At 46.7% G+C, this 144,179-nt stretch overlaps 1 protein-coding gene across 2 annotated transcripts; it reads left to right on the top strand.

Moving 5' to 3' along the window:
• Positions 1–24,408: 24,408 nt before the first annotated feature.
• TTC14 (tetratricopeptide repeat domain 14) lies at positions 24,409–133,466 on the top strand. 2 transcript variants are annotated; one of them, XM_029616299.1, is made up of 13 exons: positions 24,409–24,675; positions 29,370–29,494; positions 30,073–30,272; positions 32,487–32,571; positions 32,754–32,883; positions 45,054–45,107; positions 45,984–46,139; positions 55,568–55,639; positions 81,885–82,004; positions 92,405–92,527; positions 93,861–93,978; positions 105,893–106,014; positions 132,082–133,466. In XM_029616299.1, exons 1-13 carry the CDS (start codon positions 24,542–24,544, stop codon positions 133,079–133,081), a joined length of 2,439 nt encoding a protein of 812 aa, XP_029472159.1. In that variant the 5' UTR covers positions 24,409–24,541; the 3' UTR covers positions 133,082–133,466. The 2 variants fall into 2 exon arrangements, with proteins under 2 accessions (XP_029472159.1, XP_029472160.1); XM_029616300.1 differs by lacking the exon at positions 45,054–45,107.
• The last annotated feature ends 10,713 nt before the right edge of the window (positions 133,467–144,179 follow it).

Below are 144,179 nucleotides of genomic sequence, written 5' to 3'. Positions count from 1 at the left end.
CCTCCTATTAGGAAAACGGAGCAAGCCAAGCCGCTATAGATTCCCACTCAGAAATAATTGTAAAACTATACTAATAAATGTTACAAAACAGCTAATGAACAGAATAACATCCAACAATTATAAACTCATAAAAATAATTAAAAACTGTCCAAATATTAATAAAATATTTCAAAACAGCAGACATATCACATAATAATAATTAAAATGGCAGTCAATCAAGAAAAATAAACTTAAAAAGCCACCTTTATTTACCCTCTCCTACTCCTTTTTCTTGCAGGCCAATAGCACACACCAGAAGCAGCAGTGGCTGCTGAAGCTCTGTCCTCACGGTCCTCTTCCTTAGGGCCCACAACCAGTCACACACAGACTCTGTCTCACACAGACCAGTAACCTCCCTAACCAGTCTCTCTTCCTCACACACACTGATATGTGTGCCTGAAGTTTGAAATCAGCATAGAGACTATGGCTCAGACTCTGGCTTACCCAGAATCCTTTGCTGCCTCTGGCCTGTCTGCAAATTCTGGCCATGAGAACCTCAAATTGACCCTAGATTGGAGACTCTGGGAAACATCTGGACTGCATTTGGAGTTGTTCAAAACTTATGATGGAGGGTCATGAGGTCATAAAGGGCAAATGGACAAGGTTACGTTCTCACAGGATACCGTCTCAACTTTAGGGGCCCTAGTGGAACTGGAGTTAGCAATTCTCCCTGAGGATGAAAAGATTGACAGGACAAAGGCCTATCAGAGGATTGCTGCTAACATCTGGCTTAAGCAAGGGGGGTTCTTAACTTGGGTGAAAAGGGATCAGGTTAGCATAGGCTTAGTCCATCTTATTTTAATATGACAAAACTCCGTAAGTGATACTCGATCATAGGCTCATAAGACATCACTGTATGTTTAAACCTATAAAATGTCTAATTCGTCACGGCTCAATACCACTGATATACAAAGCGATTTTTGCCAAAATTTCGGTAAAATTCATATTTCGTGTCAATGCGCACTAACGGAGTTACTGTGTACTGCATATCTCTTAGTGCGCAGTAATACCAATTAGTGTGCACTGCTTTTCTAGCTAACGAACTCCTCTGAATTGATACTTTTTAATTTGTAAGTTGCATTTTTTAGTGCGCACTAACATTAGTTACAGCGCACTATTACATACTTAATGTGCTGTAAGTTATATTAGGGCGCACTAACTAAAGGGCCTTAATGTGCATTAACATCTAGCTAGTGTGCACTATCTCGTTTGGTGTACTGCACACTAATGCTGAGATAGTGCGCACTAATTGGTTGTTAGTGCGCAGTAAGGCCCATTAGTGCGCATTAACACACTTCGTCAAAAATTGCCGAAAAAAAAAATGGAGAAATTACTTACCTGATAATTTCATTTTCCTTAGTTTAGACAGATGGACTCAGGAGCGATGGGTGTAGTGCACTCCTGATAGCAGTTGGGAGACGGGGTCAGATTTCAAGCTGACGTCAGCCTACATATACCTGTGCAAGAAGCTTAGCTCTTCAGTATTCTCCTCGAAAAGCAATTGTGGATATATGTGTGTTTTGATAACTTGAATAACTTGGCTAACTTGATTAACTAGGACTGGTTCAACTGATTTCCAAATTGGAGACCGTCAGTGCACTCAACCGAAAAATGCCGACACCCGGCAACTATGGGTGTCTTGAACTAGGGGGTAATACCTGGCTTACCAGTTCTTGGCTCTCGGGGATTGTCACCCGAGGTTTCCTGATTTTGGGGCAGCTGTGGGCGGGATGCTGAGTCCATCTGTCTACACTAAGAAAAACGAAATTATCAGGTAAGTAATTTCTCCATTTCCTAGCATGTAGCAGATGGACTCAGGACCAATGGGATGTACAAAAGCTACTCCCGAACCGGGTGGAAGGCTGCCCGTGGCCTACTTAGTACCTCCCTTGCAAATGATGTGTCCTCCCGGGCCTGGACATCCAGGCGGTAGAACCTGGAGAAGGTATGTATGGAGGACCACGTCACCGCCCGACAGATCTCAGCGGGTGACAGCATCTTGGTTTCTGCCCAGGACACTGCCTGGGCCCTTGTAGAATGGGCCTTGACTTGTAGAGGTGAGGCTTCCCTGCCTCTACGTAGGCCACCTTGATTACTTCTTTGATCCAGCAGGCTATGGTTGTCCGCGAGGCCGCTTCCCCTTGCCAGGTTCTTATGGCTTGGATTGGCCACTGTTGGAAACAGGATGCTGGGCTTGATGGACCCTTGGTCTGACCCAGTATGGCATTTTCTTATGTTCTTACTGTTGTGAAGGACGAATAGGTGGTCCATCTTTCGTACGGATTCTGATCTTTCCAGGTATCGGCCTAGAGTCTGCCGACGTTTAGGTGGTGAAGACAGTGTGAGTCTTCCGAGTCCTTATGTTCGTCTGGAGATGGTAGAGATATGGTTTGGTTTAGATTAAATTGAGAAACTACCTTCGGAAGAAAGAAGGGGACCATGCGTAATTGTATGGATCCCGGTGTGAACCTGAGGAATGGTTCTTGGCAGGATAGGGCTTGAAGTTCAGAGATGCGACTGGCTGAACATATTGCCACAAGGAATGCAGTCTTCAAGGTCAGTAGCCATAGTGACAGACCGTGAGTAGGTCTGAAGGAAGCTCCCGCTAGGAAGTCTAGTACTAGATTGAGATTCCATAGGGGCACCGGCCACTTTAATGGTGGTCGGATTTGTCTGACCCCTCTCAGGAAGCAGGAAACATCTGGATGGGTTGATAGACTGATGCCGTCCACTTTGGCTCTGAAACAGGCCAGCGCGGCCACCTGAACATTGAGGGAGTTGAGAGACAACCCCTTCTTCAAGCCATCCTGCAGAAATTCCAGGATCATGGGGATTTTGACCCTCCGCGGAAGTATCTCGCTGTCCTCAAACCAGGCTTCGAATAGTCTCCATATTCGTATGTAAGCTAGAGACATGGAACACATGCGTGCTCGGAGCAAGGTGTCAGTCACTGCCTTAGAATATCCGTTCTTCTTCAGGCGTGTCCTCTCAATAGCCAGACAGTAAGAGAGAATTGAGTTGGTCTTCGTGGAGGATCGGTACTTGCTGGAGCAGGTCCCTGTGTGGAGGTAGGCACAGAGGGTTCCCCGCAAGAAGTCTTCGCATGTCTGCGTACCATGGCCTTCTTGGCCAGTCCGGAGCCACTAGTCGTACTAGCCCCCTGTGGTGTTCTATCTTGTGGATGATCCCACTCAGTAGTGGCCATGGAGGAAAGACGTACAGCAAGACTTCCTGTGGCCAGGTCTGGACAAGGGCGTCGATTCCCCGGTATTGCGGTTCTCGTTTGCGGCTGAAGAAATTGGGGACTTGGGTGTTGGACCAGGTTGCCAGAAGATCCATGGCTGGGGTTCCCCAGCGGTTTACTATCAACTGGAAGGCTGTGGTCGACAGCGTCCATTCCCCTGGGTCTAGGCTTTCTCTGCTGAGGTAGTCCGCAGTGACGTTGTCTTTTCCTGCGATGTGGGCAGCTGAGATCCCTTGCAGGTTTGCTTCCGCCCACGCCATTAGGGGATCTATTTCCAGGGACACCTGTTGGCTTCTGGTTCCTCCCTGGCGGTTGATGTAGGTGTTATTATTTAGGAGAGTTGTGGGTGGATCCTTGGGCTGGTGGCAGATGACCACGCCCCTGGGGGAAGATCCCGAGAGGGACCACCGGTCAGGCTCAGAGTTAGGAGACAGACACACACTAGTTCTTTTATTAGACAGTATACTGAACCACCAGAGGTGGCAGTAGTGAGCTGGAATGCCCGGCTGGGCTGTAGTCCCTCAGATACTGGAACAGTGATCCCTGGAGGCTGAGCTGTAGAGAAACTGAAATATAGTGAGTAGGCAGGGTATGCAGAGTTCATGGACAGAACCTGATGGTAACACTCACACAATGTCTCATAGAAGCCCAGGAGCTGGAATGAAGTAGGCCCTCGAGGAGCGATTACCTGGTTCCAGGGAAAGCTCTGAGAGAGCGATGGTAACTCACAGATGTAGTAGGCAGCGATGACTTCCAGGCAGAAGTGAATTCCAAAGAAGTCCGGGAACAAGGGCCCTCGAGGAGCGAGTACCGGTTCCAGACTGCAACCTACAAAGTAAGAGAGGATGAGGCCCCCGAGGAGCGGGTACCCCTGATAGTCTGAGGAGGCAGAGTAGCGTAGATAGAACGAATCCTTATCTTTGCTAACTCGAGTTGTTAGCAATTCAGAGATCTTTAAATATCTGAAGCGGATGACGTCATCTCAGGGGGATGGATGCCCCTGAGGTTCGCGCCACTTCTGGTACTTGAGGCGGGGCCGTGCCGTGCGCGCGCCCCTAGGCATCAGGTCAACATAACGGATTGCAGCGTCAGGCAGATCTGGGGACGCCGGACGAGGACGGCCGAAGGACGCTGTGGCAGCCAGCCTTCCATCAACCCCGGAGGGAGTCGCCAATGCGGTAAGGTAGGTGGAGTGGAGATGTCGGGCAGCAACGGTCGCAACAGTAGGCAACTGTTGTGGCGCTGTCCAACATGACTCTGAGAGATTTGCCCCGGAGTCTGTGACTGAATTGCAGACAGGCAAGTCTGACAGCTCGAGCTTCCAGTCCGTTTATGTTCCATCCCGACTCTTCCTTGTCCCATTACCCCTGGGTCGTCAGTTCCTGGCAGTGGGCTCCCCACCCTCGCAGGCTCACATCCGTGGTGAGCAAGATCCAGGTCGGTGGGGATAGTCTTACTCCCTTGCTCAGATGGTCTTCCTGTAGCCATCATTGGAGCTGGGTCCGAACCTCTGCCAGTAGCTGGAGGCGAATGGAGTAGTTCTGGGACATCAGGTTCCATTGTGACAGAAGGGAACTTTGTAGTGGGCGCATGTGGGCCCTTGCCCACGGGACGACTTCTAGGGTTGATGTCATGAGACCGAGAACTTGGAGGTAGTCCCATACCTTGGGGCGAGCATAGTTCAACAGTTTTCGCAATCGGTCCATCAGTTTCCTTCTCCTTGTAGGGGGAAGAACAACCCTGTCTTGTTTGGTGTCGAACCGGACTCCCAGCAATTGGGAGCGCTGCAGGCAGCTCTTGGCTGGGTTGACGACCCACCCGAGATTCTGCAATAGATTCTTGACTCTGGTGGTCGCCTGGTAACTTTCCTCTGGAGATTTTGCCCTGATCAGTCAATCATCCAGATACGGATGTACGAGGATTCCTTCTTTCCTCAGTGTCGCCACCACTACCACCATAATTTTGGTGAACGTCCGAGGAGCAGTAGCTAGTCCGAAGGGAAGCGCCCGAAACTGGTAATGATGGTCCAGTATTGCGAAGCGTAAGAAGCGCTGATGGTCGTGGTGGACCGGGATGTGGAGATAGGCTTCGGATAGATCCAGTGAAGTCAGGAATTCTCCCGGTTGTACTGCCCTTATGACTGAGCGTAGGGTTTCCATGCGGAAGTGCGGCACCCTCAGGTAGCGAGTGATGGTCTTGAGGTCCAGGATGGGCCGGAACGTTCCCTCCTTCTTGGGGACGATAAAATAGATGGAATAGTGACCAGTATTTTATTGGTGCATGGGCACTGAGGTTATCACCTTTAAGCTGAGTAGTTTTGTCAGTGTGGTTTCCACTGCCATCCTCTTGGAGAGGGAGTGGCACGGTGATCTCACAAATTATTCTGGAGGGATGCTGTGGAAGTCCAGATAGTATCCCTCTCGAATGATGGTTAGGACCCACTTGTCTGACATTATCTCGACCCATTTTTGGTAGAAGAGGGAAAGTCTGCCCCCTATGGCTTCTTCCTGTTTATGGGTCTGTTGATTCTCATTCTGGGGTGCGGCTGGGGCCTGTACCTGAGCCGGCTCCCCTCTTGTTGTGTCTGTTCCGAAAGGACTGGGCCCTGCCTGTGGGGCGAAGTGCTTGGGATGTATTTTTGTATGGTCTAAAACGCTGAGCTCTTCTGCCCTTGGTTGTTCGGGGAGAGGAGCGCTGGGTTCTTTTGTTCCTGTCCTCCGGTAACCGGGGTACTGGGGATTCACCCCATTTGTTGGCCAACTTCTCCAGTTCGCTTCCGAATGGGAGGGATCCTTTAAAAGGCATTCTCATGAGTTTCGTCTTGGAGGTTGCGTCGGCTGACCAATTTCGGAGCCATAGTTGCCTTCTGGCTGCCACTATGAATGAGACATCCCTGGCTGAGGTGCGCACCAGGTCAGAGGTCGCATCCATGAGGAAAAATATTGCCGGTTCTAATGTTTCGGCGGAAGTGGTTGCGTCCCTGGAGAGGAGCAAGCAGACACTTGTCACAACGGTGCAGCAGGAGGCGATCTGCAGGGTCATTGCTGCAACATCAAATGACTAAGGATGGATTCCTGACGTCTGTCCTGGGCATCCTTGAGTGCAGCTCCTCCTTTGACTGGGATGGTAATGCGCTTTGAGATAGCGCAGACCATGGCGTCCACTTTTGGGAACCCTAGGAGTTCTTTGGCTGTGGGTTCCAGGGGTATAGGGCTTCTAGGGCCCATCCTCCTTTGAAGCTGGCCTCCGGGGCATTCCATTCCAGGTCAATCAGCTGTTGTACGGCCTGCAGCATTTGGAAATAGCATGAGGCCTGACAGAGACTGACCAAAACTGGGTTCGTCTTTGGCTCCGCTGTGGTACTTGTGCCAGGAATGGCCAGTGTCTTCAGGCTCAGAGACACGAGATCTGGTAACTCGTCTTTGGAGAAGAACCGCATCATGGTTCGGTATGGTTCCATCCCTGGAGGGATTTCCCCTTCCTCCAGGGAGTCAGGCTCTTCCCCTGAGGTGTCTGTGTCCCCTACGGGGAGGCTTTTGCCCAGCTGGGGCACATCTCGAGGGATCCAAGAGGGGCTTGGAAGGTCTTGCGCTTCTGGTGGAGACTGTGGCTGTGTCGCAGGTGGTACCGATTGCGCCTGGACAAAGGTTTGCAGTCCTTTGAAGAATTCCACCCAGGAAAAGGTCCCTGGGTCCATATTGAATCCAGTGGAGTTCCCCGAGGTACTCATCTGAGGAGAGGTCAAGCCGGAGATACAGAGGTCCGGGGTACTATCATTGGTGGAGCCGGATTCCTCTACTGGCTGAGGGGGGCCTTGAATCGGTTCCCCCTGTGGCTCTTCGCACTGCAGGCATAGGGCAGAGGCCACTTCGGGTTGCGCAGCTCTCAGGTGGCAGGCTGGGCAGAAGGCTTGTCCCTTGGTCGGTGGTGCCATGATTTGTGCATGTGGAGTGGCTCAAAACTCCTCTGTGCACGTAGGTGTGCACGCTGGGAGACTTAGTTGTGAGCTCCTGGTGCGCCGACGATGTGCGTGCAGAATGAGGAAGATGTGCGTGCAGGCTGCTATTTGTGCGCTTAGTGGGGTTGCGCCTGCCGCTGTGCGCACAGGCCTATCTGTGCACCCGGCACCGTTGTGCGTGCCGCTGTGTGCCCGGTACTGTTGTGCAAGTCACTGTGCGCACGGCACAGATGCTCGTGCTGCTGTGCGCACAAGTCGTTTGTGCACCCGGCTCGCCGCTGTGCGCACGGCTCAGTTGTGTGAATAATACAGCGATCAAGGGGGGGGAAAATGGTGCCAACGACCACGCGAGCAAGATGGCGAACCCCCTGGAGGGTCTCCACATGTGTGTACCCTTGCACCAAATCGGGGTCTAGCCCAGACGAGGCTGCTCAACCCGATTTGACAGACGCAGGAAGGACGATCTGAGTGGCTAACTGAGCCTCGAAGACTAGAGACTTTAAGAAAGTTTTCTACCTTACCTTGTCTCGGCACTTCCCGGTCTCGTGCCGGGTAGTCTCTGGCTGCAGGGAGAGAGGGAAAATACCTTCACCGTCGCGCTTGGTATCGCACCCGCTGCCTCTCAGCCACTATGGGGGCTACGTCCACGCCAGGAACCGGCTACCGGACCGAGACTTACCTCTGAGGGATCTCGGAAATCACCTCAGGAATTCTCGACTGGGGGAGGGGCCCTTAGGTATCACCGCAGGAGAGCGGGGCTCGTCTTGTAGAGGTAAGATTTCTTTCTTCTTTGTTTTGGATTTTCTAACACTGTGCAAGTATGTGTAGTGTCCCTAACTGCTTAGGAGATGGAGAAATACTGAAGAGCTAAGCTTCCTGCATGGGTATATGTAGGCTGATGTCAGCTTGAAATCTGACTCCGTCTCCAACTGCTATCAAGAGCACACTATACCCATTGGTCCTGAATCCATCTGCTACACGCTAGGAAAACAAACCGTGGGAAAACTAAATTTTCTGTGAAGCACCCAATCCGAAGCCCGAACTGATATCTTTAAACGAAGCACATCTCTAGTCTCTCACACACACCAGTCACCTCCCTGTCCAGTCACTGTCTCTCTCACACACACCAGTCACCTCCCTGACCAGTCTGTCTCTCACACACACACACACACACACACACACACCAGTCACCTCCCTGTCCAGTCTCTCTCTCACACACACCAGTCATCTCCCTGTCCAGTCTCTGTCTCTCCCACACACACACCAGTCACCTCCCTGACCAGTCTGTCTCTTCCACACACACACACACACACACACACACCAGTCATCTCCCTGTCCAGTCTCTCTCTCACACACACCAGTCATCTCCCTGTCCAGTCTCTCTCTCACACACACCAGTCACCTCCCTGACCAGTCTCTGTCTCTCCCACACACACACCAGTCACCTCCCTGACCAGTCTGTCTCTTCCACACACACACACACACACACCAGTCACCTCCCTGACCAGTCTGTCTCTCCCACACACACACACACCAGTTACTTCCCTGACCAGTCTGTCTCTCCCACACACACACACCAGTTACTTCCCTGACCAGTCTCTGTCTTCTCACACAGACATCAGTCACCTTGCTGACCAGTCTCTGTCTCTCTCTCACACACACACACCAGTCATCTTCCTGACCAGTCTGTCTCTCAAAGAAACACATCACCTCTGACTAGTCTCTCTCCCAATCACACACATGCTCTCTCACTTACATACAAGCTCTCAATCACACACAAATGCTCTTGCTCCCATTCTACCACACACACACAAAGCTGCCACTCATGCACCCATTGTATCACATACACACAAGCTCTCACACATGCACCCATTCTACCACAGGCACACAAAGCTGCCACTCATATACACACACAAGCTCACATGGAGCCTCTTCTCACTGGCCCAATAACCCTGACCTCCGCTTATCAGCTGCCGCCAACCTGGCCTCTGGCGGCGCACAGGGTCTCTCCGCTCTTCGGTCCCGCTGGCCTGGCCTCTGATGCGCCGCTCAGGGTCTCTCCAACTCTTCAGCTGCTGCCGGCCTGGCCTCTGGTGGCGGCACGCAGCATCTCTCCACTCTTCGGCCCTGCCCCTGGGGAGGCAATGGGACACCAGGAGCTGCGACACATCTGATGGTGCTTGGCGACACACTGGTGTGTTGCGACACACCGGTTGAGAATCGCTCCTGTAGGGGGTTGAGGAGGAAGAGGAACCTTTTTCAGGTCTGCATCACCAAAGTCTAACTTGTCATCTTCTCCACAGAATGTAACTCTTCTCATACCTTTCAAAAGGTGGAAAGTATATAGTATGGGCCAACACACTGATTCAAGTCCTGCAAAAATGGAGCCAAAGGCAGGGCTGGAACTACCATTAGGTGAACTAAGCAGTTGCCTAGATTAGTGGGGAGGGGGGGCAGCAAAATTTGCTGCAAAAGGGTTGCTGGTGTAACAGCTGGCTGAGCTGCATAGCTGGCAGGGATCCTCAGGCCCTGCCAGCTGAAGAGATGGAGAAGCCGCTGAGCCAAGCAGTGAAGCAAGCAGGGATTCCCTGGCCCTGCCAGTTGAAAAGGCAGAAGATCCACCAGCAGTGACTGCTGCTTCCTGCCACTCTGTAACAGTGTCACAAAAATGTTCAAAACTTACTGGCTGGCACTTCTCGCTGCTGAAATCAGGATTAGCAGAGGAAAATGCTGCCTGTGATTGAACATTCTTCAAGTGCCGATACATAGGAGTGGGGAGAAGTGGCAGAGGATCCCGCCACTAAGTTGACCTGAGGGAGGAGAGGCACAGGTGGAGAGAGAGGGAGAGAATAGATACTGGGAAAGTAGGTGGAGGAAGGAGGATGAATGCTGGGGGCAGGAAGGAGGTAAGAGGAAAGAAAGAGGAGTAGACAGGAGTACAAATGCTGGGAAAAGAGGATGGGAAGAATGAGAGGGGCTGCTGTGTAGGAGTCACCTCCACCAAAACAGCGTGCTGTACTAGAACTGCAGCCAGCAGTAGGAGGGATTGTTGTGCTGGAGCAGTTGTCAGTAGATAAGTTAGGGGGAGGGGGAGCGGGCAGGCACATGGTTAAAGATTTATCTAGGGCACCTGATACCCTTACTCCAGCCCTGACCAGATGGCAACCCTATTGCTCTCATTTTTGTCTACTTGCCTTAATCTTTTCATTGTTTACCTCTGCTTTTATTTTAGCACATATTCACAAAGCCCTGACCTGAAGAAGGTAGCATAGCTCTCAAAAATGACTTCACTGAAAAGTTTTCACATTCAACTTGTTTGTTGACCTCTATTTCCACATATCTAGATGAATTAATATTGAAATCATGCTACCTTAAAGTGCAAATAATTTTTGTTTTGAATTATTTAATTGCAAGGTCACTAAATTTCAAGAATGTAGATTTCTAAAAATTCCTTTCAAGTATTCATGTCTTTAATTTTTGTAACGTAAGAATTGATCTCAGGATCCCACTGCAGCCTCACACTACCTCCCGACCGAAGAGACTAGCTCAGCGAGGCACTCTACAGGCCCATCCTGTCAAAACATCACTAAGTAAAAGAGCTCTTTCCACCGCTGGCCCTAAACATTGGAACTCACTCCCACCAGACCTCAGGCTTGAACAATCGACACCCACCTTTAAAAAAAAGACTTAAGACCTGGTTGTTCAACCAAGCATTCTCCTAACCCAATTATCCTAGTACAGATCCCACGGGTAGACCCTGCCCGTGACATATCTACAAGTTTCATCCAGCACTAATTAACCATCCGTAGTAGCTTACTCTCCCAGTGAATGTCATGACAGTTGGCTTTAGGCCCCGCCAAGTTCATTCCCAGCGATTATACACATTGTTCCTCCAAGTTCTTTGTATATAAATTGTATTCTCCCCGTTCATTGTAAGACATTATACTTTATACTGTCATTGTAATTGTTGAAATGTAAACCGAAGTGATTAGTAACTCTGTTACCTGAACCTCTGTATATAAAACTGTTAAATAAATAATAAATAAATAATTAAGATCATCACATGATTATAACTATACATTGCTTTACTGTGTGAGATGACGGACAGCATGATCACAGAGTGCCATCTTGTGGACTATCAATACAGTGTCATTAGTAATACAATTCAAAGATTATTAATAAAAATAATAAAGATATTTTGGATTTGTGTATTACCTTTCATCCAGCCAGGACAGAAATTTTTTTAAATCTTTTTTAGCACTTCAAACTCATAAATTCAGCCTCAAGTAGAGTACTTTGAACTGGCAGCACATTTTTGGCACCAGATTTACATGTTTGCTTCCAAAGAGGATAGGGGAGAAAGAATAATGCAATAAATTGGATAAACTGAGATATGAAGAGTTAGTAGCAGAGGAGTGTTTTTAACTCATGGCCCAGAATTTCTTCCACCAGCCACCCATAACAGTGAACAGATTACCTCTGCCCCCAAGTCCTCTTTATAAGGAGATTTAAAAAAATGCACCTGATGGCTGTAACTGAGTCCAGTGCAGAAGCACTGGTAGGCACTGGCGCTTGGGGTCTGGCCTGTGCTCCAAATGTGTGTGCCAGTTTTCCAAATATTGCTCCTCCTTTGTTGCTGCCCTCAGAAGAACTGGTGCCTTGCAGCACTGTGTGGATCTCTGAGAGTTGGAGCTGCATGAAGCCTGAACTCCCATGCTGGTCTTACAAGATTGTGAGAACAGTGCAGGAGTTTGGGCACCACACAGCTCAATCTCACTCAGGCTGATACAGTACCGACGCGTAAAATAAAGTGCGACAGTGTCCAGCACCCGCTCATTTGATGTGCGCACATTTTGGTTCACAATCTGCTCGATTCAGTATTCAAATTAGATGCAAATCCAAGCGGCGCCTAAGGCGGCAGACGTTCGCTATTGATTTTACTGTATAGGACACAAGCAGACTGTGATACATTGCAGAAGGACCTTGCAAGACTTGAAGATTGGGCATCCAAATGGCAGATGAAATTTAATGTGGACAAGTGCAAGGTGTTGCATATAGGGAAAAATAACCCTTGCTGTAGTTACACAATGTTAGGTTCCATATTAGGAGCTACCACCCAGGAAAAAGATCTAGGCATCATAGTGGATAATACTTTAAAATTGTCAGCTCGGTGTGCTGCAGCAGTCAAAAAAGCAAATAGAATGTTAGGAATTATTAGGAAGGGAATGGTTAATAAAAAAGAAAATGTCATAATGCCTCTATAATCGCTCCATGGTGAGACCACACCTTGAATACTGTGTACAATTCTGGTCACCGCATCTCAAAAAAGATATAGTTGCGATGGAGAAGGTACAGAGAAGGGCAACCAAAATGATAAAGGGGATGGAACAGCTTCCCTATGAGGAAAGGCTGAAGAGGTTAGGGCTGTTCAGCTTGGAGAAGAGACGGCTGAGGGGGGATATGAAAGAGGTCTTTGAGATCATGAGAGGTCTTGAACGAGTAGATGTGACTCGGTTATTTTCACTTTCGAATAATAGAAGGACTAGGGAGCATTCCATGAAGTTAGCAAGTAGCACATTTAAGACTAATCGGAGAAAATTCTTTTTCACTCAACGCACAATAAAGCTCTGGAATTTGTTGCCAGAGGATGTGGTTAGTGCAGTTATTGTAGCTGGGTTCAAAAAAGGTTTGGATAAGTTCTTGGAGGAGAAGTCTATTAATCAATTTTACTTAGGGAACAGCCACTGCTATTAACTGCATCAGTAGCATGGGATCTTCTTAGTGTTTGGGTAATTGCCAGGTTCTTGTGGCCTGGTTTTGGCCTCTGTTGGAAACAGGATGCTGGGCTTGATGGACCCTTGGTCTGACCCAGCATGGCAATTTCTTATGTTCTTAGGACGTTATAGAACTCCTATACAGTATCCAGGGTGCGCTGCTTCCATACATGTCATTTCAATGGAACGGGAAATGTCATTTTGAAAATATAACGAAAATGTAAAGAATTCCAAACTTCATCGATCTGGAAAATTATCCCGTTGTTCCTCCTTTGTGACATCATCGCTGCGTCTTAATCCTACCTTGGACATATATATAAGTCGCATCGCTGTTATAGTTAGTGAGGTTTGGGTGGACCCTTGGACACTGTGGCAGCTGACCACGCCCACGGGGGGGAAGTCCCGTGAGGGGCCACAGGTCAGGCTTAGCTCTGGACACACAAACACACAGGCTGATACAGTAAAGCGCGGCCGCGATTACCCTGTTTCTAACCCGCTTTGTACCTGCAATTTGGCCACGTAAGTCCAACCCACGATTCACTATCCCTTTTAACCCATCCTTACGCTTCTTTAAATCAACGGGTAACCCTTTCCGCCCGCGGCATGTATATGATATGTAAACGCTCCGATTAGCTATTCCCTCCCATACAGTAACGTGCGCCCCGACTATCGCCTTTTTAACCTGCAGTTTAGCCGTGTCTTTAACCTGCTAAATTACCGCCTACCCTTACCCCTGCATTAGAGGGTAGGCGGTAAAGTTTGCCCGTGAAATTTCACGGGCAAACTTTCCCCCAGCCCCCGCTCACCTGCCCTGGCCGCGTCCATGGGTGCCGGTCTCCCATACAGGCCCGCGCTGACAGGGACAGGGACATTGACTCACAAATGTCCCTTCACTTTCTCTTTCAGCATTCCTTCTCCCGCTTCAGCAGCCCGGGGCGGATTGGGCGTTCTCCACGAGGCGGCTTCCTGCAGCCCCCGCCGGCGAAGATGCATGAACGCACGCCTGTACTTCCAATTTGGGCGCTCAAGGCACCAAATGGGACGTACAGGCGGTGCGAGCTCATCATGCCAAAAAAATTGCACCGGCAGGCAACTGGAAGATTGCCAGAGCGGCGGCTCCCCTACCTTTCCTGCATGCGGGGCAGCTCCGGCTCGCCTGCCTGCCTGCCTCCCTCCATTCCGCCGCTCACTGCCTCCCCAATGGCATCTTGCAGCTTGTGACGTCACCCCTGAGCCTTGAGCGCCCAAATTGAACGTACAGGCGTGACCACAGCGTGTGTTCATGCACTGCCTGTACGTTCAATTTGGGCGCTCAAGGGTCAGGGGTGACGTCACAAGCTGCAAGATGGCGCTGGGGAGGCAGTGAGCGGCGGAACGGAGGGAGGCAGGCAGGCAGGCGAGCCGGAGCTGCCCCGCATGCAGGAAAGGTAGGGGAGCCACCACCCCCCCCCGGCCTGGGCTCCGCCACTCTGGCAATCTTTCAGTTGCCTGCTGGTGCAATTTTTTTGGCATGATGAGCTCGCACCGCCTGTACGTCCCATTTGGTGCCTTGAGCGCCCAAATTGGAAGTACAGGCGTGCGTTTATGCATCTTCGCCGGCGGGGGCTGCTGGAAGCCGCCTCGCGGAGAGCGCCCGATCCGCCCCGGGCTGCTGAAGCAGGAGAAGGAATGCTGAAAGAGAAAGTGAAGGGACAACATGAGCCAAAGCGGAAGAAGGAATGCTGGGGCTTGCCTGACGCTTGTCAAGCTGGCAATCCCCAATGCTCGAGCATAGGAGAACCATCCCTTCCTGGTACCTGTCATTTCAAATGTCATTTGAAATGACAGGTACCAACGCACCCAGGATACTGTATAGGCGCTGTATAGCGCCTATACAGTAAAATGGATTGCGCTTCATGGACGCTTCTTGGACGCGGCTTGCATTTGCATGCCATTTAAATACTGTATCGAGCGGTATGTGATCCGAACTGTGCGAGCGGCAAACGCGGGTGCGCCCCGCACTGCCGCACTCTTTCTACCGCATCCTTACTGTATCGGCCTGACAGATAGTTCTTTATTTAGAAAGCTTGAGAAGCCACCAGAGGTGGCAGTAGTGAGTAGAAGATGTAGCCCGGCTGGGCTAGTATTCACCAGGGTGCTGGAACAGCGGTTCCTCCGGTAGCAGTGCTGTAGTGCAGAGAACTGAGAAAGTGAGTACAATAGAACATTCAGAGTCCCAAATATGGAGAAGCCCCGAGATAAGGAGAGCTGGCCATCGAGGAGCGAGTACCAGATCCCTGGAAGCAGAGAGACTTGTTGGCAAAGTACTCACACAGCGATTCCATGTAGGACATGGCACTAGCGCTGGAATGGAGGCAGGGCCTCGAGGAGTGTGTACCAGATCCCTGGAAGCAGAGAGACTTGTTGGCAAAGTACTCACACAGCGATTCCATGTAGGAGATGGCACTGGCGCTGGAATGGAGGCAGGCCCTCGAGGAGCGAGTACCTGGTTCCAGGGAGACAGCTCTGAGGAGTGGATGATAGTAGTACTCACTGATGGTGTCTGTAGCGATGCAGGCAGCGGGTCAGGGAACATGGGCCCTCGAGAAGCGAATACCGGTTACCTGATAGCGACCTGAAAGAAGCAAAAGAGGCCCCTGAGGAGCGGGTACCCCGTTAGCAGAAAGAGTCCAATGGAAGTTGGAAGGCAGAGTAGCTGGGTATGGGGAGAATCACCCTTGCTAACTCAACAGCTAGCAATAAACTGTAGGCTTAAATATCCGGGCAGTGTGACGTCATCACAGGGGGACACCCCTGAGGAACGCACCAATGAGGAAATAAGAATAAGAACATGGCGGGAGGCAGTGCCCAAGCCGGACCGGGGACGCCGGAGAGGATGGCAGGCAGACGCCGCAGCAGGCAGGTGTCCATAAAGAGCAGGAGGAGTCGCAAAAAAGCAAAGGTAGGCGGAGTGAAACCGTCGGGCAGTGACGGTCGCAACAATCGCCAAGTAAGAAAGTCCTTTTGTATTTGGTTCGGGCCAGGACAGAGCGGTTACAGTGGTACCTTTGGATATCTTTCGGAAGATCGGCAACGCTTTCAGCAGGTAAGAGGCATACTAATGGACGCTTCTGTCCAACAGACCCCGCATGGACACCGGGATCATATACGCTCAGAGGCCGCTGCCTTGAGCACCCGGATGTCCATAGTCGGAGGCCCCAGTACCTTCCACGTCTGGGCGCTCAAGGCAATGGACGTTGGAAGGTAGCGGGGACCTTCAACCATGGACGTTCCCGCCTCTTTCCGACCAACGTCCATGGCGTGGTTGGAGGCAGGCCTTGCTACCTGGACGTCCATGATCGGAGGCCCCGCTACCTTCCAGCATCCATGGCCGCTGCCCTGAGCACCCAGATGTCCATGATCGGAGGCCCCGCTACCGATCCTTTCCAGACACTCAAGGCAGCAGCCATGGACGTTGGAAGGTAGCGAGGCCTGCCTCAGACCACGCCACAACCTGAGGTATCGGTACCCCTGGAACCATTTGTAACACAAACTGAGGCATCTGTAGCCATGGAACCATTTCTAGCGTCAGAACCATCTCCGCTACAGGCTGCTGCTCCACCGGCATAGGAAATGGCATCAGTATCAGAGGATCTGGAACAGGCATTATTCAGAATTGACGGCCTAAGCGAGCAGTGTATGAATGGAATCACCTCTCGACAGGATCAACACAATGACTTGATGCTCCAGGAAATAAGGTTGATCCGAGCCGACATCAATGGTTCGCTGGCTTCTCATACAATTTTGATGAAGGAAATGATGACAGAATTGATCGGTGCCGTTAGAGATGTCGCCTCAGCTTTTTGTTCCATTAACCACCCATAATAATTTTTAAATAAAAATTTTTTGTCCATAAACTGATGTTTCTTTTTTATGTGGCATGTCCCTCCTCACAACACACAATAGTTTCATTCAATAACTATTCAAAATAAATTGATAAAATGAAACTCGTACAATTTTCAAATTCAAAAATATATATACCGTATTTTTCGCTCCATAAGACGCACCTGACCATAAGACGCACCTAGGATTCAGAGGGGGAAAATTAAAAAAAAAAAAAATTGTGCTAAACCGGCTCTGCGTCTGGGCGTCTTATGGAGCAAATTAGGGGAGTGCATAGCTTTTTTTTTCCTCCCCATTTTGTTTTCGAGCCTGGGGAGGGCCATTTTGGTCCACTCCCCAGATCAGAAAACTTTTTTCTCTGGGAACCCCTCCCCCCCCAAAAAAAACCCCCCATCCCAACCCTTTAAATTAACAACCCCCACCCTCCTGACTCCCCCAAGACCTGCCGACTTAATTTACCGCAACCCCCCACCCTCCTGACCCCCCCCAAGACCTGCCGACTTAGTTTACCGCAACCCCCCACCCTCCTGACCCCCCCAAGACCTGCCGACTTAGTTTACCGCAACCCCCCACCCTCCTGACCCCCCCAAGACCTGCCGACTTAGTTTACCGCAACCCCCCACCCTCCTGACCCCCCCCAAGACCTGCCGACTTAATTTACCGCAACCCCCCCACCCTCCTGACCCCCCAAGACCTGCCGACTTAATTTACCGCAACCCCCCACCCTCCTGACCCCCCCAAGACCTGCCGACTTAATTTACCGCAACCCCCCACCCTCCTGACCCCCCCAAGACCTGCCAAACGTCCCTGGTGGTCCAGCGGGGGTCCAGGAGCGGTCCGGGAACGATCTCCAGGGCGTGGGCCGTCGGCTGCCAGTAATCAAAATGGCGCCGACGGCCCTTTGCCCTTACTATGTCACTGGGACCGACCGCTGCTATTGGTCGGTCTCAGTGACATAGTAAGGGCAAAGGGCCGTCGGCGCCATTTTGATTACTGGCAGCCGACGGCCCACGCTCAGGAGATCGTTCCCGGACCGCTCCTGGACCCCCGCTGGACCACCAGGGACGTTTGGCAGGTCTTGGGGGGGTCAGGAGGGTGGGGGGTTGCGGTAAATTAAGGCGTTCTGCGGTAAATTAAGGCGTTCCGCGGAGCCGCAGGAACGCCTAATTGTAGACACCGGAGGAAGGCCTGGCGTGGCGTCCTTCTCCCGGCATCTGTAGAGGCGCCCATGTCTCTGCTGGTTCACGGAGCATCATGGATGCCGATATAACATTTAGTAAGAACCTATAATAAAAGGAAAGGAAGCAATTTATTGAGGATTAAATGGGAACACACTTTATTGATTTTATACTTCAAGAACTATAAATGATGCAATGGAAAACACAGAGAAGACAAGGGAACATTCCGAAAAAATTGTATTAGTTTCACTATTATTTGTTATTTTAAATCTACTTTTCTGCTTTCTGGGAAATGGTTTGATGATGGATCAGCTTGCTGGGAAATGGTTTGATGGATGGATCACAGCTCCTGAAAGAAATACAACACAAGATTAAATATACTGTACAGTCATTAAAAGGATTATATCTCAAATTTTGCAGAGCTATGTACTACAATAAAAGCACCACATCAGTACGGAGAAATGAATGTATAACAGTTAAATAGAAACATAGAAGTGACGGCAGAAGAAGACCAAACGGCCCATCCAGTCTGCCCAGCAAGCTTTCACACCTATTTGTTTTCATACTTATCTGTTACTCTGACCGCTGAGGTCAGGGCCCTTATTGGTAACTGTTTGGTTCCAATTCCCTTCCACCCTCACCATCAATGCAGACAGCAGTGCTGGAGCTGCATCTAAGTGAAGTATCTAGCTAATTGGTTTGGGGTAATAACCGCCGTAATAAGCAAGCTACTCCCGTTTGTTTACCCTACCTGTGCAATTCAGTCTTTGTTGGCTGTCTGAATATAAATCCTCTTTACTTCATTCCCCCCCAGTTGTTGAAGCAGTGAGCTGCGCTGGATATGCATTCCAAGTGAAGTATCATGCTTAATTGATTCGGGGTAGTAGCCGCCGTAACAAGCAAGCTACACCCATGCTTATTTGTTTACCCAGACTATGTAATTCATTCCTTGTTGGTTGATGCTGAATATAAATAATCTTTTCTTCATTCTCTCTGCCATTGAAGCAGAGAGCTATGCTGGATGTGCATTGAAAGTGAAGTATCAGGCTTATTTGGTTTGGGGTAGTAACCGCCGTAACAAGCATTCCAAGTGAAGTATCAGGCTTAATTGATTCAGGGTAGTAACCGCCGTAACAAGCAAGCTACACCCATGCTTATTTGTTTACCCAAACTATGTAATTCATTCCTTGTTGGTTGATGCTGAATATAAATCATCTTTTCTTCATTTTCCCCATGTAAGTTAAGAACTTACACGAGAAATAAGATTCGATGATCCTTTGTCGGACATCATTCCCCCTTGCAGTGTTGTCCGCCTCAGCTGCCGGTTCTACAGGTGGATCTGGCGGCAAGTTTTCTGCTACCTCTGCATGCACACCAAATCGCTGACAAATGTTGTATAGCATGCAGCAGGCAACAATTATGTTCGCCACCTTTTCTGCACTGTACTGCAGAGCTCCCCTAGAGTGATCAGACATCGGAATCGTCCTTTCAGAACTCCAAAAGTCCGCTCGATCACGTTTCTGGTACTGCCATGAGCCTCAATGTAGTGTTTTTCTGCTGCAGTGTGTGGAGACTGGAGTATAGTTAGCAACCAGGGCTTACAGCCATAGCCATCACCTATAGGGGGAATAATCAGGAATGCATCAAAAACAACTTCACAGCACTTAACATCTTAAACACATCAGATATATAAATGCACACATATTGTATACCGAACATCTCAGACCGGTAGACATTACATAGAATCCCAGGCCATAGCTGATGTCACTTACCAAGTAGCCAGCCTTCACCGTACTTCCCCTCTGGGAAATGGGTCCCCATAGATGAATGTGCCAGAATGTAGGCGTCATGGCAGCTCCCAGGATACTTCGCTACAACATTTAGAATCTGAAGGTGTGCATCGCAAACTACTTGAACATTCACTGAATGGAAGTGCTTGCGATTCCGGAACGAACTCTCTTCCTCTGACTGGGGGTAAACGCATTATCGGTGCAGTCTATAGCACCCAACATGTTCGGCATCCCTGCAATACCCATGAACCCACTGCGGATCTGTTGCAGCTCCACTGGATCCGTAGGATACACGATGTACTTCCTCATCCGTTTCATCATGGCCTTCAAGACCTGTGCCAGATGCCGTGAGAAGGAGGCCTGTGTCATACCTGCAATGACACTCACGGGGGTTTGAAAACTTCCAGTACCAAAAAAATTTAAGACACCAAGAAGTTTCGTTAACCCTGGCACAGCATGGTAGTGATTGGCCAGGGGCTCAAGATTGCAGCGCAGATCTTCATAGAGGAACAGGATTGCCCGTGAGCTCAGCCGGTAGGTTCGGACTAGACTCGCTCGGACATGCCAAATAGAGTTGTCCATGGGTGAATGATACATCCAGGTGTGCCGATGGCCTATCCTGTGCACAGACGACTCTGTCCCGCTGTGCCTGCATGAAAAACAACACATGAAAATCAGTATAACCTAATACATCTTGATTATTAATTTAACAAATATAGAAGCGGAGCCTCAGGGACACCTAATTCTAGACGCCTGAGGAAGGTCGGGTGCAGCGTCCTTCTCCCGGCGTCCGTAGAGGCGTCCGTGTCTCCACTGGACCCGCGGAGCCTCAGAGACGCCCAGACAGAAAAATGCGACCATTGGATATTCACGGTCTTTGTGCCGGGTTCTCCTGTTGGCTGTTGTCTCCAATAGGCCATCTAGAACTCACTCGCAGAGCATTTCTTAATCTGGCTCTCACCCATAGAAAAAAGATCGCCAAAGCCAATATATACATGCAGACCATGTCGCTGTCCGATGCTGTCAGTTGGATATTCACTGACTGTCAAGAGCACAGCACCACATTATCGCCAGGGTCAGATAGGCGGTAAAAATAGAGGTTAAAGACGTGATATTTTGGGCGCGCGTTACTGTATCGAGAGGAATAGCTAATCTGGTCATTAAATACCATTAACATACAATTAGCGCCCGCCGCATGTAAATGGTAACACGTCGTTTTCAGCACGCGCTAAGGACGCGTTAGAGCATATACTAAATCGTGTGTCCGTCTTACGTGCCTAAAACGTGCGTCTAATTTGCGTTCAAAAGCACGCAAGCCCGGCCGTGCTTTACTGTATCGGCCCGATTGAGAGCCACATGGTGCCAGAAGACACTAGGTGTTCTGGGGGCAAAGGTGGCAGCTAGCAATCAGGTCGATCCAGTAAAGTGTGCTCCGTCGGAGCGCACTGTCACCCTGCTCTGGACGCGTGTTTTCCCTTACCCCTTATTCAGTAAGGGGAGGAAAACACGCGGCCCACCCGCGGCACCTAATAGCGCCCTCAACATGCAAATGCATGTTGATGGCCCTATTAGGTATTCCCGAGCGATCCAGTAAGTAAAATGTGCAGCCAAGCCGCACATTTTACTCTAAGAAATTAGCGCCGCCCAAAGGTCGGCGCTAATTTCTTCCGGCGCCAGGGAAGTGCACAGAAAAGCAGTAAAAACTGCTTTTCTGTGCACCCTCCGACTTAATATCATAGCGATAAGTCGGAGGTCCCCAAAAGTAAAAAAAAGTAAAAAAAAAAAAAAAAAAATTTTTTAATTCGGCCCGCGGCTGTCGGGCCGAAAACCGGACGCTCAATTTTGCCGGCGTCCGGTTTCCGAGCCCGTGGCTGTCAGCGGGCTCGAGAACCGACGCCGGCAAAATTGAGCGTCGGCTGTCAAACCCGCTGACAGCCGCCGCTCCAGGCCAAAAGGAGGCGCTAGGGACGCGCTAGTGTCCCTAGCGCCTCCCTTTCCTCGTTTGCACCGCGTCGCCTAATTTAAATACTGGATCGCGCGCGCCGGGAGAGCGGGCGTTAGTCCGCTCTCCCACGGACTTTACTGGATCGGGCTGAATGTGAGAGAAAAGGGTTGGGCTGGATGAAGACTGGCTAAGAGCTGGCTGACTGGCAGGCAGTATATCTGTGTATGTGTGTGTGTGTGTGTGTGGGGGGGGGGGGGGGGCTGCTGTCTGGTTGGCTGGCTGGTGTGGAGAGATGATTAGCTGACTGGGTAGAAGAGTGGTGTGGGGATGGCTGACTGGTGGGATGGGACATGAACATTAAGTTAAATTATTTTGGTGTAGGTGCCTCTATGCACAAGGCTGGCTTTACATGAAAGTAACTTAAGGGGCTCCTTCTCCTTCCAGGCAGCCCTCTGTCTAACAGGGTGCTACCAACTATTCGGCTATGTGTTGCATCAGAATAATGGCTGGCTGGATACAGCAAATACTTTTTGACCAGGACAATGGCAGTCAAAAGAACCCACATTTTAGACACCAGTCACTTGGCCTAGAGCCGGGCCAGGGCCATTGCTGAGAAAAGGGCACCCTGAGCAAGTTTTGCACCATACATAAACTAATACATGATGAAAAAGTGGACTGGCTAAAGTCCACTACGGGTACATGTCCCACACAGGAACCTTCATTCAGCAAACCAAGCTCTCTTAACCATTCCCTCAGTCAAGACAGCGAGACTAACCCAGGTAAGAGAAAAGGCATTGTCTTTAGCAGGATCCACACTCTGGAACACAATGCCTTTGGAGATCAGATTACAGAGAGACCCCAAAACATTCAAGAGAAGTCTAAAGACATGGCTTTTTAAACAAGCCTTTTATAAAGAGACCAGAGAATAGAAAATACACTGGAATAAACAGAAGAGCACCGGCACACAGCATTATTCTCATAAATGTGCATTACAATATTTTAACAAATTGAGTACACAATGAATATAATAATATAACACAGTAAATCTGATTTTTTTGACCTGTAAAAGTACCATCTAGATACACCTGGCCAGAACCTACATCACTAAACATTTGTACGTATTTTTATGATTTAATGTAACCAAAACTTAATGGCACCTGTTAGAATGTACTATGGTACGCTTACTCCAAACTTACTTATCTGCCTACATGTAAACCATTGTGATGGTATATAACTTAGCGACGGTATAGAAAAGGCTTTAAATAAATAAAAATAAATAAATAATCAGTTCCCACCGATAATGATGGCCCTGCCTATGGGACCCAAACTACAAATCTTTTGAATACCTAGCAATGTCTTTGTTACGGCCCATGCAAAATAAGCTCTAAATCACTATTTTATAAAAGCTAGAACTCTCAGCCAGGATTCACCTGCCTCCCTCTGCCTTATTAGGTGACTTTCTGCAGACAGAGCTAGCAAGCAGAAACTAAGGCAAGGACTCAGCCAGTGCTGGATGCCCAGAAGCAGGGGTGGCCAACTCATGTCCTCAAGAGTCACAAACAGGCCAGGTTTTCAGGATATCCACAATGAAAATGTAAGGAATAGATTTGCATACAGAGGTGACAGGGCATGAAAATCTCTCTCATGCATGTTCATTGCGGATATCCTGAAAACTTGGCCTGTTTATGGCTCTTGAGAACCAGAGTTGGTCACTCCTGCCCTATAGCTCTGCCGCACTAGCATCCTTCAGCTTTGCCAAGGGGAGCCCCTTGTCATATAGGGACTCTTGCCCTTCTGCTCCTGCCCCTGCAGCAGGAGGAAATTATGTCTCATATACAGCATATTTCATAAAGAAAACATTTTTTTATCCTCTCCCTCTTGCTTTACAAACGACTTTCAACCAAAACTTAAACATCTCTTGCCACTGACCCTCTTCCAGTGTCACATGTCACAAGATGGCGGCTGTGCCTTTCCGCCAAGCACAAGATGGCCGCGGTGTTTCTCTTTCTGTTCTGCTTCTGGCCCCGTCAGTCCAAGCTCTTCACTTCCAGGGGAGAGGTGAGAGATCACTCCCAACGTGGCCAGTATTGCCAAATCTGATTATAATAAAGTCAATTGGACTTGTTTCTTTTCACCTCTCTTTTTTTTGTCAATCTTGATGCAAGTTTTTCTGCGCTTCTGGACTAGTACAATTCCAATAGGTGGAGGAACTCTCTCACAGGACCTGACAGCCACACAAAAAAATTCCCTTTTAATCCCTTCACATCTGTCAGGTGTACAACTATATAACCAAAACAAGTACTCATTTATATCTAAGTTTCTTTTATTTTGTGCTGTATGTTTTTTTTCTGTCTGTGTGTGCGGTTTATATAGTTTGACTGGCTTTGTCTTTATACATCGGAAAGGACTCAGAGCTGGGCCCTTCGAGGCTGTGCAGATTCCTGGGGTTTAGGGAATGAGGTAAAATTCTTCCTGCTAGAAAGGAAGCGCGGAAGGGTTATAGCAGCTCTTTCCATGGGCTGCCTCGCCTCCCCTTCGGCAAACCGGTGTCCCTAACTTCAGCCCTCGAATTTGTACACATCCCCTCGCTCGCCTGAGGAGGGGGGGCCGGGCTGGTCCTGCTCTCTGCTTTTTTCCATTATTATTATTACTATTATTTAGTTTGCCGGTGAGAGTGGACGGTGCTGGTTCGGCCTGGCCTGAAAGGGGACCGGTGAACGCCGCCGCCGCCATGGATCGGGACTTGCTGCGGCAGTGCCTGGCAGCGCACGGACCCTCTCTGCTCTCCCTGCTCCGGTGCGAGCAGTACGAGAACCCGCACTTCGGCAGCCTGCTGGGGGACATCGGCCGGGGCCAGCAGTACAGGTAAATGGGGGCCCCGGACCTTTGCGCCTTGTTTTTGGAGCAGGGCTCCGGCTCTTAGATGAGAGGTGACATCTCACCCGGATCAAAACAAGTCCATTTTTGTTTGTTTGTTTGTTTGTTTATTTTGCTAGATTGCATGCGTGGAGATGTGACCCTATTTTTCTTTTTTTTTTTTTTTCCCCTTGGACTATCGGAACTCCAGGTATATGCATGCAGCGGGGCTGGAGCGGTGAGTTCGGGTGGATCTGCCTGCCAGTTACAGAATTATAATATTGGGGTACCAGAGTAGCTCTCTCTCTCTAACTTATTTTAAAAGTTTGGTTTTGCAGTTCTAAAACAGGAAGTTCTTGACAGAATCAGTGAAGCCCACTTTCGGGGAAGCACGTCCGTGATTTGCACATACCCTACCCTTCATAAGACTACTTTTCCTTCAGAAAGTAGGCTAAACGTTTACTTTGATTTTTTTTTATTAAAAACTTATCTGTACAATCCTGTGAGACAAGGGCAATTTTCAGAGGGATTTACCTGACCAGATGAAGTAGGGCCATTGCTGGTCTTTGAGAGCCACAAACAGGCCAGGTTTTCAGGATATGATGGAAATCCTTCTTATCTCCCCTGAACACTCCACCAATACCGACACTACAGCTCTGGACCCACAGATCTCTCAAACTAGAGATTTAGGAATTATACTAGACAATCATCTAAATCTAAAGAAATCAATTAATAATATCACCAAGGACTGTTTCTATAAGCTTCAAGTTTTAAAAAGAATCAAACCCCTTTTCCACTTTCAGGACTTTAGAACCATCCTTCAATCCACGTTATTTTCGAAAACAGACTACTGCAATGCCTTACTACTGGGGCTCCCCATTTCAGCCACAAAACCTATACAAATGCTCCAGAACGCAGCAGCTAGAATCCTATCCAATACCAACCGCCGTGCTCACATTACCCCCATCCTTCGAAACCTGCAATGGCTGCCAATAAAATATAGAATTCTATATAAAGCTCTCATGATAATCCACAAATCTATTCACCAACAGCTCACACTAGACCTTCAGAACCCTCTCAAACACCACTCGTCCGAAAGACCCATCAGAGAAGCTTATAAAGGGACCCTTCAAGTCCCACCTTCAAAATACACCCGTCTAAAAACCACCAAAGAACGTTCCTTCTCCACAGCAGGCCTGGTACTCTGGAACAGACTTCCGACTGACCTAAGACTGGAACCTTGCCTTCATACCTTTCGAAGACAACTGAAGACGTGGCTTTTCCTCCAAGCCTTCCCCTAGTCAAAATGTCACTTCGAACTCAGCCTAAGGAATGAGATAATTACCAATCTCATAACCAGTTATATATTATTTATTTGTTGCTTTTCCGCTCTACCTTTCTTCCTGGCTACTCTAGCCCCCAAGTTCAATGCCCTTGTTTTATGTAACTTTGCTTGATTCAGCCTTCTCGTTTTTGGTTACACTTGTTCATCCCCTAAGTTCCATGTAAACCGGCCTGATGTGAATTCTATTCGTGAAGTCCGGTATAGAAATATATAATAAATAAATAAATATCTACAACGAATATGAATGAAAGAGAGTTGTATGCATTGCATCTATTGTATGCAAATCTATCTCATGCATATTCATTGTAGATAGCTTGAAAACCTGGCTTGCTGGTGTCTCTCGAGGACCAGAGTTAGTCACCCCTGAGCTAAGGAGTTCCCTGGATAGATGTTGCAACCCCCTCTCTCCCCACCCCCAACACTATTGCCACTGTCACAAGCCTGCTTAGTTGTGCCAGTCCCCAAGGAGATGCACCTCACCAGCACTGGATCGGTGCTGATCTTACAGAACTCTACCATCTGATGTTAAGCTACCCCCGTATCTCCTTGTGAGCTCTATTTTTTAGTCCCTGACCAGTGAATACCCCCACCCATCTTTCAATCATGAACATCATTACTGGAACTTCTGCCTACTTTGACATACAGGAAAATCACCCCAAGCAGACCAAATGTGGCTACATCCTCCATGTATTTTACTATTTGCACTTGAGTCCGGTCTTATTTATTTATTTTATTTTATTTAAGTTTTTTTTTTATATACCAACATTCAAGACAATAGTCCCATCATGCTGGTTCACATGGAACAGGAGTGCAAAATAAACTTAAACTTGAACAATGGTGCGGAAAAAGCAGTTACAAATAACAAGGAAAAATAGAACTTGGAGTAAGAAGGAAAAAAGGAAAAGGAAAACCAGATAATTACATATTATTACAATGTAAGAGGTAGCTAATAGTGATATTTATGGTGATGTGTGTTGATTGTTAAGAGTTAAATAATATTGGAGTTAGGAAAAGCCTGCATGAACAGCCAGGTCTTGAGTCTTTTCTTGAAGGTTGAAAGGCTGGGTTCCATTCTAAGATCTGGGGGGATGGAGTTCCATAAGGTAGGTCCGGCTGTGGAGAAGGCCCGATCTCTTAGAGTAATGTGTCTGGTGGTTTTGGCTGAGGGTACTTGAAGTGATCCTTTGTAGGCATCTCTTGTCGGTCTTGTTGAAGTGTGTAATCGGAGGGGGAAATGAAGGTCAATTGGGGCTAGTTGATGGATGTTTTTGTATATGGTGAGAATGGCCTTGTAGATTATTCTGAAGTGGATGGGTAGCCAGTGGAGGCCCATTAGTATGGGGGTTATGTGGTCTCTTCTCCTGGTGTTAGTGAGTATACAGGCAGAGGCATTTTGAACCATTTGCAGTGGTTTGGTGTGTGATGAGGGGAGACCAAGCAAGATGGTGTTACAATAGTCTAGCTTTGCGAAGATGATTGATTGTAGAATCGTTCTAAAGTCATGAGTGTGGAACAGAGGTCTTATTCTTTTCAGCACTTGGAGTTTATAAAAGCAGTCTCTGGTAGTTTTGTTGATGGTAGCTTTCATGTTCAGGCGATTGTCAATTAGAACTCCTAGGTCTTATGTTTCTTTCTTTAGTCCTCTACTGGAATTGTTTAATTTCTGGACTCAAAGCCAGGGCAACAAGAAAACTTTTTACTCAGCAAGAGATTTTCAAATTCAATTTATTTGGCTTCTTAAAAGACAAGTGTTCCTGTGAGATGCGATATGCCCTCTATCTGTAATAACTAGCATCTCAGTGAATATTTGACATGCCCTGACTTATATAATCAAAATACAACACTCCTGAAGCTTCCAGAATGAATGACGTGACTGCCCAAAGACTTCTTTACAAAGAAACATTATGCTGTTGTCATGACAATCTATCATGTATAGGAAATGCTTGTGAGGACATCCTCCATTCAGTTGTAAAAATCATTCATTTACTAGTCTTTCCTGAAACCACCCTTCCATGATAAAAGTTCCTGTATCACCCTGGCTTTGATGCACTGTATTCTTCTAGTATCCTATTGTTCTTCTTTGTTGTGTACACAAATCGCAAGTCTGTGGCTTCAATAGAAGTTAGGCCTGAATTCCGTTTCTTGGCACCAGGATTTACTTAAAACTGTCACCTCACAGGATCTTCTTTTCAACTGGTTCTTGTCCGTTGAGATTATGCATTTGTAAGACAAAAGCTTGCATCCTGGTTTCCTTGTATTGTGGTGCAAACAGTCATTGATGCCTTTCTGGCCTTTACTTATATGCTGTGCAGAGCTTACAAGTTTCCTAAATCTTCTACATCCTTCGAATCTGTGATAATCAGAAAGTCTCTCAGAGTTCATTCACCTCTGACAGGCCACAGTACAGCAGAGGCATCTGGGTATTTTTGGTTGTCTGCTTGGCCTATTCTTCAGAATCTCCATATTGCATTATTTATTTTATTATAAAAAAAAATCCTACTTGATCCAGTGCATTCAGTGGGTAACTGATACATACATAATAAAACAAGTTTATTTAAATGTTTATTGTACTGCATGTCGCAGTCTTATATGTCACTGACATCAAGGTTTTATTTACTCTACTTTCTATGTATTATCTATATCTGTTGTAAACAGTATGCCTTGAACTGCACGTATGTACTGTACTTGACCATTCTTATTCTGTACTTTGTATCCATTGTAAACCTAAACCTACTTTGAGCTCGCTTGTTGGAAAAGAGTGATTATAAATAAATGATGTTGATAGATCCCTCCAAGGTGAAAATTGATGGAGATGGGTTGTGAGAGCGAAACGCGGATGGATTTGATGTCTAAATCCACACGGGCATCTTCGGATGCATGGCTGCTCCACAAGTATTGCAGGTTCCTTGTAGGTAATTTTCAGAGAGAAATTACTTATCTAGTTTCCTATTGAAAATTAACTATGAGGTACAAAAGTGTCAGCAGACCTTGCCCTTGTGTGGATGACTCAGAATTGCTCCCATAATGTGCAGCGTTCTAGCTTTTAGATCTACACCAGAACTGGTTTTCTCCTGGCTCTCTAGCTTTTGACTGTACACATTTCTGATTCAGGTTTGGATTCATTTTCTGCAACTCAGGCTGATTTATGGTTAAAAAAAAATCACTGGGAATTAATTGGGCATATTTATTTGCAAACACAGAAGATGACGTGGAAGTAACTTGATACAGCTTAGAGAGAATATTCTTGTCCGAAACAGACCAAGTTTTGCTGGTCTGTTGATTGTTTTCCAGCTAATAAAGGCATTGCATTCAGATAGATGGGCTATGAGGATTACTGTTCTTTTTTTTTTCTTATTAGGAAAGAAAAGAGAGTTGATAATATTGAGATACAGCAGTTCATTGCAAGAAAAGCCGATCTCCTTTTTGCTCTTTCATGGAAGCCTAATACTGCATCAGTGTCTGAAGCAAGTGAGGAGACTGAAGGTAACTAAAAATAATTTTAGTTATAGTTTGACAGTAAACTTGCTACTTCCAGATGGTTACAGGACTTGACCAAGTTAATGTAAATCGGTTATTTACTCGCTGACAATAGAAGGACCAGGGGACACTCAATGAAGTTAGCAAGTAGCTCATTTAAAACAAATCAAAGAAAATTCTTTTTCGCTCTGCAAGTCTTTGCCAGGGGATATGGTTTCAGCAGCTAGTGTTACTGAGTTTAAAAAAGGTTTGGATAAGTTCTTAGATGATAAATCCATAAACTGCTATTACGGTAATTAATTAATAAGCAATCTGTCTAATGTTTGGGAACTTGCCAGTACATGTGACTTGGATTGGCCACTGTTGGAAACAGGATACTGGACTTGATGGTCTGACCCAGTATGGCATTTCTTATGTTCTTATGTTTTCCCTTCACAGTATTTTACATAAATCACACTGACTGCTTAGAATAAAAGAGAATGGGAAATCTTGGAATGACACAGATTTGTAAATGATCCACCTGTGAAATGTTGAGTGCTGTCAGTGTTCTGATGGAGGCTTTTCACCTGTGACTCTCCTTGCAGATTTCTATGCTGCCATGCCACCACTGGAACAGTTCATGGAGGTTCCCGTTAGGGACAAACGAGAGCTGTTTTTCCGAGACCTGGAACGTGGCGATGTTGTCATCGGACGAATCAGTTCCATTCGGGAATTTGGATTTTTCATTGTGCTGGTCTGTCTAGGCAGCAGCATCATCAGAGATGTATCACCACTAGAAATAACTGTAAGAAACCTTTGCCAGGATGAGAATGCTATGGGTCTGGCTAAGTCATATTATATTTATGTAATTTTATTTGTCAAACTTAATATTCCATTCTTACCATTGTACACACAGAGGGGTAGATTTTAAAAACATACGCGCGCGCGTACGTTTGTTCGCGCACCAGGCGCAAACAAAAGTACGCTGGATTTTATAAGATACGCGCGTATCTTATAAAATCCGGGGTCGGCGCGCGCAAGGGGGTGCACATTTGTGCAACTTGTGCGCGCCGAGCCCTGTGTGCGCTGCCCGGTCCCTCCAAGGCCGCTTCGAAATCGGAGCGGCCTCGGAGGTAACTTTCTTTCTACTACCTCCCCCCCCCCCCCCCCCCCACCTTTATCGGAGAAGTTAGGCGCGGCAGGCCCCGACACAGGCCGCCCCTTTTTGCAAGCTCCGGGACTTACGTGCGCCGCCGAGCCTATGCGTATCTTACGCCCGTACCCCTTTGAAAATCTACCCCAGAGTGAATTATCTCAGTGTAAAACAATTCTAATATCTGATAAACATTGGAGATACTAGTAGAACCTGGGAAAAGTTTCATCTCATTGGCTGCTCTCCCTAACCAGTCCCAGCTGCAGCAGTTGTTGCTTTCCTGTTATACTTTGTGGCCATTGTTGGTATTGCAACCTCTCTTGCTAATCAGAGACAGACTTATAGAATGCCGCATCAATTTATTATCCAAATAATGTGTGCATGCATGAATATATTAAAAAAAAAAAAAAAAAAAAAAAAAAAGTGGTAACTAGAAATATATTTGAAAAATATTCCTGTCCCAGAAGACCTGGCTAATGAGCAGGTTATAAACAGTTTGCTTAAGTCATACATTGTGGATTTGGAATGGCTAATGGCAGGCTACAGCTGCTTCAGTACTTTATGCAGCACTAAACATAGCCAGCCAGTGGGTTGTTGTTGTTTTTTGGTTTTTTTTTTTGTGGGGATACCCTCCTGTTGTGCACGTGGCACTTGTAAGAGGGTAGATTTAAAAAGACAGACTCTCACTGGGCCAGCAATTGGTGAAGGAACTGCTGGCTAAGATTTCTGGTATATGCTGTTCCAAGATTTTCTAGGTTATCACTGTCTTACAGCTTTCTAAGTTGATTACAAAATATTGCTTACAAAACATCTTACGCTTAACTATTTCAGCTTGGCTAGCCTTTTCTTTGCATTAACCTTTTTCTTTGTCTTCAAAATCACTTGTCCCTTTGTGGGTGTCCTGTGGAATATATAACAACTGTGCGGGAGGGGGTAGGAACTTTATGCTTAAACATGAATGACAAAAGAAATAGGATTCATTTAGCAAAAGTGGACATTCCTTTTGAAAAATTCTTAAATATAGCATATAAACTATTTTTGGGAGGTAGAGTGTATGTACTGCTGTTTAATCTTCTTTCATGCTATGAAGGTAATACAATAGCTACTGAAGAATTGCAACATAACTTTCCAAAAGAGTACATTAAGAAAAAGCGACACAAAAAACGCAACTGGCATTTTCAGTTTCAGAAGGTGAAGAAGGGCCCTGCTCTGGATGTTTCCTGTATTCAGACGGTATTTTCTTGACTTCCTAATCTAAAGCCAAGAGGCCTAAGTTTTTGGTTTGAAAAGATGGGCAGGTTACATGCACAAACCAAACTGCCTTCGTATAAAAAAGCTGAAAAATAGCCTAATATTTTTATGCATTTGCCTTATAATCTAGATCTGCGGAGACAGGATGGCTTCCAACAATCTGACTCTTTTCTGGGGGGGGGGGTGTCAACCATATTCAAGAGTACCAGTGTATATGATCTTGGAACATCATCTACTCTCCCAGTGTTTTATTGTAGGAGTTTAATATTTGGTAGCTGCTGGTTTTCAGTTTCTCCGCAGCATTTGCTTAACCTCATTTCCACTTGAGGTTTGTATTAAGTTTTATTTTGTGCTATAATTCCACATAGGTGTATGTCACTGGGTTTAGAGACTTTGAATATCTTTAGAGGACTTGCAAGCTGTTTGTGATCAAAACAAATCACTCTCAATCCTTTCTTTTCTGCTAATTCTTGAGCAGTTTTCAGTCTGTTTACTCTTTCTTTTCCTGTCTTACTGCAAAAATGGCCATTGCCATATTACCAAACATAAGTAGTAAAAATGTCTTTGGCCTTGGGGTTTTGACACATTGCCATATTTTTTTGTTTTCTGTCGTAGGCTCTTTGTCCGCTAAGAGATGTGCCTTCTCACGGCAGCCATGGTGATCCATTGTCATATTATCAAACTGGTGATCTTATACAAGGTAACTGCTTTTCATCAAATTTGCATGTTCTGCTGGATGATCTTTCCTGTGCTGCCAGGAAGAAGCTGAACTGGCTAGTCAGTCTCTCTTTTTTTTTTTTTTTTTTTTTTAATTCTCCATGGCCTCTCCATGGCCTCTCCGGGCTGCCAACTTAACATCGCTTATCTGTTTGTATCTTGTAGCAGCAATAAAGGATATCGACCGGTATCATGAAAAGATTACTGTGTCCTTGCACAGTGCTGCCCTTCCATCTCATCTCTCTTCTCTTAAATTGGGAGTAATTAATTCTGAAGATCTACCTGTACATTACAAGTAAGAACAAGCCCCTTGACTTATTATATTGTGTTATGTTTCTTCATTTTAATCAATTTTTATTGGTATAATCCTCAATATAATTTTCCACTTGAAATATATGAGAAAATAGTACCTGTAGTTGCTGTTCTGCTGACATGCTATATTAAAATAATTTAAACAGTGGTAATATGTCACCAGTTTACATTTGCTGTTAAGTAACCAGTGTAACATCCAGAACCTGTTACAATACATTCTCCTTCATACTTCATGTTCATCCCCAGTTATCTCTCTTTATGGCATACTATGATCCATTCTTTTTTTTTTTTCTGCAATTGGCTTGTATAAACAGTATGTTTTAAAACTTGTTTTGACTCCTTAAGGAGGCAAATTGATAGTTAACTTCATGCTGATATTAATTCATCTGGCTTAGGATCTGCATTTGTCCAAAGGTCAATTTGGTCCATTGCCAGCAGATTTATCTTAAGGGTGAGTTCCCTGTACGTACCCGGATCGATCCAGACTCCTGGATTTTGCTCCCCTCCAGCACATGGAGACAGAAGTTTTAACGGACTCTGCCTTATACCCTGAGGTGCCACCTAGAGTCTGTCAGTATTTCTCTGTCTCCAGCAGATGGTGGAGGTGCAAATCCCTTCAGTCTGGATTAGCTAGAAATTAGTTTAAAAAAAAAAAGACTAATTTAAGGAACAACAGGAGGATTGAGGTACCTTAAGCCTCCCAGGGGGTTGGCAGGTCCTGGTGGGACCATCACCCCTGGTCTTTGAGGCTGAGGAGCAGAGGGTTGAGAACCCTGTCACAGGTACTCCTTCGCAGTCTGAGGGTGATACCGGGGAGCCTGGTTCACTCACCCTCTGAGGGGGACAGGCCCAGTGTGTTTCTTTTTTTGTTTTTTTTAATGTAAAACTCAATCTGTGTTTTAACAAGAAGCTGTAAGGTAAAAAGAATTTTGCTTGCCTTCCTCTCCGACGACCTCTCCGGTGTCGTGTCCCCCCCCCCCGCCGATCACTGCCGTACCTCCCGTCGGGCTCTTTTTCTATTTTTAGTGCTCCTAATCATGCCGCGTGGTGCGGCCTGCAGTGCCGGTGGGAAGGCGCGTGCGCGGCTCTCCAGAGCCGGCATCTGCTCAGACTGCCGCCCCGGGGTGGGGGGGGGGAGGGTGGGTATCTCGGCGATGACTCGGTTGTTAATTTCCTGTGGTGGCGATCACTGCGGAGGCCGAGAGCCTGGGAGGCTCGTTCGGCACCACCAAGCTCCCGACCCATTCCTGCTGAGCGCGGGACGGAGGCCATCTTGGAGGTTTTCAGAGCACAAGAACGGGCAGCTTTGGGGGAAGGGAATTCCCCACCACCGCTATCGCCGCAATCTGGGGGCGATGCAGACGTTGATCGAGAGAACTCATCAGGGGAGGACCCCGAGGAGGCCTCAGATTCTTCTTCATCATTCTCCTTCAAATTTGTCCTACTCCTCTATAAAGCCTTTAAGGCTCGGAAGGCAGCCAGGAAGCAAGGTGTCAAGGCTCCTCATTCAGCCCTGGCGCTCTTGCCGGGGGGAGGGGGGGCAAAGTGGACACTTGACCCACAAGCGGCCCAAGCCCCCGGGGCGGGAGGGGGGGGTTTCATCAAAACCTAAGCAGCCTCTCAGATCTATATCCTGCCCTACAGACAGTTCATCTTCGGAGGCTTCGGATGTAGATGGATCCCATCCGCTGGATCCTACAGGTCCAGATGCAGATCCAGACAGCCAGCTTCTGCCTGCCAAGCAATCGGGCTCACAGATGGTCAAAGGTGATGACCCAAAAGTTGTGAGTTTGTTCTGAAAGGATGCGTTGGGTCTGCTTATTCCTGCTATTCTGGAGGAATTGGGGATAGAGGTTCCTCAGGAGGATTCACGGCTGGGTGCCATGGATCCGGTGATGGTCAGTCTCAGGGGCCCGGCTCGCTCCTTCCCTTTCCATATGTCAGTGACTGACCTATTGTTTCGAGAGTGGGACACTCCAGACTTGGCTTTGAAGGTAAGCCGGGCTATGGATAAACTGTACGCACTGCCGGAAGACGCCCTGGATCTCCTCACAGTGCCCAAGGTGGATGCAGCGGTCTCCACCATCCCTGTGATGGGAGCCACAGCGCTTAAAGATTTGCAGGATCGCAAATTAAGAGTTGCAACTTAAATAGATTTTTTAAGTTTCAGCTCTCGGAGTACGTGCCGCAATGTGCAGCAGTTTTGCGCTGAGGGCCAGCCTCCACTGGGTGCAGCACTTGTAATCGGTTGCATCCTTGTCAGAAGCAGAAGCTATTCAGGCTGGTCGTCTGGAGGCCATGGTTGCTTACAGTGCCGATGCGCTTTATGATCTCCTTCGTACTTCGGGCAGGACTATGGTTTCGGCTGTCTCGGCCTGTAGATTCCTCTGCCTCAGGAACTGGTCTGCAGATGTCTCTTCGAAGACCCAATTGGGATCCTTGCCCTTTTAAGGGGAAGCTTCTCTTCGGCCAAGAATTGGAGGACATGATTAAGTCTCTGGGAGAGAACAAAGTCCATAAGTTACCGGAGGATAAGACCCAAGGTGAAGGGATCCTTTTCACAGCGGTCGAGATTCCGTGGGAATCGACATTTTCGCTCTTCCCGATCCTCTGGGGCATCGTCTCGACGGAGTCCTCCCCGCCAACATTCCTGGAATCAGTCCTTTCGTGGCCAACGGGCCTGGTAGGGACGGAGCCCCACAGACGCATGGAGGTCTCACGTCTACACAATGAAATGATGCCAGTTTACTCCTCCAAACCGAAGATAGGTATCTCTCTTTTCCTGGAGGAGTGGACCACCTTGACCTCGGATCAGTGGGTCCTAAATATCTACTGTTTGTTAAAGTTACTGTTCCCTGTACGTACCAGGATCAGTCCAGACTGCTGGGTTGTGTCTCCCTTCCAGCAGAGGGAGTCAGAGAAAAAAAACTGAAAAGGCACCCCTCTTAACCTGGTGTGCCACCTGCAATCCCTCAGTATTTTCTCTGACTCTCAGCAGAAGGGTTGACAGAACCTGTGGTCCAGATTTTTCAATTTCTTTAAATTTAGTTACTTTTTTTTTTTTTTTTTTACAGAGTTCTAAGGCTCTGGATGCTTTAGTTAACACCTTTGGCTACAACAAAGTTGGTTGTATTATGAAAAAAAAAAAAAATAAAATCTCAGTGCGGTTTTATTTTCCCAGGTTTTTCACTCAGCAGGTAGATGTAAGGCAGGGGCTGGCAGCTCTAAAAGCCTTGTTCCCGGAGGGCTGTCTCTCTCTCTGGAGGGGGATTAACCGGTGAGCCGGTCCCTCCCCTCGGTGCCCCGAGACGAGTTTCCTCGGGTGCTGCAGTGAGTCGGCAGGGTATTTAAGTTCTTCTTTTTTCTTTCCTACCGCACTGTTTGGGATGCCACGAGAGCTATCGTGCTCAGCATGTGGGAAGGCGGGGTTGCGCCTCTCACGGGACGGAGTTTGCGCCCTCTGCCTCCCTGGGGGGGGAGGGCTCATCCGGGGGAGATTTTTGGGCCCATTTTGCCATGAGGTGTGGAACGGCGATCGCGCACGGGAACGGCGGCCATTTTGTCGGAGCCCGCCCTGCCTGCCGACTGGGGGAGAGGATTCTCCGATTTCTCCTCCCAGTCTGAGTCCTGTTCGACTGCGCGATTCGGGGCCCGCCCCCTCGGGGAGCCTGGTCCTCCCCCCCCCCCCCCCTCACCTATCGGATCCCTTAAAGGGCCAGTCAGTTTTTTTTTCTTCAAAATTTATTTTACTTATGCATAGGGCTTTTTTGGCGGCGGAAGCTCGTCAGCAGGATGAGCAGCCCCCTCCCGCGAAGATTGCGTGGCAGGACACGTCTCTGGATGCCCTTTCGGCCCCTGGGGGGGCTCCGGATCCTGCTCCCTTGGGATCTTTTCTGGATCCTCTCCTCCAAAACCTAGATGGGGGTGTTGATGAGTCCGCTCCAGTAGAGGGGGACGACCCCCGGGTTTCTCGGCTGTTTGCCGGGAGGAGTTGGATCCCTTGATCCCCCTATGTCCTGGAGGAACTGGAAGTGGAGACACCAGTCCCCAGTTCGGAGTCAGTTAAAGGGAAACCAGTACTCTCGGGGCTGCATGCCCTGCCCCAAACTTTTCCTTTCCACCCAATGCTTAAGCAGTTGGTCACTCGGGAGTGGGAATCTCCGGACGCGGAAAAGGCCTTTGACAGGGTAGAGTGGCAATACCTATTTGCTATTCTACAGCATATGCAACTCAAAGGCCTTTTCATGGATGAGGTTCGCCTTCTGTATGCCTCTCCTTTTAGCTGCAATTCTGGTGAATGGGGCCACGTCTCCAGAGTTTAAAACATTTAGGGGTACGCGGCAGGTATGTCCCCTATCACCCTTATTATTTGTGCTGGCATTGGAGCCTTTGTTAGTGGCGATACAATCCTCTGAGCAGATAAGGGGGGGAACGAATGGAACATTTTCATTTTAAATATGCCGCATTTGCAGACGACCTGCTGGTTTTCTTGCGTGACCCGGAACTATCATTGCCATCCCTGCTACAAATGATAACAGACTATGGGAGCATTTCCGGTTTTAAATTGAATAGTGACAAGTCGGAGGCCCTGGCGTTCCCTGACTCCCTGAAGAGAGCCTGGCGGGATACTTTCCCACTCAGGTGGGCGGAGGGCTCTTTCCGTTATCTCAGGGTGGTAATCTCTATAAATTTAACTAAGCTATATGAACTGAATGTCCCACTATTACTGCACCTCTCCCGGGTCAAACTGTTGTTATGGAGATCCCTTCCTTTATCTCTGGAAGGCCGGATTAATGTATTTAAGATGATTCTCTTCCCTAAATGGCTATATCTATTGCAGACATTCCCATTGCAGCTTAAATACAAGGATCTTCGGGCCCTAGAGGGATATCTTCTGCCATTTTTGTGGGGGTGGTAAAATACCTCTTTGTAGACTACAACAACCATGTGGTAGTGGAGGTCTGGGATTCCCCGACCTAAAGCTGTACAATTTGGCATGCCTCTTTGTATCATACGGGATTGGCTTTTTGATGGCTCCATCTAAACTGCTATTGAGTGCGACCGCGCACTCTTTCATAATCTAGATCTGCGTTATCTTATGCAAGCTGTACCCTCAGAACTGCCCAAGGGGATGAGCACCCATGTGCTGCTCGCGCCTCTCCACAATGCCTGCAGGGTTTTATTAACTGATCTGCAGCTTCCTGTTCATTGTCCCCCCCCCCCTTTCTTACCTATACAGGAGAACTTAGCATTCACCCCAGGGATCACCTCGAAGTTTTTATGGGAGTGGCAGCGTAAGGGATTGACACAATTGCACATGCTGCTGATGGCCGAGGGCACCATTCTCCCATTTGATGAGCTATAAAGGCATTTTGGGCTAGGTACTAGAGATATATTCCCCTACCTGCAATTGAGACATTATCGCCTCCTTACCACAGACAGCACTTTCTTTACTGGAGATACAAAAACAAAGAAACACAGAAATGATGGCAGAAGAAGACCAAACGGCCCATCCAGTCTGCCCAGCAAGCTTTCACACTTAAGTATGACAAAAATATCTGTTACTCTGACCGCTGAGTTCAGGGCCCTTATTGGTAACTTTATGGTTCTAATTTCCTTCCACCTCCGCCATTGATGTAGAGAGCAGTGCTGGATCTGCATCAAAGTGAAGTATCAAGTTTAATTGGTTAGGGGTAGTAACCGCTGCAATAAGCAAGCTACTCCCATGCTTATTTGTTTACCCAGCCTGTGCAATTCAGTCCTTGTTGGTTGTTGTCTGAATATAAATCCTCTTTTCTTCATTCCCCCTGCCATTAAAGCAGTGAGCTGTGCTGGATATGTATTCAAAGTGAAGTATCAGGCTTAATTGATTTGGGGTAGTAACAGTCACAACAAAAGGGCGAAGAGAACTGGGAGCAGAGGGCGTGGATGATCTTGTCCTTCCTTGGCGAAAGGACATTCTGTTGTACGTGTTTCTACCTTGACCGTTGGTCGACTATGTTCTGCGTCACATTGAAGCTCATCAGGGCAAAGTAGTACTGGTGGTGCCGGAATGGCCACATCGCCCTTTGTTTGCGGACCTTGTGAACCTCGCAGTGAATGGACCTCTGAGGTTTCATCTATCTCCAACCCTTCTGCACCAAGGCCCCGTTTTATTTTTGAGAGGCAGATCGCTTCTGTCTAGCGGCATGGCTTTTGAAAGGAGGAAATTGAGGAGTAAGGGGTATTCGGAGGCAGTGATTGCCACACTCCTGCAGTCTCACTAGCCTTCTACCACCATGGCTTACATCCGAGTTTGGGGTGTTTTTGAGACCTGGTTTCTGGACCACGAGGTGGAGCCATCCAGAGCTTCGATTGCGGATGTTTTGGCCTTTTTACAGGCAGGACTGTCAAAAGGGTTAGCCTTTAATTCCCTAAGAGTCCAGGTGGCGACCCTTGGTTACTTTTGAGGTAGGGTACAGGGCATTGCCCTGGCATCCCATCCAGATGTGGTTCGTTTTTTGCGTGGCGTCAAGCATTTGCGTCCTCCGATTCGGAACCTTTGTCCCTCTTGGAAGTTAAATCTGGTTCTCCGTGCCCTTTTGTAAAGTGCCTTTTGAGCCATTGAAGTGAGCGACTCTTAAAGATTTGATGTTGAAAGTGGTCTTCCTCGTGGCTATCTCCTCAGCGAGGTGTGTTTGAGCTACAGGCCCTATCTTGCAGGGAGCCCGTCTTACGATTTACAGAGGCAGGAGTCTCCTTGTGGACGGTGCCATCCTTTCTTCCGAAGGTGGAGTCCTCTTTCCATTTGAATCAGTCAGTAGAGCTCCCGTCCTTTGCAGACTTGAATTCTTCTGCTCCAAAGGCTAGGGATCTAAGGAAATTCGATGTGATATGAGTACTGTTTTGTTACTTAGAGGTTACGAACAGTTTCCGCTTCTCAGATTATCTGTTCATCCTGTGGAGTGGCCCCAGGAAGGGTCAGAAGCTTCAAAGGCCACTGTTGCGCGCTGACTAAAGGAAGCTATTATCTCTGCATACATAGTTCAGGGTCGTCTGGTCCTGGTTGGTCTTCGGGCTCATTCTACTCTATCGCAAGCTGCCTCATGGGCAGAATGGCAGCAGGTGTCACCATAGGAAATTTGCAAGGCAGCTACTTGGAAATCTGCACACACTTTTGTCAGGCAATATGGCCTTGATGTCCGGGCCCCAGAGCCTGGTTCTTTTGGGGCTAGTGTGCTCCGTGCGGGACTCTTTGTCTCATCTGGTTAGGGAAGCTTTGGTACATCCCAGGAGTCTGGACTGATCCGGGTACATACAGGGAAAGGAAAATTGGTTCTTACCTGCTAATTTTCGTTCCTATAGTACCATGGATCAATCCAGAGTCCCGCCTTTTCAGTGTTGGGAGTAACGGAGAATCCGATCGGTCGTTGGTTATTTAGATTCTGCAGATTTATCAGATGTTCCTATGCTATATGTCCTCCTTACAGGCTGTGAGTAGGGGCAGATCTAGTTTGTTACATTACAGGTTTACATTCCCTCTGCTCTTTGGGGGGAAGTTGTCTTAGAATGATTTAAATTTTATGCTTGATTACAGCGTAATACTGACAGACTCTCTAGGTGGCACCTCAGGGTATAGGGCAGAGTCCGTTAAAACTTCTCTGTCTCCATCTGCTAGAGGGGAGGCAAAACCCAGGAGTCTGGACTGATCTGTGGTACTACCGTACAGGAACGGAAATTAGCAGGTAAGAACCAATTTTCCTATATCTGCCACCTGATTTAATAATCAATTCCTTATTGTCACCAAAACCAGCCCAGGTAGATGGATTTTTCTCCCATACCAGCAGATGGAGACAGAGACTCAAAGGATTAGTGTTTCTGCTACCTGCAGTCTCCAGTAGATGGTAGGGGTGTCAATTCTGCAGTCGGTCTGCTTGTGAGGAAAATTGTTCCCAGGATGTTGGGTCCTATTTAAGGGCTATCCTCTTGATGGAGTAGGGTTAAGCAGGGGTTCGGTAACCCTTTTTTTTGTTTTGTATTCTTTGGCTGGAGTAGGTTTGATAGCCAGTGGAGCTGGTTCCCTCACTCTGTATCCTCCCTTCATTTCTGGGGATGCGGTGGGGGCAGCTTCTGGCTTTTTAGCTGTTCAAGGCACTTGTGACTTTAACCTCTGCCGGCCCTACGCTTCTTTTCAGGAAGCCGATTTTAGGAGGAATAGCAGACTAGCTCATGGTGCAGGCAGCTTGGGTCTCTTTCCTGGCTGTGGAGAGGGAGAAGCAAATAAGGCCTTTCAGTTAGGAAGCAGTATCTGATGTGCAGGGACTGTCAGGCACAGGTTCTCCCTTCCAGCATCTACAAATTGTGTGCAGGTGGTATGGAAGGTTGCTTCTCGGCTTCTTCAGCTGCCAGGGAGACGTCAAGGTCAAAAGCAAGAGAACAGCACTGGTCAGACTCTAAATCGGGCTCTGCTGCAGAATGCAGAAGGACAGTAACTCTTCCCCCCCCTCCCCCCCTTCTGCAGAGGGAGACTAATGCTGACCCTGTTTTCTTGCCCCTTTGACTAAGGAAGCAGGGAGTCAGCAGGTTGGTGCAGAGGGAGCCTCTGCCTTATGGATTTCAGAGGAGGAGGATTTGGCTGATTCTTTTTCTCCTGAATTTGTATTACTGATGTGTGTATCAAGAAGGTCGGTATATAAAAATTTGAAATAAATAAATAAAGCATGCCTGGTAAGAGAGGAGGGCTTCTTCACCAAGTTCTGTTTCTCCCTCCCATCCAAAAAAAAAAAAAAAATGAGATTGGATGCTGACTTTTTCGGAAGGGGATTTACAGGATGATCTCCCTATATATTTCCTTGAAGGTGAGGAGAATGGAATTCCTTTTGGAGGAAGGAGAGATTCCTATTTTAGTTGGAGATAATCCGAAAGTCATGTGATATGAATTGCCTTCCATGTTGACTCAGGCCCTTGTGGAGCTAGATATTAAGGAAACGAGAGTTGAGTCAGACTAAGAAGGTGAGAAACCCATTATAAAAGGATTTTGAGCGCCTGCCCCTTTTGACATCATTGTGGCACCAAGATTTGAGGCCCAGGATGCTGCTGAAGGTACCATTCACCTGCTTCTCTTTGGACTCGAGCTTCCTTGACCATCTGGAGCCTATGGATTGCAACTTGCTGCCTTTTGCTATTCTCTGCATCCCTCACTTCTGGTGGGGATAGCAAGCCCCACCCCTTGTGATGACATCAGGGCGCCCACCCTGGACTTTGTTCTTTTGTGTGGCGGCTCTTGTGAGACACTTGCAGAGGACTCTTCTCTTGAATTGGAATCCTCCCGTTGCAGCTAATATTTTCTTATTTATAGAAATAAAGTGAATGCCACCAAAAAAGCTTTCTTCTGAAATAAAATTGTCTTCCCCTAATAATTTTTTTTACATCTTTTCAGTATAGTCAAATCTTTAACAAAATACATTTCTCAAATGACTTACCCTCATCTACAGACTTTTGTAACCAAATACATGACTCTTTTTCATAGAAAAAGCAAAAATAAAATTGACAATTTCTCTCATAGGCCTATACCAAATGAATTGCAAAACTCACTTCCATATATTAAATGGGATTCATTTTCTCCAGTTCTTTCTGATACAATACAGTTAATTGAATCCAAAATGAAAAACTCAGTTTGTCTGCTAAACTCATGTCCTACTAAAAAGTGCAAGCAAAAACAACCCAAATTTGGCATCAGTAGCGAGTGTATCACTTTTATCTAGGTACCTGCCGGGAATACTAAAACAAGCTTTGGTGACTGAAATATAACACCCCCCCCCCCCCCCCCCCCCCAAAAAAAAAAAGCCTCTGATCCATTTGACTTTACCAATTACCATCCAGTCTCATCACTCCCATTTTTATCTAAACTCATTTAATCTGTTTTATGACAATTGAGTGATTTTCTGGAAGAACATGAAATCCTAGATGCTCGTCAACAAAACTTTGGAAAAAGCTACAGTACTGAAACACTTATTCTGTCGGTGTTTGACACAATACTCCATTGATTTGATGCAAATACAGATTATATCATAGTATTACTTGACATATCTGCTGCATTCAGTATGGTTATGCATTAATTTGTGTTTCAATTGGTATATCCAGAACAGTTTTAGAATGGTTTAAATCTTACTTAACAGATCACTTGCAGTGAATTAGGATAGGTTCATCGCATTCAAATTTGTATAAAATAACGTCTGGTCTTCCACAGGGTTCTTCTCTTTCATCCACACTGTTTAATATATATTTAGCCCTACTGTGTAAGCCTTTCTCTTGCATTGGTATCTATTATAAAATATATGCTGATGACATACAGTTCTTCATGCCATATTCCTCCTCTTGGTCTATTACTTTGGACATGGTATGACTTTGCATAAACTCGAGCAAGTCTTGGCTAACACAGATTTCAACTTAATCTTTCAAAAACAGAAATAATTCTGTGATTTAAAACACCCCCCCCCCCCAAAAAAAAAACAAACAACTCAGACACACCCATACCCAACTGTTCTTTCTCTACTAGGCCAACAGCCTTGGCCTTGGAAGGTTGTTCTGTAGCTCTTTCTGCCATGGTCCTTGATGGGAAAAGTTCTAAGGCACATAGAGGTCAGGTGGTTCCAAAAGCTCCAAAATAGCCCAAACACTCGTGGTTTTGTGAATCTGTTATGTCTCAAGGGGGAAGGGCCCTTGCGATTCAGTCAGGTTCCTGGTCTTCTTCATTAGAGTTCGATCTTCGATCAGGTGGATTGCTTTTGTCTTGGGGCTTGGCTCTTAAAAGGTGAAGGTTGAGAGGCTATTCAGAAGAGGTCTGACAAACTTGTTGCAGGCTAGCAAATCATCCACTTCTTTGACATACATGAGTCTGGGTGATGATCACGGACTGATCTTGGGGGTTTCTCTGCTTCAGACCTAGATCCTGATGATCCTCTTTTTTTTGCAGAAAGAGTTGTAAAAGGGATTAGATTTGCGCTCTCCTAAGATGCAAGTGGATGTGTTGTCCTGTTACAGGGGCAGAGTGCACAAATCCTTCATCGCTTTACATTCGGATGTGGTAAGATTTTTACGTGGGCTACAGCCCTTGTGGCTGCCGGTTCGGCGTTTTTGGTTCCACTGTGAAATTTCAAGTTGGCGTTGAAAGCCTTCTGCATTTCTTAAAGGAACTTTCTTTGAAAGCCTTGTTTTTGGTTGCTGTCTGTTCAGCAAGATGTATATCTGAGTTGCAGGCTTTGTCATGTATAGATCCTTTTTAGGTTTACGGAGAATGGGTTTCAATCTGTACGGTCCCATTCTTTCTGCTAACAGTAGTTTCTGCATTTCATTTAAGTCGGTCTATTAAGTTGGCTGCATTTAAGAAGATCTGGTTCAGCTGGAAAGTTTCAGGAGCTTTGAGATATTTGAAGGTTACAAATGAGTTTCAGAGATCAGATCATCTTTCTGTTCAGTGGTTGCTGCAAGGGGCAGTAGGCACCTAAGGCATTTATCCCTAGATGAATTAAGGAGGTAATTGCATCAGGATACATTTGCAAGGATTTGGAAGTTTCTGTGGGACTTAGAGCTTATATTACTAGAGCTCAGATGGCTTCTTGGGTGAAGTATCAGTTTATTTCACACCAGGATATTTGGGCTTCCCTGCATAATTTTTCTAAGCATTATAGGTTGGCTTTTTGAGTATATGGTGAGCGGGCCTTTCAGGTTCTCACCCACTTTAGGGGGCTTGGGTACATACTTTCCATTTTGGACTGGACTGGGGATAAGGAAGGAAAAATTTGGTTCTTACCTGCTAATCTTTTTTCCTTGAGTTGTCCCAGACTAGTCCAGAATCCCGCCCTTTGACTCTGATGACCACTAGACTGTGTGTATATAGATATAGAGTCTGAGTATGCTTGATGGAGTTCTTTCTGTGGAGGGGTTTCAATTTAAATTTGGAATTACTCTGTTTTAATTCCCCTTCTTAAATGGGGGAAGGGGTATATTTGCTTTGTTACAAACTTACTGGGAGACTGCAGGTGGCAGAGTATCTTATATTAGAGATGTGAATCGGAACCAGAATCTGTTCGGATTTCAGTTCCGATTCACATCTCTATCTTATATACCAGAGGTACCCTGAAGCTTTGATTTTCTGTCTCCATCTGCTGGTAGGGAAGAAAACCCAACCGTTGAGACTGTTCTGGGAAAGGGAGAGAAAATTAACAGGTAAGAACCAATTTTTCCTTTCAAGGCAGTGATCAAAGCAGAGTGCTAAAATAGTTTTGTTTTCAGAATGTATCCTCTAACTACATTAGATTTCTATTGAGTGGAATGTGAGATTTGAAAATGTTTACTTGTCATGGAAAGAACGTCTCTCAAACTGTTTAATTTTGCTGCATTCCAGAAGGTTACGAACTACTGATCCAGGTGCTTCCCCGCATTTAAAACAATTGTGCGCATGTAACCATCCAATTCTGTGCTGCATTTCTAAATTAGTATTCAAAATTAGGTTAACTAGTTGGGCCCTATGGTCCTTATCTGCTGTCATATTTTATGTTTCTGTGTTTCCTTGTAAGTTGCTGTTTTCCTTAGGCTGCTCTTTATCATGTTACCGTGTATGCAGGGAAAGCAGATGGAAGGAGGGAGAGATATTAATTGACATGAAAAACCAACTATCTGCAAGCCTTCCACCGTGTTCTGTTGCACCAAGTCCTTATGATCAAGAGGCAAGGGCAGAATGAGGGTCATGCAAAAGACAGAAAACAAACAATAGAAAATCTTTTATACCACAAGTAATCATCAGGGGTACCCTAAGTGATGTTTACTATTCCTGCCTTATAACTTAAATCCTGTTATTAAATGAAAACCATTTTTGAAGGCTGTAGAAACCTAATTTGCATGCTGGTATGAATGAACTCCTTAGATCTGAAGGTTTATATTTTGTTACACTTGAATTCATAAGACAGCATTGTATAATATAGAATTGTGTGTGTGTGTGTGTGTGTGTAAGGATGTGTATAGCATGTATATATAATTTCTTGTAAGATATTCCAGTGCTGTATTATTTAAGTTTTAATTTTTGTTTTACTTTTTGTTTTGAAGGAAAAGTGTTGCTCTGGCCAGCAACAATTCACAAATTTATGAAAAGACCTTAGAACAATCCTTAGGATTTGCTAATCCATCCACAGTTGAATTCCTGCTGGGAAAGCTAGGAATAAGTGAATCTGACCCACCATCGTTGATGAGAGGCCTGCAAAGGTACAGTATTGCTTTAGGACCCTTCATTTTCCATAGCGTTCTGCTGTAAGAAACACAGGTTGATGTTTACTACTGAGGTGTATTACTCTACAGCGCCTCTAGGGGTGCTGAGCAGTCTGGTGTGGTGTTTTTTGTTTTTTTTTGACACTACTAACCCAGCAGCTTTCCCTTGCTCCTTTGCACTTCCAGCTCGGTCAGAAATCCTGGCTGGGGTCTGCTGCCATGAACCCGACTACCCAAGGAATTTTCCCCTATTTTATATTTCTTCCCCCCCCCCCCCCCCCCACAATCAATGTATCTAGCCTGGCTAGTGCAGGGTTAGTCTTTGGCTGGGGACAATGCATCATACACCATTCACTATTCATCAAGGCTCCTTCCAGAACCTTGCAATCGTGAGCCCTTACTATTCATCCAGTCAGACCAGTCCAGCAAAGTGGGTTATACACACTGACCAGCAGGTGGAGACAAAGATCAATAGGTTTGCTGATGTCACTCCTTATATGCATCTGTGCTGACACCAGCCTGCCAGTATTCTTTATCTCTAGAGATGGTTGGACAAGCATCCTGTGCTATTGATGATGGCCTGGTAGGCTTAATAGAAAAAGGTTGAAAGAGCTCCTGAGGGGAAAGACTAGCTCTCCTTCCCTCAGTTCAGTGGGATCCTTTGGGGTTTCACAAAAAAAAATTGCCTGCTTCTGAGGAGAGAGTCTTGGGCTCTCTCCCTCAGTTAAGTGTCTTGGACCCAGGGGGCTTTGAGGGTGGCTGGTTGGATTCCTTACTTTCTTGTCCCTTTCTCCCTCTCCCCCTGTTTCATGGTGTCTCTTTGCATTTCTCTTATCCAGCTGTCTCTGTTTTAAGAGCTTGAGTTGTTTATGTGATAGCAATAAAGGAAAAAAAAAGGGATAGTCAAGGAGGGCTTGCCTTGCTTGGCAGTCTGTGTTTACTGCGGCAGCAGGAGCTTGTGCTGGGAGACTCTGAGGCTTGTTTGGAGCTCCTTGTATATGAAAGAACCCGTAAAGTGAATAATTAAACAACAGTATACCCAGTCTCAAATGTACCTAAATGTCAGACACAACAATAATACAGAATGTATATATGGCCATCATATAAAAGACGTTGTAATCAACTTATTTTTGGAATCAGTGTTCACATCTATCTTAGACCATGTCTTAATTTATAATCATTGGTCATATGTATATTACTATTTTTGCAGAAGTGTTTGGTTTTTTTTTTTTAATTGCAAATAAAACTTAATTTGAAATGACAGTCACGATAGTCCAAACTTTCTCTCTCAAAGTGCTGCCCTGCACTGTTTCGGTGTTTAAAATAGCTGCAGGTATTCTGTTTAAATGTTAGCGGTCAGGGCTCTTTGGACTCCCAAGGCAAAAAGAGAGCCAGGGTGTAGGAAGGGAGAAATTTTGAGAGAGACTGTTGTTTTGGGTTTTTTTTTCCTCTTTGGCATTCTGCCTGGATGTTTTTAGTGAGCTGGCATAGAGTGATAGCGAAGGGGATTTGAAGGCAGTGGAACATCCCCCAGAAGGGAGGGGGGGCAGATTCTTCTATGTTTAGCCTCTTTCATAGGGACGAGTCAGCATCCCTGTATTCTAAGTCCCTATATGTATTGAGGACAAGAAGGAGGAAACTTCTAAGGCAGAACCAATAACGGTCAGCATTAGAAAATCATCTGTTTTTCCTGCGGCACCAGGCTGATAGATTTGAGCAAATGTCGCCCAAGGCTAATTTTAAGGGTGAGCATTCACTCTCCAAGCTGTATCCTTTTGGACCGTCAGGTTCAGAAAAAATTTCATTTCCCCAGAATAGTTGCCTTGGTCTGTTTGGTGACCAAGAGAACCACTATTCCTGTGGAGAGTGATGTGGCTCTTAAAGATGCTCAGGACAGGAAAATTGAATCCATTCTCAAGCAGGCGTTTGATCTCTATGTGCTGTTGCAATGTTTGGCTGGTGTCTGGCACAGAATATATAACGGGAGTCTGTAGAAAATTATTTGCAGTTGGAATCAGGGGCTACATATTTGACAGATGTTCGTTTTTTTTAAATTTATTGTTTTCAAAGGATAACTGTTACACAACAACTCTGCCGCAAGGCCTTTAGTCATACATTAAGATCATAAGAACAGTAATCTAACATACAATCCCGTAAAACCGCCGCTCTTAAACCACTCTTTTATCCCACATTTTGTAAATATCGTCAGTCCCCCTCTCTCCACTCCTCCCCCCCTTCCTTATATGGTATTATTGTAGCATTTGAACAACATGTGCATAATATAAAACAGCACTAGACAGAGCAAGATGAATTAACAGGTCCTTAACATGCAAAGTCCGACGTCATGGGGACATAACAGAGATCTTATATCTTATAATGCGGGCTTACTAGTAGGATCTGCCATGTCACGTTCCAGCCATGATATATAGCTTTGCCGTTGTTTCATAAATTGATCTAATGGTTTGTTTGTGTTGGGCTGTCAGATGTTCTAGGTAATAAATATTTGCTAGTTTCTAGGTTACTTTCTGCCTAGTTGGTACCTCTACCTGTTTCCAACCTCTTGCAATCTCCGCTTTTGCTGCTAACAAGATTTGCAGAAGCAAGTGATAATGGGAATCTGCCCTCTCCTTGAAATGAATATTCAATAAAACAACATAGGATCCAGCGATATCCGTGTGTCTGTTATTTCTAGGATAAGATTCACAACCATATTCCAAAAAAGAACTATCTTTGGGCAGGTCCACCACATATGGAAATAAGTGCTATCTCACCGCATCTTCGCCAGCAGAGATTGTCAGCCATTGGGGAAAACTTATGTAGTTTATATGGGGTGATGTGCCATCTACAAAGCACTTTATAACCATGCTCTACAAGTGAAGCAGAAATAGAGCTCTGTTTGATCATTAGAAAGCTAGTCTGCCAGCGTTTCATATTCAGGGCCCCTTGAATGTCTTTCTCCCAGTTTTTTATATGAGAGGATGATGCCGGCAAATCCCTATTCAAGAGTGTATATATTCTGAATATTACCTTTGTGATATTATCAGCTTTGTGTCAAAAGCCCTCAAACAGTGATTTACCCTTCAGCAACTCTTGCTTAACTTTAGTCTGGGACATAAAATGCCGAATTTGTAAATAGAAATAATAGTCAGAAGTTGGTATACCAAAATGACTTGTAAGATCAGAAAAGTCTCGTACTCTGCCTCCCTGCAAAAGATGCTCCAAACGAGAACAACCATTGGTTTCCCATCTGTGGGCTACAATTTTTTATCTTCTGGGTCTGAAAGCTTGATTGAAAAATAAAGTTCCCTGTTCGTACCCAGATCAGTCCAGACAGTGGGTTGAGCCTCCTGTCCAGCAGAGGGAGACAGAGAAAAACTGAAAAGGTATCCTATATCAGGACAGTGCTCAGCCTGCGTCCCTTCAGTATTTCTCTGTCTCCCAGCAGAGGCAGGCAGTTGAACCTGTGGTTCCCTAGCTTTCTCTGTTTTTCCACACTGGTGATTTCTTTATCCCAGGACAAGCAGGATGCTAGTCCTCACATATGGGTGACGTCACTGACGGAGCCCTATCACGGAAAATTTTCTGTCAAAGTTTCTAGAAACTTTTGACTGGCACACTGAGCATGCCATGATATTCTCATCCACAGGTGTCTCCCTTCAGTCTTCGTTTTTCCGCGCTGCTTTTGGCATTGTGGAGCAGGAGCCCTGTGTAAACTTCTTCACACAATCTCTGACTAAAAATCAGATTAAAAATTCATTTTTTTCTCTCCCACATCGGGGTCTCTATTACCACCGGCCGGGGAGTACAATACTTCTTTTCCGACTCATTTGAGTTTTATAAATTTTTCGTCAGAAATCCATTGACGGCTGTCGAGGATTATCATGGCCATGGGATTTAAAAAATGTCTCAATTGTAATCAGACCATGTCCATTACGGATCCACACCTCGAGTGTGTACTTTGTTTGGGCCAGTCTCATGATGTTTCATCCTGCCCAAAATGTGCAGAAATGACCGCTAAAGGTCGCAAAGCATGACAAGAAAAGATGGAACATTTGTTCCACCTTCAGCTATTACCTTCCACATCGACATCCACTCAGTCGTCTCCGGCCGGAGCTTCAAAACGGATAATCCTTAAAAAAAACAAAAAAAAACCAACATTGTCTGGAGGGTTCAGGGTATCGTTCATCACTGACCCCATCCGCTGCATCAATCAAGTCGACATCGGGCCTAGAAAAAACCTCGGAGCACCAATCTAAACATTGGCATCAACATCCTTCGATTCCGGAGTCTCTATTATTCCCGGAGAAGTTGACAGCTAAGCAGCCTCGCTTACAAGAAATACCGAGGCCTTCGACACCGAGGCATTCACCTTCTCTCGAAGTGCCAGACATCGAACCTCCACAGGGCCCTGTGGTAGGACCGATGTCGCTCCCACTGCCACCATGTATAGCTGCTCTGCCTGCATCAGCTACAACGGAGGAACTGAGCGGATTCATCCACCAGGCGGTGCGAGAAGCACTACAGGAGCATCGATGCCAGGGCCATCTCCGAAAACAGGGCCAACACCGATGCCAGTACCCATACCTGGGGCTCCAGAGCATCCGGAATTCTCCATATTTAAAATGTTGATGGATAGACTAGGCGCCCTCATGGGTGCCATCCCACCGCAACCTATCCCTACTAATCCTAGGGGAATAGAGGATGTTCCTGGACAAAACCCCTTTGATAATCCTCAACCGGGACCTGCAGGACTCTTCAGACCACTGGCTCCATCACGTCCACCGAGGTCTTCCCCAACTTCTTCTTCAAAATAAGTGCCAATGACTCATGGGAGGAGAAAAATACTGATTCCTCATCAGAAAGCTTCATGTCTGAGCCATCTCCTCCTGAAGGAAGGAAACATTCTCCACCAGAAGACTTGTCCTTCACTAATTTCATAAAAGATATTGCAGACACAATACCTTTTTAAATTAGTGTCTGAGCAGGATATACAACAGCAGATTCTAGAAGTCTTACAATTCGTAGATCCACCCAAAGTGGTCTTGGCCATTCCTATCCACGAAGTACTTTTGGAATTAGAACACAGGCTCTGGGAACACCCATGTTCCGTTCCACCAATTAATAAAAGAGTGGACACTACGTATCTTGTCCAACATGTTCCTGGTTACCAAAAGTCACAGTTACCGCATCAATATGTAGTAGTAGTCGGCTCAAAAGAAATCCAAAAGAGTACAACCTCATTCCTCTACTCCACCAGGAAAGGAACATCGATTCCTGGATTCTCTAGGTAGAAAGGTATTCCAAGGAGCCATGTTTAACTCCAGGATAGCGTCTTACCAACTATATATGACACAATATCAAAGGAATCTATGGAAGCAGATGCAGGAACTCACTGACTCCCTACCTCAACAGTACCAGGATGCGGCTCGGGCTATCGTACATAAAGGACTTTAAGCTGCAAAGCATGAAGTCCGGGCCGCCTACGACAACTTCGAAACAGCTTCGAGAGTAGCAGTCTCAGGAATCAGTGCACGCCGTTGGGCCTGACTAAAAGCCTCTGACCTCAGGCCTGAGGTACAGGATAAGCTGGTGGATTTACCCTGCATAGGTGACAACCTGTTTGGGTCAAAGGTCCAGGATGCAGTGGCCCAATTAAAAGAACACATGGCGACACTCCGCCAACTATCGTCAGTCCCACAAGACTCTTCTCATCAATGTCTCACCGTCCACCAAGGAAAGAAACCAGGAAACCTTTCTAGAAGCAGAGACGGTATTATCCACCAGCATCCAGGGGTAGATCTTCTCGCTTACAGCAAAGATCTCAGCCCAGATAGCCTAGAACTGCTAGGCTGCCACCGCAGACGGGACCGGCTACAGGTTTTTGAAACCACCACCAGAGAGCAAAAGCCATCTCCTCAATCCCAAACCGAACTTGCCAGTAGGAGGTCGAGTTTTCTTCTTCTACAACCATTGGTTACAGATAACAACAGACCAATGGGTACTCTCACTAATATCACGAGGTTACCAACTCAATTTCCTCTCAATTCCAAGAGACTCTCCTCTAACACCTCTTTTGCAAAGCAAAAATCGCAGAATTATCCACCCTTCTGAGAGCCAGACCAATAGAACCGGTGCCCCGGACTCAGCAAGGCAGAGGATTCTACTCCCCCTATTTCCTCATTCCAAAGAAAACAGAAGGCCTACGTCTCATCCTAGACCTCAGAAATATCAACAAATTTCTAAGGAAAAAAAAGTTCAGGATGGTTTCTTTAGGCACCATGCTTCCCCCTTCTTCAAATAGGGATTGGCTTTGTTTTTTTTATAGCTTTAAGGAGCAATTGGTTCATGAACGGATGAGAGAGGGAACAATTTTAGATCTAATTCTCAGTGGAGACTAGGATTTGGTGAGAGAGGTAACGGTAGTGGGGCAGCTTGGCAATAGTGATCATAATATGATCAAATTTGATTTAATGACTGGAAGGGGGACAGTAAGCAAATCCACGGCTCTCGTGCTAAACTTTCAAAAGGGAAATTTTGATAAAATGAGAAAAATAGTTAGAAAAAAACTGAAAGGAGCAGCTACAAAAGTAAAAAGTGTGCAAGAGGCGTGGTCATTGTTAAAAAAAAAAACCAAAACAAAAAAAAAACCAACCAATCCTAGAAGCATAATCCAGATGTATTCCACACATTAAGAAAGGTGGAAAGAAGGCAAAATGATTACCGACATGGTTAAAAGGGGAGGTGAAAGAAGCTATTTTAGCCAAAAGATCTTCATTCAAAAATTGGAAGAAGGATCCAACAGAAGAAAATAGGATAATGCATAAACGTTGGCAAGTTAAATGTAAGACATTGATAAGACAGGCTAAGAGAGAATTTGAAAAGAAGTTGGCCATAGAGGCAAAAACTCACAGTAAAAACTTTTTAAAATATATGCGAAGCAGAAAACCTGTGAGGGAGTCAGTTGGACTGTTAGATGATCGTGGGGTTAAAGGGCCACTTAGAGAAGATAAGGCCATCGTGGAAAGATTAAATGATTTCTTTTCTTCGGTGTTTACTGAAGAGGATGTTGGGGAGGTACCCGTACTGGAGAAGGTTTTCATGGGTAATGATTCAGATGGACTGAACCAAATCATGGTGAACCTAGAAGATGTGGTAGACCTGATTGACAAACTGTAGTAAATCACCTGGACCGGATGGTATACACCCCAGAGTTCTGAAGGAACTAAAAAATGAAATTTCAGACCTATTAGTAAAAATTTGTAACCTGTCATTACAGTCATCCATTGTACCTCAAGACTGGAGGATAGCTAATGTAACCCCCATATTTTAAAAAGGGCTCCAGGGGCGATCTGGGAAACTACAGACTGGTTAGCCTGACTTCAGTGCCAGGAAAAATAGTGGAAAGTATTCTAAACATCAAAATCACAGAACATATAGAAAGACATGGTTTAATGGAACAAAGTCAGCATAGCTTTACCCAGGGCAAGTCTTGCCTCACAAATCTGCTTCACTTTTTTGAAGGAGTTAATAAACATGTGGATAAAGGTGAACCGGTAGATGTAGTATACTTGGATTTTCAGAAGGCGTTTGACAAAGTTCCTCATGAGAGGCTTCTAGGAAAAGTAAAAAGTCATGGGATAGGTGGCGATGTCCTTTCGTGGATTGCAAACTGGCTAAAAGACAGGAAACAGAGAGTGGGATTAAATGGGCAATTTTCTCAGTGGAAGGGAGTGGACAGTGGAGTGCCTCAGGGATCTGTATTGGGACCCTTACTTTTCAATATATTTATAAATGATCTGGAAAGAAATACGATGAGTGAGATAATCAAATTTGCAGATTTCTTTGCCTTCATTCAGCAAGCAAGTGGTTGGTAAGGAGTATATGGTTTTTCAGGTCTTAGATGACAGGAGAGTCCTGTTGAGGTATCTTAAGGTCACTCCAACATTCAGAATGTTTGATCATCTTTTTGTCTTGTTTAGCGGAGAACAAAAAGGTGAGGCAGCCACAAAAGCTATGGTGATGAGTTGGATTAAAGAGGTGATTACGGCAGCTTATATGGATGTTGGTATTGCCTTGCCTAAGCCGATAGGAGCTCATTCCACGAGAACCCAAGCTACGTCTTGGGCAGAGTTACGGAGATCCGAGTGGCAGCAATCTAGTCTTCATTGCTTACCTTTTCAAAGTATTTCTGCTTGCATGTTCAGATCAGAATAACATAGTAATGATGGCAGAAAAGGACCAGATGGTCCATCCAATCTGCCTAGCAAGCTTCTTATGGTAGTATCTGCTGCTCCGTGCAGGATAGAAAGAGGTATCTTTTTTTTCTTTTTTTTTGTTTTGGTTATATTGCAAGGGGCGTGGGCAGTGTCCTGCCCTCTTCGGGAGTAGCTTGGGTACATCCCACTTATTTGGACTCGACTGATTGAATGAATAGGAAAGTGAAAGTACAGATTACCTGATGATGATTTCCTTTCCTTAAATCCAGCCAGACCAGTCCAGGACCCTCCTGTGCTGCCTTATGTCGGAGTTCTTGTTCAATCTCGGTTAAAAAAAAAAAAAAAAGAGAAAATTGGAAGGAAAACAAACAGGAAACATAGCTAAACTGCTGAAGGAAAATATTGCCTATGGGCACAAAGGCTTTCTTGTCTGCTCCTTAGGCAAGTGGTTTTATGTACATGATCATTCTTTGTTACTTCTGTTGCCTGGTTCTTCTGGAAGTCCACTGGTTGACTTTTTGGCATTTTAGTATTAATGGACTTGGATGTTTCAAGTTGTCCACAGTTAGCTTGTTACATAAATTCTGGCAAGCTGCTGTTAGCACAAATGCATATAAGGGGTGACATCAGCGAACCAGATGATTTCTGTCTCCATCTTCTGGTTGTTATGCGTGACCCACTTGACTGGACTTTAAAGAAAGGAAATTATTAGTAAGATGTAATTTCACCTTATGCAATGACCATGATTCCTCTCTTCTGGGGAATGGGAATACTGCCTCCACAGCATCCTCTGCTTTCGCCAACCCATGAAGCAGAACACTCAACTTGGGGATCGGGCCAGCTCAATACTCGCTTCTTGTCATTTGAACTTAGAGATTAGTAGGTTTAACTGAATATTCAGGCAATGGTTGACAGAAAAATATTAATATTGTGTAATTATCAAGGTAGTCATCAGTGTTTTTCATAGTTCCCATGATGGCTATACAATATTAATAATTTTGTATCAGCTGTTGTCAGAATATTTGGTTAAACTTACATTTTTGACATTTTCCATTATTTTCCATTATGTAAACATTTTTCCCTTTCTTTCTATTACTCTATTTCCCTTGTGTGTATTTGCTTTTTCTGTGTTCGTTTGAGTATTTTTGTATTGCATGGCTGAGAATTATAACTGAAAGGTGACGGCTTTATCTCTTTATTTCTACACAGGGCACATTTTTGTGACGAGGATTATGCCTCTGCCTTACGGAAAAAACAATCTTCTTCTTGGGCATTGAAATGGTAAGTATGGTAAAAGGCTACTAGCTTGTTCTTTTGATTTACAGGTATGAATTCAGTTTTCATGTGGTGGTGGGTTGGTTTGGTTGTTTTTTTTTTTTTTATTCTTTCAAGGGAAATTGTTTTATACTTTGCAATGGAAAGGGTTTATATCAGTTTTGAAAGAAATATTTTCCAAAATGTTCCAATGATTTCTTACCTTTTCTAGAGGTGAAAGACAACATAGGTCCTCTAGTCCTAACACAGAGCATCTACTCCTACATGGCCCACCATGTTTGTAATTAGAAATATTTTGGCAAGATACGTCGTCAGACTATTATAGCTGAAATCAAGTCAAAGTGCTGTTTTGGGAAGCAGGAAAATGGATACATTTGTCTGGTTTTTAAAGCCACAGATTCCACCACAAGAGTTTTTCAGTTAGAATAAATAGAGAAATTACTACTTACCTGATAATTTCCTTTTCTTTAAGGACAGGTGCATCCAAAACCAATGGGTTATGCACCTCTATCAGCAGATGGAGAAAGAGCAAAGCTGACATCATGGTATATATACCTCTGCACTGCCAGTATTCTCTGCAAAAGCCAACTGTAGACAAACTAACAAAATTAGATTATTAACAGATAATCATTCCAGCACTCAGCCAACAGGAAAACATTGAGCTCAGACCAAAGAGTTTAATAACACTAGTTTAGGGACTGGAGTAACACTTATCAGTAACCCCTGGAACACGTAGCCAAGCAGGAGGACAATAGCACAACCATCTGGCAGCCAAGGGCGGGAAGGTGGATCCACCTGTCCTTATTAAAGAAAAGGAAATTATCAGGGCAGTAATAATTTCTCCTTTCTTAGCATACGGACAGGTGGATCCAAAACCAGTGGGATGTACCAAAGCTACTAGCGAGCAGGGCGGGAGGCTGCCTGCAATCCAATCAATACTGCATGTGCAAAAGTTGTGTTGCCTGCACATCCAGGCGGTAATGCTTCGAAAATGTGTGTAAAGCGGACCACATTGCATCTCAGCAAATTTCGACGGGAGACAATAATCTAACTTTTGCCCATGACACTGCCTGAGTCCTAGTGGAATGAGGCCTAACCTGACTAGGTAACGGCTGCTCAGCATCTACATACATGGCTGTGACAGCCTGCTGGATTAAAAAGATAATCGTAGCCTGTGATGCCGGCTTCCCCTATTTACGTCCACTGTGGACAACAAACAGGTGATCCTTCTTCCTGAGAGGTTTAGAAACTTCCAAATACCTCAAGATATGCCTCTTGACATCCAAGGGCCATAACAGGTGATATTCCTCCGATTGTCTTTCCCTGTCCAGAGCCTGCAGGGAACTTGACTGATTCAAATGAAAATCCAAGACCACTTTTGGCAAAAAGGATGGAACATTACGCAGCTGTGTTGCCCTCCCCCGGAGTCACCCATAGAAATGGCTCCCGGCAAGACACGGCCTGCATTTCGGATACTCAATGTGCAGAACAAATTTGCCACAGGAAACACTTTTCAAAGTCAGTAACCTCAAGGAAAGTCTGTGCATTGGTCGAAAAGTGGGGCCTGCCAAAAAATCCAAAATTAGATTAAGACTCCACAAAGGCACCGGTAACTGCAAGGGAGGACGAAGATGCATCACTCATTTTAAGAAATGGGCCACATCTGGATGAGTTAAGGGTCCACCATTCACTTGGCAAAAGCCACTACCTGTACTTTTAATGAATTAAGGAGCAACCCTTTACTCAATCCATCATGCAAAAATTCCAAAATGAGCACAATCTTAACCGAATGAGTTTGTAATATGCTCTCATATATATTTATATATAGAAGTTTCCTATTCTACCTTCCGGTCAGAGACGATTAGGGGGGTTTCGGTAAGACTTCCTCAGATCTCTCTGCTTGGCTCGTCGTACCAATGTCGTTTCTGATCCCGTTGGGGTAAAGGGGAGCTGGTTGAGTGCCCCCACCCCCACCCGGGGGGACTAGGCTTTGTCAGCACACCATGTGGTAGGACACGGCAGTGCCATTTTGTGTGTGCTGTATTGCCCTCCATAGGACATTGGTGCATGCAGAGTGTTGTGCCCACACGCGCATAATGTTGGGTGCGTACCTATGCACACAACCTGGTAAGTGCAGGAGATGAGAAGAAACAGGCGCATGGGCTGTGCATGTACCTTGCCTCGCCTCGCCCTGCTCCGCCTAGGAGCTCGAAATCTGAGCACACAAAATCTTAAACGCAAGCCAATAGAACACACAATTACTGCTGCCAGTGGCAGCCAAGAAAGATAAGTACCTTTCTTTCTGCGCTGCTTATCATATTAGAGCGTCACAGTCTGACCTAGATTCCAACTTTATGTCAGCACTGAGGAAGCCCAAGGAGAGTTGGGTTGCCCAGACTTTGCTAAGCCCGGCTTCTCCCATTCAGAGGATGGGTTAGCCACAGCCTTAACTGGAAATACCGGATCTGAGTACTCCCTTGACTGGGTCATCCATGGGAGAGGGGAATTCAGCGGCACCTACCCTAGTACTTCCTGGGCTAGGCATGGACCTGGCTGCCTTCTCTTGGTTGGAATTTTTTCAGGGTCTACAAGCCTTCATACAAGCACAGTCTACTACCTCACTTGCCCCTGTCTGGATGGACCCTCAGCCGGTAATCCTCCCTCTCCCAGGCTCAGACAAAGAGGACGATCCGGACCCCTAGGAAGAAGGGGAAATTCCCCCTGGGTTAGAACCGTATCAAACCATGTTGCGGTTCTTTCATAGAGACAAATTGCTGGCCTTGGTTTCCCAGACCCTGAAGACACTGGGAGTCCCTGGGACAGATTCTATGATGGAACCAAAGAAGAATCCAATTTTGATCTTCCTAGGGAAAGCCTCTTGCTACTTTCCAGTACTGGAAACCATCCAGGAGTTGATTGACCTGGAATAGGATGCCCCGGAAGCAAGTTTTAAAGGGGATGAGCGTTAGAAGCTCTATACCCACTGGATCCAGCAATGAGAGAGAGTTTGTGTTTCCCTAAAGTGGATGCGCTGGTCTGTACTGTCTGTAAGCGAACAACTATCCCAGAGGAGGGAGGAGCAGCCTTAAAGAATGCACATGATAGACTTGTGGAGTCCAACCTGAAACAAGCCTTTGACACAGCAGCAATGACCTTGCAGATTGCTTCTTGTTGTTCCCTAGAGGCTTGTTCGTGCCTACTCCTCTCTCAGGTGGTGGATGACTCGGGAGTGAATTCCAGAGCGGTTATGGAACCTGTTGCCACCTTTTAGCAGATGTGGGCTCGGATCTAGTCCATACTTTGGCCAGAGGAGTGGCCTCAGTGGGGGTGGCTAGAAGACAGCTATGGCTGCGGAATTGGTCAGCAGATGCAATCTCCAAGGCCAATCTTATGAAGATGTCCTTTAAAGGATCTCTCCTTTTCAGAAGGGAATTGGAAAAGCTCGCCAGTAAATGGGGTGAATCTTCTGTCCCCTGACTATCAGAAGATAAAAGGAAGCAGTTACAGTGCCCCTCGCCTATGAGGGGCCAATCCAGGGGCTCCCAATGTTTTTGCCCCTACAGAAATGCTACATTTCAGAGGTCTCTGCACTTCGGGAAGTCTCAGTCCTTTTGTAGTCGACAGACCAAGAGAGAGGCAGGTTCAGGTTTGTCCTCAACTCCCCCGATGAAAATTTGCCGACCCGCCCTCGAAATGAGCAGAGAGGGGGTCCGACTGTCCCTCTTCAAAATCGCTTTGGACAAATGGGTACTGGAGGTCATATGAGAAGGATATGCGCTGGAATTTCACAGCACTCCTCTGGACATACTCATAATGTCTCCTTGCCACTCCCAGCTCAAGAAGCAGGCAGTGAGGATTACATTTTTTTAAGGCTTCTCAGGATGAGGGCTATAATCCCAGTACTTGTACCCCAGGAAAATATGGGGCATCTATTTCATCATACCCAAGAAGGAAGGTTCCTTTTGCCCCATCCTGGAATTCAAGAGTGTCAACAGACATCTACGAGTGAATCATTTCCGCATGGAAACCTTATGCTCAGTGATAATGGCCATACAATTGGGAGAGTTTTTAAACTCTTGAGGCCTACCTATATATTCCAATCCATCAAGAATACCATTTCCTATGATTTGCGGTACCGGGTTGCTATTATCAGTTCCGGGTACTGCCCTTTGGCCTAGCCACTACCCCCAGAACATTTTCCAAGATTATGATGGTCGTTGCAGCAGCATTGAGAAAAGAGGGAATCTTGGTTCACCTGTACTTGGATGATTGGTTGATCCGGGCCATGTCTGTGGAAGAGAGTCTCCAGTTGACCAACAGGTGACGTTCTTGCTTCAGGAACTCGGTTAGGTAGTAACCTGGACAAGAGCAGTCTCAAGCCTTCCTAGTCTTTCAACTATCTGGGAGTCCAGTTCGACACCAAGTCTTCCTTCCGGCCAGGCAGATAAGGAATTTGATGTCCCAAGTGCGTCAGTTGATGAGCACGATATGCCCGACGGTGTGGAGCTATCTCCAAGTTTTCAGTTTGATGGCGGCATCCCTGGAAGTAGTGCCATGGGCGAGGGCACACATGTGACCACTTCAACGTTCATTGCTGTCATGTTGGAACCCGCAGTCTCAAGATTATTCGATTCACCTCCACTTACTGATGGGAATATGCACTCAGCTCCAGTGGTGGATGTAGGAAGATCATCTGAGCAGGGGTGTGCCCCTGTCCTCCCCGAACTCGCTGGTCCTCACAAAAGATGCAAGTCTTTGGGACTGGGGAGCGCACTGTCAGGAACTGTCTGTCCAGGGACACTGGACTGAAGAAGGGGCTTCTGGAACATCAACTGCCTGGAAGCCTGGGCAGTCAGATTGGTGTGTCTACAATTCAGCCACAGACTCCAGGGTCAAATGGTCCGCATGATGTCTGACAACACGACAGTAGCCTTCATCAACTGCCGGGTGGAACCAAGAGCCAGCAAGTGTCGGGTGGAAATACATTTTCAAATGATCTTGGCCTCCCACATCTCAGGAAAAGACAACATCAGAGCAAACTTTCTAAGCAGGGAGAATCTGGATCCAGAAGAGAAGGTGATGTCAGCCAAAGCCTTTCAGCTGATAGTAGATCACTGGGGCCTCCCGTCTATCGACCTGCTGGCTGCATCTCCCAATGAAAAAGCTCCCCGATTCTTCAGTTGCAGAAGAAATCCGTGATCCCTGGGGATCGATGCTCTCATCTAGACCTGGCTGGAAGAAGAGTTGCTATATGCCTTCCCTCCGAGGCCCCTGCAGAGTAATTCGCAGAATCGAGCACCACAGGGGATTAGTCCTACTAGTAGCTCCAGATTGGCCCAGGTGTCTGAGGTATGCAGGAACCTGGGCCAGAAATGTAGGCAACAGACGTTTGTGTGTTTGTGTTTCCCAACCCTCCCACCCCTCTCCCATCCACCCCTAGCTCATCCTTTTAATTTATATGCAGGTGTCATCTCACACTTAATTTTTTTTTTTTTTTTGTTAAAAGGCAGATTTTTTTTAATTTATTTTTATTATTATTATTATTATTTATTTATTTTTTTTTTAACTCAGAAATTCCCCATATCTTATCAAGAGTTTGATCATTCCCTTGTAGGTCACTACCAAGTATATAGTGAATACACTAATGTATTTAAAGGACCCTAATCATACATAATCCTACATCCATAGCAACCTAAAACTTAACTAGGAACTGAACACATTTAAGATGAAGGCAGCAGTCCAGCAGCAAGAGGGGGGCCTCCCAGTCTTTTGCATAGAGTATCACAAGTATGATTTTTTACCCGCCGGTGAGAAATTGTATGTGTGTATCTGATGCAAAAAGCTCCTGTCTCTCAGAGAACAAGCCCAGTCTCTGGAGGCTACAGTGGCAGATCTGGAGGAGCTGAGGCAGACAGAGGTATATAGATGAGACCTTCATGGACATAGTAGCCAAGTCCCAACTCCAGTCTGGCATCCCGGGTGCTGCATTGGAGGAGGAAGGTCTCATGATCGGAGAGCATCAACCTGGTGCAGCAGGAAAGGATCCTGTAGCAAGGACCTGCTTTCCAGGTGGTGAATCGTCTTATTGCACCGAAGATGTCTCCCAGAGCTTCTGCCAAGGAGGGAAGGGTTAGGTCTGCAGTCATACTTGGTGATTCGATTATTAGGAATGTAGACAGCTGGGTGACTGGGCGTGAGGACCGCTTGGTAACATGCCTACGTGGTGTGAAGGTGGTGGACCTCATGCGTCACCTAGATAGGATTTTAGACAGTGCTGGGGAGAAGCCGGCTGTCGTGGTACATATGGGCACCAACGACATAGGAAAATGTGAGAGGGAGGTTCTGGAAGCCAAATTTAGGCTCTTAGGTAGAAAGCTGAAATCCAGAACCTCCAGGGTAGCATTCTCTGAAATGCTCCCTGTTCCACGCGCAGGTCCCTAGAGGCAGGCAGAGCTCCGGAGTCCCAGTGCATGGATGAGACAATGGTGCAGGGAAGAGGGATTCAGTTTTGTAAGAAACTGGGGATCCTTTTGGGGAAGGAAGAGCCTTTTCCGAAGGGATGGGCTCCACCTTAACCAGGGTGGAACCAGGCTGCTGGTGCTAACCTTTAAAAGCTGCTCTCTCTCCTTTTTAAACTAGAACAAAGGGGAAAGCTGACAGTCGTTCAGCGGCGCATGGTTTGGAGGGAGATATCTTCAAAGAATACTAATGAAGCATTAGAGTTAGGGCATTCCAAAAGAGAGGTTCCGATAATAAGAAAAGTGGTCCAAGTGCCTATAACTAAAATCTTACCTGAGGTAAAAGATTCCAATTTATCCCTGTCAACTGAAAAGTATAATGTAAATACAAACAAAAAAACTCACTTTGAAATGTTTGTTTGTTAATGCCAGAAGTCTAAGAAGTAAGATGGGAGAATTAGAATGTATAGCAGTGAATGATGACATAGACTTAATTGGCATCTCAGAGACATGGTGGAAAGAGAATAGCCAATGGGTTAGTGCTATACCAGGGTATAAATTATATCGCAATGACAGAGAGGAACATCTTGGTGGCGCTTTGTCTGGGATGGCATAGAGTTCAACAGGTTAAAGATACTGCATGAGACTAAATGTATAATCAAATCTTTATGGGTATTAATCCCTTCTGTGATGGAGAAGAGAATAGTGATAGGAGTATACTACTGTCCATCTGGCCAAAATGGTGAGACGGACAATGAAATCCTAAGAGAAATTAGGGAAGCTAATCAAACTAGTGCTGTAATAATGGGAGATGTCAGTTACCTCAGTATTGATTGGGTAAGTGAAATATCAGGGCATGCTAGAGAGAGAGAGTTTCTGGATGGAATAAAAGACAGTTTAATGGAGCAATTGGTTCAGGAGCTGACGAGAGAGGGAGCAAATTTAGATCTAATCCTCATTGGAGCACAGGATTTGGTGAGAGGTAACAGTGGTAGGGCCACTTGGCAATAGTGGTCATAATGTGATCAAATTTGAATTAATGACTGGAAGGGGGACATTATGTAAATCTATGGCTCTAGCACTAAACTTTCAAAAGGGAAACTGACAAAATGAGAAAAATAGAAAAAAACTGAAAGGTGCAGCTACAAAGGTAAAAAAAAATGTGCATCAGGCATGGACCTTGATAAAAAAAAACAAAAAACCCAAAAACAAAACCCCTCCTAGAAGCACAGATCAGATGTATTCCATGCATTAAGAAAGGTGGAAGGAAGGCAAAACGATTACCGGCATGGTTATAAGGTGAGGTGAAAGAGGCTATTTTAGCCAAAAGATCTTCATTCAAAAATTGGAAGAAGGATCCATCAGGAGAAAATAGGATAAAGCAAAAACATTGGCAAGTTAAATGTAAAACATTATTAAGACAGCCTTAGAGAAAATTTGAAAAGATGTTGGCCATAGAGGCAAAAACCCAAAACGGTCCCACACAGGAGGCTTGTGAATAAAATGAGAAGCTTAGGAGTGAGTGCCAAGGTGGTGGCCTGGATTGCAAACTGGTTGACGGACAGAAGACAATGTGTGATGGTAAATGGAACTTACTCTGAAGAGAGAGTGATGTTAAGCAGAGTGTCGCAAGAATTGGTGTTGGAACTGGTCCTGTTCAATATCTTTTGAGCGACATTGCGGATGGGATAGAAGGTAAGGTTTGTCTTTTTTTTTTTGAGGATGTTACTAAGATCTGCAACAGAATGGACACGCCTGAAGGAGTGGAGAGAATGAGATGGGATTTAAGGAAGCTGGAAGAATGGTCAAAGATAGATATGGCAGCTGAGATTCAATGCCAAGAAGTGCAAAGTCTTGCATATGGGATGTGGAAATCCGAAAGAACTGTATTTGATGAGGGGTGAAGGGCTGATGTGCACGGAGCAGGAGAGAGACCTTGGGGTGATAGTGTCTATCGATCTGAAGTCAGCGAAACAATGTGACAAGGCGATAGCTAAAGCCAGAAGAATGCTGGGCTGCATAGAGAGAGGAATATCTAGTAAGAGAAAGGAAGTGATGATCCCCTTGTGAGGCCTCACCTGGAGTACCGTGTTCAGTTCTAGAGACCATGTCTCCAAAGGGACAGAGACAGAATGGAGAAGGTCCAGAGAAGGGCTACCAAAAAGGTGGATGGTCTTCATAAATTGACTTATGAGGAGAGATTGAAGAACCTAAATATGTATACCCTAGAGGACAGGAGGAGCAGGGGTGATATGATACAGACTTTCAGATACTTGAAAGGTTTTAATGATCCATGGTCAACAACAAACCTTTTCCTTTGGAAAAAAATCAGTAGAATTAGGGGTCACAATTTGAAACTCCAGGGAGGAAGACTCAGAACCAATGTCAGGAAGTATTTCTTCATGGAGAGGGTGGTGGATGCCTGGAAGTCCCTTCCGGAGGAAGTGGTGAAGACTAAAACAAAGTGAAGGATTTCAAAGGGGCATGGGATAAACACTGTGGATCCATAAAGGCTAGAGCAGCGCTACTCAACCAGTGTGTCGCGTCTTCCGGTGTTCCACTGCCCGTTGCACTTCCCTTCTCCCTTTTTCCAGCCTCCACGGGCCAATTGGAAGCCTTCTTTCTTCCTACCCCATTGCCCAATGGGAAGCCTCCTTCATTCTGCCTGCCCCCACGCAGACCAATCGGAAACCTCCTCCCTTCTATCTACCAGTGGAAGTAGGAAGAAGGAAGGAAGCCTTTGATTGGCCAGTGAGGCAGGCATTGCCTAGCCCGGGGGTGGGATGGGAGAAATAGCAGTTTCGAACTCCAATGAAGCAAGGCCGCCATAGCCCGTGGCGGCGAAGAGGAAACCCAACTCCGACCGAGGCCACTACGGGAGCCCATTCCCATGGTGGCGCAAAAAGAAGGCCCGCCGGAGTAAAGCCGTGGCGGAACTGGAGCCCATCCCTGCAGTGAAGAAAGAATACGTTTTTTGGTGAGAGCTGGTGTGTCTGTGTGATTGAATGGGTGCCTGGGTGAGAGCTTGTGTCTGTGGGTGTGAATGGATACATGGGTGAGAGCTGGTGTGAATGGGTGCTTGGGTTAGAGCTTGTGTGGGTGTGAATGGATACATGGGTGAGAGCTGGTGTGAATGGATGCTTGGGTGAGAGCTTGTGTGGGTGTGAATGGAAGCTTGGGTGAGAGCTGGTGTGAATGGGTGCTTGGGTGAGAGCTGGTGTGAATGGGTGCTTGGGTGAGAGCTGGTGTGAATGGATGCTTGTGTGGGTGTGAATGGAAGCTTGGGTGAGAGCTGGTGTGTGTGAGGGTGCCTAGGTGAGAGCTTGTGGGTGTAAATGGGTGCCAGGGTGAGAGCTAGTGTGTATGGGGTGAGTTCTTATATCTGTGGGTGTGAATGGAAGCCTGGGTGAGAGCTTGTGTCTGTGGATGTGAATGGAAGCCTGGGTGAGAGCTGGTGTGAGTGGGTGCTTGGGTGAGAGCTTGTGGTGAATGGGTGCTAGAGCATTTGTGTGTGATTGAGAGCTTGTATATAAGAGACCATGTGTGTGATTGAGAGAGAGAGACTGGTCCTGGGGTCTAATTGGAGGTGTGTGTGTGAGTGAATGGTTGTGGGCGCTAAGGAAGAGGACTAAGGACAAAGCTTCAGCCCTTGCTGCTTCTGGTGAGTGCTATTGGCCTGAAAGGGAAAGGAGTAGGAGAGTTCCTGGAGAGGGTAAGTAAAGGTGACTTTTTAAATTTATTTTTCTTGATTGACTGCCATTTTAATTATTGGGTATTATGCAATGTCTGCTGTTTTGAAATATTTTATTGATATTTGGACATGTTTTAATAATTTTTATGAGTTTTTAATTGTTGGATATTATTCTGTTCAGCAGCTGTTTTGTAACATTTTTAGTATAGCTTTACAATTATTTCTTTGTGGGACTCTATAGCAGCTTGGCTTATTCTGTTTTCCCAATAGGAAATGTATTAGTGTTTAGGGCCTGGTTTAATAGTTGTATTTCTTATATAGGATTGTTACTTTTATGTATGTATGTATGTATGTATGTATGTATGTATACACTTTGTGCAGGTTAGTTTGTGTGCATTATTGCAAATCCTGAGAGTCTGTTAGTTGCTATATTTCTCTTTCCATTTCTCCAGCTTCGCACTGCATGCAGAGTGGCTTTTTTGGTTTTCCATTCCAGTTTCTGTCTCCATATTTATAATTAGTGGTTTTTCTGTACTTGGTGAAGGGTGTGTGACCGAGGTGAGGTATTTAACTAGCATGTAGGCATTTGTATCAATCTTATTTGTTGTGTTTTCTCAATAGGATATGCATTAGTGGTAAATTACTGTCTTTTCATAAGGAAGACTATTTTGCTTGGTAGTAAAAGGAGTTTGTTTTGCTTTTACTGGGATGTCTTCAGAACATATTTTTGTATGGCAAGTTGTACAGGGTAATGCCCTAAATCTGCTCTGCACTCATTGCTGGGGGTTGAGGGGATTCCTGTGGATGCAGAGTGCATGTTTACATTTAACCCCGTGATGGTCACATGTTCAGCGTGTCACGCATGTGAGAACCATCTGTCAGGTGTGTCCCGGCCAAAAAAAGGTTGAGAACCACTGGGCTAGAGGATGGGAATGAAGAAGAAGAGCCATGGGGGTGGCTTGCTGGAATGGTGGCTACTACCTGGTGATTACTACTCTTACTCAATATGCCTTCACACAGTTAATGCAACTCCAACATTGCTCTCTGCTTCAACAGCAAGGGGAAATTTGGAAAAGAGGATTTGCATTCAGACAACATTCAACAAGGCATTGATCTGTGCAGTCTTGGTAAACAAGCATCTGGGTAACTTGCTTGATGTGGCGGTTACTACCCTTAACCATTAAGCCTTATGATTCACCTTTGATACAACTCCAACATTACTCTGCATCAACGGCAGGGGGTGGCAGGAAATTCAAATCAAACAGTTACCAACAAGGGCCCTGAACATGGTGGTCGGTGAAACAGATAAGTATGGGAAAATAAGTGTGGGAGCTTGCTGGGCAGACTAGATGGGCCGTTTGGTCTTTTTCTGCCGTTGTTTCTATGTAATAAAACTTTTAAAAATATGTCTGGAGCAGAAAGCCTGGAGACAGTTGGACCGTTGGATGATCAAGGGATTAAAGGGGCACTTAGAGAAGATAAGGCCATCGTGGAAAGATTAAACAATTTCTTTGCTTCAGTGTTTACTGAAGAGGATATTGTAGAGAAACTCCTTCCGGAGAAGGTTTTCATGGATGATGATTCAGATCAACTGAACCAAATCACTGTGAACCTGGAAGATGTGGTAGGCCTGATTGACAAACTGAAGAGTAGTAAATCACCTGGACCGGATGCTATACACACCAGGGTTCTGAAAGAACTAAAAAATGAAATTTCAGACATCTTAGTAAAAATTTGTAACCTATCATTAAAATCATCTAATGTACCTGAAGATTGGAAGATGGCCAACGTAACCCTTATATTTAAAAAGAGATCCAGGGGTGATTCCGGTGAGCCTGACTTCAGTGTCGGGGAAAAATCGTGGAAATTGTTTTAAAGAATAAAATTACAAAACATTTAGATACACATGGTTTGATGGGACACAGCCAGCATGGATTTACCCAGGGAAGTCTTGCCTCACAAATCTACATTTTTTTGAAGGGGTGAATAAACATGGACAAAGGTGAACTGGTAGATGTGGTGCATTTGGATTTTCAGAAGGCGTTCTACAAAATTCTGGATGAGAGGCTTCTAAGAAAACTAAAAAGTCATGGGATAGGAGGTGATGTCCTTTTGTGGATTGCAAGTTGGTTAAAAGAAGGAAACAGAGTAGGATTAAATGGTCAACTTTCACAGTAGAATGCCTCAGGAATCTGTACTTGGACCGGTGCTTCTTAATATATTTATAAATGATCTGGAAAGGCGGAGCCAAGATGGCGGCGGGACCCTAGCACTGCGCTGCTCAGCGTCTTGTTTCTTCGAAAAATTTATCCTGCAAACTTTCGGCATGCTGGCGAAAAGGAAGGGGAAAACAAAGATCTATCCCTCGGAACCCCCTACCTTTACCGGGCAGCAGACTATTCAGCAGTGCTTGGAGGTAGCTATAATGAAGGGGCCAGGAGGTCCGGCTGTCGAAGGCAGCGGAGGAGAGTTACCCATCTTGAAGACCCTGCTGAAGCTTCAACAGGACAGAGGGATTATGATCCTCATGGTGCCCTTTTGGCCCTGACAGGTCTGGTTCCCTCTCCTGCGGGACCTGTCAGTCAGGGCCCCCATCCGGCTGGGGACCACGCCCAATCTGATCACTCTGAATCGGAGCACCCTGCGCCAACCCAACCTCCGGGCTTTGGCCCTAATGGCATGGATGTTGAGCACCTAGTCCTTCAGCCATTGGCCCTCACAGTGTCTCCCAGGTGCTGGTGTCTTCTAGAAAATCTTCCACCAGGTCTTACAGTTTGGAGTGGAGAAGATTCTGTCTGGTGTGTGAGGCATGACTTAGATCCATTTACATGTTCCCTTCCCCAGCTGTTGGACTACTTATGGCACCTTTCCAAGTCTGAGCTTCAAACCAGCTCAGTCAGGGTTCATCTTAGTGCTGTTAGTGCGTACCATCGAGGTGTGGCTGTCATGCCCATATTGGTGCAGCCCTTAATAGGTCACTTTATGAGGGGCCTGCTCCAGCTCAAGCCCCGTCTTCGGCTGCCTGCTGCATCCTGGGACCCCAACATTGTCCTGGCAGGGCTCATGCCTCCTCCCTTCGAGCTGTTGCGTTCCTGCGACCCGAAGTTCCTCACCTGGAAAGTTATATTCCTGTTGGCGATTGCTTCGGCTCGTAGAGTCAGCGAGCTTCAGGCCTTGGTCACATACCTGCCATACACTAGGTTCTTTCATGATCGTGTGGTCTTGCATACGTATCCTAAGTTCCTGCCTAAGGTTGTGACTGATTTCCCACGCTAATCAATCCATTGTTTTACCCACCTTCTTTCCCAGGCTTCATTCCCATCCAGGGGAATGGGCTCTTCACACTTTGGACTGCAAGAGGGCCTTGGCTTTCTGTTTAGATCACACAGCCGATCACAAACAGTCCACTCAGCTCTTTGTATCTTTCATTACCAATAGATTGGGAGTGGTGATGGGTAAACAGACTATCCCAACTGGCTGGTGGATTGCATCACCTTCTGCTATACGCAAGCAGGCCTTCTGCTGACCGGCCAATTCAAAGCTCACTCTGTGCTGGCCCTGGCAATGATGATGGCTGATCTGCGAGCAGTCCCTGTCGTCAAAATTTTCTGTGCCGCAACATGGAGGTCTCTTCACATATTTGCGGCTCACTACTGCTTAGACAAAGATGGGCGACAGGACGGTGCCTTTTGGTCAGTCCATCCTGCACAATCTTTTCCAGACCTGAACCCAACTCTTCCTGCCTAATATCCCTGGTTGGAGCCAGGCAGTCCCCTGCCGACCAAGAGCCGCAGTTATTGTCGTGCCCATTGGCACCTGTTGGTCTCACCTGTTAATGAAGACAGCCTGGAGCTTGGTATTCACCCACATATGAGGACTACCATCCTGCTTGTCCTAGGAGAAAGCTCAGTTGCTTACCTGTAACAGGAAGTTAGTCCTTAGGAATTCCGCCTGCCAACCCACGGAGTTGGGTTCTCCTTCCGGTTTGTTTTATTTTTTCGCTCTTACTTGTTTCTCTGTTACGAGACTGAAGGGGGACCTCGCTTGGACATGCGGATAGTGGCATGCTGGACTTGCTCAGTGTGCTGGTCAAAACTTCTAGGACTTTGATAAAAGATTTCCGTGCCAGGCTCCATTGGATGATGTCACCCACATGTGAGGACTAACATCCTGCTGTCCTAGGAGAACACCTATTACAGGTAAGCAACTGCACTTTCTCCAGAGAGAACTGGTTTTCTTTGAGTTGGCCTGCAGATGGTGTTTGACCTTTACAGAGTTTTCAGACTTTTGCAAATGCACCAGGCATTTTGTGCAACGTGGAACCCAGGAATAGGAGTTCCCTCCCTTGTCCTGCCTGCAACATATCCACTGGATCACAGGGAGCCAGCCACTAAGTGACTGAGGACTGGCCTAAGGGCATCAAGCTCCTTGGCCATTACAGCCACCCCCAACTCTAGAGGATTCTGGGCAGGGGAAGATGCTAGCCATAGTACACTGGTGAACTCTGAGGCAGAGGGGGGAATGTTCCTCTGAAGAGGAGGATTTCACAATAAGATTATTCTGTGAGGTGCACTCAGTCCTTATCGCTGATGTCGTAACCGGTATTAAGATAACAAGTACTCAGGCAGATGACCCGTCAGAGGAAGACCCTATTTTACTAGGCGTTCACAAGTTCTGGAAGGCCTTTCCTGTACATACCCAGATTAGTCCAGACCAGTGGGTTATGCACTCCCACCAGCAGATTGAGGCAGAGAACAAAACTTTGAGGCACTGCTATATCCAAGTGTGCCACCTGCAGCTCCTCAGTATTTCTCTGTCTCCAGCAAATGGTGGTGCATACCTGCAGCTCTGAAATGATTTTGGATTTCTTGCTCCTCGGGATGCTAGGTTCAGTTTTCTGGACTCCAGTTCCTGGACTCCTGATCAGGAGTCCAGTTCCTGGACTCCTGATAGCCAGAGGACTTGCTCCCTCAGCGTCCCAAAGACTCCCTCTCCGTGACCGTGGGTTCAGAGAAGTATCACCATTGGGGAAAGTTAATTTTTTCTGCTTTCTTTAAGTTTTGTTGGAAAAAAAAAGTGCCTTTTTTTCTTCTGTCCTGCGGCTCCCCAGGTGAATCAGTCTGCTCAGCGGAGCTGGGCCAGACAGGCCCCGATTTGATTTCCTGAAGAGGGGAGAGCTTGCAGTCTTTAGTGGAGCCTTCCCCGGGCCTCCCAGGCAGTGTCTCCGCAGTGGTCCCAGGTCTATTTTTGGTGTGGTGGTCATTTTGTTTTTTCTTTTTCAGCTTCCATGAGGTGCTGGGACTGATTTTTGCCAGTGATCTTTTTGGGCAACATCAGTTCTCTAAGGCAGCACTTGATTCCTCCTGGGGGGAAGTGCCCTTGGGTCACTTTTGGAGCACTGCAATGGCAGAGAAGCCACTGGTGGAACCCTGCAAGGCTTGTTGAGTATGGTCTGCTTATTTGAACACCCTCTCACTTTGCACTACTTGTGCTGTGGGAGGGGAGGGGTCCTCAGTTAAGGGGTCTAAGCATCGAAAGGCCTCATGCGGATCGGGCGTCGGCACTAGGTACAAAGGTAGGGCTTCGGCATCTGCTGCTCCCCCTGTGGGAAAAGATTCCCAGGATGACCCTCCTCCGCTGTCTCCCATGGTGCAGGAACCGAGGCCGGAGGACTTGAGGGCGCGGAGTTGGATTCCAGTGGTGATGACGCTGACCCGGGCGGTTTTTCACCGGAATTTGTGCTCCTAATGTATAAGCCATTCCTGGCACGGAAGTTTGTGAAGCACAGATCCCTGGAGGGGAGTGTGGGGGCCCCGAAGCGTCCTCATCTCCGAGCAGACAATCGTACTTCCGGGAAGATTTGGATTCCTCGGACGACCCATTGGGGGAAGATGATTCCCCCTCCCCCAGGTGACACCGCTGGACTTGAATGCGGGTGATGGCGACCAGTGTCAGGTGGATCCTGGATCGGAAGGCGATTATCCCTGCATGGTCAGTTGTTCAAGAAGGAGGAGCTTCGGCCCCTTATTCCCCAGCTGCTTGAGGAACTGGGGGTGAAACTCTCTCTGGAAGAATCAGACAGTGACGGCGTGAACCCAGCCCTGGATGGCCTCCGGGGGCCGCCTAGCACTTTCCCCATCCCGAAGAAAATTCAGAAGCTCATCATTTGGTAGTGGGAGTCCCCACTCGCAGGTCTTAAGGTCGGCCGGGCAATGCAAAAGTTATATCCGCTACTTGAGCACTTGGAACGCCTTAAGGTCCCTAAGTTGAACGCGGCGATATCGGCAGTCATTAGGAAAACTACCATCCCAGTGGCGGGGCCTGCGGCGCTTCGAGGTGTGCAAGACCGCAAGCTTGAATTGCAGCTGAAACGCTTGTTCGAAGTCTCCTCGTTAGGCCTTCGGGCGGCAGCATGCGAGAGCATGATGCAGCGGGTGTGTTTACATTGGATTTAGAAACCGCAAGAAGCAACGTCCTCTGGTGTCCTGTCCACGTCTCAGGCGGCCCGCCTGGAGGTGGCGGTCGCTTATATGGCGGATGCCTTATATGACCTGGTGCGGGCATCTGCCCGGACCATGGTGTCTTCAGTAGTGGCTCGATGGCTTCTGTGGCTCCGCGATTGGGCGGCGGATGCTTCCTCTAAGTCGCAATTGTGTAATCTTCCCTTTCAGGGGAAATTACTATTTGGAGAAGATTTGGTCCAGCTAATGAAATCTCTGGGAGAATCCAAGGGCAATAAGTTGCTGGAAGAAGTCCTTCATTCCATGGACCCTGTTCCAGGACTCCCGAAGAACCAGATCGGGAAGGGGTGCTCTCTCTTCTGGTGCCAGGCAGTCCATTTCTCGCCCACAGTCCTTTCACAGCGCCAGCCAGCCTACAAGAGGAGGCTTCGGGCAGGGGGCTGGAGCCGGTAAACCTGCCCAATGAAGTCAAGCCCGCCCACCCCTTGGGTGGGACGATCAGGGGCAGGTTGTCCCATTTTTATGAGGAGTGGGCCAAGATCACTTCAGATCTCTGGGTGCTGGACGTGGTAAAGGACGGTTACGCCTTAGAATTTTCTCAGCCTCTCAGGGAGGTTTTCCTAGAATCGCGCTGCGTTTCCAGCAACAAGCGGGCCACAGTGGAGGGCACTCTGCAAAGATTGTTGGACCTGCAGGCTATCGTCCCCATACCACCGGAAGAGCAGGGAAGGGGGCGGTATTCCATTTATTACGTGGTTCCCAAGAAAGAGGGGACTTTCCGACTCATTCTGGACCTGCAGTAGGTGAATCGCAGACTAAAGGTCCCCCGCTTTCGGATGTAGACTCTCTTTGAACTGTTATCGCAGCGGTCCGGAAGGGGGAATTCCTTGTCTTTCTGGATCTCACCGAGGCTTATCTACACATCCCGATTCGCAGCAATCACTGGAAGTTTTTGCGCTTCAAGATTCTGGGTTGTCATTTCCAGTTCAGAGCGCTTCCGTTCAACCTGGTGACGGCCCCACGCACCTTTACCAAGGTGATGGTCCTGGTATCTCGAGGACTGGCTGATTTGAGCCAAGTTGGAAGAGGACTGCATGTGGGCGGTACTCCGGGTGACCCATTGCCTTCAGTCCTTCGGTTGGGTGATCAACAAGGTGAAGAGTCATCTGTTCCCTTCCCAGTCCCTGGAATATTTGGGAGCCCGCTTAGACACCTTGCGGGGCAGGGTGTTCCTGACAACGGACAGGATGTGTAAACTGCAGCAGCAGGTGCACCTTCTACTGCATCTCCCGATCCCCAGGGTGTGGGACTATCTGCAAGTCCTAGGGTCCATGACAGCAACGTTGGAGTTGGTCCCTTGGGCCTTTGCTCACCTGAGACCATTGCAGAGGGAACTCCTGTCTCGGTGGAATCTGGTGTCGGAACAGTACCAGTTGCCGCTGTCACTACAGGCCTGGTCCAGCCTGGAGTGGTGGCTGTTGGAAGCCAACTTGCAAAAGGAAATGCCCCTCGAAGTCCCGGATTGGGTGATTGTGTTGACGGATGCAAGCCTCCAGGGCTGGGCAGCAGTGTGCATAGGTCATGTGGCCCAGGGTAGAGATGTGAATCGGAACCAGAATCGGTTCGGATTTCAGTTCCGATTCACATCTCTAGCCCAGGGTCACTGGTCCCTGCCCGAACAATCATGGTCCATCAAATGCCTAGAGATGAGAGCAGTCCGCAAGGCGTTGGTGGCCTTCCAGTCCCTGGTGCAGGGGAGGATGGTTTGTATCTACTCGGACAACGCCACCACAGTGGCTTATCTCAATTGACAGGGAGGAACCCGGAGTCTGGCCGGGGTGCAGGAGGCTCATCTCCTGTTTGCGTGGGCCGAGCTTCATCTGGAAGGAATTGTAGCCTCTCACGTGACAGGTGTGGACAACATGCAGGCGGACTTCTTCAGCTGGACCCCGGGGAATGGGAGCTGTCCCAGGAGGCTTGGAATTACATTTGTGCCAGATAGGGAGCCCCCCAGCTGGACCTCATGGCAACCCGCCTTAACTCAAAGACGGATTGGTTCTTCAGCCGAAAGAGAGAAGTCGGGGTGGTGGGAATCGACCCCCTAGTTTGCAAGTGGCCAACCAGAATTCTCCTTATGTCTTCCCGCCTTGGCTGCTGATCGAATGAGTCCTGAGGCGCAATGAAGCTCATCTCGGTCCGATAATCCTGGTGGCTATGGCGGCTGTGGTTTGTGGCCTTGGTCCATTGCGTTTGGCTCATGTTCCGGACCTCTTATGTCAAGGTCCCATCTTTTCAGATCGGGAAGATCGTTTCTCTCTCGCAGCCTAGCGTTTGAAAGGCGGAGGTTGCGAATGAAGGGATATTTAGAACAGGTGATTTCCACCCTACTGCAGGCCAGGCGGCCCTCGACTTCTGTGGCTTACGTCCGGGTGTGGAAGGTGTTTGAAGCCTGATGTGATCAACAAGTTTTAGTGCCGTTGTCTGTGTCCATTCCTCAGATTTTGGCTTTTCTGCAGCAGGGGTTGTCAAAAGGCTTGGCTTATAACTCCCTCCGGGTTCAGGTTTCGGCCCTAGGATGTCTCCAAGGTCGGATAGGCAGCAGACCCCTGGCCAGCCACCCAGATGTAGGCCATTTTCTGAAAGGGTTAAAGCATCTTTGTCCTCCGATTTGTAAGACGTGCCCGGGGTGTAATCTCAACCTAGTCCTACGGGCGCTCTGTGATACCCTCCTTTTGAGCCTCTGGGGCAAGCCTCTCTGAAGGACCTCACCTTGAAGACAGTGCTTTTGGTGGCCATTTGCTCCGCTAGGCATGTTTCAGAATTGCAGGCCTTGTCCTGTAGGGATCCCTTCCTGCACATTTCGGTGGATAGGGTGTCCCTGTGTACGGTGCCCTCCTTTTTCCCAGAAGTGGTGTCTGCCTTCCATGTTAATCAGACCGTGAAGTTGCCTGGTTTTCCCGAATGGTCTCTTGTCTCTGCTTCAGGAAGAGATCTGCATCTTCTCAATGTTCGCCAGATTCTCCTTCATTATTTGAAGGTCACTAGCTCCTTTTGGAAGTCGGACCACCTTTTTGTTTTGTTTGGGGGTCTGAAGAAGGGTGAGAAGGCATCCAAGGCCTCCTTGGCTCACTGGCTGAAGGAAACAATTTGCTTGGCCTACATTGGCAAGGGGTGTTCTGTTCCAGCCGGATTGAAAGATCACTCGACGAGGGCGCAAGTGGCTTCTCGGGCGGAGTGTCAGCTGTTGTCGCCTGCAGAGATTTGTAGGGCCGCAGTCTGGTCCTCCCTGCATACCTTTACAAGACATTACCACCTGGATGTCAGGGCTCTGGATCAAGCACTTTTTGGAGAAAGTGTTCTGCGAGCGGGTCTTTCAGGTTCCCGCCCGGTGTAATGTGGCTTTGGTACATCCCACTGGTCTGGACTGATCTGGGTATGTACAGGAAGGGAAAACTGGTTCTTACCTGCTAATTTTCATTCCTGTAATACCACAGATCAGTCCAGGGACCCACCCGGGTGCTACTGCCGAAAGACTGATTTACCTGGACTTAAGCTGCTGTACATAGGAAGAGTATCAGAATGCATTTATGCCAATTCGCTGATAGGAACCATGGTTCGGACCTGGGGTTTTCAGGTTCGAGGCCTTTTTTTTGTTTTGGCCCTTGAAGGTATTTCTTTCATGTTCACCCTTTTTTGGGGAGTTAAATGGTTTTTTGTCTGTTTCTTGGCTTGGGTATGGATAAATACTGAGAAGCCGCAGGTGGCACACTTGGATATAGCAGTGCCTCAAAGTTTTGTTCTCTGCCTCCATCTGCTGGTGGGAGTGCATAACCCTCTGGTCTGGACTGATCTGTGGTATTACAGGAACGAAAATTAGCAGGTAAGAACCAATTTTCCTTTCCATTATAGATTGAAGCTTTCTTGAAACAGGTCTTCACTACAAACTCTCTATGGCAATCTAAGCCTCTATATTTATAAATGATCTGGAAAGAAATACGACGAGTGAGATAATCAAATTTGCAGATGACACAAAATTGTTCAGAGTAGTTAAATCACAAGCAGATTGTGATAAATTGCAGGAAGACCTTGTGAGACTGGAAAATTGGGCATCCAAATGGCAGATGAAATTTAATGTGGATAAGTGCAAGGTGATGCATATAGGGAAAAATAACCCATGCTATAATTACACGATGTTGGGTTCCATATTAGGTGTCATAGTGGATAACACATTGAAATCGTCGGTTCAGTGTGCTGCGGCAGTCAAAAAAGCAAACAGAATGTTGGGAATTATTAGAAAAGGAATGATGAATAAAACGGAAAATGTCATAATGCCTCTGTATCGCTCCATGGTGAGACCGCACCTTGAATACTGTGTACAATTCTGGTCGCCGCATCTCAAAAAAGATATAATTGCGATGGAGAAGGTACAGAGAAGGGCTACCAAAATGATAAGGGGAATGGAACAACTCCCCTATGAGGAAAGACGAAAGAGGTTAGGACTTTTCAGCTTGGAGAAGAGACGACTGAGGGGGGATATGATAGAGGTGTTTAAAATCATGAGAGGTCTAGAATGGGTAGATGTGAATCGGTTATTTACTCTTTCGGATAGTAGAAAGACTAGGGGACACTCCATGAAGTTAGCATGGGGCACATTTAAAACTAATCGGAGAAAGTTCTTTTTTACTCAATGCACAATTAAACTCTGGAATTTGTTGCCAGAGAATGTGGTTCGTGCAGTTAGTATAGCTGTGTTTAAAAAAGGATTGGATAAGTTCTTGGAGGAGAAGTCCATTACCTGCTATTAAGTTCACTTAGAGAATAGCCACTGCCATTAGCAATGGTTACATGGAATAGACTTAGTTTTTGGGTACTTGCCAGGTTCTTATGGCCTGGATTGGCCACTGTTGGAAACAGGATGCTGGGCTTGATGGACCCTTGGTCTGACCCAGTATGGCATTTTCTTATGTTCTTATGTTCTTATGTACCAGGGCTTCCCAATCTGTAAGTCGGGACACCAAGTAGATTCACAGAACCTTCATCTGGGGTCACAAGTGCCTCAAACAGCAGGCACCAGCAGTAGCGGTATTAATGTGAAAGTCAGCATGGAGGTCTGGGAGCTTCACCCTTATGAGTTTCTGTGATAACAGGAAGCCCTGTGTGAGGAGGGACTGGGCTGCTGCAGGGCCTTTGAATTTGCACTGACTCACAGTCCCTGTGTTCACTTTTCCATAACACATGCTGCTGCTACTTGCTGATTGATCCCTGTTTGAGCTTAGGACCAGTCATAATGGGAGGGGGGCGCTGATTGTGCACGGGCTGGTGGGCATTGCTTTTGCCTCCTCATCTCACCTACCATTGGACCTGCCGAAGAGAAAAATGTTGTCTGTTACCAGCCTGCCCCTCTTCTCATCTGTGTTTATCCATCTTTGGCCCAAAGGAAAATATTGCTGTTGACCCTGGCCAAGGGGATATTGAGAGGGGATGTTGTTTGAAGGGAGGAATCAGCTGGAGAGGGATTGTCTGTGGAGGGTGAGAGAGGGGGAATGAAAGAAAATCAACTAGGGGATATAAGATTCTGGCTGGAGCTGAGAGGGGATCAGCTTGGGGAAGGGGATGTTAAGAGAAGGGTTGGAGGGGAGGATGTGAGGCTGGAAAATGAGAAAGTGGATCAGGATTGAGCTTGTGGAGGGAGATGAGAGAGGGAATGATGGGGTCAGTTGGGGGTTATAAGAAGGTCTTGGGGTGAGACAAGGTAAGATGGGGGGATGAAAAAAGGCTGAAGGGGTGAGAAAGGGGTTAGATTGGAGAGCTGGGGGGGATGTAAGAGGACATCCTTTGCGAGAGAAGATCCTGTGGAGGGGGCGGAGGTTGAGAGAGGAGTGATTTTTTTTTGGAGGGGAGACCACACCCTTGCTAATATGTTGTGGTCGTCCTCTGGGGACAGGTGAAATTTCAGGTGCTGAAATGGGGTCACATTAGCTAAAAGTTTGGGAACCCATATTAATAACCTCTGACATCAGCATTCCTAGATGGGGGGGCCAGATGGTTCGGGGCCACTGAACGGTAGAAGAATTAACCTGGTCAACAAACAGACTAGAGATGAGGCTCTTAGTTTGGCACTAATGCACTTTCTCCTGATAGTAAAGGAGAGGGCATTCAGTATCCTATTGGATAATACCACAGCAGTGGAATATGTAAACAAGCAGTGAGGCACTCTTAGCCTCTCGCTGCCAGAATCAAGCCTACACTTCATGTGGGCAGAGCAAAACCTTTTTTTTTGTTTTTGGCAGCCCATATTGCAGGAGGCTAGAACATTCAAGCAGACTTTTTCAGCAGAAACAGACTGGATCTGAGAGAGTGGAACTTGGCCAGGAAGCCTTCCAACAAATAGTGGAGCCATACGGCCATCCCTTAATGGATTTAATGATCACTCAAGCAAGTGCCAAAGCTGGCAGATTTCTCGGCAGACAAAAAGCAGGATCCAGTGGAATAGATGTCTTAATTGAAACCTCGCCAACGGATGGCCTATTCTTTCCACCGGCCTCTTAAAGGCAAGAAAATATAAAAAGGGTAGAGGATCATCCCATGTCAGTAATACTTGGTAGCCCCTGATTGGTTGAGACAATCATGGTATGCGGGCCCAATAAGGATCCTGGACACCCCACCCCCTTCGGTTCCCCAAGGGGCATGGGCTACTGTTGCAAGGCCCAGTCCTGATGGAAGACCTCTCCCTATTCTTGTTTAGGGCATGGCTGCACAGGAAAGATTTACTCTTTGGTATTCATATCAAGTATGCTAAAGACATGTAACATTTCTACTTCCTTATTCTACATCTGAATCTGGTGCCTCTTTGAGGAATTTGGTTATAAAAAAACATCACCCTGGAAGGCAGATGTTACATGTGTCCTGAATTTCCTCCAAAAAGGGCTAGCCCAGGGTCTAGCCCTTAAATCCCTGAAAGTGCAACCAGTGACCATAACCTGTTACAATTAAAGGTATTCAGATACACACATCTGGATGTTTGCTATTTATAAAGAGAGCACATCCGTCCTCCATTTAGGTCTTTGGTTTCTCAGTGCAATCTCAATCTGGTCCGTAGAGCCCTGGCAGGGCCCTCCCTTCAAACTAGTGAGGGATGTATCCCTGAAGGATCTCTCCTTGAAGACAGACTTCCTAGTGGCTATCTGTTCTACTAGATGTATCTCAGAACTACTGACCCTGTCATGCAGGGACTCATATTTGGCATTTCCACCAGATGTTACTTTTTTTGCCCAGTCCCATCCTTTCTGCCCAAGGTTATGTCTCCCTTTCATTTAAATGAGTCTATCTGGTCTAGAAAGGCAGTGAGAATTGAAGGGAGAGAGGAGGCTTCATCTCCTAGATGTATGGCATATACTATTGTCTAACTCCTTCTGGAAAATGGACAAGACTGTTCATGCTATAGGGAGGCTCCTGGAAAGGGAAGCATCCTCCAAGGCCATGTTGACAAGATGGATCAGGGAAATAACTGAAGAGATTATCTTTTTTTAACGGTTCGCAAGCACTTGCGACAATTTGCGCATTCCATGAGGGCGGAGGCATCTTCTGTGCCCCCCAGATGAAATCTATAAGGTGGTCATCTGGTTACCCCCATGTTTGTTTTCTAGGTTTTAACGGCTGGATGATAAGAGCCAAGGCAGACTCTGCCTTTGGAGCAGAGGTCCTTAAGGGCCGGTAGTGTTGCCCTCCCATCCAGCTTAGATATAACTTCAGTATCCCTTATTAGTTCAGACTGATCTAAAAAGAAGAAAAGGGGTGTGAAATTTCATCTTACTTGTTAATTTCCTTTCCTTGAGTCCTGCTAGACCAGTCCAGGACCCACTTGGGAATATAGTGGCTGCTAGAATGTAATTTGTCTTTAAATAGGCACATTCATTTATTTTCCTTTCTTTTCTATCCTCTTACTACAGCTTAGTATTATTTACTTCAAAAAAAAAAAATTGGGGAAGGTTCCCTTTTTATTTTCATTTCTTAAAATTGGGGCTTGGTAGTTTCATTGCAGCCACCTAAGACCACACTTGCCTTATAACCAACAAGCCGTTAAGCCCGTTAAAACGGGCTACATCCCTCTGTCTCTCACCTCCCCCTCATTCTCTCTCCCCTCACTCTTCACCACCCCCCTCCCCCACCCACTCCTCTCACTCAGTCCCTCCCTCCCTCCTCTCCCTCACTCCCTCCCACTCAGTCCCCCCTCTCTCTCCCTCCCACTCACTCAGTCCCCCCTCTCCCTCCCACTCACTCAGTCCCCCTCTCCCTCCCTCCCACTCAGTCCCTCCCTTCACCCGCCTCCATTTCCTTCCGACGCCGTACTCGCAACTCCTCGCAGCCCACACCCACCTCCATTTCCTCCCGGCGCCGTAAGCGCGACTTCCCGCAACCCTCACCCGGCTCCATTAACTCCTCCCGCTCCTGCCGGCAGATATCGGGGGGGGGGGGTGTCACTCCCGCGCGCGCGGCAGTGGCCCCCCCCCCCGAGATCTGCCGGCAGATCTGGGGAGGAGAAGTAGCGGCACCGCGCGCGGCGCCGCTGCTTCTCCTCCCGCTCCTGCGGCCCCACCGCCATTTTTTTTTCTGACCGACGTCCTTGCCCGCACATGCGCAGTAGAGCTGCGCTCTACTGCGCATTTGCGGGCCGTCGGCCACAGGCCATTTATAAGGTAGATGATGATGTCATAAGGCAAAAGGTGTGACTTCTGTCTCTTGCAGCTGTGAAACAGGAAATACCACTAGTTCAGACTTGAGGAAAGGAAATTATTTATTTATTTATTTATTTTGGTATTTTTATATACCGATATCTGTTTGCACATCGTATCAGTTTACATATAACAAAAAAAAGTGTCGCCGTAACGACAGGCAGAGCCTTTACAGGGAACAGAATGTAAACAAGAGGTTAAATATGGGAGAGTTCGATACATTATAGTCGAATTACCAGGTAAGATCAAATTTAACATTTTACCTGTTATTGTTTGCACACCAAATCTTTTTTTCCATTTACTTTTCCTGCTTTTTGTTAATAAACTCTTCAGTTTTGTTAGCTCTGTCCTGGACTGACTTATGATCCCCGTATTTTGTCTGTAGGTCCATTTTTTAGGAACTGTGTGACCCCTGGATTTTGTGGAGCTAAGTGTTCCTGGAAACCAGCAGGGGATAGCTTGTAGGCAGGGTACTTGCCGAGAGGCAAGAAGGAACCCAGTTGGTAGGAGGGAGGCTGCCATTGTAGGGCATGTACACGGGTGTAGGTGGGCCTGCGCAGTACTTGGCAAGACACTTCCAGTGTCCGCAGGGTTAACCCTGAGTGGAAGTTAGGGGTAGCACTATGGTATTACATAATAATTTCACAATGAGCATAATTATAACATCATATATGATAAATTTATCCGTGAAAGTACCTTTGGTACACTCGGTCATGACCTACTTCTCTAAAATGATTATGCCTAATGATATTTTGTAACCGATCCTTTGACGGCACCTGTTAGAATGTATCAGTTTATCTATATGCACAAGTTTCAAATTTTCAGGATTGTAAATATGAATAAGTTTCTACAGCACTTTTGTCTGGATTGGCGTAATGAATTAATATTTTGGAATTCCTGTTTCCATAGTGTGAAGATCGGGGTTGATCACTTTAAAGTGGGACGTCATGTAGAGGCTATGAATGAATACAACAAAGCCTTGGAAATAGATGCCAAAAATGTTGAGGCTTTGGTAGCTCGTGGTGCACTGTGAGTAGCATTTTGTTGAGATTGAAAGAATGATTATGAAAATGTTGGTAATTATCAGCACCAGTGAAATTTTGGGAGTTTATTGCCCTTTGTGGTTGGCCGTTGCTTTGCAAGTGGCTTCTGTGGTGCCATTCACTGTGTTGGTTAGGATCAATACAATTTTTATTTTTTACCAGCTTTTCCAGGAACTTAACAAAATATGGAGATGTTTAACAGAAAAAAATGACTGCCATTCTGAAGTAGAAATTGCATACTATGGGCTGCCAGGAAGTATTTTAAAATATTACAGATATTTAGATTCATTTTGTGTGGAAGATAGTTGAAAATATGAAGAAGCTGTAGATTAGACAGGCTATTTTATTTTCATGTGAAAGTGTTAATACTTCAAATTAAGATTCACTTTTGGAAATCTGTGAAATATATAAATATATATCTTTAAAGGACACTACTAGAGAAATCGTATTTGGCTGATAAAACATTGGGGGATGTTAAACCACTTGAATTGCTTGTTTGACTAACAAGCTGTTCCCAGTACGTACCAGGATCAGTCCAGAGAAGTGGGTTGTGCATCCCTACCAGCAGATGGAGTCAGAGAAGAAAGCTTTGTGGGCACTGCCATATATACCACCTGCAGTCCCTCAGTATTTCTCTGACTCCAGCAGATGGCAGAGATGCACTCCTGTAGTTTTTTAATTTGAATTTTTTCAGTACTTAGCAGAATTTTATCCTTTTCTTACGATCACTTTGAGGTGTTAGGCACCTTCGTGGGCCATCCCTCAGTGGAAGTCGGGCGTCCAGGGGATTGGATATCCCTGTCAGGGTCTCGCCCGCTTCGGGTCCGTGTGTGCAGGCCAGGGGCTCCTGGTTACGCCACAACTGACATTGCTGCAGCTGCTCCCTTCATCCCTGCTAGAGCATCTCCTGCTTTTAGTGAAGTTTATTTAAAAAACAAAAAAAAAGTTTTCAACAGGAGGAAAGTGTTTATTTTGGTGCTCCGGTCTGAGGCAACGGCTCTGAGGTAAGGAGTCGGTGCGGTGGGATCAGGCCCTGGAAGGCTATGTGGGAGGCTGTCGGCTCCATTTCCCTTCAACTCCCAGAGCTCCGGGTTGCCGCAGAAGGGAAAGGGTGAGTTTAATTTTTAATCCTCCGGTCTTTGTTTATTTCGTGCCGGCGTTTTCAGACAGGGACCGGCTTGGTTGGCTGTGGCCTGGCGGCACGCAAAGTTTTTTACTCACTTTAGACTGCACTGGATTGTTGACATTTTTCCCGCGCCGCAGCTCCGTGAGGTGGTGCGACAATCGCGGCCTCTTTCCCCCCCCCCCCTCCCTTCATCCACGTGGCGGTGTGGTTTCAGGGATGGGGCTGCGCTCTAAATCACCGGCCTGCCACGTGTGTGGCACACGTGGACAGGCTCTGGATACAGCCCTTTTATGCCCCGAATGTGTTGAGGAGGCAGGGGAATTATCGGGGCCGGAAGGCCCCGTCTCCGGAGACGCCCCGGGTTTCCCGGGGCTAGAATCGTGGGAGGTAGGATCCCCCTCCCGTTTTGGCTCCTCTAGGGGAGGATCTCCCGGGAGGAGTGAGTGCTGCGCCCCCAGTGGTTTCCCCAGATGGGGAGGGGGCTCCGGAGGGGTTTTCCCCGGAGTTTATCCTACTCGCGCACGAAGCTTTTTTGGCCCACAAACGCATGGCGGTGAAGAGACCTCGATCATCCTCCGGAGACATTCAATAGGGCCACTGATCCTGGGCACCGTCCTATGGATCAGGGACAACTGGATAAGGAAGGCACTCAGGGGCCACTACCAGGATCCAGGTCAGCCCCACCCATGGGAACAGGTGTGGATAAGGACCCGGTTCAGGCGGATGTGGATACGGATGACACGGATGATCCCGGTACCTCACCAACGGAGGGCGACGATCCCGGTGTGGTCAGTTTATTCAAGAGAGACGAACTACGTTCCCTTATTCCTCAGGTTCTTGTTGTCCTGGGCATTAAGGTGTCTCCGGAGGAGTCTGACAATGAGGGGGTTAATCCCGTCCTTGTCGGCATTCGGGGTTCCACTACGTCCTTTCCTCTGCTGAAGAAGGTCTGCAAACTGGTAACCCGGGAGTGGGAGGCTCCTGATGCCGGTCTGAAAGTGGGCACAGCAATGGCTAAGCTATATCCCCTATTGTCGGACGTATTAGACCTGTTGAAGATCCCTAAGGTGAATGCTGCGGTCTTAGTGGTCACTAAGAAGACCACTATCTCGGTTGCTGGGGCAGCCGCCCTTAAGGACATGCAGGACCGAAAGCTGGAGATCCAGTTGAAACGGGCGTTTGAGGTGGCAGTGCTGAGTCTTCGAGCTGCAATATGCGCCAGTTTATTGCAGAGAGCATGTCTGTGTTGGATACAGGAAGTGGCGGCCGGTTCCGGAACTAGCGGCGGTGGTGCGTTACAGTCCGCTCGGTTGGAAGCGGGTATCGCCTACATGGCGGATGCCCTGTATGATCTAGTGAGGACCTCTGCGAGAGGTATGGTCACCATGGTGTCCGCGAGGCGTCTCCTCTGGCTGAGGAATTGGGCGGCGGATTTGTCCTCTAAATCCCAGCTGTGCAACCTGCCCTTTAAGGGCAAGCTTATGTTTGGAGAGGAACTGGATCAGTTGGTAAAATTGCTGGCGGAATCCAAGGGCAATCGATTGCCAGAAGACAGGAAATCGTCCAGGAAGGCCTTCCCTCCTAAAACTCGTTTCCGGGACACACGTCGATACAGGACTAGCAGATACTCGGCGCCGTCCGCTTCTAAGCTGCCTACGGGGTGCCAGCAGTCCTTTCGCGGGGGTCGCCGTCCTGGCAGGGACTCAGGACACCTGGGTGCGGGAAGCACCAAATCCTCCCAATGAAGCCACGAGCACCCATTCCGTCATCGAAGCTGTCAGAGGCAGATTACCCAGCTTTTACACGTAATGGGCAAGGATTACCTCAGACCGGTGGGTTTCCAAGGCGTACCCCTCATCCGAGAGGGGTTCGCCTTGGAATTCTCACAGCCGGTCCCAGAGGTGTTTGTGGAATCCCGGGTGACCTCGCGCAGCAAACATGAGGTGATCCAGGGGACCTTGCAACGACTTCTCGACCTCAAGGCTATTGTCCAGGTCCCGGAGACGCAACAAGGAAGGGGCCATTACTCGATTTACTTTGTGGTGCCCAAAAAGGAGGGCACGTTTCGTCCCATTCTCAATCTGCAGAAAGTGAACCGTTGTCTCCGGATCCCTCGTTTTCGGATGGAAACATTGCGGACGGTGATGGCGGCTGTTCGGACAGGGGAATTTCTAGCGTCCCTGGATCTCACCAAAGCGTATCTTCATATCCCCATAAGGTCCAGTCACCAGATGTTTCTGCGTTTCAAGGTGTTGGGACAACAGTTCCAATTTCGAGCCCTTCCTTTTAGCCTCGCAACGGCTCCTCGAACGTTCACAAAAGTAATGGTGGTGGTGGCAGCATTCCTTCGCAAGGAGGGGATATCGGTCCACCCGTACCTGGACGACTGGTTGATTCACACAAAATCACGGGAGGACTGCGAGAGATCAGTGCGCATAGTGATGTTCACATTGCAGTCCCTGGGCTGGGTGATCAATATCCAGAAGAGTAATTTGGAGCCCACCCAGGTGTTGACATATCTCGGGGCCCAATTTGATACCATACAATGGAAGGTGTTTCTGTCGAAGGATTGAATAACGAAGTTACAGGACCAGATTCACTCGCTCCTTTGGAGGCACACGCCCACAGTGTGGCATCATCTTCGAGTCCTGGGATCCATATCCTCCACTCTGGTCTTAGTTCCCTGGGCGTTCACTCACCTTCGCCCCTTGCAACGGGCACTTCTGACTCGCTGGAGCCCGGTGTCGGAACAGTTTCAGCTGCCAATGCCACTACTTCAGGAGTCTCGGGCCAGTCTGTTGTGTGGGGTCTGTCGCGCGACAATCTGGAGTTGGGGGGGGGGGGGGGGGTGGGGGTGCATTTAGGCCCTCCGGACTGGCTGATAATCTCCACCAATGCCAGTCTTTCCAGTTGGGGAGCGGTCTGCGCGGAAGGGTCCGCGCAGACCGCTCCCCAACTGGAAAGACTCAAGGTCTGTGGTCAGCAACAGAAGGCTTTTGTGTTCCATCAATCGCCTTGAGACGAGAGTGGTATGCCTAGCCTTACAAGCCTTTCTCCCCTGGATTCAGGGCAGAATGGTACGAGTCTTCTCCGACAATGCAACGACGGTGGCATACATCAACTGTCAAGGCGGGACGTGAAGTCCTGCTGTGGCGCTAGCAGCATGACTTCTGTTCGCCTGGGCGGAACGTCATCTCGGGGGCATTGCCGCCTCGCATGTTGTGGGAGTGGAGAATGTTCAAGCGGATTTCCTCAGACAACTACTCAGTCCAGGAGAGTGGGAACTGTCCGCCGAGGTGTGGAACCGCATTTGCGCCAGGTGGGGCGTGCCTTAGTTGGACCTCATGGCAACGCGGACAAATGCCAAGACGGAACATTTCTTCAGTCGGCGAAAAGAGCAGGGCTCGGTGGGCATCGATGCCCTCGTGTGTCCCTGGCCCACGGGAATTCTGTTATATGCCTTTCCCCTCTGGACGCTCATAGGGCGGCTTCTCCGTCTCACAGAACTTCACCCAGGCTGGGTGGTCCTCGTGGCACCGGAGTGGCCACGTCGTCCGTGGTTCGCGGATCTAGTGCGGCTAGTGCTCGAAGGCCCCTTACAGCTGGCTCATCTGCTTCGACAGGGGCCCATATTTTCGGATCAGGAGGATCACTTCTCTCTCGTGGCTTGGCTTTTGAGAGGAGACGTTTACGCTTGAAGGGCTATTCTGAGCAGGTCATTTCCACCCTTCTTCAGGTGCGACGCCTGGCTACCTCTGTGGCTTATGTGTGCGTTTGGAGGCTCTTTGAGGCGTGGTGTAGTCAACGGACCTGCTATCAGTTGGGGTTCCTCAAATCCTCGATTTTCTTCAGCAGGGGCTTTCTAAGGGACTGGTGTTCAATTCCTTCCGAGTACAGGTGGCGGCTCTGGGTGCCTTGTGGGGACAGTTCAATGGTTGTTCCTTGGCAGCTCACCTGGACATTGCTCCTTTTCTTAAAGGAATTAAACATTTACAACTCCCGTCCACCCAGTATGCCCGGATTGGAGTCTAAATTTAGTTCTCTGGGTCCTTTGCGGTGCTCCTTTCGAACCTCTTAGCAGATCTGACCTTAAAAACGGTGTTTCTGGTGGCTATTTGCTTGGCTCGCCAAATTTCTGAGCTACAGGCACTGTCGTGTCGGGATCCATTTCTACATATCTCGGCGGATCAGGTGTCTTTGCAGATGGTCCTGTCTTTCGTCCTTAAGGTGGTTTCCTCATTTCACGTAAATCAGATGGTGGAACTTCCTGGGTTTCCACATTGGTCTCGAGACTCTCCTCAGGATAGAGACCTTCATCTCTTGGACGTGCGCTGGGTCTTAATGCTCTATCTGGAGGTTACCAATGACTTTCGACTTTCTGACCATTTGTTTGTCCTGTTTGGGGGTCCGAAGAAAGGAGACAAAGTGTCTAAAGCGACCCTTGCTCGGTGGATTAAAGAAACCATTAGTTCGGCATACATTGCCCGTGGATGGCAGGTTCCTTTGGGTCTAAGGGCTCACTCCACTAGAGTCCAGGCTGCTTTCTGGGCAGAGTGTCAGCTTTTGTCGCCTCAGGAGATCTGTAGGATGGCAGTGTGGTCTTCTATTCACACTTTCATGAAGCATTATCGATTGGATGTCAAGGCGTCTGAGTCGTCCTTCGGGGGGGTCTTTCGGGGGCCCGCCCAGTGTAAGGTGGCTTGGGTACATCCCACTTCTCTGGACTGATCCTGGTACGTACTGGGAAAAGAAAATTGGTCCTTAACCTGCTAATTTTCGTTCTTGTAGTACCAAGGATGAGTCCAGAGGCCCACCCCTTATTTCAGACTGCGAAAGACTGTGTTGGCTACTGTTGGCCAATATTGTGGCCTGAAGCATTGTTGAAGCTCCTTTTTGGCAGAACGGATTGATGGAGCAGTTATGCACGGTTGAGTTAGTTTACTTTTTGTCTAGAGCAGAGGGGTAGTCAGGGTTTTGATGTTTGCTACCTCTCGCTCCTTACTTCTGTTAGCTTGGGTACGGGACAATACTGAGAGACTGCAGGTGACACTCTAGTATATCTGGCAGTGCCCAAAGCTTTGTTCTCTGACTCCATCTGCTGGTAGGGATGCACAACCCTCTGAACTGATCCTTGGTACTACAGGAATGAAAATTAGCAAGTAAGGACCAATTTTCTTTCACTTCCTTTCTATTCATAAAGTTGATGTTTTGATCTGTTTGGGGCAACATATGAGGTTTTCTCCCAATTAACTTAAATGCTGCTGCCCCCCGAAAAAAAACCCCCCAACCCTTTAAATCACGACTTGGTAGGTGTTTTATAGAAAGTGAAGTTGTGGGCATTCACTAATTTGTACGAGGGTAAGTCAGTACGTAAGTCACAAATCTCTCTACTAAGGTAATAAAACATATATCTATAATGTTGTCATATTCCATAGATGGCAGCACCTTAGAAGTGCTTATGTACATAAATAGTTATTTAAACTGTGCATGCGCAGGGGCTGTGTACACAAGGAAAATGGCTGCTGTGTTGACAGATTGTACGGTCGAAGAACAACGTGCTGTTGTCAGATTTTTAAGGGCTAAGGGCTTAGTGGCAAAAGACATTCATAAAGAAATGTATCCAGTATATGGAGAGAAATGTCTCTTGTAAATTTATAACTGGACCGATACGTTTGCACAAAGACTTGCCAACGTGAATGACGAAATCAGACCTGGTCGACCTGTAGAGATTGCGACAGAGGCAACTGTGAAGCAGGTTGAAGAGATGGTTTGCACTAACCGGAGGGTAACAATTGACGAAGTTGCCAAAGAAATTGGGTGTTCTCACGGATTAGCATATTCCTTAGTGCACGATGCATTGAACTTTCGCAAAGTCTGTGCAAGATGGGTTCCCAAACAGCTGACCGAAGACAATAAGAACAACCGGATGGGTGTCTGTTTGGAAAATCTCTGCCGTTATGCAAACGAAGGTGAATCAATGATGGCACGTATTGTTACTGGTGATGAGTCGTGGGTGCACCACTATCAACCAGAAGCAAAACGCGATTCCATGCAGTGGAAGCATCCACTATCACCGACACCGAGAAAGTTCAAGCTTGTGCCTTCTGCAGGAAAGGTGATGTTGACTGTGTTTTGGGACCGAGATGGGATACTCTTAACCAGTTTTCAGAAGCGTGGTGAATCTGTTAATTCGGCTTCCTACTGTGCTACTCTATTAAAGCTTAAAGGAGCTATTCGTAGAAAACGCCCAGATCTGGAAAAAAGAGGCGTGCTGATTCTTCATGATAATGCCAGATCACACACTTCGAATGAGACTCGTCAGACAATTGCGAACCTGCCCTGGGAAGTTCTTGAACATCCACCATACAGTCCGGATTTGGCACCCAGCGATTTTCACTTGTTTGGCAAACTGAAAAGCCATCTCGGTGGTAAACATTTCACCAGCGATGAAGAAGTGAAACAAGAGGTGAAGCGCTGGTTACGATGCCAGCCAAAAGACTTTCACGCAGAAGGTTTTGACGGACTTTTCAAACACTGGGACAAATGTATAAATGTTCGTGGCGATTACGTTGAAAAGTAGTTGGTTTTTCCAGAAAAACCGTTTGTGACTATATTCTGTATATTTCACAGTAAATAATTCATCTTTTGCATTTACATAAATTTCATGAATATTAATCCATGTATGTTTGTGACTTACTTACTGACTTACCCTCGTATAAATTTTTTTTTCTGTGAGCTTGGGATGATAAAATTACTGTCCTTGTCATGTGGTCCTCTGGCCCAAGCTTGCATGAGGTAGCAAGCTTATAAAGTAAGAAGCACCTATTATCTTATATGAAATGGTAGTACTTTCTTGTAAAAGGAGATAATTCCCCCTCCATTATTCAGAAAGGAGCCACAGTAGATGCCTTTAGAGGAATGCTGCTGTAAGCTGGACTAGATGGGAGGGAGTTAGAGGAGGATGGGTAGGGGGACCCTGGGGAGTTGTGAACGAATAGTAGCCCTGACACAGTGAGCTGGCATCCCAGAAAAGGAGTAGGCAAAAATTATAATGGAGCTGGTTCTGTATCCTGGTAATGTCTGAATCTGTTATAAAATCCCAAAATACACAATGGTGTGAGAATTGTGTGAAGGAAAAAATGAATTAGCACACTATAAACCCGGCTCAGTATATGTATCTACATTTGTATATTGGCTATCCTAATAGGCACAACTGGTATAGAAACCTTCATTGCCTTATTACTAATCATGCTTCGTTAAGCAATGTCCAAGAAATATTTTTTTTGTATTTTTTTTAATGCAAGTAAAAGAACTTATCTTAGCGATTTAGCTTGTTCAATCACCCTGATACGGTCCGCGTTTTGAAATTGTTTTTTGCATCGGGGCCATCAGAACAATATATTTATCTTGATAATCACGATACTGTAATATATGTGTGGATTTGTTTATCTTTCAAACACCAGCATCTAGTATTTTGGCACTAAATCAAAGCCAGACAGGGCTGTGTCAGGGTGATTGAACAAGCTAAATCGCTAAAATGAGTTCTTTTAATTGCATAAAAAATATTTTTGGACACTGCTTAATGAAGCCATATGATTAATAATAAAGCAATGAAGGTTTCTATACTGGTAATGCCTATTAAGATGGCTGATATACAAATCTGGAAACATATACTGAGGAGGGATTATAATGTGCTGAATCTAGTATAAGCCTTATCAGTTAGTTAGCTAGAGTTTTCTTTTATTCCTGATTATAATGCTTCTTTTAATGCTGAGGACTGCAGAGGCTTTGAACTTTGGGGGTGCTGTCTGGGGTTTATCCTTTTCAATTTTTGGGGATGTATGGAGGGGCAATAGTGCAACAGTACTGATGTGCAATATTTCAGTCTCCTGGAAGCCTCTTATTTCACCACCTCTTCTGGAATCCACATGCTCTCCAGCTTCTTTCCTCAGCACCGACAACCAGAAACATGTGCCAGACTTACTGTTGTACAGGCAGGCAGCGAGAGGGCTGAGCCATGTGGAGAAGAGGAATGTGCATGCTCAGTTTAGCATGAACATGCTATTTAGTACAAAGACACTATTTGCCCACAGTGGCTACAGTTTTTGGGGGGAGGGGGCAATTTTTGAACTGTCTGCACGGGGACAAAATCTGTGTGTATTATGTATCTGCAAGCTTTGCAGCAGTTTTGAAAGAGAAAGTACATTCATATTTTTGCTTTGAGACTTGCTGTGGGCATACAGGATCTTCTTGGATTCTTGTACTTGCTTTTTTTTTTTTGTGGGTAGATTTCTGCTGAAAAAGTTGTGTAGAGTTGAAAATGCGATCTACGCCCATACGTTTATTACCCTAACAATGCCTTCTCTTAGGTAAATCATCTGAACTCACAGCATGCACCCTCAAGGACAAAGTCATTTTAAAATGTATGTTTTTTTGACTCTTATCAACTCCATGTACATGTCGATCTATAATATGTATGTCATGTTGTAAACTGTTGTAATCTTTTATTTTGGAATGACAGTATACAAAATGGCTAAATAAATGTAAAGTGGTCATGCAATGTGATCAAAGATAAAACAAATATTTTCTCATTGAACTTATACTGAGGTATAATAAATGTGTTAAAAAAATGTATATAGTTTGAAATAATTTTTCTCATCAGGCAAATAACAGGCCTCATTAAAGTACTACAATAACAATACAAATTCTGGGCGCTAACTGTAGCCCATTGTTCTGTATATCTTTTGTGTTTATCATTAAAAATATAAATTCCAAAAAAAAAAAAAATAATAATCATGTGCTGTCAAATAGAATGACCACCCTTCCCTATAAGGTCTTGACCAAGTCTCAAAGTGTTAAGTCAGAGATGATTTGGGAGAAAAACAAAACTCAGTGTTGGGTCAGTTGACTTGACAAGTGGAGCTATGATGTGTTTCAATGCCATAATCTCTCAGAATAGCTGTAGCCTTGCTACAAATATCCACCAAACTCTGCAGAAGCCTGATTGCATTTTGAAACCTCCCAGCTGGGCAGCAGAGGAAAACAAAGGGAGTGTATGGTAGGATTTAGTAATATACCCTTGTGACCTGCCCTTGGCAAGAAATGGCATTTTAGTATATCTAAGCCATTTTATGAAATATAAATGAATGTTTTGAATATAATATTGCTTTATCTTTTTTAAGATTTCTGTATTCATTAATATGCATATTGTACATTTACTGTTCAATAATAAATGTAAATTTCCTTCTCTTTTTCTCTAGTTATGCAACAAATGAAAGTTTAAGCAAAGCTATAGATGATTTTGAAGTTGCATTACAAAATTGTCCGACTCATAGAAATGCAAGGAAGTACCTTTGTCAGACACTTGTTGTAAGAGGAGGCCAGTAAGTAGTGAATGTGCTGGGTTGGGGGGTTTTTTTTTTTTTCATGTTCTTGACTTGGTACTTGGTGTTTGCTCTCTCTTTCTATTAGCTAATGATAAAGAAATCCTAGTGTGGGTGGCTTCCCATCATCATTTCCTATCAATGTACAAGTAGTAAAGCAGATCATGGTGGAAGGAGGCAGCAGTTGAGAGCAAACGGCATGAAGTCAGGGCTTCCTAATCCTGTCCTGGTCACCTCAAAGCTAGTTGGGTTTTCAGATTGTCCACAATGACAGTGCATGAGATAAATTAACATATATTGGAGATCCAGGCAGACCCAGGAAAAACTGAGTGATGGTGATCAATAATAAAGCTGGAACAGGCACGGACTGCTGCCTTATCTGTGATAGTTGATGACATTGAAGAATCATATGCAAAATTTATCTTGTGCATATTCATAATAGATATCCTGGTGACCCCCACAGCCAGTCAGGTTTTCAAGACAGATTTGGGAAGCCCTGCTTTAGACAAGTTTTTTTCTTCTCATTTCAGCCAGCCTCTCTCCCCTACCTTCTCCACATTTATGTATGCGTGCAGTGATGCTGATTGTGATATGAACACACGACTAGGTTTTGTCATTAAATGTTCCTAGTATTATTACATAGTGGGGTAGATTTTAAAAAAGAGCGCGATCGTGTACTTTTGTTCGCGCAGCAGGCGCAAACAAAAGTACGCTGGATTTTATAAGATAGCGCATAGCTGCGCGTATCTTATAAAATCCTGGATTGGCGCGCGCAAGGCTGCCGATTTTGGGCAGCCTGCGCGCGCCGAGCCGCGCTGCCTGCCTCCATTCCCTCCGAGGTCGCTCCGAAATCGGAGCGGCCTCGAAGGGAACTTTCTTTCGCCCTCCCCTCACCTTCCCCTCCCTTCCCCTACCTAATCCACCCCCCCTTACCTTTGTCCCTAGATTTACGCCTGCTAGAAGCAGACGTAAATCTACGCGCGCCAGCGGAGTGCTGGCGCGCCGTCATCCGATCCAGGGGCTGGTCCGGAGGCCTCGACCACGCCCCCGGGCCGGCGTCCCGCCCCCGAAACGCTGCGTCATTCGGCCCCCACGCCCCCTTGAAAAAACCCCGGGACTTACGCGCGTCCCGGGGCTCTGCGCGCGCCGGCGGCCTATGCAAAATAGGCGCGCAAGGGCCCTGCTCGTGTAAATCCGGGTGGATTTACGCGAGCAGGGCATTTAAAATCCGCCCGAGTGATTTAGCATCCATGTCACAGTTGTCTGCTTTCTCTCTCATATTTTGAGGAATAGTGTCATTTGCATATCTTTATTTTTTTTTTTTCAATTTCAGATTAGAGGAGGAAGATAAGCTGTTAAATGCTGAAAGTTATTACAAGAAAGCTTTGACTGTGGATGAGACCTTTCAGGAAGCGGAAGATGCGCTGGTAAAACTGCGTCAGCGCATACAGGTGATCCTTTACTTTCTCTTAATAGCAGTGCTGCTCTCCTAAATAAAAAGTGATATACCATTTTCTGCAGCAAAGTGAAAGCACACTTTCAGGGTACTTCTGAAATATACATACAAGGCATGCACGTAAGCAACTTGCTTGGACTTTGACAACCAATTATGTAATGAAGGGACTGCATTTAAGGATTTTGTAGATTTGCTAGAGAATGTAGCAAGAGGTTTTAGCATTCTTGCCTACAGTTTATTTTCTATGTCTCTGATAAAATGTGTAAACCTTTTTTTTTAAATCTTTTTGCTACCTGCATGTCTGAGGTCTGGCCTCTAAACATGTATGAATTTCTTGTTGGGGCAGCCCACAGTGACAAAACTCATTCCCAAGGTCAATAGTAGCTCCTCATAATAAAAAATAAGAAATTGCATATAAGGTTCAGGCCACAAGCCTGTAAGTCCATCAAACTGCATGATTAGAAGTGGCATATCTTTTGTCAAGGATTTAACTTGTGCGGCTTCAGGAAGGAAGAGAAATAATACAAAAAAAATGCTGCAAGCAAAATATGGGATTTTACTGAACATAAGAATTGGGCAGCATTTCAGGGAAAAGGTCCCATCGTGCTTTCTGCACATTTAACTTGCACCATATATTGTAGATTTGTTTTCCCCTTCCTGAAGCTGCAGGAAAGGTAAATCTGTGGACAAAAGATGAGCCACTTCCAAATTATACAAGTAGGCTTACTTGCAGATTTTGACCAAAAGTATTTTCATACCTAGCCTTACAATATGTTTTGAGGGGGATGAGGGGGCAAGGGCTGGCCATTTCCTTCTCTTCCTTCTGGGATTCCAGCTCATTCAGAATCAGGGCTAGGAGCGGGCACCATAAGCCTTCATAGGCAGCTACCTGGGGATTTTTCCCATGTCCTCTTCCAGCTCATCTAGCCCAGTCATTACAATGACCATCCTTGGCTGGGGGATGTGTTTGCAATGCTGCAATCATAGGCTCTTAGCCTGGCTGCTAGATGTCGCCATTATGCAATGACTGGGACTTCTTCCTAGGGCCTGTGAACCCTGCCTCCACAGAATCTCCTGCTCCAGCTGATCCAGGCACAGAATCCAGGTCCTTTGCATGGCACTACACATCACTGTCACTCAGCCCCTGAACTGGCCCTGCAACTTCTAAACTGGTTGCTTAACAGACATTTTGCCTTGCCTTTCAGTTATGTCTCGCTGTTCCAGTCTGAGCCATCCCGATTAGGGCCTGACATGTTTAACTCTTTTTTGTAATTGTGGACCCCTAACTTTGTTTTATTTGTGATCCAAATCACTTTTGCATCATCTAGGTCCTGTAAAAATGCAAGTTTCCATTTCAGCCTGTTATACCAGTCCATACAGGTGAGTTATGTCCCCCTGCCAGCAGATGGAGGCAGTGAGTACAGCTTTCTCCATGCAGCACAGAGAAACACAGTATTCTTTGCCTACAGCTGGTGTTATGACTAGTGGTGCAGTAGGCTTTCTTCTTTAGCCTGCCTCCTGCTGGAGGGATTTAGGCTTTAGCGTGTTCGGGCCAGGCTCTTGGTTTTCCAGGATAGCAAGCCCAATTTGAGGCTCCCTGACCCTGTGGGAGCCTTGGTGGGAGGTCCTTTTGTATAGGCACTAAAAAAAAAATATTTGTAACAGAAGGGAAAGAGATTTTCTGTGCCAACAGCTTTGTTGTGGAGAGGTTTCTTCTGGCAGCTTGCTCCCCTTTCCTACCTTTCCCCTTCCCCCTTCACACTCGCTTTTGTGCCATGAGGTGAGACATCTTTTAAAAAAAAAAAAAAGGAAAGCTTGAGCAAAAAGGAGCTGCAGCAAGAAAACTTTGGAGCTGAGGGGCTGAGCAGCCTACTTTGGAGCTGAGGAGAGTCTTGCCAGCACGGAGAACTTTGGTAAGTTTGTATGGGGCAGTGTGCTCCAGGGGAGGAATTTTCTACCTGCATGGAGGAGGCCAACTGCAGCAACCGTTGTGGGGTCTATAGCTGTAAAGTTGACCCAAGACTTTTCCTTATCATTCTGAGGGTGAAAAAGTGGTACTTTCTGAATGGGGATTCCTGGAGATTAGACCCAAGGGAGGGAAGAATATTGTTAAGCTATATCCTCTTTCTCAGTTGGCAGTACAAGGTTCGTTTTAGATGCCTCCGATGGATGCTTTGGTCACAGCTGTTACTAGAAGAACTAGTAGTGGAGGGTAGAATTTCGCTGAAAGATCCACAGGATAGGAAAATTGAGCTTCAGAGAAGATGTTGAGCCTCTGGTAAAATATCTTGGAGATCCAAAGCTTAAAAGACTCCCTAAAGAAAGAGGGAGCTCCTTTTATCGTCCTGGCAAGAGGTCAAGGTGATGCCAGATTTTATAGACATGGCAAGCAGGGGTATGTTTCCTCTTTCTAGCCTAAGAGCTGAGACAGTCCTTTTGAAGTCAAGGCTGGACTCATTTAATTCCACAAGAGTGGATCATATTTCAGAGTGAGAGGTGACAGGTTCACACTCTAGTATATCCTTGAGAGGTCATATATAACATTTTTACCAGGAATGGATTTGCATAACGTCAGACCAGTGGATCCTGGAAATTATCTTGTTTATTCTCTGGAGCTGGCCGCTTCAGTTTCCAACACTTTGGATACTGAAAGACATGAGACACAAATGAACAGCAGTCCAGACTAATTTCAAAAATCTTCTCCTGTTACAATCTATAGATTGTTTCTCAAGCCAAGCAGATTCATGGCCAGTTATAAGATTTACTTTGTGGTTTTGAAGAAGGATGGCGCCTTCAGATCCATTTTGGATCCAAGGGACATAAATGGCAGTCTCCATACTTCACTTCAGAATAGAGACTCTGTTCTCCATTCAAGTGGCAGTGTTGACTGGTAAGTTTATCATTCCCTGGATCTCTGAGGCTTATTTTCAGATTCCTATCTGGACAGAGGACCAAAAGTAGCATTTGATTTTGCATCTTACAGGAGCAGAGTGCTTCCATTAGATCTGGCCATGGCTGTGCAAACCTTTATCATGGAGTTGTGGTAGCGTTTTTAAGGAGAAAGGGCATCCTGATTCACCCTTATCTGGGCAATTGGCTTATCAGGGCCAAGTCTTTCTAGAAGGGGCTCCAGGCCTCTAACAGAGTAGTTTGTCTTTAGAAGACTTGGGTGGTCAATTTTGCAGAGAGCAAACTGCACTCTACTTAGTCCTTGGACTATCTGGGTGTGATGTTAGATATGGAAGTAGGATGAGTTTATCTGACTGCAGAGAGAGTCTCCAAACGTTTGTATAGCAAGTCCAGAGATTCTCCAATCAGAGAATCCCAAGAGCGTGGGATTATCTCTAGCTTCTTGGTTTATTGGCAGCCACTTTGGACTTAGTGTCCTGGGCTAGAGACCACATGAGACCTCTTCAGGCCTCGCTTCTGCCTTGATGGACCCTGCATTCTCAGAATTATGAATGTCGTCTCCCCTTGTCTGGAAAGATGAGATCCAGTCATCAGATCCAAGGAATCTGTTGAAACGGGTAAGTCTGGACACCATTTTGTGGATTCTGATTATGACAGATGTAAGTTTGATTGGCTATGAAGCATAATTACCTGGATCAAGTAGCTTTTAAAGCCTGTGGTCTCAGGAGGAGGCCTGTTGGTCCAGCAACAGATTGGAAACCAGGTGATCAGGCTAGCCCTTTGCCGGTTCCTTCCCCTGATAAGTGGGAAATCAGTTGGGGTGCTTTCTGACAATGCTATGGCATATGTGAACAGACAGTACAGTACCAGAAGTTTGGCAGTTTCCCAGGAGACTAACTTCCTGTTCCCTTGGATGGAAGAACATCTTATTCACTTGTTAGCAGCTCATATTGTGGGAAGGAGATTGTTCAAGCCAATTTTCTGAGCAGGAATTTCTTGGAGCTAGGGAACTCGGTTAGGATGTGTTTCAATGAATTGTAATTCAGTGGGGTTTGCCTCACATTGGCATTTTTGCGGGTTGTCATGAGGTCTGAGTTTCCCAATTTTCAGTTTGCATGGCATATTCAGAGCCAAAAGCATATGTGCTCTGGTATAGCCTTAGCCAGAGCTGGATCTAATGTACATGTTTCTGCCTTGGCATCTGATAGCCAGGGTTGTAAGATGAATAGAAGTAGAGAATGTGATTCTGGTCGCTCCAGGTTGGCCAAAGAGGCCTTGATTTGCGGGTTTAATGAGACTGTAGTTGGATCAGCTCCTTCAGCTCCTGGCCACTCATGGCCTTCTGGTTCAAAGTCTAATCACCATGGAGGATCTGGCTCCATTTTGTCTTATTGCCTGACTCTTGAATGGTCACAATTGAGGAAGAAGGGATACTCCTTGATTTCCATTCTTTTGAAAGCCCACAAGTCTTCCTCTTCTCTGGCCTTTATTGGAGTCTGGCATGACTTTGAAGCTGCTTGTAAGGATTGGACAATTTCTCCTTGGTGTTCAGATATCCCTTTGATTTTATCTTTTCTTCAGAAAGGCTTAGATAAGGACTTAGCTGTAAATTCTTTGAATATTCAGGTAGTTGTATATTCTTGTTTCAGAGGTAGAGTTCAGGGATATTCAGTTTCTTCTCATCCAGATGTGGCTCGTTTTCTTAAAGGGGTGAAAAGACTTCGGCTGCCGTGTAAGCCTACAGTTCCACAATGGGATCTTAAATTGGTTGTGAAGGCACTGGTTTCACTTCTCTTTGAATCTCTAAAACACATTTCCTTAAGGGCTTGTAACTGAAGGTAGTTTATCTAGTAGCTGTCTGTTTTGTTCAGTGTATTTCTGAAATTCAGGTGCTCCCATGTAGAGATCCTTTCTTAGACTGAATTGGACCCAAAAACTATCTTCATCCTGTTCCATCCTTTCTTCCAAAGGGTAATGTTGGTTTTTCAGTCTATCTCCTTGCCAACATTCTCTAAGGAGGAATGTCAGGGTAGCAACAAGTCTTTGTAATTCCTGTATGCTCGCCAAGTTTTTATCAAATATTTGGAGATCACTAATCATTTCTGCAGAACTGATAGTTTGGTTGTTTTTGGAGTATCCCATGCAAGAAGATCGGTATATAAAAATTAAAAAAATTAAAAATAAATAAGGGCAAGGAAGCCTCTAAGGCGATTTATGGTGTGGTGTATTAAAGAAACAATCTGTGTGGCGTACTTGCACTAGTGTAGCAGGATGAAATGGAAGGAGAAATTTTCTTACCTGTTAGCAGGATTCATGGAAAGAAAACTACACCAGTCCAAGACCCTTCCGGGACGTTGGGCTGTAGTAAAAGGAGAAAAGTGAAAGAGTGTGTGTGTGTGTTAGTTATATCTAGTGCTTTGTCGTAAGTATACTGGGTTTCTCTGTACTGAAGCATCTCTATATAGTGACAAAGGCATCATGGAAAAAGTTGTGTTCCCTGTACGTACCCGGATCAGTCCAGACCATGGATTATGCCTTCCTTCCAGCAGGTGGAGACAGAGAAAAACTTGAAAGGAACCCTCACTTAACCTAGTGTGCCTCCTGCATCCTTTCAGTATTTCTCTGTCTCCAGCAGATGGTGGTTGTACAAACCCTGCAGTCTTGCCCTGTTCTGGGATTTAGGCTATCCCTTAAAATTAACCAAGAGTGAACTAGCTATAAGTTGTGAATCAAGCAAGTTTAAAAAAAAAAGAGAGGAAGAAGTTCTTCTGCAGAGGGAAGTTTTCCCAATCCTCCCAGAGGGTTGTTAGATCTTGCGGGCTTATCCTCTCTGGTAGCAGGTTATTGGAGCTGGGGTTGGTAATCCCATGGGGCTTCAGCCAGGTAAGGAACTGGAGAAGAGATTACTGGTGGTCCAGTCCCTCTCTTAATCCATGGTGTTTCTGAGCATTAAAAAAAAAAAAATATCGAAAAATTTGAAAAATTTTCTTTTTTGTCTGCTGCAATCCAGGACCCCTCCCCATCAAAATCGCCACGTTTTTCATGTGTTTTGGGCCGTTTTTCCCCCCCATGATGCCACAGCCATCTTTGTGTGTGGCATGTGGAGAATCGCCCACGCGGTTTTCTAGGGCCGGTATTTGCTCCCGCTGCCTACCTGGTGTGGAAGGCAGTTCTTTTTCAGGGTCTGTGGCATCAACTAAACCTCGAGGGGCTCAAAAACGATCTGCTCCATGGGAGCTTCAGGCTGATCCTTTCCCCCCTCAGTGCAGGGACGGCAGCCATCTTAAACACCTTTGCTGCAGCTCAGGCAAGGGCTATGGGGGAGGGGGAGCTTTCCCCAGCACTGTCACCAGTCCCTGCCAGTTCTGAGGATACTTTAGATCAGGACCAAGATTCTTTACATGAGGATCCTGTTCCAGGAGGACAGGATGTTGATTCTGATTCCTTTTCTTTGGATTTTGTCCTTCTTATGCATAAAGCATTTTTGGCTTCCCGGTCTCCGCAAGGTGGTGCTTTGCCGATGAGACATGCGCAGGGACCATCCCCCAAGGTAGCCAAGTGCACGGATGTGCCCGCGTCTCTGCGGATAACGAAGATAAAAGGTGCAGTGGCTTCAGGTGGCTCAGCCGCTCCGGGGGTCCTGGGCAGTGCGGCTGCAGATGCAGGGGTCTCTCCTCGGGGGGGGGGGGGATTGGATGATGACCAGGGGCAACAGTTTACCTTGGATGGAGATGACCCTAAGGTGATCCATCTGTCCCAGAGAGAGGAATTGGAACCCCTCATTCTGGCTGTGCTTTCTGAGCTCGGAGTGGAACCTCCCCCCGTATGCTCTGCCACAGGACAAGGTGGATCCAGTCCTGGCGGGATTGCGAACGCCGACCCAGGCTTTTCCTTTCCACCCCATGCTTCTATAGCTGATGACCAGGGAGTGGGATGCTGCTCCCGATGCTGGTTTGCGAGTTGGGCGAGCCATGGATAAACTGTATCTGTTATTGGATGAGTTTCTGGAGCGCCTGCGTTCCCCTAAGGTAGACACTTCAGTTTCGGATGTTGTCAAGTGGACCACTATTCCGGTCGCAGGCTCTGCGTCTCTCAAGGATCTTCAGGACCACAAGCAAGTACTGCTTAAATGCATTTTTTAGGTGTCTGCCCTGGGTATCCAGGCGGCGGTGTGTAGTAGTTATATGCTGCATGTGAGCCGGCGCTGGGTACAGCAGTTGCTGACGTCCAGAGAAGATCTTCCTCCAGGTGAGTCAGAGCAGGTGCAGCATTTGGAAGCTGCAGTAGCATATGGAGTGGAAGCGCTATATGACCTGCTCCGCACATCTTCTCGCACCATGTCTTCGGCAGTGTCAGCATGGCAGCTTTTGTGGCTTTGCAACTGGTCAGCGGATAATTCATCCAAGGCACAGCTTGGTGCTATTCCATTTAAAGGTGGGTTTTTATTTTATTTTATTCATAGTGTAATTAGTTTAGTTATGTCCTCGAATGTTACCTGTAAGGGCCCCGCCCAAAAGTTATTTGTTCTGATGTAAACCGATGCGATGTGTGAACGGCTATCGGTATAGAAGAGACTTTAAATAAATAAAATAAATAAATTTTATTCAGGGATGATTTGGAGCAGCTGATAAAGTCCCTGGGGGAGAACAAAGTTCACTAGTTGCCAGAGGACAGACCGGGGGCAGCGGAGGTTTCGGCAGAACAGGCAGCAAGTGGGCCGGACAGTGGCAGCCAATGGGCAGGAACCAAGCCTGGTCCTCATCCTTTCGGGAGCGCAGAACCTCCCGAGAGGGTGGTACTTCCTCCTCTCTCGCCTCCAAGACTACACAATGAGATGGGGCTGGCCCATCCCTCGATCCCTCGGGTAGGGTGTCACTTGTCCCGGTTTTACGAGACATGGGCCAGAATTACTTCTGATCAGTGGGTGCTAAGCATAATAGAACGAGGCTATGCTTTGGAATTTGCTCGGCCTCTCAGAGACTTCTACTTAATATCTCCATGCGGTCCACAAGTCAAACGGCAGATTGTTCGTCAGACTCTCGAACGTCTCCTGGCTCTGGGAGCGGTAAAACCGGTCTCCCCAGAACACTGGAGGAAAGGAAGATACTCCATTTACTTTGTAGTTCCAAAGAAAGAGGGGTCCTTCTGGCCAATTTTGGACCTCAAGAAGGTAAACAAGTTACTCAAGGTGCCACACTTTCGCATGGAGTCTGTGCATTCAGTCATCTCAGCGGTACGCAAGGGAGAATTCCTGGCTTCTCTGGATCTGATGGAGGCATACATGCACATTCCCATCCGCGAAGATCATCAAAAGTTCCTTCGCTTTATGGTCCTGGGAATGCATTACCAATTCTGCGCTCTGCCTTTCGGTCTCATGACTGCACCTTGTACATTCACCAAGGTGTCATGGTGGTTGTGGCGGCGTCCCTCCGGAAACGAGGCCTACTCATTCATCCCTACCTGGACGATTGGCTCATCAGGGCCAAGTCAATAGATTGCTGTGTGGAAGCAATCTGCAAGGTGACCACTCTGGGAATCCCTCGGCTGGGTAATCAGACCAAGAGCAACCTTGTTCCCTCTGACATTAGAATTTCTGGGAGCCAGGTTCGACACTGCGGATGGGAAAGCTTTTTTCGAAGGACCGAAGGAACAAGCTGATGCAGCAAGTTAGTCACTTGTTGGTTCTTCCACTGCCCAAGGCCTGAGACTACTTTCAAGTGCTAGGTTCGATGGCATCCACACTGGGGGTGGTTCCTTGGGCTTTTGCTCATGTGAGACCGTTACAACGAGCATTTCTTTCCCGGTGGGATCCCAAGTTGGAGACTTTCCAATTCCCTCTATCACTCACCGATTACACCAAGTCCAGGGTGGTGGCTTTGCCAGCACAACCTGTCTCAAGCAGTGGATCTGCAAGTCCCAAGCTGGACAGTGGTGACTAAGAATGCCAGCCTCTCAGGCTGGGGAGCTGTCTGCCGGTATCTTTCAGTACAGGGCAGCTGGTCCCCGGAGGAGTCTGGATGGTCGATCAATCGCCTGGAGACCAGAGTGGTTCGCTTGGCCTTGCAACACTTTCCTCCACACTTATGCCAACAGGCGGTTCGGGTCCTCTCCGACAATGCGACGATGGTGGCCTAGATCAACTGTCAAGAAGGCACCAGAAATCAAGCTGTACCGACGAGGCGGAGCTACTTATGACTTGGGTGGAGTAAAATCTTGCGATGCTGGCAGCTTCCCACATCGCCGGGAAGGACAACATACAAGTGGACTTCCTCAGTGGGAGGCGCATAGATCCAGGAGAGTGGGAACTCTTGGACGGAGCAATGGATCTCGTTTCTTGCAGATGGTGGACTCCCCACTGGACTTGATGGCAACGCGGGACAATGCCAAGGCTCCTCGCTTCTTCAGTTGCAGGAGAGATCACGGTGCAGAGGGAGTTGATGCCCTAGTGCTCCCCTGGCCAACCTCCATTCTCCTGTATGTGTTTCCTCCTTGGCCTCTGATGGGCAAGGTGCTTCGCAGGATAGAGGTCCACCCAGGGAGGGTAATCTAGTGGCTCCCGAGTGGCTCTGACGTCCGTGGTTTGCAGACCTCATCAGTCTGTCCATGGACGGCCCTCTACGACTCGGGCATCTTCCACAATTTCTCCATCAAGGGCCTATATATTTCGACCAGGCAGCTCGCTTCTGTCTAGCGGCTTGGCGTTTGAGGAAGAAGGGCTATTCTGAGGAGATCATCACTACATTGCTACAAGCCTGGAAAAAGTCTACCTCCCTCTCATACATTAGAGTATGGAGAGTTTTTGAGATGTGGTGTCATGAGAGAGAGATTCTTCCCCGACATGCTTAGATTGCTCAGATGTTACGTTTTTTGCAAACTAGTTTGGCCAAGGGCTTGTCCTTTAACTCCCTCCGGGTACAGGTGGCGGCACATCCAGATGTGGTGCGTTTCCTCAGAGGAGTAAGACATTTGAAGCCCCCGGTATGTCCAGTATGTCCATCGTGGAGTCTTAAATTGGTTCTTCGTGTCTTGTGTGATCTGCTGTTTGAACCCCTTAAAACGGTAACATTGAAGGACCTTACTTTTGAAAACTGTGTTTTTGGTGGCTATTTGCTCAGCTCGTCGAATTTGAGTTGCAGCCTCTCTCCTATAGGGAACCCTTTTTGAGGATTTCTGATTCGGGAGTTTCTCTTCGTATGGTTCCGTCCTTTTTGCTCAAAGTGGTCTCATCTTTTCATTTAAGCCAATCAGTTGAGCTTCCAGCTTTTCCTGGTTTGTCGAATGATGTACAATATGCACGAGAGCTTCGTCGGCTAGAAGTTCGGCGTTACTTGGAAGTCACTAATTCCTTTAGACTCTCAGATCATTTGTTTGTCCTATGGAGCAGTCCCAGGAAAGGTCACAAGGCGTTAAGACGAGGATTGCACGATGGTTGAAAGAAGCCATATCATCTGCATACATTTGTAAAGGGAGACCTGTTCCTGAGGGCCCATTCTATTTGTTCTCAAGCAGCTTCGTGGGCCGAATGCCAGTTGGTATCGCCTCAGGTGATTTGCAGAGCTGCTACTTGGAAGACGCTCCACACATTTGCTCGCCACTACCGCTTGGACGTTCAGGCGGACGGAGATTTTGCCAGTGGTGTATTGTGCGCGGGACTCGTGAGATCCCACCTGGTTTAGGGAAGCTTTGGTACATCCCATGGTCTGGACTGATCTGGGTACATACAGGGAAAAGAAAATTAGTTCTTACCTGATAATTTTCGTTCCTGCAGTACCACGGATCACTCCAGACGCCCGCCCAAAGACTAGGAGTGGGTAACAGGGGGATCTGTAAAGTCCTCGCGCACATATTCAGGTTATGTTATGGCAGATTACTAAGAAAGAAAGCTACGGTTACATGTTTATATGTTTGTTCTTAAAGTTCTTGCTTGATTCATTGCTAGTCTAATTCTGCTTTGATACTCTATATACTGAAGGGATGCAGGAGGCACACTTGGTTAAGTGAGGGTGCATTTCAAGTTTTTATCTGTCTCCACCTGCTGGAAGGGAGGCATAACCCATGGTCTGGACTGATCTGTGCTACTACAGGAACAAAAATTATCAGGTAAGAACCAATTTTCTTTTCTGTCTCCATCTTCTGGTAGGGTGATATAACTGACCTGCGTGGACTGGTGTAGCAGGATTCATGGAAAGAAAATTAACAGGTAAGAATTTCACTTTAATTTCTGTTTTGTGGTCTAGTTTGATGATCTCTTTGAACTGTAGTTTCTAACAGCAGGTTCTTCTAATGTTGATGCTGAGATTTGACTTTAGGGCTGCACACCATGCCCTGAATTCTTTTTCCTGTAATACTGATGATAAGTTTTTTTCCTTCTGTGTATTTTTTTCCTGAATTGGACCGTTGCTGCTACACCTGTGATACCCTGTGCCGCTCATCACAAACTGCAACTGGACCATTGATAATTACATAAACCACAATTCCAACGGGCTGGGGTGGCCTGAAAACCGGTTTGTATCTTAAAACGACCATCACTTGCCAATATGTATTCTGAATGTGAATTTGTCTTCTTTTGCTTGCTGTGTTAAAAATTGTTGTCATCCTTTTTATGATGTCATGAAACATTAATATAACATTTTGTAAATCTGTATATTTCTTATGTCTATATAAATTTAATTTTTTGGCCTTTTCTTGCTATTTATATCTTGACCATTTAAATTTTACTGTTTGTGACCTCTTTGGGGTTCTGTATAACCATGCGATTGGTTGCACATTTTTAAAAAAAAATGGGCCATATACCGCAATATGGTCTTTAATTCAATTCTGATCATCCTTATGCTTTAATGCCAAACTTTGCACATTTGAACCTTTCTTGTAAATATACCTTCTGGAATCTGGAACTATATCGCTTTTTTGGGGTGGGTATTTTGTATAATGCTCTCTATGCCAATTTCCTATTTACTTGATGATAATTGTGCGATTTTTGATGACTGGGTTCATAAAAGAAATCTTTGGAAAAGAAAGAAAAACAAGCAGAGAGAAAAGCTGAAAAAGAAGACAAGCAGAAACAAAAGAAAGTAGAAACAAGTGCAGAAAAACTGCGTAAACTGTTAAAAGAAGAAAAAAGGTAAACCTATTTTGTTCTGAATTTTCATTAAAGCATCTTATGGTGACTTGAGCCAGCGACAAGGTAAGTTAAGAAATTTCTTCATTGACAAACAATAAATCGATCATGCAAGTGGGCAATGTCATCTGATGGTGCCAGTGTGGAGTGTTTCTTAGGAAAAGCTTTCTAGGCTTTTCTACAGCTTTCTACATGCCTGTGAGTTCTTGCCCTGCAGCCACCATTCCGGGCCTCCTTAGTCCTGTTTTATCTGCAGACCCTGTTAGATAAATTTTTCTTTACTTTCTATGATTAAAAAATAAATAATATATATTTCTCTTGCAGTTTGGACCCTCTTAGTAAGCTCTTGCCTCTTATCCTTTATGGAGGTTTTTGGCCTTTATGTAAGTTTTATTTTCAGTGGCAGGTGTTGGGCCTCCAGGGTTTTTTTCTTCTGATGAGGCCTATTCAGTTACCTTGATTGGCTTCCCTGTTTTGGTCCTATTGTATTTGATTTCACTAGGTCTCTCTTTCTTGCATTGCCAGAGAAGAAAGCCAGTGGCTTCAAATAGTGCCCACCTTACAATAGGAAAATCTCTATAACTGATCCTCATACGGATTGTATGTGCTTTTTGGACTTAGAGCATGATGTACCTAAGTGCAACATTTGCTCAGAGGTGTCACCAAGGTCTGTCAAGCTCTGAAGATTGAAGTTATGTGAGAACTTTGGTTCACGCTTGAAGTCCAATGCAACCTCATCTGTACCTCAGGCATTAGTACTGAAGGATCCAAGAGCCACACCAACTACCAATGATCCTTTATCATCAAGGAATCATTTGACATCTTCCAAGCTGAGAACTAAGAAGAGGTCTAGGACCAGGGAAACTGTTCACTCCACCTGTTTTTGATGCATGATTCCTTATAATTGAGTTCAGGCATAAGGAAGCATAGTTCCGAGAGTAGAGAGAGGGTGACAATCTTTGCTCATGCCAAAGCAGCTTTGTTCAGAGGTAAACATAGCCTATAACTTAGTAACTCAGCTGCAACAGTCCATTCCCCTTGGTTACTCAGGAGGATGTGTTTTAACCTACTGTTATCCCCTCTAGTTTTGGCCTCGGCACCTTTTGAGCAGGAACTGGATATATGCATCCTTGGATTTTTGAGGTGCTCTCTCTTGGCACTTCCGAGTAGTTGAATTGGCATTGAATATAATACTAATGGTGCCAATTATAGACCTTTACCATAGCACTGAACAGGTCAGCATAGACATCAATGACTCAAGGCTGTGACCCAACTTCGATGCTGTCTGCACTTAATCTGCTTCCTGTTGGAAAGAACTACTACTATCCCAGTGGAGGGCAACACTTCATTGAAGGGATCCACAGGATAGGAAAATTGAGCTTCCACTGAAGCATGTCTTTTCTTCATCGGCATTAGCTGTACAGTTCTCAATTTATGGTGGCATGTGCTGTATTGCATTGGATTCAGCTGCTCCTGGACAACATGGAAGCTGCCAGAATGGAGTTGGCTGCAACCTTTCTAGCAGATGCTCTTTATGATCTTGGAATTTCTTTGTGGTTTCTAGCTTTGGGAATAGCAGCATGAAGGCTTCTCTGGTTCAACAATTGGGCAGCTAATTTGTGGTCCAAGTCCAAACTGGGTAAATTTCATTTTGAGGGTAGACTGGTCTTTGTCTCTTAAACGTGTTGGAGCTCCTTTCTGAGAACATGTGTAAACATGCATGTCTCTTCTTTCTAGCTACAGTATGAGTCCTGGAGTGTGGTATTTAATAGGCAACTTCCTCTGCACTCAAGCAGATCAATCCACACAAGTGGGTTATGCACTTCTACTGGCAGATGGAGACAGAGTAAAAGCTGACATTATAGACATATAGCCCCACCTCAACATCAGCTCACCAGCATTCTCTGTCTCAGCTAGATGGTGGACATTAATTTCCCTTAAAATTGAGGATTGCCTGTGGTAAACAATAAATGAAAGATGGAAGAATTTTCGAACACAGCTTGAGCTCCTGAGGTGACATCAGTATTTATTTATTTATTTTATTTAAATATCTTTTAATATACCGATACTCCAGATAAAATATCTTATCGTACCGTTTTACATCAAACATGGGGTAACCAACGATAAAGGAGCATAAAAGCATAAAGTTACATGAAACAGGGTGATGAACTCAGGACAACTGTAGAATGGATAACAAGCAGAGTTGAACAGTAACAAGGTGAACGATTTAGTGGGTGAACATCTAACAAACATTTTTTTAAATCACTTAGTAAGTGGTCAAACAAACAGTTTTAAGGGGTAGTGCTGTCTGTGCAGGGCAATGGCTCTAGGGTTGAGGCTAGAGGAAGGGGTAGAAGGGACAAGAGGGGGGGGGGAAGACTAAGGGTGGGAAGTGGGAATAGTGGGTAGGAATCTAGTGGGGAGGTTGCAATATTATTGGTTTGGGCGCAGGAGAGCATTCTGAGTTTAAAATTGTAGATGGAACAGCGTATTTTAGTTGGAAGCTATGACATAATATTTAGGTACAATCTATGAAAGGATAATTATGTCCAATCCTAATTTGTGTAGTTTGAGGAATGGGCAATCGGGGGAGGCTTGTTTGAAAAGCCAGGTTTTCAGTTTCTTTCTGAAGGCGACTGGGCATTGTTCCTGGCGAAACTCTGGTGGTAATGAGTTCCATTGAGAGAGTCCGGCAGTGGACAAGGCACGTTTCTGAATGGCGGGGTGAAGTGAAGCTTTGGTGGGGGGTGCGTGAAGAGATCCTTTGTATGCCGTTCTGATTGGTCTAGTAGATGCGTGAAGGTTGAGTGGAATTTTCAGTTGGAGTGTGGATTGAAGGTAGATGGTTTTATGGATAATGGTCAGAGTCTTAAACAATATTCTAAAGTTGATGGGGAGCCAGTGTAAATTTTTGAGTATAGGTGTTATATGGTCTCTTCTCCTTGAATTAGTTAGGATTCTAGCTGCAGCATTTTGGAGCATCTGTAATGGTTTTGTTGTGGAGGCAGGAAGGCCGAGGAGTAAAGCGTTGCAATAATCAATTTTTGAGAACAGTATGGCCTGAAGGACTGATCGGTAATCATGGAGGTGAAGGAGGGGTCTGAGTCGTTTTAAGACATGTAGCTTGTAGAAGCATTCTTTGGTGGTGTTTATGAACTTTTTGAAGTTCATGTGGGTGTCCCTCCCTCAGTTGAGGGAGGGACTCCCTCAGTTGAGGGAGGGACACCCACATGAGGGAGGGACACCCACATGAACCTCAGGTCCCTCCCTCAGTTGAGTGTTTTCAGTACAGGAGCCTGCCTCAAGTGTGGACTTAAAAAAAATCCAAAACAAAAAAAATGGTTTGAGCCAGAGGGAGTGCTCAGAGGTGAGCCCTCTTCCCCTGTAGCCAGAGACCCATTTGTGTTCTCAGCCTCGAAGGCTGATCTCAGCTATGAAAAAAAAGAGGAGTTTAGAGGGGTTCCACCCCTTCCTTCCTTACCAGGTCTCCTTCCCTTGATGCTAAGTGTTCAGCATCCCTTCCCTCCTTTCCTCTCACGTTCTTTAGAGTTTAGTGTAGAGCAAGTTTGGCAGGTTGAGCATCCTTTTGGCTAGGCCCTATTTGTAAGGCTTGATTTTTCTACAGCCATGTGGAGGGCCGCTGTGGCATGCTTTTCCACATGCCAGCGTTTGTGTGCGTCATGTGGCAATGCACTGATGTGAACGCGTAGGTGCGCTTGTGCGCATAAGACCGCAGCCTATATAGAGTGGGGAGATGGTGCGAGCACTTAATGTTTTGAGCGCATGCTGTCTGAGCACATACTGTGTGTGTACTATTTGAACACACACTGAGCATGTACTTGGCGCACACTATCTGAGTGCATTCTGAGCGTTTACTATCCGCGCATACTGAGCACACACACATTGCTTAGTATCAGCACATGCTGAATGGATACTGTTTTGAATGCATACTGAGCAGCCACTTTCTGAGCACATGCTGGGCGCATCCTGTCTGACTGCATACTATGTGTATGCTTACCATATGGGACTGAGGCCCTTTGAGGGTGTGTGATGCCGTATGTTCTCCCAGAGCATTTATGGTGCCGGAGACATAGAGGATTCAGCATCTATCTAGGCTGGCCTAGAGATTAAGACTCCAGTCCTCAACCTTGCAGCCGATGCTGGTTCAAGCATCATTGGGGTTCCTTTCCGGACAAGCAGTTTTTGCAGGAGTTTTAACAGCAGCAGCTTTAATAAAGTTATATAAAGATAGTTAGTTTGCATTGTGTATGCTGTAATTATGTTTATGTGACTTGCCATATAAGGGTAATGGAGCCATCACCTTCTCTGTGTGTCAGCGCTGGTTGGACAAGATGAGTTACCTACCATGGTTTTTTATTGATGCTGGCCATCCCTTTGATCTGAGGGGAATGGGGCAGAAGGCGATATAATAAATGTATCTCCTTCTTTTTGATTTCCAATGACCGAGATATCTACGAGAGATATGGGTCGGTCCGGCAGTTTTAGTCTTGGGCCTGTGGGCTCCGGGATGGACCCATCCTTCCTTTCTTGGGTGGAATCCCAGGGTCTTCAGGGTTGTTGTGTGTTGTTTTTGTTTTTTTTTTGCAGGATCACCCAGTGGAGACTTGGTCCTATCTTTCAGCCATTGTGTGCAAATGCCGCAGGGCAGCAGTCCTGGTAATGTTCGGGAGGATGTGCTTGACTATATGTTCTTATGTTCTTATATGTCTTATAGGGATGTGCATTCGTTTTCAACAAATGTGTAATCCATTCGTTTGATTCGTGGGTTCGTGAAACGAATGACGATCCCCCACGAATAAAACATAACATATATTAGTTTCATTCTTTTTGGTTCGAGTGATTTCTTAGCGGGCGTTTAAAATAGGAGAAGGCCATGTGGGAATATCCATAAGAAAAAATAGCCCTTTCCTGTGAGTCATAAGTGACCTCACAGCCCTGTCATAGAGTGGGTCAGACAGGTTGGCAAGGAGATGAGAATGCAACCTATCAGAGCTAAGCATTTTTCTGATGCAGCCAATTGCTGCTCTCACTCAGTGCTCTGTGACGCTGTTCCTGATGACGCTGTAGTATTTATACCTTAAGCACGCGGGGGTGATCCGGGGAGGTGGCTGAGTGTCTCAAATCTGCATTCAATTGCTAGCTACTTTGATAGAATTTTCCATTGAAAAAGATATTTGTTCGATTTTGCTGCAGTGCCAGCCAGCTAGGCTCTTTTTGACCACACTTTTTTTTTTTATTGAACTCAGACGGTCTCTCTGTCTCTCCCACTGAGACAAGCTGCTAGCAGTGGCATTTTGCTGCTTATCTTACACCACCACCCCCCCCCCCCCCCCGGGGTAGGTAGTTGCAGGCACAGGCAGGGTGTGGGTGGGAGATAGTGTGAGTTGGTATTTTCAAACGAAGCAGCATCACTAGGAATTGTGCTTGCTCAGGCTTCCAGTCAAGTCTTTTCTCTGCTGTTTTTTTTTTTTTGTGAACACAGAGCAGTCTCAGTTGTAGTGTACATCAAGGCATTTCACTGCGTCTGTGGGCAGTTTTGCAGACTCACATATATTGGGAAAGCAGTGCTCTTTTAAGCCAAATCCCCAGTAGGTATCTTCTGGAGTTACAAGTTTGGTGTGCGCGCATACAGCGGTCTCAATTGTAGTGTACACCAAGGCACTGCATCGTGCATCTGTGGGCAGTTTTGCAGACTCATGTATATTGGGACAGAGGTGTTCATTCACCAATAAAGAAATAATTATTTTAATTGAAATCCCTAGTAGGCACTAGGCAGTGACATTAAATCTATGATGGCAGGGAAAGTTAGACGTGGTCGAGTGATTGGGACTGGCAGAGGAGGCACTTCAAAAGGCAGTGCCAGTCCCCCATTAAAGTTAAAAAGGGAGCTGTTCTGATCCAAAATCTCTGGAGGGGCAGGCAGTTCCATCCAGAAAAAAACTTAAATTTAAAGATGATGCACCGCCACCACCTGTTTCTGACCCTGTAGTTTTGGAGGTGAGGGAAGGGGAGGCTGAGTCATGCACTCTAAACGTCGTGATCATATCTCTCCAGTCCTGTGTAGTCTTAATTGGTTACCAACAACTGAACGCATTATATATAAAATAGTAATGGTTGTCTTTAAGCTTTTAGCTTCAGATTCCTCTTACTAGCTAAATGCCCTTTTACGCATTTATGAACCTGTAAGATGCTTAAGATCATCCCAATTGAATCTTTTAGAAATTCCAGCTGTTCAACAAGCACACTTATATAGTACTCGGGAGACCTCCTTTTCCATTGCCGCACCTACACAATGGAATCTCATTCCATTTGAACTTAGGTCTTTGGATGATGTGAAAAAATGTAGACAGTTATTGAAAGAGTATTTACTCTGATGTGCATACAATATATTTTAGAGTGGTGTTAGCAGAATAAATCCTCTCAAAGATGTGAGGATAATGATATATATTTTGAGTGACTGATTATTCATTCCATTTATATGATATTGAGCATTATTGTTTGTGAAACATATGAAAATTGTGTGTTATTGCACATGTCAATTTCATGTTTTTATTATGTATGTGGATGATGTAAATTGCCTAGACCTCCTTGTGGTAGGCGATTTAATAAATTTTAATAAATGAAAAAATGAAATGCAAGACAAAAGGGCGAGACCCAAAAGTAGCAGTGCGACAGCAGACTCGACTTAGAGTTGAAAATGTAGCGCAGGCACTGTTTGCTTCTGATTCCGATAAAGAATCATCTTGTGTGGGATTCTCATCATCAGAAATGGAAGAAGTAATAGCTGAAGAAGGGTTAGGAGGATTAGTTAGTTCTGTCTTAACCTCTACTTCAGTGCTGCATGGGAGAGATGAAACTGATGATGAGGAGGAAGAGCAGTCAGCACAGGCAGAGAGTGTGACTGATGCCTCTGTCATTGCTTCTCAGGGTACACCCACTACTTCAACTCCAGTGCCAGCATTCACCCCGAAGGCTATAGAGAAGGGATCATGAAAGGAATCTGCGATCTGGAGCCACTTTAAAGTGATGAAGGACTGCATTTTGCTCAGTATAATTACTGTACCAGGGCTATTAGCAGAGGCAAGCAAATGGGACATCTAACTAATTTTGGCATGATGCATCATATGCAGAAGCAACACCCACAGTATTGCCATCTGGGGATGGTGGCAGTACCAGTCAGGGGACCCCTTTTTCCAGGCAGCGTAAAGTGGTTGAAAAGGAGCAGAGTCACCCCATGCCCTCAGCCCCTTCTAGCAGTCAGGTGACAGGCCAGCAGCCCCCTGCCATGTGTCAGAAGCGCAACCCACCATGGAGGAAATGGGGTGGTGTTCGGTAACGCTAACCAGGGGAAGGAGGCAGGCAGCCTCAAATGTAACCAGGAGCATTGGGGAAATGATTGCCCTTGATGACCAGCCTTGCAGGTAGTGGAGAATGTGGGTTTCAAGCATTTGCTGAAGGTCTTAGTTCCAAATTACAAAGTCCCCTCCAGAACCATATTTAGCAGAAAGGTCATCCCCAGCCTGTACAAGTGTCGCAGTCGCAACCAAGCACTGCTAGCTAAGGCACAGGGGAGTGTGCATTTCACCTGCGATATCTGGACTGCCATGAATGCTGCACACTCACAGCACACACTGATGGGACCTGGCTGAGGCAGGGGCAGGCATCAGCTCTATTAGTGAACAAGTATCAGGGTGGAGGTGGGCTTTACTGCACACCCACCTGATGGATGATGCCCATACCTCAGCCAGTATTCTAGCTTGCATCAGACAGATGCTGGCGGGCTGGCAGCTACACCAGCGAGACAAGAATCTTCAGGCAGGGTTCTTTGTCACATACAATGGTGCAAACATGGTAAAGGCAATATGCGACTGGCGCTTTCAGAACATCCGATGTTTTGCACACCTGGTAGTGAAGTCAGCTCTGGAATTGGGGTCCAATCACCAAGAGAATGAATACCTGCATATGTTAATACACAAGTGCAGGAACATAGCAGCACACTTCCACAGAAGTGTGAAGGTGGGGCAGGTTCTCCGACAAAAACAGACTGATTTTGAGATGCCTCACAAGCATCTCATTCAAGACATTGGCACCTGGTGGAATTCCACCTGTATGATGTTGCAGAGGTTAGTGGAGCAGCAGACACCCCTTCATGACCTTTCTCTGGAAATGGAGATAGGTGTGCCTAGTCCCCTAGAGCATCATGATTGGTTAGTCATGAGTCAACTGGTAAAAATCCTGCAGCCCTTCAAGGATGCCACGAAGGAGCTGAGTTCCAGAAGTGCCATCTTGGCTGACATCCCTATAGTTAATTTTCTGATTTGACGGAGGCTTACTTACACATCCCGATTCACCACAAGCATCAGAAGTATCTCCGATTCAACATTCTGGGCCAGCATTTTCAGTTCAGGGCGCTGCCCTTCGGCCTAGCCATTGCGCCACGCACTTTCACCAAGGTTATGGTGGTTGTGGCGGCCGCCCTCCGACGAGAAGGAGTTCTGGTCTATCCTTACCTAGACGAATGGCTCGTGCGGGCCAAGTCGGAGACTGTCTGCAGGCTTGCAGTCGACTAGGTCCTTGCTCTCCTCACCTCTCTCGGGTGGATAGTCAATTTCCCCAAAAGCAATCTGCAGCCCTCCCAGGTCTTGGAATTTCTGGGGGTGCGCTTCAATACCAGGGTCGGCAAGCTGTTCCTGCCAGACGCTCGGGCGCTCAAGCTTATGGACCAAGTGCGCAACCTTCTCTTGCTCCCGCTTTCCACGGCATGGGACTACCTTCAGGTCCTGGGGACCATGACTTCCACTATCGACCTGGTCCCCTGGGCTTTTGCGCATATGCGACCATTACAGAAAGCTTTGCTATCCCGCTGGAAGCCGGTGTCTGAACAGTTTCCGACGATTCTCCCGCTCTCAGACTCTACCATCGCCAACATACAATAGTGGCTATTGCTGCCACACCTCCTGAGGGGGATGTCCCTTCAGACTCCGCAGTGGATTGTAGTCACGACCAATGCCAGTCTCTCCGGGTGGGGAGCAGTCTGTCAGTCACAGGCCACGCAGGGATACTGGTCCCCAGTCCAATCCCACTGGCACATCAATCACCTGGAGGCCCGGGCGGTCCGTCTGGCTCTCAAGGTTTTTCTCCCTCTGATTTGCCACAAGGCGGTCTGCGTCCTCTCGGACAACTCCATCAGGGTGGCTTGTATCAATCGATAGGGGGCACCCGGAGTCGCCTGGTGGCCCTAGAAGCCAGCAGGCTTTTGCCTGGGCGGAGCGTCACCTGGAGCGCCTAGCAGCCTCCCATATAGCAGGCAAGGAGAATGTGCAAGCGATTTCCAAAGTAGTCAGCGTCTTGATCCTGGCGAGTGGGAGTTATCAGACGGAGCGATGGATCTGATCGTCAGCAGGTGGTGTCCTCCTCACCTGGACCTGATGGCAACTTTGAGCAATGCCAAAGCTCCCAGGTTCTTCAGCCACTGGAGGGAGCACTGTTCGGAAGGAGTGGATGCTCTAGTCCTTCCCTGGCCTCACGACATCCTTCTGTACGTGTTTCCTCCGTGGCCTCTAGTGGGAAAAGTTCTCCAATGAATAGAACTTCACAGGGGACCAGTCATCCTTGTTGCACCCGAATGGCCCTCGCAGATCTGGTAAACCTGGAAACGGACGGTCCTTTTCGTCTCTGCCATCTCCCTCGCCTACTCCGGCAGGGTCCCGTATTTTTCGACCAGGTGGATCGTTTCTGTCTAGCAGCCTGACTTTTGAACGGAGAAGACTGAGAAAGAAGGGATATAAAGAAGTTATTTCTACCCTTCTTCGAGCTCGAAGCCATCTACTTCTCTGGCTTATGTCCGCGTTTGGAAAGTTTTTGAAAATGTATGTGCAGAAAATCGGGTGTCTTGGCTTGTTCAGCTCCGGTTTCTGTGATTCTTTCCTTCCTCCAGAAGGGCTCCTCCAAGGGTCTCATTCAGCTCGTGGCGCGTCCAAGTGTCCGCTCTCGGCTCTCTCTTAGGTAAAGTTGATGGTCACGTAGTAGTGTCTCACCCAGATTTGGTCCGTTTCCTTAAGGGTGCCAAGCATTCGAAGCAGCCTGTCTGGTCCACTTGTCCTTTGTGGAGTCTTAATTTAATCCTTTGGGCTCTCGGTGAGGCTCCTTTCGAAACTTTCCATCGGGCTACCCTTAAGGACCTGACGCTCAAGACAGTTTTCCTGGGTTCTATCTGTTCCGCCAGACGGGTGTCGGAGATTCAAGCGTTGTCCTATTGGGAGCCCTTTCTGCGGTTTTCTGATTTGGGAGTTTCTCTCAAGACTGTACCCTCCTTCTTGCTGAAGGGTGTTTCTTCTTTTCATGTCAGTCAGTTGGTGGAGCTTCCCGCATTCTCTCCTGAGGATATAGCGGGTCCAGTTGGGAGTGATCTTCGCCGCCTTGATGTAAAATGCGTTCTACTGTGTTACCTCCAGGTCACCAATGAGTTTCGGGTCTCCGATCATCTTTTTGTCTTGTGGAGTGGTCCAAATAGAGGCAACCAGGCTTCTAAGACTACGATTGCTCGGTGGTTGAAGGAGGCGATCTCGTCTGCCTATATCTGCCAAAGCCAGGCAGTTCCGGAGGGCTTAAAGGCCGATTCCTTGCGTTCTCAGGCTACTTCTTGGGCAGAGAGTCAATCTGTCTCTCCGTAGGAAATATGCAGGGCCGCTACGTGGAAATCCCTGCATACCTTTGCTCGGCATTACTACCTTGATGTACGGGCGCCAGAATTTGGTTCCTTTGGTCGGAAGGTGCTTCGAGCGGGACTGTCTCTGTCCCACCCTTTGTAGGTAAACTTTGGTACATCCCACAGTCTGGACTGATCCAGGTACATACAGGGAAAGGAAAATTAGTTCTTACCTGTTAATTTTCAATCCTGTAGTACCACGGATCAGTCCAGACACCCTTCCCGGTATTTTCTGCCGTCCACTCGAAGCTCTTTTTGCAGGTTAATGGATGTTTTCCATCAGTGATAATCCTTAAAGGCACCGGAAGCATCTGTTTTGATGATAATGGATATGCAAGAGCGTTCTTATACAAAGTCCATCCAATGTTTGCAGTTGTTTAGTTTTTGTGAGTTCTCTCGTTACTCGCTTGAGTTCTCTGGTTACTTGCTTGATCTTTTCCTGGTTATCTTTATTCTTATCTGCTTTGACAATGGTTATATTGAAGGGTTGCAGGGTAGGCTCTGTCCTGATATAGGATACCCTTTCAGTTTTGGTCTGTTTCCCATCTGCTGGACAGGAAGCTCAACCTACGGTCTGGACTGATCCGTGGTACTACAGGAACGAAAATTAACAGGTAAGAACTAATTTTCCTTTCCCTTAACTCTCTGTTTCCTGTTTTTTAACCAGTTTGTAATCCACGAAAGGACATCGCCTCCTATCCCATGACTTTTTAGTTTTCGTAGAAGCTTCTCATGAGGGACTTTGTCAAACGCCTTCTGAAAATCCAAATACACTACATCTACCGGTTCACTTTTATCCACATGTTTATTAACCCCTTCAAAAAAATGAAGCAGGTTTGTTAGGCAAGACTTCCCTTGGGTAAATCCATGTTGACTGTGTTCCATTAAATCATGTCTTTCTATATGCTCTACAATTTTGATCTTGAGAATAGTTTCCACTATTTTTCCCGGCACTGAAGTTAGGCTCACTGGTCTATAGTTACCCGGATCACCCCTGGAGCCTTTTTTAAATATTGGGGTTACATTGGCCACCCTCCAGTCTTCAGGTACAATGGATGATTTTAATGATAGGTAACAAATTGTAACTAATAGGTCAGAAATTTCATTTTTGAGTTCCTTTAGTACCCTAGGATGCATACCATCCGGTCCAGGTGACTTGCTACTCTTTAGTTTGTCATTCTGGCCTACTACATCTTCCAGGTTGACAGTGATTTCATTCAGTTCGTCTGACTCATCACCCCTGAAAACCAACTCTGGAACTGGTATCTCCCCAACATCCTCATTAGTAAACACGGAAGCAAAGAATTCATTTAGTCTTTCTGCAATGGCAGTATCTTCCCTAAGAGCCCCTTTAATCCCTTGGTCATCTAATGGTCCAACAGACTCCCTCACAGGTTTCTTGCTTTGGATATATTTAAAAAAGCTTTTATTATGAGTTTTTGCCTCTATGGCCAACTTCATTTCAAATTCTCTCTATTAGCTTGTTTTATCAATGTTTTACACTTAACTTGACAATGCTTATGTTTTATCCTATTTTCTTCAGATGGATCCTTCTTCCAATTTTTGAAGGATGATTTTTTGGCTAAAATAGCCTCTTTCACCTCACCTTTTAACCATGACGGTAATCGTTTTGCCTTCCTTCCACCTTTCTTAATGCGTGGAATACATATGGACTGTGCCTCTAGGATTGTATTTTTAAACAATGTCCAAGCCTGTTGAACACTTTTAACCTCTGCAGCTCCACCTTTCAGTTTTTTTCTGACTATTTTCCTCAATTTATCAAAGTTTCCTTTTTGAAAGTTTAGTGTTAGAGCTGCAGATTTACTTATTGTCCCCCTTCCAGTTATTAGTTTAAATTTGATCATGTTATGATCACTGTTGCCAAGTGGCCCCACCACAGTTACCTCTCTCACCAAATCCTGTGTTCCACTAGGAATTAAGGGTTTTGTAGGACTACAGGGGGCCCTACGAGGCAGTGGCAGCATGGGAAGTCTGCATATCAGGAAAAACTTTTCAGACTGTTCTAAAGCTTTTTAAGAAATGCTCTGCTTTGGATGACATCACCCACTTGTATGGCTGATTATCCTGCTATCCAGACAGAAGACCTGTTACAGGAAAGTAGCTTTATTTTACTGCTAAGTATCGGCTTGCTCCCTGCATATCTCTTACTTAATAGCTGAAATCCTTATATATTAGATCCTTTGCAGATTGTGATACTTTTTTAATTGGATCAACATACAAAATTGTATCTAGGCACTGTACTCATTTTCTTGTTGGTTCAGTAAAAGGAATCCAGTTTTCTAAATATCTAATACACTTCTAGAACCTAGCCACATTGATCTGTATAACAAAGTTGACAATTGGGAACATCCATTCTAGTGAATGTAAGTATTGGTGTCACATGTCTGATATGTTAAAATGGAAAAAAATAACTATAGTTACTGCATGAAGATAGTGCAAAGAAAGATGCATTGCTGCTTGTGCGATTTCCTTTTGTAGGCAGTTTCTCCTGGGAATAGTGTCATGTTTGAATAAAAAATGGCAAACTTGATGGCCATTTGTATGAATGTTGCACGCGCCTCTTTTTCTTCTGAATTACATAGACGTAGTTATTCAGTTGCTTTTGACTACATAGTTCTTTTTTGGTATGCTGTGGTGTTGTAGGTGCTGCATTTCAAAAGATCATCCTTGTACTATATTAGTGCAGACCTTGAGATTGACAGGAATCTTTTTGAGAATATACCACATTTTTTTTTTCTTTTTTGCCCAGAACTAGATTTAGAAAGTTTTAAGTTATGAAAAATGGTTTCCCTGTACGTACCCGGATCAGTCCAGACTCCTGGGTTTTGCCTCCCCTCCAGAAGATGGAGACAGAGAAGTTTTGACGGACTCTGCCATAAATACCAGGATGCTACGTACAGTCCGACAGTATTACTCAGTCTCCAGCAGATGGCAGATGCAAAACCTACAGCGGGGTGGGCAAGTCCGGTCCTCGAGGGCTGCAAACCAGTCGGGTTTTCAGGATACCCCTAATGAATATGCATGAAATAGATTTGCATACAACTGAGGCAGTGTGTATGCAGGTCTCTCTCATGCATATTCATTAAGGATATCCTGAAAACCCGACTGGTTTGCAGCCCTCGAGGACCGGAATTGCCCACCCCTGACCTACAGTCTGTGAAATTACTTAGTGTTGGCTTAGGATTAGTTATAGCTTAGACAGTTTTAAGGTACAGAGGTATTTGATTTCAAGTTTAAAAAAAAAAAAATTGGGCTACAGGAGACAGTCTTCCGCCTCCCAGAGGGTTGCTAGGTCCTGAGGGGACCGTCCCCTCTGGTTTTAGAGGCCACTGAGGTGCAGGGTTGAGAACCCTATTTCCAGCTACATACAGTACTGGGGGGTGATACCGGGGAGCCCGGCTCACTCCCCCCCAGTAGGATCGGGACCCGGAGGCTTTGCGGCAAGTAAAAAAAAAAAAAAAAATTTGTCAAATTTTGCCTTTTGTCGTTTTCTGGGCTCTCCTTTCCCTCCGATCGCTTTCGGGCTTCCCTCGCTCCGTTTTGCCGCATTGTCATCGGGTGGTGCTGAAAAGAAGTTTGGGGGTTGGAGTGTTAGGCAATGCCAAGGAGAGCCGCGTGTAAGGCTTGTGGTGCCGCGCGCGGCTGTCAAGGGAAGGTCTTTGTTCCTCTTGCCTCTCAGGAGGAGAGGAAGCTTCTGCGACCCTACTGAGGGTTGTGATGTGAGTCCAGACTGTCTCTGGTGCCTTCGGGGAGCTGCCGCCCCCGACTTTCAGGCCGTTCCTGCTGAGCGCAGGTTACGGGCGCCATTTTGGATTCGCTCGCAGCAGTGAGCGCAGCAGCAGCAGCAAATGCAGCGGTGGGGGAAGGAAATCTCCCGTTGCAGTTATCCCTGCAAAAGATAGCCCCTGAGGGGGGCGACTCAGGGGGGCCTGGCCCACATGGCTTAAGGGATATCCCGGCAGGGGATATCGATGATCCTTCTTCAGATTCGTCGTTTACATCTGACTTTGAGCTGTTGATGCCCAGAGCCTTCAAAGCCAGAAAAGCAGGCAAGAAGAGGGGAAGAGATGACTGGCTTGTCGGATCCTGCGGCCAGGCCAAAGAAAAAGGCTAAGCCCGTGGAGGAGATTGTTTGCCCGCAGTCGCAGGGACCTTTGAGGTTTGGTACACCTCAGGATGTCTCTGATTCTTCAGACTCTGAGGATCATGAGGATCCACAGCTACCTTCCCAGCCTCCGAGGGGGGTTGAAGGGGAGGCAGATCCAGCGCAGGGAGGTCTGCGTGGGTCTTATGGGATGGATGGCGACGATCCTAAGGTAGTCAGGCTTTTTCGTAGGGACGAGTTGGGCCCTCTCATCCCTGTCATTTTACGAGAACTGGGTATTGAGACTCCCCAGGAAGAGTCCCAGCTGGGGGGCTACGGACCCGGTTGTGTTAGGCTTGCAGGGGCCGCCTTCCGCCTTCCTCTATTCCTTTTCACTTTTCAGCCACAGATTTACTTTTTCGGGAATGGGATACCCCAGATTTAGGACTGAAGGTAGCCAAAGCTATGGATAAACTGTATCCTCTGCCAGAGGAGGCCTTAGAGCTCCTTCGGTTCCCCAAAGTGGATTCGGCAGTTTCGGCTGTCACGAAAAGGACTACCATCCCGGTTACCGGAGTGACGGCCCTCAAGGACTTGCAGAATCGAAAGCTGGAAATTCAACTCAAGAAAGTTTCGAAGTCTCAGCGCTTGGGGTCCGCGCGGCTATGTGTAGCAATTTTGCTTTGCGTGCGGGCCTTCGCTGGGTTCAGCAGCTGCAAGCCAATGAGGCATTGTCAGAGGGTCTTGAAGTGGTCATTGCTTATAGTGCCGATGCCTTTCATGATTTGCTCCGCACTTCAGCCAGGGCCACGGTTTCTGCTGTTTCGGCGTGCCGTCTGTTGTGGTTGCGAAACTGGGCGGCAAATGTCTCTTCCAAGACCCAGCTGGGATCTCTGCCTTTTAAGGGCAAACTGCTCTTTGGCAAGGAGTTGGAGGATCTGATACAGTCACTCGGAGAGAATAAAGTACACCGATTGCCTGAGGACAGGCCGAAGTCTAGAGGGTCCTTTGGGTCCAGATCTCGGTTTCGTGGGGGTCGAAAATCTCGGACATCTCGATGACCTGCTTCCTTATTTCGCCAAAACTCCAACAGACAACAGTCATGGTCTCAGTCCTTTTGGGGACGGCGGTTTGGTAGACCTGGTAACTTCCAGTCTGCTCCGGGAGGAAAGCCTTCACAATGATGGACAGCTGGCCCACTCCTTGGTACCGGTGGTCGGGGGCAGGCTGTCTCTGTTTTACGAGGAGTGGGCCAAATTCATGACAGACCAGTGGGCCCAATCTGTGATAAGACATCGCTACGCTTTAGATTTTGTACAGCGGCCCCGCCATCAGTTTCTGGTCTCTCTCTGCGGGTATGCAACCAAGCGCCGGGTGATCCCGGAGATTCTTCAGCACCTTCTCAACCTCGGCGCGATTACTCCTGTTCCTCCGGTGGAACGTCGACGAGGTCGCTAGTCCATTTACTTTGTGGTTTCAAAAAAGGAGGGAACCTTCCGGCCCATTCTCGATTTAAAGCAGGTCAACAGATGTCTTCGGATACCCCACTTCCACATGGAGACATTATGGTCGGTGATTGCTTCAGTGCGGCAGGGGGAGTTTCTAGCATCCCTGGATCTGACGGAGGCATATCTACATGACGGGATCAGAGCCAATCACCAGAAGTTTCTGTGGTTTTCCATTCTGGGCCAGCATTACCAGTTTCAGGCTCTGCCTTTCGGCCTTGCCACCGCCCCAGAATGTTTACCAAGATCATGGTGGTGGTAGCTGCGCAACTGCGCAGGGAAGGATTATTGGTGCATCCATATTTAGACGATTGGCTGATTCGAGCAAAGTCGGAGGTAGTTTGCCAGGAGGCGATAAACCGGGTACTTCAGCTGCTGTGTGCCCTCGGATGGGTGGTCAACCTGTCCAAGAATCATCTTATTCCCTCCCAATCCTTGGAGTTTTTGGTGGCTTTGTTAGACACTCATCTGGGCAGAGTCTTCCTCACGGCAGACCGCATTGTCAAATTGCAGGGACAGGTGACCAAACATCCACCGAAGGTCTGGGATTACTTGCAAGTTCTGGGATCCATGACCTCAACCCTGGAGCTGGTTCCATGGGCCTTCGCTCACATGCGACTGTTGCAATCCGCCTTGCTTTGTCGCTGGAATCCGGTTTCCGAATAATTTCATCTGCTGTTACCTTTAACGGTCGCAGCCTGGGCCAGTTTGGACTGGTGGCTCCTTTCGGACAACCTGAGCCGTGGAGTTCCCTTGGTTGTTCCAGAATGGACAGTAGTGACTACGGACGCCAGTCTCTCCGGGTGGGGAGCGGTTTGTCTACGGAAGTCAGTGCAGGGGCAGTGGTCCCAGGAGGAGTCACAATGGTCCATCAGTTGTCTGGAGACCAGGGCAGTGCGCCTGATGTTGCAGGCCTTTCTCCCACTCATCAGGGGGAAGTCGGTCAGAGTTCTATCCGACAATGCGACCATAGTGGCCTACATCAATCGACAGGGCGGAACCAAGAGTAAGCCGGTGGCGTTGGAGGCTCGTCTGCTGATCAGCTGGGCAGAACAGTACCTGGTCAGTATAGCGGCGTCCCACATAGCGGGGGTTGACAACGTTCAGGCGGATTTTCTAAGTCCACATCGTCTTGATCCCAGGGAGTGGGAACTGGCCGAGGGAGCTTTTCAACTGATATGCGACACGTGGGACATGCCCTGCATGGATCTGATGGCAACATTCTGGAATTCCAAAGCTCCACGCTTCTTTGCTCACTGCAGGGAAACAGGCAGAGGGAGTAGATGCTCTGGTACTTCCCTGGCTGACGAATGTGTTGCTGTATGTTTTCCCGCCTTGGCCTTTAATCGGGAAGGTACTCAGGAGAATAGAGCTCTACCTGTCCGAAGTGATCCTCATGGCTCCTGATTGGCCATGTCATCCATGGTTTGTGGATCTAGTCAATCTTGCAGTGCAGGTTCCTCTGAGGTTTCCGGATCTCCCAAACCTGCTTCATCAAGGACCAGTACGTTTCGACCAGGTCGATTGCTTTTATCTAGTGGCAAGGCTTTTGAGAGGCAGCGTCTGAAGAGCAAAGGATATTCAGATGCGGTAGTATCTATGCTCTTGAGATCACGTAAGGCTTCCGCGTCTCTGTCTTGTGAGCGTATGGAAGGTGTTTGAGGCTTGGTGCATAGACAGGGAGATTCTGCCTACGCAAGCATCCGTGCCGGATATTTTGTGTTTTCTTCAAGCTGTCTTAGCTAAGGGATTATCATGTAGTTCCTTGTGGGTGCAGGTAGCAGCGCTTGGGTGTTTATGCGGTAACATTCAGGGAGTTCCATTAGCAACTCACCCGGATGTTTCTCGTTTTCTTCGCGGACCAAAGCATTTACGGCCACCAGTGTCACATCCTTGTCCATCCTGGAATTTAAATTTGGTCCTTTTGGCCTTGTGTGCTGCACCGTTTGAACCTTTGAAAAGAGTGACATTGAAAGATCTCATGTTGAAGGTGATGTTTTTGGTAGCAATTTCATCTGCTCGACGGGTGTCTGAGCTTCATGCTTTGTCATGCAGGGAACCATTCCTGAGGATTTCAGATTCTGGAGTATCCTTGAGGACGGTTCCTTCCTTTCTTCCGAAGGTAGTCTCCTCTTTTCATTTGAATCAATGTGTGGAGTTCCCCTCCTTTTCGGATCTGGACCATTCTGATCCTCTCTCTAGGGACTTAAAGAAATTGGATGTTCGTAGGGCGTTGCTGCATTATCTTGAGATTACCAACAGTTTTCGGGTCTCGGATCATCTTTGTGCTCTGGAGTGGCCCTAAAAGAGGTAACGTAGCATCAAAGTCCACTATCGCCCGATGGTTGAAGGAGGCTATCAATTCTGCTTACTTGCTGAAAGGCAAGCCTTTACCTAAAGGGCTTCGGGCACATTCTACTCGTGCTCAAGCTGCATCGTGGGCGGAATGTCAGCAAATTTCGCTACAGATTTGCAGAGCGGCTACCTGGAAATCGTTACATATGTTTGCCAGGCACTACCGTATCGTTACATACGTTTGCCAGGCACTGTCCAGGACCCAGGTGCGGGGGGATTTGGAGAAGGTGTGCTGAGAGCAAACCTCTCTGGTTCCCAGCCCAGGTAAGGGAGCTCTGGTACATCCCAGGAGTCTGTACTGATTCGGGTACGTACAGGGATAGTAAAATTGATTCTTACCTGATAATTTTCGTTCCTGTAGTACCACGGATCAGTCCAGAGTCCCACCCATTTGGCGTTCGCAGGTAATGGAGAGTCCACTTGTTCAGCTTTTCTTTGGTTTAATCTGCAGATCTTGATTTATGGGATATCATGGGTTCTGTTCCAACTTGGGGGTTAGTGAACCAGTTTGAGTTGTTAGGTTACTGTATATAGTTCATTTGGTTCGTACCATTCTGTTTTGTGACAGAGTAATACTGACGGACTGTAGGTGGCATCCTGTCTCCATCTGCTGGAGGGGAGGCCAAACCCAGGAGTCTGGACTGATCCGTGGTACTACAGGAACGAAAATTATCAGGTAAGAACCCATTTGCCTTTTGTCTATAACTTTACCTATTTTTAGAGCATGATTTCAAGATAAAATAGGTACAAATAATTGTACTCTAGCAGTTTTCCTTTTACTTCTAGTTCAAAGTTGTGATTTAATCAAACAACCTAAATTCTGGGTATTGAAGTACTGTCTGGAAAAGGAAGACAGTCCATCCCAATAAATAATGAACACTTTCCTAGCATGTAGCCAGATGGACTCAGGACCAATGGAGATGGAGACGGAGTCAGGTTTCAAAGCTGACGTGCCCTAGATACACCCCTTTAGTGACCTCAGCCCTCCAGTATATCTCCATCTCCTAGCAGATGTGGGTGTGCTTTCCCAGTGGGAATTGCTGTATCCTTTAGAAGAAGAAATTCTACTGTTAAATTGAAGAAAGATTGAGCCCTGCTCTCCTGTGGAGTTACCTAAACGTCCCTCCCCCAGTTGAGACCGTCTCTATACTCAGCTGGTAAGCGCTGAGCCCAGGTAAGTTTAAAAAAAAAAAAAGATTCCTCCAGTTTCTGAGACATTGGAGGGGTTTCAGTAAAACCTCTTCCGGTCTTCTTGCTTGGCGTGCCCTACCAACGTCGTTCTCAATCCCATTGGGGTAAGGGGAAGTAGGCTTCCGAGCAGGTTGAGTAGCCCCCCGGTGGGTTAGACTTGGTAGGCACACTGCGTGGTAGGCCATGGCGGTGCCATCTTGCTCACGTTTTGTGCATCTTGTATTGCCCACCATAGAGCGTCAATACGCATGGGGTGTGCCGGCTCTGTGTACACGCTGTGGGCATAATGCTGCATACAACATCGTGTGCATACTTAAGTGCACAACTCTCTAGACACAGAATTTAGGTAAAGCCATGCACACAGGCTGTAGGTGTGCCTCACTGTAAGCACCTGAAATCTGCGTACAAAATTTTTAAACGCGAGCCGGCTGAACACGCAGTTGCTGTCCCTAATGGTTCCGGCAACCAAGAAACATAAGTGCCATTCTCTCTGCACTGCTTGTCAATTTAGGACTACACAGTCTGACCTGGATTCTTACTTATGTCAACAGTGTGAGGAGGTCCAGGGAGAGTTGGCCTCCCCAGTCTTTACTAAGCTCAGCTCCTCCCAATCAGAGGATTGGTCAGCCACAACCTTAACCAGAAGTACCCCAGATCTGAGTAATCCCGGGGCTGGGTCTTCCATGGGGGAGAGGGAAATCCAGTGGCACCTACCCCAGTACTTCCTGGGCTAGGCATGGACCCAGTTTCCTTCTCTTGGGTGGAATTTTTTCAAGGCCTTCAAGCCTTTGTACAGGCACAGTCTGCTTCACTTGCCCCTGCCCGGATGGAACTCCAGCCAGTAATGCCTCCCATTCCCAGCCCTGTCGGCAGACCTCAAGATATGAATCGCCTCACCAAGGGTATTCCTGGCAGGGACCTGGACCTCAGACTAAAAAGGGGATCCAGATTACTTGGAAGATGGGGAAATCCCAGTGGTTTAGAACCATATCAGACCATGTTACGTTTTTTTTCCATAGAGATGAATTGCCGGCCCTGGTTTCTCAAGCCATTGAAGTTCCTAGGCCAGACTCTGACGGAACCAAAGAAGAATCCCATTCTGGTTTCTCTACAGAAAGCCTCTTGCTATTTTCTGGTGCTGGAAGCCATCCAGGAGTTGATTGACCTGGAATGGAACAATTCTGAAGTGAGTTTTAAAGGTGGACGAGCATTAGAAGCTCTATGCCCACTGGATCCAGCAGCGAGAGAACGTCTTCGTTTACCTAAAGTGGATGCGCTGGTCTGTGCCATCTCGAAGCGAACAAATATCCTAGTGGAGGGAGGAATGGCCTTGAAGGATGCACATGATAGGCAAATGGAGTCCATCCTTAAACAAGCCTTTGACGCAATAGGAAATACCTTACAGATTGCTTCTTTTTGTGGTAGCTCGTTCGTGCCTGCTCTTCTCTCAGGAGGTGGATGACTCAAGCGAATTCCAGAGAGGTTATGGAACCCGCTGCTGCCTTTTTAGCTGATACGGACTCTGACCTAGGCCAGAAGAGTGGCCTTGGTGGAAGCGGCCAGAAGACAGCTATGGCTGCGAAACTGGTCAGTAGATGCAACCTCTAAAGCAAATCTCACAGAGATGCTCTTTAAGGGATCACTCCTCTTTGGAAGCAAATTGGAAAAGCTGGCCAGTAAATGGGGTGAATCTCCAGTGCCCTGGCTACCAGAAGATAAGAGAAAGCAGTTACAGTGTACCTCACCCATAAGGGGTCAATCAGAGGCTTCCAACACTTTTGGCCCTACAAAAACTCGACACTTCAGAGGTCTCAGTCCTTTGGGAGGTCTCAGTTCTTTCAGAGTCGACAGCCCAAGAGAGGCAGGTTCGGGTTCAGGTTCGTCCTGAACCCCCCCAATGATGTTTTACTGACTCACCCTCGGAACGAGGAGATAGGGGGTCGACTGTCCCTCTTCTTCCAGCGGTAGGTCGAGATCACTTCGGACAAATGGGTACTGGATGTCATACACGAAGAATACGTGCTAGAATTTCGCAGCATTCCTCGGTACATGTTCATGAGGTCTTCTTGCCATTCCCAGCATAAGAAGCAGGCAGTGGAGTCTACCTTAGTAAGGCTCCTCAGGTTGAGGGCTATAATTCCAGTACCTGCGCCCCAGGAAATATGGGGCATTGTTTCATCTATTACATCATATTCAAGAAGGAGGGTTCCTTTTGCCCAATCCTGGACCTCAAGAGTGTCATCAGATATCTACGAATAATTCATTTCTGCTTGGAAACTTTGCACTCCCTGATAATGGTTGTAGAACTGGGAGAGTTCTTAATCTCCCTGGACCTTTCTGAGGCCTACCTTCATATTCCAATCCGGCAAGAACATAGTTTCCTACGCTTTGCGGTACTGGGCCACCATTAACAGTTCCAGGCGCTGCCCTTTGGCCTGGCCACTGACCCCAGAACATTTTCCAAGATTATGGTGGTCATAGCGGCTGCACTGAGAAAAGAGGGAATCTTGGTGCACCCGTACTTAGATGAATGGTTGATCCAAGCGAAGTCCATGGAAGAGAGTTTCCAGGTGACCAGCAGGGTGGACCTCCCTGCTTCAGGAACTCGGTTGGGTTGTAAACATGGACAAAAGCAGACTCAAATCCTCCCAGTCCTTGGAATCTCTGGGAGTTCGGTTGCACATCAAGCAGGGCAAGGTTGCCCCCCACTCCCCCCTCCACGAGGATAAGGAAGTTGATGCCCCAAGTGAGTTGGTTGACTAATACGATGCACCTAACAGTATGGAGCTATCTTCATGTCCTCGGTTTGATGGCATCAACCCTGGAGGTAGTACTGTGGGCGAGGGCACACATGCAACCACGTCAACGCTCCCTGCTGTCATGTTGAAACTCGCTGTCTCAAGACTATTCAATTTGCCTCCACCTACCGATGGAAATATGTTCTCGGCTCCAGTGGTGGCTGCAGGAAGTCTGTCATGAGGACCAGCCACCAAACTGGCTGGTCCTCACGACAGACGCAAGCCTTCGGGGCTGGGGAGTTCACTGTCACAAATTGACGGCCCAGGGGCATTGGACTAAGGAAGAGGCACTCTGGAACATAAACCGCCTGGAAGCCTGGGCAGTCAGATTGATGTGTCTACAGTTCAGCCATATACTCCAGGGTCAAGCGGTCCGTGTAATGTCATACAACGCAACAACGATAACCTACAACAACCACCAGGGGAGAACCAAGAGACAGCAAGCGTCACGAGAGATAGATCTCCTTAAGGAATGGGTGGAAATACATCTACAGATGATCTTGGCTTCCCACATCACAGGAAAAGACAACATCAGTGCAGACTGTAATCATGGAGAGTCTGGATCCAAGAGAATGGGCATTGTCGGCCAAAGCCTTTCAACTGGTGGTAGATCGCTGGGCCTCCCGTCCATCAATCTGCTTTCCGCATGTCATGATGCAGAAGAGATCAGTGGTCCCTGGGGATCGATACTCTCGTTCAGACCTGGCCAGAAGAAGGCTTGCTATATGCCTTCCCTCCGTGGCCCCTGCTAGGCACGGTCATTTGCAGAATCTAGCACCACAGGGGATTAATCCTACTAGTAGCTCCAGATTGGCCCAGGTATCTGTGGAAAGTGGCCATGCGGAGACTCCTAATGGAGACCCCCCCGTGTGCCTCCCTCCGCACAGGGACCTGCTTCGGCATGGACTGGTCCTTCACGAAGATCCGACTCTATTCTGTCTTACGGTTTGGCTTTTGAGAGGGCTCGCCTGATGAAGCATGGATATTCAGTGGTAGTAATTGCCACCTTACTCCGCACACGGAAGTTCTCTATGTCCTTAGAGTATGTGCGGGTCTGGAGTGTATTTGAGGCCTGTTTCCCTAAGACTGTCAAACTCCAACTAAATCTGGAATTTTTACAGGACGGCTTGAATAAAGGTTTGACCCTTAACTCCTTGAAGGTCCAGATAGTGGCTCTCCTGTGTCGGGGGCGAGGTGACTGGAACTCACCTGTCAGCTCATCCGGACGTGGCCCATTTTCTGAAAGGGGTAAAGCACCTACGTCCACCCTGATGGTGGCCAGTTCCCTTGTGGAATCTTAATTTAGTATTAGAGTTTTTGGCAGGGCCCTCCTTTTGGCCACTGCGCAGTCTTTCCTTGCGCTTGTTAACTCTGAAAACGGTATTCCTGGTGGCCATGTGCTTGGCTCGTCGCATATCTGAACTACAGGCATTGTGTCAGGAACCGTTCCTCTGGATGACTCCAGGAGCGTTACAACTTCGTATTGTTCCATCCTTCTTGCCCAGGGTGGTCTCAAAGTTTCATTTGAATCACTCCATTTCATTGCCATCCCTAGATAGGCACAAGGACGTGGAGGAATATTGCCGCCTCCACTATTTTAAACATAAGTAGGCTTTTGGTGCAGAATATGGAAATGTAGAACCAGTCCGCAAGATGGACCACTTGTTTGTTCTTCACAGTGGAAGAAGGCAGGGCGAACCAGCTTCGCAGGCTAGCATAGCTTGCTGGATCAAGAAGGTGGTTCGGGAGCCTCTGTGAAGGCAGGAAAGCAATTACCCTTTCAGGTTAAAGCTCATTCCACTCGGGCTCAGGCAATCTCCTAGGTGGAAGCTAGTCTGCTGTCTCTCGTCGACATCTGCCAAGCGATGACTTGTTCCTTCTTACACACCTCCTTCAGGTTCTATCGCCTGGACTTTCAGACCTGAAAAGACGCAGCCTTTGCAAGGGCAGTGTTAACTGGACTGCAGGCAGCCTCCTACCCTTATCAGGAGTAGCTTTTGTACATCCCATTAGTCCTGAGTCCATTTGGCTACCCGCTAGGAAATGGAGAAATAACTTACCTGATAATTTCGTTTTCCTTATTGTAGACAGATGGACTCAGCATACTGCCCACGGCTGCCCAAGAACAGTGCCAAGGAATCGCCTGTGAAATGAATATCGATTCCAAGAGAATGTGGGTAAGCCATTACCCCAATCCCTAGATCAGAGCATCTATAATCTTGCTGGGATTCAGCGTTTGGTTGAGTGCAGTTACAGTTATCCGTTTTTAGTCAAGTTGATTTTAATCAAGTTTTTCAATAGTATGTCCACAATGGCTTTTGAAGAGAATACTGAAGGGCTGAGGTCACTGCAGGGATGAATCTAGGGTGTATTCAGCTTTGAAACCTGACTTTCTCCATCTGCTAGCAGGGGAGAATATATAACCCATTGGTCCTGAGTCCATCTGTCTACACTAAGGAAAGAAATTATTCGGTAAGTAATATTTCCATTTTTTGAAAGATTGTTTGTTATAACCTTCTCTATGGTTTAATTTTTATTTTTTTTTTTACCTTAACTGCATTAAAATTTATGATTTTATTTTGTAGACTCTGAAGAAGCTAGATATAAGTAAAGTTTGATTTGCGATTGTTTTGCTTCTGTAGTAGCAAAACTGCATCAAATACAAAACACTTTTATTGTGTATAGGCAAGCAAGGGGGTTCATTTGTCAGCATCAGACCACATAAATTGTGTCATTAGATTCACGGTCCCCTGACACAGGCCATGTTTCGAATACACTGCGTCGGAATGGAACCTAAAGAAAACAGTCAGGAGTTTAAATAAAAAAAAAATAAGAAATACTTGAAATAGGACATGCGAATCTGGGAAACACGAAGTTATAAAAAAATATAGAAAATATAGAATAGCAGGATACAAAAGTTTTTACAAATTAACTGTCAGAACATAAAATGTTTTTATACAAACTATGTACATTTTTTTCCTTTGCTTAAAAATGGTTTGTTAATATTAATACTACATCTGGTTCTGACATAGATTGTATACACATTTTTTTTATGTTCTGACATAATTTGTAACAAAAAAAATGTTTGTGTCCTGCTCATATTCTATAATTTTTTATAACTTCTTTGATATTTAATGTGAATTGAGGGTGATGTTTTTTATCTGTTTGTGTATGTATGTAATCAATTTATTCTAAAATGGAAAACAGGTATAACACATTTGATGGTGTGTGTTAGAGATTAATTTCAAATGGGAGTACAGTTGGGAGTTCTGCGTTATGGAAAAAGAAATAGTAATACCTTCCCAAGAGTGTGCCAAATGTTTACTAGTGCTCAGTTTAGACAGGTGGCTTTTGGGAATATTTCATAAGCTTATTGGTATTTTGTAGGCTGAGAAAGAAGAGGAAAAGATCATCCTCCTCATCTGCTTCAAGTGAATCTTCATCCGATATAGCACATTCTTCCTCTTCCTCATCCTCTTCCTCCTCCTCCTCCTCCTCATCCTCTTCCTCCTACTCTTCATCTTCCACCTCCTCTGGTCACCAAAAACGCAAGAAAAGGAGGAGAAAACATTCGGAGTCCTCTAGCCATTCCAAGAAGCGTTTGTCTAGGGTTTCTTCACATCAGAAAGACTACAGTTCAAAAGATGAATGGTTCCCACCCCCAGCGGATACTTCTGCTTCTTTCTTCAACCAAAAGCAAGACATGGAAAAATTACTGGAGAGGCAAGACAGAGTAGTTTGTGAAAAGGCAGTTGTAGCAGAGAAAGTAAGGGACCGCTCTCTGTCTTCATCTTCGGCTGAAATTTTGGAAACCATTGGAGGTAGGTCTGAAAATTCAAGGGATTCATATAGCAGCTCCAAAACTCAGGCAAGTTGCAGCAGAATTGAGGGTGATGTTAGAACAGAGAGGTACTTATCTAGTAGGAGGGATTCCACAGATTCCTCTCATAGTAAGCCAGGTGAAAAATATGCATCATATTACTCTAGACGGCTTGACAAAGACGTAGAAGGAAGAAAACTGCATAGAAAGTCTGAGTCCAGTCAAGAATCGCACATTCCTTCCTCAGTGGGATTTAACTCTTACAACTCAACTGAAAGGTGTAAAAGTGACCAATACACTGAATCGTACATCTCCAGTCGAACAAAAAATCAGCCAGGTAGCCATAACTTTATTCTGAATGAATATCAAAGAAAAGATGATAAAGATAGTGAAGGTAGATTTAGAAAAAATCTTAAAACTGAGCATCTTGAAGAACAAAAACCACATGATCACAAAGATTATGGTGAAACTTCTGGTAAAAAGAAGTTACCCCAAAATTTGCTAAATATATTCAGCCAGATTGCTGAGTTTGAAAAAGAAAGAGGAAATAAACAAAAAAACAAATAAATTGGATAAGAAATTGGTTTGTTTGAGCAAATTTAAAAATTATGATCTCTGTGTTATAATATAAAATTTGTAACTTGTGTAGGGCCTGTCCTCTAAACAGGATTATGACACATTTTACAGTTCTTGGTACTTTTGAAACATAGCAAGAGGTCATGACAGGATGAATGGTCTGTCAGTAGATGTCTGACCTTAGACCACATGTAAGCTTTCAAAGTAGAGAGGGGAGCAGGAATGGTGACATTTTAAACTTGTTGTTTTCCTTTCTAGTCTTGCCATATCAGTCCAGGCAGTGAGTTATGTCCCTACCCCTGCCAGCAGATGGAGACTGAGAAAAAAAAAGCTCAACGCTGACTTCACTCCCCTAGAGCAGGGCTTCCCAAATCTGTCCTGAGGACCTTACAGCCAGTCAGGTTTTCAGGATAGACACAATGAATATATATGAGATAAATTTGCATACAATGGAAACTCGGTATATGCAAATTTCTCATGCATATTCATTGTGGCTATCCTGAAAATCCGACTGGCTGTGGGGTCTCCAGGACAGGTATGGGAAGCCCTGCCCTAGAGGAGTCTGGTGTTTCTTTCAGCGCTACAGTATCTATGTCTAAGCTAGCACAACTAAAGGCATTTGGTTTTGTTTCCAAATGCCACCCCAACCTAAACCTGATGCAGTCAAGAATCTTTACTCCATAGTTGTTAACCCAGGAATTAGATAATCCCTACACCAATGTCATGTTTGGGCAACTACCTTCAGAATGTACTCTTTGTTAGTTTTTTTGAACTTGTCAGATTGAGCCCTTGGGTGGGGGGCTCTTTCTGGACTGGTCTGGCAGGGCTAAAGGAAAAGAAATTAGCAGGTAAGTTTAAATTTCACCTTCCTTATCATCCATGCCAGATCAGTCCAGACAAGTGGGACATGCTTAAGCTCCAGCCAGACCGGGTGGGAGGAAGCCACAATAGCTCTCACTACTTCTGCATCCAAGGCATAAGCCTTTCCTGGTCTGCACACCCACACTGAGATTCTTAGAGCGGGTGCTTCCCTGCTATTATCCTCTGGAAAGACAGGTTGTGATTCTGCCTGCACCGTCTTCAAATGGCTTATCAGCCCTCTTGGACCTGCAGACTCATGCTGAAGCAGACCGAACTACTCAGATCCTTGATTCCTCCTGAAATTAAAGCCTTAGAAAACATGTGCTTTAATAGGATGCATCAAAGACTTATCCAAGAAAAAAACTGATTGCCTACATACATCTCAAAGGTGGCTCATATTGGACTTGAGAGAGCCTTACCTGTCCTGGCCTACATCATAAGTGAGAAAATTCAGAAAGAAGTGAATCATTACCCCTAGAAGAGGTGGTTGTTGTATGCAGAGAATACTCTTTTCTTTAAAATTACCAAAGGCCATCAAGGAAACAGATTTAAACAAGACTCAAAAAGAATTCTATGAGGCTTGAGAGGAAGGGGAGATCAGATCTCTTCACAACTAAACTCAGGTTCTAAGTCCAATAGACCTTCCACAGTGGTGGACTTGCCATTTGCAAGATGTGCAAGTTATGCTTTCATCCCAGTTTCCTCTGATGGAAGAACAATATTGAAGGAATGGATCCCTCACAGGGAAATATCATCTTCTATTTGAACTGATTTCACTACGTGGTCCTCTTTCACACCACTGAAGGCTGTCACCCCAACACTAAATTTCCCTGTACGTACCAGGATCAGTCCAGACTGCTGGGTTATGCCTCTCTTCCAGAAGATGGAGTCAGAGAAAAGCTGAAAAGCACCCCCTAGGATAACCTGGTGTGCCACCTGCGATCCTTCAGTATACTCTGGCTCCAGCAGATGAGAGGATGGCATAACCTGCGGTCCTGATCCTTATAGAAAGCTATTGCTTAATTAATCAGTTTTAGTAAGGTTTTTTCCTTATACATCTGGCTAGATCAACATACTGTAAGTTTAAAAAAAAAAAAAAGGTGAAAGTCCAGCATATGGAACACTCTTTAAGGGCAGGCACAGCTAGGCAGTGGCCTACGGCCTTTATACCCGGAGATTGACTCCTTCCCGGTGAGTTGGGGGGAGATTTACTGGTGGGCTGGTCCCTCTCCCCCCCTCCTATACAGACTCAGAAGTTGAAATTCATCTGGTCTATGGTGGGTGCGTATACCTGTGCACTGAAGTCAGGGAAGCTAATCCCCCTGCTTGCTGACTGAAAAAAAAAAAAACCAAACCAAAAAACAGACACACTGCTTTTAAAATTGAATTGGGCATATTTTACTTTGGTTACTCAGCCCTAGCCAGCCAATTTTCTCCCAGGCCTCTGGAAGGGGTGGATTTCTTCACCCTCCTGCACTTCCATATTTTCGCGCATTGTTGTGACACTTGTGGAGAGCCGCTGCTCCCGATGTATTCCCGGGGGCGAGGGACCCTCACAGTGGCCGATTTTGCTGCCAAAGTCGGCTCTGCCGCGCTCCCGCGCCTCGGGGACCAGTCAGTCAGCTTGGAGGCAGAGGCCTGGCCCGGTCCCGCTCGGGGCGGGAACGGTGGCCATCTTGCCTGGCTCAGGTCCTGATCTTCAGGGCTCGGAGGGAGGAGATCTCCCTCTGCTTTCCCCACCTTCTCTGAGCCCTCAGGCCTCGTTTTGCACAGCCTGATTTAGCTCCTCCCTCAGCACTGCCTCCGGGCTCCACTCCTCCCGTGGGGGGGGGGGCCCTTAAAGCGGTAGCACCCATTTTCTTCCCAGTTTGTATTGCTGCTACACAAGGCATATTTGGAAGCTGAGGTTGACTGGGAAATGCAGTCTCCTCCTCCGGCTAAGACTTTTAAGCCAGCGGAAGAACAGGGAGGTGTTGGAATACGGCTTCCTCGTCCAGTTCCTAACTAGGAGTTTCCAGCTCCCACCATGCCTACGGATTGTGCGATCCCGGACCCCTCCTCAGTGGATATGAGCGATGACGTAGATAGCGCCGCTCCGGTGGAGGGGGATGATCCGCAAATGCTCCGCTTGTTCCACAAGGAGGAACTGATCCGTATGTACTGCAAAAACTAGATATTCCGGCTCCTGAGCCAGTGACGGATTCTTCCTCTGGGGATTCCGTTTTATCCGGCTTGTGACCTCCTCCTCAAACCTTCCCTTTTCATCCAAAACTTTTTCAGATTATGTCCTGGGAATGGGATGCTCCGGAAGCCTCTTTGCTAGTTAGCAGGGCTATGGAAAAACTTTATCCGCTGCCAGGTGAGTCCTTGGATCTTCATAAGATTCCTAAGGTGGACTCGGCCATCACAGCCATAGCTAAGCGCACAACGATTCCGGTAACGGGAGGGGCAGCTCTCAAGGATCTTTAGGATAGGAAACTGGAAGTTTTACTCAAGCAAATCTTGAGGTTTCAGTGCTTGGAATGTGGGCGGCCGTCTGTAGCAGCCTGATGCAGAGAGCTACCCTACGCTGGATTCAGCAATTGCTCACAACTCAGGAGCTTCCTCCGGGGGAGACTGAACAAGCGAACCGCATGGAATTGGCAGTGGCCTATACGGCTGATGCTTTGTACGATTTTCTTCGTACCTCGGCTCGTACTATGTCTTCGGCAGTTTCAGCAAGAAGGCTTCTGTGGCTCCGTAACTGGTCAGCTGATGTTTCTTCTAAGTCTCAGCTGGGGTCCTTTCCTTTCAAAGAGAAGCTGTTGTTTGGGGACGAGCTGGAACAGCTGATTAAAAACTTGGGAGACAACAAGGTTTACAAGCTGCCTAAAGACAAGCTCAGACCTTCTCGTTCTTTCGGCACATTCCGTGGTCGTTTTCGGGGTCAGTGCCATTTATGTACAGATAGGGGCTCCTCCTTTGCTCCTCGACAGACGTCTGCTAGGTCTCAGGCCTGGGCACATTCCTTTCGTGGTAAGCGGCCCCAGCGTGACAGAACCTCTCACAGTTTCGCCTCCTCAATGCTCCCCAATGAAGGTGCGCCGGCCCATTCCTCCGTTCCGGAGATCGGGGGACAACTATCCCTGTTTTGCAAGGAGTGGGTCAAGGTCACGTCAGACCAGTGGGTTCTTGATATTATAAATCGCGGTTATGCTTTGGAATTTGCTCGCCCTCTTCGGGATCTCTTTCTAGTGTCACCCTGCGGGTCTCAGACAAAACAGTAAGTGGTTCTTCAAACTCTGTATCAATTAAAGGCCCTGGGGGCAATTGTCTCGGTGCCACCGGCTGAGCGTCGGACTGGTCGGTATTCTATTTACTTCGTAGTCCCCAAGAAGGAGGGCTCATTCCGACCGATTTAAAGAAAGTCAACAAAGCATTGCGAGTGCCTCTGTTCCGGATGGAGACGTTGAGGTCCATCATTGCGGCCATCCACAAAGGCAAATTTTTGGCTTCTTTGGATCTGACTGAGGCTTACCTTCACATAGGAATCCACGAACACCATCAGAGGATTCTGTGGTTCATGGTCTTGGGGGAACATTATCAGTTTCACGCTCTACCATTCGGGCTAGCGACGGCTCCACGAGTCTTCACCGAGGTGATGGTGGTAGTGGCAGCATGCCTTCGGCGGGAAGGAATTTTAGTTCATCCCTATCTAGAGGACTGGCTCAATCGAGCAAAGTCGGAGGCGCTTTGCAAGGTCATGGTTCAGTTGGTGTTACGCCATTTGCAGTCGCTAGGCTGGGTAGTGAATTATGCCAAGAGCCAACTGATCCCATCTCAGGAGTTGGAATTTCTGGGAGCACATTTCGACACATTGGTGGGCAAGGTTTTCCTACCTCAGCTGAGGATGGAGAAGTTGATGTCCCAAGTCAGGCGCCTATTGAACCTTTCTTTACCCAAAGTGTGGGACTATTTACAAGTTCTTGGTTCTATGGCATCTACTCTGGAACTGGTTCCTTGGGCTTTTGCTTATATGAGACCTTTACAGAGGGCGTTGCTCTCCCTTTGGGACCTCAAGTCGGAGGAGTTCCACTTGCCCTTACCACTGCTAGAACCGGCCAGGACCAGCCTAGATTGGTGGTTGGTACCAGAGCACTTGCTTCAGGGCGTGGACCTGGAGAATCCTCAGTGGATAGTCGTCACGACGGATGCCAGCCTCTCCAGTTGGGGGGCAGTTTCTCAGTCGCGCTCGGCGCAAGGTCAGTGGATGGCTCAGGAGGACAAGTAGTCCATAAATCGATTGGAAACCAGGGCAGTTTGCCTAGCACTGCTCCGTTTTTGTTCCACTTGTCAGGCACAGGGCAGTAAGGATCCTATCAGACAAAGCGACCACAGTGGCTTACATAAACCGTCAAGGGGTTACAAAGAGTCAACTGATAGCCACCGAGGCGATCAGATTGATAGTATGGGTAGAACGCAGTCTGGCCCGTCTGACAACGTCCAAGCGGATTTTCTCAGTGGACAAAGGCTAGATCCTGGCGAATAGGAGCTGTCCGAGGATGCGATGGGACTCGTGATGCGCCGGTGGGGTGTCCCACAACTGGACTTGATGGCGACTCGGTTGAGTGCGAAGGCGGCTCGATTCTTCAGTCGCAGACAAGAGCACGGGTTGGCAGGGGTGGACGCCCTCATCCTTCTGTGGCCTCCAGACAGTCTCTTTTGTGTTTCCTCCTTGGTCGCTGTGGAAAAGATTCTACGACGAATAGAGTCCCACCGGGCAACTGTTATTCTAGTGGCTCCGGAGTGGCCACGACGACCATGGTTCGCAGACCCGTTCAACTTGACAGTGGACGGTCCCTTGTGCCTGGGTTATCTGCCGAATCTACTCCAGCAGGGTCCAGTACTTTTCGATCAGGCAGCTCGCTTCTGTCTGGCGGCTTGGCTTATGAGAGGAGACAGTTAAGGAAGAAGGGCTACCCGGAAGCTGTAATTACCACTCTTCTACACGCCTGAAAGACATCTACTTCTCTCACCTATGTTCGGATGTGGAAGGTTTTTGATTCTTGGTGCCATGGGTTGAAAGTGTCCCTGCGGCAGGCCACTATTGTCCACATTCTTGCATTCTTGTAGGACGGCTTAAAGAAAGGTTTGGCGTATAGCTTGCTCCGGGTTCAGGTAGCAGCCTTGGGCTGTTTAAGAAGTAAGGTTGATGGTACTTCTATTGCTGGACATCCTGATGTAGCGCGGTTCTTGAAAGGGGCCAAACACTTACATCTGCCAGTGCATGCAGTCTGCCCTTCGTGGAGTTTAAATTTGGTTCTCCGTGGGCTTTGCGGTTCTCCTTTTGAGCCTCTTAATCAGGCTACGTTGAAGGATTTAACACTTAAGACGGTGTACCTCGTGGGTATCTGTTCGGCTAGAAGGGTTTCGGAACTTCAAGCGTTGTCCTGTATAGAGCCATTCTTACGTATTTCTGACTCTGGAGTTTCGCTTTGGACAGTACCTTCTTTTCTGCCAAAGGTAGTACCTGCCTTTCACGTCAACCAGTCTGTTGAGTTACCGGCGTTTCCGGATGAGGATAGGACTTCTCAGGCTCAGGATCTGAGGAGACTGGATGTCTGCCAGATTCTTTTGCGGTACTTGGAGGTGACTAATCCTTTTCGATTGTCTGATCATCTTTTTGTCTTATGGAGTGGTCCTAAGAAAGGGAATAAGGCTTCTAAGACTACTATTGCCCGCTGGTTGAAAGACGCTATTGCTTAGTCTTACATATGGCACGGATGGTCTCAAGGCGCATTCTGTCAGGTCATAAGCGGCATCCTAGGCAGAAAGCCAATGTGTATCGTCCCAAGAGATTTGCAGGGCAGCCACTTGGAAGTCTTTGCACACGTTTGCTAAGCATTACCATCTGGATGTCCGAGATCCGAATGTGGATTCTTTTGGCAGCAGTATGCTTCGAGCGGGACTTTCCGAGTCCCAATCATTTAGGGCAGCTTGGGTACATCCCAGCAGTCTGGACTGATCCTGGTACGTACAGGGAAAGGAAAATTGGTTCTTACCTGATAATTTTCGTTCCTGTAGTACTAAGGATCAGTCAAGACGCCCGCCCAAGGGTATCATATGCAGGAGAGTCCGCTCAGCTAATTGTATTTTCTCTTTACAGAATTTTTCAAAGATTGCACACCTACACTACGATACAGTTTTTTCACAAGTTATGATGTTTAGGAGGTTAATATTTTGTTTGATCTAGTCATTGGTTGTTAAAACTTACTTCATTCTGCTTTGATATTAATTATACTGAAGGTTCGCAGGTGGCACACCAGGTTATCTAGGGGGTGCTTTTCAGCTTTTCTCTGACTCCATCTGCTGGAAGAGAGGCATAACCCAGCAGTCTAGACTGATCCTTGGTACTACAGGAACGAAAATCATCAGGTAAGAACCAGTTACCAGTTACTATGTAGCTGGGTTCTTTCAACAACCATGGTTGAAAAAGAGAATGGAAGGGATCTTCTACAGAAGAATCCTCTGATCGGGGAAAAGGGTGAAGGAGTACTTCTACTTGCACTTTCAGAATTTGATCTAGAGAACTTCTAGGCTCCTGGCAGAGAAACTCACAAAGAACTGGATTTTGATCATGATTCTATAAGGATATCCAAACTTCCAGGGTCCTGCATTTCTTTTTTGGCTGAAGAATTTGCTCATCCTATAGCTTCGCTGGGCTGATCTGAAATCCACTTGCCCTACCTGACCTCTAGTAGGGCAAAGGCTGCTCCTACCAGTCCTTACATTTTGGGATCTCAAGTGTCATCTCAAAATATATGGCGATGGCCTTATGAGCTGCTGCTAGGTACTGCAAGAGAACTCTATCGTAGACCAAACCTTACCCACCAGGATACCCGAGGATTACTAGATTCCCTCAGCTTGTTCACATCTGATGGCATTAAATTGACTCCTGCCACCTGGGCTTCCTTCTCCTAAGCTAGAGGCCAGGATTTCTGGAGCACTAGATGGCTGACTCTGGCCCTTGCCCTAGACCACTAGGATTCATGTCATCACTTAGTTGCCCCAGTCATAACTCCCCTCCTAAACTATAAAACTCATAGCTTCAGTGAGAAATAACATTCCTTGCAGGAAACTATAAACAGCCAACTGCTCAGGCTCCTTCTAATCTCTCGAGAGGGAAAGTAGCCTTGCAGATTGGACTACTGGATATCACCCTATGAGTGAATTGAGTGAGACACACGTAAGTCTGAACCCAAGATACTACATTCAGATTCCTTGCCCTATAACTTGGGAACTGCAAAATGGGCCATGCTCAGGGCAGACACGAAAATGGAAAATCTGAGCACTGGGAATCGGGCCTTCATCCCCTGAAATCTGGGACTCTATGACCACTTTCTTCTTTGGATACGAGAGGGCTTTCCTATATGCTAGAGATTGGGAAGGACTAATTGCTGTAGGGATAATCATCACTCATCCTCCACCTGCATAACCCTAACTGTGACCAAATGGCTTTCATGATCTGACGTGGCCTGAGTATTCTGACATTTGATTAAAGAAGGAACCAAAGTCCCTCCTTGCATAGGGAGGCCTGTACTACCCCTTGACCAACAGATACTCAGGGTCATGGTTAATAGAAGGGAATAGCCTGATAGCTGTGTTGGTTACTGGTCCAGGATAATGCAAGTGAAAAATATTTGATAGTTACCCCTGTGTATGAGTGTGGGGAACTGCTTAAGAAGAGGTAGTCTATTTTAGAATTTGCAGTCCTTTTTAGGAGATCTGAAATAAATAGTACATGCTCTAAAAATTGTGACTGACTGAACCAGCTTAATACCATCACTCCCAAAGCCTTCACTGAAGGCAACAGGGAAGTCTCAGAATAGTGTCCGATCCCCCACAGCAGAAGATTGCAAGAGTTGCTGTGAGGAAACATGCCATGTACACAGCAACTGAAACTATTTGTCCTGGAATATCTCCTTGAGGAAGGGAAGCGCTATCTGAGCAGATTGCTTGTAGCAGATGAAACAGCCCTGACCAGGCTGAAGGGATGGAGGGGGCTTCTGATAAGCACTCTTACCTGGCCTCTGAACCTTGGTCTTTAAATTTGCAGGACCACTCCAAAGGATAGTTGATCTCTTAGAGAGGGTAAAACTATAGAAAAAATTGAGATTGCAATGGCCATCACTCTTGGGGGGAGTTTTGAGATGCACAGCTGTAAATATTGTGGCCCCATCTTGAACTAGTCTGTGCCAGGCCCCGTGGGGAATCTAAACAAAAGAAACTAATAGTTCCTCCACTGTGAGACTAATCAGCTGTGAATCCATCCAGGAGTTGAACATTTGAGATCTCCCCCCTTAGCATGTTGTTACCTGTGGGGAAGGTCACCAGGGCTGCCTCAGAGATGCTGGACACAATGCAGGAAGACTCAAGTCACAAAGCCATTGCACATAGCTGCCTGGGAAGAGACTATAGAAAGAAGATTTGCGTTTCTGCTTAAAAGATCTATCTTTCCATCATGGGAGGACTCTAAATGTTGTGCTTCCATTTAAAAATGAAGACAATCCCTTCCTCCACCCAGGTGATCCAACACAGGAAAATTAGTTTCTTACCTGATAATTTTCGTTCCTGTAGTACCAAGGATCAGTCCAGGACACCTGGGTTGTGACTCCGCACCAGTAGATGGAGACAGAGCAAAACTTGTCGGACTGAGTCATATATGACCCTGTGTCAGTCACAGCCCCTCAGTCATACGTAATGTCAAAGTAAAAATCCAACCAGAAAACCAAAACTAGCTATAAAAATCGCTGCTTGAACGGAAAATAATTCCAAACCCCTTCTGGAACCGGACTCCTCAACCGAGAGAGCCAAACAAGCGGTCAGATTAACTAACAACAATGAGCGGACTCTCCGTTACTTCAGCGCAGCACTGCGGGCGGGATCCTGGACTGATCCTTGGTACTACAGGAACGAAAATTATCAGGTAAGAAACTAATTTTCCTTTCCCTGTACGTACCAGGATCAGTCCAGGACACCTGGGACGTACCAGAGCCAACTTACCGAGGGTGGGAAGTAGAGAGTCCCGCTCGGAGTACCCTCTCTCCACATCCCCCGGCATCTGTAGCCCGGACATCCAACCGGTAATGCCTGATAAAGGTATGCAACGACTTCCAGGAAGCCGCCCTACAAATTTCTTGAGGCGACACCTGCGAAGCTTCCGCCCAAGACGCAGCTTGAGATCGAGTCGAGTGAGCCCGAAGACCTACGGGAAGCAGTTTTCCCCGCACCAAGTACGCCAAACCAATGGCCTCCTTGAGCCAAAGGGCGATTGTCGTGCGGGACGCTGCGGCCCCTTTCTTTGGACAGAGAACAAAACAAACAGATGATCTGTTACCCGAAACAGATTAGTAACCTCCAGATAGCGAAGGAGGGATCTCCGCACATCCAGCTTCCTCAGTTCCCTCGATTTTGGATCAGAGGACTCCCCGACCGCAAAAGCGGGCAGCTCAACTGACTGATTTAAGTGAAAAGACGACACCACTTTAGGCAGAAAAGAAGGGACCGTCAGCAAGGAAACTCCTGAATCGGAAATACGCAAGAACGGTTCCCTACAGGACAAGGCCTGCAATTCCAAAACACGCCGTGCCGAGGCAATCACCACCAGGAATACCGTCTTCAACGTGAGATCCTTAGTAGTTGCGCGCTTCAAGGGCTCAAACGGTGCCGAGCATAAGGCAGAGAGAACCCAATTGAGGTTCCAAGACGGACAGGGGGGACGCAATGGAGGACAGAGATGTTTAGCCCCCCGAAGAAAACGGGAGATATCCGGGTGAAGAGCCAGGGAGGTTCCCCGGACCTTACCTCGCAAACAACCAAGCGCCGCCACTTGGACCCGTAGAGAACTGCACGCCAAGCCTTTGGCCAGACCGGCCTGTAGGAACGCCAGAATATCGGATACAGAAGCAGAAGTGGGATCCACCCCACGCTGCACGCACCATTCCTCAAAGACCACCCAGACACGGACATAAGCCAGGGACGTAGACTGCTTCCTGGACCTCAGCAGCGTGGCTATCACCGCATTTGAGTAACCTTTTCTCTTCAACCGATTCCTCTCAAAAGCCATGCCGCGAGACAGAAGTGATCCACATCCTCCAAACAGACGGGGCCCTGATGGAGGAGCCCCGCGAACCCCTGGAGACGAAGGGGTGCCGCCACCGATAACTGGATGAGGTCTGCGAACCACGGC

This window comes from Rhinatrema bivittatum, chromosome 9, assembly GCF_901001135.1.
Source record: "Rhinatrema bivittatum chromosome 9, aRhiBiv1.1, whole genome shotgun sequence".
Classification (NCBI taxonomy): domain Eukaryota; kingdom Metazoa; phylum Chordata; class Amphibia; order Gymnophiona; family Rhinatrematidae; genus Rhinatrema; species Rhinatrema bivittatum.
Note: the sequence above shows the minus strand (reverse complement) of the source record. Positions and strands in the feature narration are given on the sequence as shown.

Excerpts from the sequence above, each read along its gene's own strand:
- TTC14 (XM_029616299.1), top strand. The coding sequence starts at position 24,542 with ATGGATCGGGACTTGCTGCGGCAGTGCCTGGCAGCGCACGGACCCTCT. Across the intron at positions 24,676-29,369 it reads GGCCGGGGCCAGCAGTACAG|GAAAGAAAAGAGAGTTGATA; the intron begins GTAAATGGGGGC and ends TTTTCTTATTAG. Across the intron at positions 82,005-92,404 it reads TTGGTAGCTCGTGGTGCACT|TTATGCAACAAATGAAAGTT; the intron begins GTGAGTAGCATT and ends CTTTTTCTCTAG.